A 139,818-nucleotide genomic window follows, 5' to 3' on the forward strand; every position below is an offset into this window, starting at 1 on the left:
ACAATAGTATTTCAACTAGAAACATTTCATTTTCAATTACTTTAACTTTATATATTTAGTAACTAGTACTGATTTCTGTAGCAAATTTCCATGAGTAATTGGTTTCCATATTGGCTAGAAGAGTTTTTTCTTCTGTTGATTTCCACAATCTATTTTTTTCGTTGTTGCTTTGTTTTATTTCAGCGCTACCCCCACCAGTGCTCAGGTTTACTCCTGGCTCTGTGCTCAGGGATCACTCCTGGTGAGGCTTGGGGGACCACATGGGATAACCAAGGGTCCAATCCAGGTCAGGCGAGTACAAGGCAAATGCTTGACCAGCTGTGCTATCACTCCAGCCCATAATCTTCTTCTTTTAAAAAAAATTTTTTTGGGCTTTTTGGGTCACACGGCGATGCACAGGGGTCACTCTTGGCTCATGTGCTCAGGAATTACTCCTGGCGGTGCTCGGGGGACCATATGAGATGCTGGGAATCGAACCCGGGTCGGCTGTGTGCAAGGCAACCACCCTCCCTGCTGTGCTATCACTCCAGCCCCCAAAATCTTCTTTATCATAGCATTTTATTACACATTCTACCAAAGAAGCTCTTCTAAGGGAAATACGGACAAGCTGAAAGAGCAGCCATGCTGGGTCGCTGAAGTTTTGATTCATAAAATTCAAAAGTTAGGGGCTGGAGTGATAGCATAGTGGGTAGGGCATTTGCCTTGCACTCGGCTGACCCGGGTTCAAATCCCAGCATCCCATATGGTCTCCTGAGAACCACCAGGAGTAATTCCTGAGTGCAGAGCCAGGAGTAACCCCTGAGCATTGCCAGGTGTGACCCAAAAACCAAAAAAAAAAAAAAAAAAGTTAGAATGGATGGCTCCTTGCTGAAATCAGGGAACCACATGGATGGAAAACATCGCCTAGAAGAAAAAATTAGTTAAAATAGTGTTGGTAAAATATTCGATAATAGAGTAGATGGAAATGCGATGGCATTAGTATTTTAAAATGAAAGCGTACGAAGTACACATAAGTATACATATCATATTGGCACCCGTGAATGTAGGAGCAATGACCACAGAAATATACCATGATAGAAAAGTGCTGACAAAATTAAGAAAAATCTTCAAGCAAGCATTCAACCCAGATAACTCTTGGGAAAGTATGTTCTAAAGAGCAAGTTTGGTCCTACCAAAGCGCACAGTCCTTGGGCAACCCCCTGAGGGCCTGAGGGGGGAGTTTCAGTGCCCATCTCCTCGTGGGTCTAGAACATCGGGTGCTGGGATGCAGGCGAGGGGCGTGAGGCACAGCCCTGGGCTGGCTCCCGGCACCCCGCCTGGCACGAAGGTGTGTGGTTGCGGCGAGCTCTGGCACAGAGAGAGGAGGGGAGGGCAGGGCCTGCTCGGCCCTAACTAGCCCTGCAGAAGGCTGGCACAGAAGACTCACCTCAGAAGACCTGCGTGTGGTTCTGCCGCATGAGGAAAGTCCCGGGAGTTTCAGGAAAGACAAACAAAAACTAAGAAGGACCGAGTAGCAGGGGAACTGCACTTACTGATTAAAATATGGATCGTGATTTTTATAGTTATGGAGATAATGATTTCTCATTACCACCTGATAATGATTTATCAGATGATATATTATCAGATTTATCAGATGATAAATTGATAAATTTATCCGTGATAAGAGGATTTGTCAGATGATATATTATCACCTGATAATGATTGGATTTCTCGAAGGGGCTGGAGTAATGCCACAGCGGGTAGGGCGTTTGCCTTGCATGCGGCCAACCCGAGTTCGATTCCTCCGCCCCTCTCGGAGAGCCCGGCCAGCTACCGAGAGTATCCCTCCCGCACGGCAGACCCTGGCAAGCTCCCGGTGGCATGTTCGATATGCCAAAAACAGTAACAACAAGTCTCACCATGGAGATGTTACTGGTGCCCACTCGAGCAAATCGATGAGCGACGGGATGACAGTGACAGTGACAGTGACAGTGATGGAGAACTGTATTTACTGTGAATTTGAGTGGAAAAGAATAGAAATAACCCCAAAGGAGAAGGCTTACCTGACATCATCCCTACCTGGAGGAGAGTCTGGGAACCTCACCGATAGGAACAACCGTCCCCCCACCCCCCAACAGCCGCCAGCCCCTCCTGCCCCGGGCCAGCACGCACCCTGCTCACCTTTGGCTTCCTCACAATTCTCTGAATTTTCCAAATTTTCAGCTTTTATCTAAACTGTCCAGTGCAATGGCAGTGAAGATCCCTCCAGCAAAGCACAAATGTGAATAAAACACAAAGTCCCCGCTAGATCCCCAGTCACTTGATGGGGACCCGCTACTGTGCCCACCCGCAGCCTGGCTGGGAGGGGCCCCCACCTCTGGGGGTGAGGCACCGCTGCCCGCCCCAGGGGCTGCGTCCCCATCCACATGCCCCCATCCGCACGCCCCCATCCGCACGCCTGCAGGGACACACCGACTCAGCCCCCAGCACTGTCCTGGCCTCGTGGGGGGAGTTGGCCTTGCGCGGAGAGCCTGCCCGGCCCCCGGAGAGTCGCAGCCCGCGGCCACCGCGCTGATTTCCTGTCCTGTGAAGTCCCTGCCTGACCTTTGCCTCCACCTTATCCCGGAGAGGCCCGTGTCCTTCCCAGGCGTTTGCTTGAACTCTTGCCATTCTATTTTACTCAAGAGCGTGCTCTTTCTCCTTTGTCTTTGACTGTTTCTTCAACTCGTGAGATTCCCCGTCATGAACCCAAAGTAAAGGCGACGAGACGGGGCACAGAGCCAGGGTGAGACCTGTAGCTCAGACATCCTGTATTTGAATGCCCCGCCCTCTGTGCGTGTTTAAGGTTCTGTGCCTTCAGCGGACGGCTCCAGCCAAGGCAGGGACGGCGAAATATCCGGGGGCTGAAGGGTCACATGTCAGCGGCCCACTGTTTCATTGCGGTCTGCCAGTCGTCAACCAACAGCAAAGGGCAGAATTGTTAGTCAGTATTGGGGACAGTTCAACGGACACAGCTGCGCCACGAGCACAGAGCCAGCAATGCGCCTCCCACAGCCAGAGTCCACGCCCGCACACAGCGTCTTCCTGAGCCAAGGGAGCCCCGATAGCCCCACAGACGCAGGGACCCAGACATACGGACACAGGGGCCCAAGTATACAGACACAGGGGCCCAGACATACAGACACAGAGGCCCAGACATACGGACAGAGGGACCCAAGTATACAGACACAGGGGCCCAAGTATACAGACACAGGGGCCCAGACATACAGACACAGGGGCCCAGACATACAGACACAGGGACCCAAGTATACAGACACAGGGGCCCAGACATGGACAGGGGCCCAACATATGGACACAGGGGCCAAGACATACGGACACAGGGGCCCAGACATACAGACACAGGGCCCCAGACATACGGACACAGGGCAACTAAGTGGCCAGGGTTTTCTACTCCTTGGTTGTGTGTGTGTGAAAACAGTAAAGGGAACCATAGATTAGTCTAAGGGACTCAGGGAAACAACTTCCGCCTCTTCCCCGGGTGCCAACCTTGCCTCGTGTCCCAGGAGAATGGGTTTGTTGAGGTTTGTGTTGTGTCTCCGGATGGGGGTGAATGTAACAGGCTGTGAGTCAGTCCTGGACACCTGCTTCTAGGGTCCTAGGGCCCTCCCTCGCCTCTCTCCCTCTCCTCTCTCCCTCTCTCTTTTCCTATCTCCCTCACTCTCTCCCCCTCTCCATCTCTCTCTCTCTCTCTCCCTCTCCCTCTCTCTCCCTCTCTCCTCTCTCTTTTCCTCTCTTTCTTCTCTTTCTCCCTCCCTCTTTCTCTCCCTCTCTCTCCCCCCTCTCTCTCCCTCTCTCTCCCTCTTTTCCTCCCTCCATCTCTCTCTCTCTCTCCTGCCACGTTGTCACTCCCCCTACCCTCATCACCCCATCACTCCCAGGAGTCCTGGCAGCAAAATTCTCCCAACTTTCCCCTTCGTCCTGAGCCGTCGGGAGAGTGGGGGCCTCCCTCTGGGAGTTGGTAGTTTGCCATTCGCCTCTTTTTCCCCTCGAGACACTCTTGCAGGATGGTTTCTACCCAGGCAGACGGGCAGACACAGGTTTCGCCTTTGAGTTTTTGACAGAGAGCGAGCCAGAGACTCCGAGTCGCCCGTGGGGTCAAAGGTCTGAGAGCAAGGTGGAGGGAAGCCTGGTGTGTGTGGGGTGGCCAGACAATGGCTGTGACGGTGCCGAGGCAGGCGGGGAGGAGGGGAGCTGAAGGGAGGCTCGGGAGGCTGGTGGGCGAGCCGAGACCCCGAATGAGAATCCAGGAGAACGGGACAGTGCGTGCTGAGAACGAGGAAGGAAAGAACTCCCTTTGCTTTCCTTTCTCTTCCCGGCCACTTTCTTCCATCACTGTCACTTAGGACGATTGGCCCATGGCGGAGACACAGTGTGTAATTGGCCAGCCCAGCCCGGACCCAGACCACGGGGCCCCCGAGCCACTGGGGGCCGCCCGGGAGGACCCGAGCATGTGGGGACGGCGGGCGGGGCCCTGGCAGCGGACACCCCTCGGGGGTGGGACCTCCAGCCCGGCTCTGAGCACTGCCAGGAGGGCACCCAGGGCTCCCGAGTAGGACCTGGGAGGTCCCCACACTCCCAAATAAAACAAGTGACCCAGAAAGGACACAGGAAGCCGCTCAAACGGCCCAGAGGAAAGACTTGGGAGCCACGTGTTGCTCAGAGAGGTTGTCCGGTCACAGGAAACGGACACAGGGACTGTGTGTGCACATCTCTGTCCCGCTCTTTAGAGAGCAGGCGAGCGTCTATGTCCATGCTAGAGAAATCATTACAGAGATGTTAACGTGCCGCGCGGGCAGATGCCTATCGAATAGTTGCCCGGACTCGCCAACTATGGCTTCATCTGCAGGAGCGTGTGTAGAGCCAGGAGTCAGCCTGAGCACAGCTGAGTGTGACCCAAAAAACACAAGGGGAGGAAGGACATCGAGACGAGACACAGCACAGCAGAGAAGGCGCGTGCGCCTGAGCTGACGCAGACTCCCCCGGAGTCAGGGAACGGGGGACAGAGAAAGCAGAAGGATGCCAGTCAGGGGGGGGGGCGGCTTCCTGGAATGACGGGAAACTGCGTCCTCGACTTCATGGAGCCCGTGTCCAAAACAGAGTCAGTAAAGTGACATTTCCACTCAGGTCCCTCGGATAGGTGGAGTCTGCAGGAGAGTTCCAGAAGGTGAAAGCGGAAATGCGGGTCGTGGAGAGAAAGTTCAGGGCTGAAGGCGCTTGCCTTGCGTGCGACTGACCCCAGCTTGGTCCCTGGGATCATACGGTCAGTCTCCCAAGCACCACTTGGAAGAACCACCCCCGCCCCGCCCCCCCCCCCCCCCCCGCCAAAAAATGGCAAGTCAGGCACTGGTCATATCGCAGAGGCATTGATGCTAAGCAGAGCCCCGAGGTCTAGTTTCCGCTTTGGACAGACCGTTCCGGTCACTTGATGAAGACTGAGTGGCAGGAGCCCAGAGCAGAAGCAGGGGCAGTAATGAAGTGCCTTGTTCAATAATCCCGGCCAGGGCTGACTGACAGGAGCCAAACCCAATCGCCAGCATGGCGTCTGGAGGGCTAGGGTCTAACCTGAGGATTCCTCTGTGTGTGGGGGGGTGGGGGGTGACAGTGAAGGTCATGAAACGCAGAAACTAAAGTTAATTTCCCATGTGGCAAACTGTGCGGAGGAAAGAGGAGGAGGTAGGGGAATGGCTTCTCCTGCCGGGCCCCCCCTTCAAAGGAGCTCCAGGCTCCACCCACCCACTCGCACTGCCTCCGGCTCAGAGTTCGCGCTCTGCTTTCGTCACACCTTTGATTTCTACGATTATGGTCAACCCACGAGGGATAAACAAAGTCATCTTAAAAGACAGGGATTCGCTGTTGTCGTGAGTGAATTTGTGAAAAATTAGAAGTAATGAATTTTAGAAGAAATTTAGAAGGAATGAATAAAATCATAAAATTCATTCATAAAATCAGGTAGAAAAGTAAATTCATCCCATGCAATAGTCAATGGCTGGCTGGATGGTTAAGAACAAAATTTTTGATTAAGACTTACATTTTAACCTAAGACTCAAAAAAATAAAAACATAGAAAAGCTCAGGGTTCAAGTCCCCAGCAGAAAACATGCAAGTCCTGGTGCACGATTGTCTGGCCCCAGCTTGGGCCAGAGCCTCCGGCCCTGAGAGCCACCGGCACCCAGGACACTCCTGGACACTCACAGAAGTGGGTAGCAGGACGCAGAACGAAGTCCCTTCCCGGAGCCCCTGGCATCACCACGACCGTCCTGAGAGCAGGGACGCCCCTCCTCCCAGTGAGCCCCAGGGAGTCCATCACCCCACAGCCCCACGCGGGGCGGCCGGGCGGCGCCCAGCCCTCCCAGGCCCCAGCTCCACGGGCCCGTCTGCCTCCCAGTGTGGGTGCCGGAGAAATCCCCGGGGCAGGCACTTTGTCCCAAACGTCCCTCCAGGCCACGAGGTGGCTGAGTGGCACAGCACTTGCCTTGCGTGCAGGGACGTGGCTCCAGCCCCCAGCGCCACCACATGAATGAAGCGAAAGAAGATACCCATGAAACCCCCTGCAAGGCTGAAGGAAAGAGGACGCTCTCCTCGGCTTCCCAGCCCCGCGCCACGCAAGCACCATCACTCTCCCAGTGCGGGTGAGAGTTGCACAGGCCGGGCTGACTCCAGGGGCGCCCCACGGTGTCCCCCGACCATTGGATAATGAAGAGGTCAACGGTGAGCGGGGAGGGACAGCAGATATTTCTGGGTTTAGTGAAAAGCCACGTATTTTGAGAAGAAAAACTATCAGCAATAACCCAAGTGTCACTCCAATTGCCACTCAAATTCATTTTACAAAAGATTTTTCTCTTGAGTTTTTTTTTTTGGGGGGGGGGGGGCCCTGCCTGGCTCTGTCAGGGTTTGTTCCTGGCTCTGTGCTCAGGGGCCACTCCCGGCTCTGCTCTGAGACCCTCTGTGGTACCAGGAGGTTGAACCCAGGTCGGAGATGTGCAAAGCAAAGTTCCTTACCCGCTGTCCAATCTCCCTGGTCCCCACAAGGATTCCTCAAGAATGATTTTACTAGATATTAATCACAGTGGACTGGAGCCATAGCACAGCGGGTAGGGTGTTTGCCTTGCATGCAGCCGACCAGGGTTCGATTCCTCCATCCCTCTCAGAGAGCCCGGCAAGCTACCGAGAGTATCCCGCCCGCACGGCAGAGCCTGGCAAGCTCCCTATGGCGTATCCAATATGCCAAAAACAGTAACAACAAGTCTCACAATGGAGACATTACTGGTGCCCGCTTGAGGAAATCAATGAACAACCGGGCGACAGTGCTACGACAATTAATCACAGTATTTTAAAAGATGTAGGTAAAACTACACCTCAAATAAATGGGCCAGGGAGATACCTCAGAGGGCGGGAGCACGTGCCTGCTGGCACAAGGTCCTGAGCTCGACCGCTGGTACCACCGGGCACCCCAAGACCCCCGTGCACTGCACTGTAGGCGTGTCCTGGGGGGTCTCCAGCACTGTGGGCTGTGAGCATCACTGGCCCGAGGGTTGAAGTGTCTGGTCTCATCCAGGCTTAGATTCACTCGCGGTGACCCCCAGTCTGCTGAGAACTCCGCTTGGGAGACCTAAAATCTAGACCAAAAAGATGATCACCCAGACGTTCCCACTGGTTGGGCAAGGCAGACTCCTGTCTGCTAGTGGCCCTGCACGGTGTTTTCTGAGTGTGCCGATACCCAGGGGGAGACACGGGGGCTCCTCCCGGCCCTCCACGGCCTCTTTCTAGCAGAATCACTCGCAGCAGATCGAACAAAGTTTCGCAAGCGCCGAGGATGTTGCAGAAGGATATAGATTCTCCGCTATTATTTGTGAATCCAAGAGCAAACTGACCTAGATAGGTTGCTATGGATACGGTACCCCGGAACTTAGCGATATTCCCTGAAGAAGAGGCGGCTCCACTTGACGGGACGCGGAAAGCCAGTCGGAGCCTCAGCTCCGGGAGGGGAAGACACGGAGACGGTGAGTCTGCGGAGAGAAGCTCAGGGTTCCTGGCCCCGTCTCAGCACGAGTCGGTGGTCTCCAACGGGCTCCAGGACCAGCTTCCCGAGCCTCTCGACCGTAAGGACGGCTCCCGTGGCTGTACAGAGCCCAGTCGTTGCAGGCGGATCAAAAGCACGCCTCCCCCATCACCCACGAGGGATGCTTTTTTGCCTCTAGACAAGCATTGCCTGTACTGGGCGTCAGCAGACTGACTCTCGCTACAAACGCGTTCCTGCCCAAATGAAAACTCGAGAAGTCAAAAAGAAAATGCTATGGAGGTAAAGGAACGGACGATTGTTTCTCTGAACTCGAGTCTCTAGGGTGCGACATACACTCCGACGTGTACAGATAATACTGCGGCGTGCACGTGTCAGGGCTCACGTGTTAGATTCCCTTTTGCAGAACATGTGTCTGCGTTGATCATAGTTATAATAAGTGAAGTAGGAATCTCACTGCTCAACTGAAGTTCTTCAAATACCGGTAACTCTAGCTCAGGAGTAGATGTTAATACCAATTATCTCCAAGTTTTAGGAAAAAGAGATGGGAGAAATTGGAGGGCCTTTGGATAAAAGAAAGTACTCTGGATTCTCCTGGAAAATGAGAACTTGCCGCTCTGTATCAAGTGTGTTGACCGAATTACTGTTCCATTGGAATAGTTGAGAAATTAATTCTGGGAGGTATTGAACCGCTAGAATTTGAATCTAGTGATTTGCCTCATGCCATTAAAGAGGCAGGTTTCAAACACTTCGACGGAATCTTTTTTTCCCCTTCTGTAGATGACTTTGACCTAACCAGACTACCCCGAGCACTTGCAAAGATTGTCCCCTTCCGAAGATACATTTCCCCGTGCCCCTCCCCCAGAACCTTGACAATCTTAGAACAGATGATTCATTGCCGCTGAGACAAAGGCCCCGATGTGATCATATGTCATAGCTAAAATTACACGAGTCAAGAGAATAAAGACATCAGAAGTTTTCGCTCCTGCCAGCCTCGTCCCATCCATTGTGTGCTGACAGTGCCATTATGCCGAGCCATGGTCAGTGCGTTAACAGGAATTGTGGCTTTCAGAAAGCGTCACGGGGGGTTATAAAAACACGGCACCGAGATAGCGGGCCCCGTGAACGATTTATAGTTGAATCGGGAACTCCTGCGGGGGGGGGGGGGTGACATCCTTGTCATGTCACCAATGCATCACGGCCTCACCTCGGAGGAGGCGATATTCTCTGGCTTCCCTCCCTCCGGGAGAGAAGGAAGGCAGAGAAGGCCCGTGGCCGCGAGCATCAGGCGGGCAGTGCGGTCAGGCCCGGCAGGAACTTGCGGCGGCCTGCAGCTCCTCAGCCGCTCTGCTGCCCCCACGGGAAGCAGCCCTGGAGCTCAGGGGGGTGTGCGTGGACAGAGCCCCCCGCTGGCCGGGGAAGGGGGGATGTTTCAGCCGAGGGGGCTGAGGGTGTTTAGCTGGATCTCAAAGCACGACTAGGAGTTCGCAGACTGAGGAGGACGGGTCCCAAGGAGAAGGCAGCAGGGGCCGGAGAGCGGGCAGATCCCGGAAGGCCCCCTGGGCCCCCACGAGGCCCCACAGGGTGGGGCCGACGCTTCACAAAGCTTGATCTCTGCAGAAGTGTGTGTGCACGCACACAGCTCCGAGTGCTTCCGCGCAACTGCCCCTGGACGCCCCGGCGCCAGCCCCGGGAGACCCCAGCACTGGCCTGCCCACCACAGTCAGGGGACACCTCAGCCCCTCGAAGGCTGGTGTTTCTCGAGGCCTCCCCCGGCTCCAGGGGTCCTGGCGGGGCCCGGAGGGCCAGTCCCAGCCCGAGGCTCTGCACACGGTGGCTTCTGTGCCTCGGGCCCCGTTAGCGCGTCAGACCAGGCCACTGTCCAATTTTACTTTTCTTAGCTCACAGGTGTTTTAAATTTTTTTAATGAATCGCCGTGAGATACAGTTACAGACTTACAAACTTGCGTGATTGCATTTCAATCATACAGTGATCGAGTGCCCATCCCTCCACCAGCGCCCATTCTCCACCACCAATGTCCCCAGTACCCCTCCCGCCAACACCCCATCTCCCGCCTCCCCCCTACCCCCACCTCTGTGGCAGGACATTCATTCCCTTTTACTCTCTCTCACTTTGGGTGTGGTGGTTTGCAATACAGGCATTAAGTGGCCATCATGTTCGGTCCACAGTCTACTTTCAGCACACGTCTCCCAACCGGAATGAGCCCTCCAAGCGTCCTTTACTTGGTGGTCCCAAGAAGGGTCTCCATCCCAGCTGCCTTTTCCCCCAGCGTGTGAGGCCGGCTTCCAAACCAGGGAACGATCCTCCTGGCCCTTGTCTCTCCTATCCTTTGGTGTAGACTAGCAAATCTCCCATTCTGTTACTTCATATTCCACAAGCGAGTGCAGCTTACAGTTTTTAAGGGCCCCTGACAAAGGTTTCGCAGGCTGTGTCCCCGACCCTTCACTCCCCGCAGACGTGGCACCCTGTCGTAATCTCTGGGAGCACACCTGGGACCAAGTGAGCACGCGCTAACAGACCCTGTACACGGAAGTTTCTACGACATTAGAATATAATGAAAACGTTCTTGACATGAATCAGAAACGCTTATTTCACATCATAGTGAACGTGCCCTTAAAAGCATATATTGAAAGTACGTTTAAAAAAAGACTATCAATTATCTTAAATAAAAGCCGTTGAATAGGACCAGCTATATATAGCTATCTGTAGAGCCGGTGAAGATTTGTCATTTATCTTTTAAGATAATTATGCAAATTGTATTCAGCCCGCACGCATTTTTTTTTTTAATCTCCCTTTTCTCCTCTGGAAGCCTTGTCTAAGCAGAGTGCAGCCCAGCTTGGGGCGGGCAGCGCAAGCCTGGGCCGTGAGGGGCCGTGGACGACACACGAGCGCTGCCTCCTCAGGGGCCCCCCGCGCCTTAACGAGGGCGCCGAGAGCTCCCCTGCGTGAAAGAACGTCCCCCAGAGAAATCTAAGCCGGTCGGAAGAAAACAACTTCAGGAGATGAATGGGAGGCCGTCCCCTCCCGCGGCCCTTCCTGCCAGCCCCGCCCTGGCCTTCTCCCGTGTCCAGCCGCTTCCCACCTCTGCCCTCTGGCTGTCCTGAGCCACAGGCCCTTTGCAGGCCCAGCCCGTCTCCTGCGAGCAGGCTGTGGCCGGCGGGTGCGGGAAGGGGGCACGGAGAGGGAGGAAGGAGAAGGTCGGCCCCTGGGGGCTCCTCCTCTGCACCCCACTTCTGCAGGAATGCGGGTGCCAGAGCGGGGAGGTCAGGGTGAGCGTAAGACCTGGGCCCTCGCGGCCCTCAGGACCCGTGTGACCCTCCTGCTGGGCCCTCGCCAAGGTCACCCTCCAGGGCCGGGCGTCCAGCGCCCGGCCACACCCGCCGTGCAGGTGGCGGCGGGCACAAAGGGCCTGTGTTTGCTCAGGCCGTGCCAGCCGCCCGCTTTGCCCGGCGGGAGCGGCTGGGCTCTCGGGTAACAGGTGCAGCTCCGGAGGCAGGAGCGGTGACCTCATCGGGGCGGGGCCGGCTCGCAGGTGGCAGGCACTGCCAGGGAAGCCGGGGCAGCTCGCCGCCCGGCCGCCCGGCCAGACCCCGCCGGCCCCATGGAGCCCAGAGAGGCCGCGGGGAAGGAGGGCCCGGGCGCCCGGAGGAAGAACCTGCACTTCCTGCGGCTCTACATGCTGGAGAGGCGCAAGACCGACACGGTGCTGGAGGGCAGCGCCCCGGGGGAGCGCGGGGGGCCCCTGAGGAGGACCCAGTCGGACCGGAGCGAGTACAGTCAGAAACTGCAAGGTAACTGAGCACCCGCCCCCGCTCCCCCCGAGGGCAGCTTAGGAGGGAAGGACACGCCACGGGCAGCTCCGGGCTGTGCCTCCATAGGTAAAGACCATTTCAGACCTGTCTGGCCACGACTCTGCCTCCGGGAGGTGACGCTTCCTCCTCTTCCTCCCCTCGGCCTCGGCCTTGAGAGTGGGAGCAGAGGAGGGGCCCGGGAGTGGCCCAGCTCCACGGAGGTGGGTGACGCGGCGCCACACGGGGCGAAGGTGACAGAGGGGGCTGCAGGCTCGGCCCGGGGTCCCCACGGCAGGGGAGAGTGAGGGTCACCAGGGCTCCTTCCTCCAGCCACGGACCCCGGCAGGGCTGCCGCGCAGGCTCGCGAGAGATGGCTTTGGAGGAAATGACTTCGTTTGACTTTGTGACAATGTTACACCAAATCCTCGTTCCCACCCACCACCTATTTCCATTCTCCTTTAAAAGGTCATTTGCCATGATCAATTTTGATATTGATAGGGCTGGAGCCATAGCACAGCGGGTAGGGTATTTGCCTTGCATGTGGCCGACCCGGGTTCAATTCCTCCGCCCCTCTTGGAGAGCCGGGCAAGCTACCGAGAGTATCCCGCCCGCACGGCAGAGCCTGGCAAGCTACCCATGGCGTATTCGATATGCCAAAAACAGTCACAACAAGTCTCACAACGGAGATGTTACTGGTGCCCGCTTGAGCAAATCAATGAGCAACAGGGTGACAGTGATACAGTGATACAGTAATAAAGTGATACAATGTGCACTTTCGAAAAATATGGATTCAGTCCTTTCTTTCGGCATCCCAGCCTCCTCCTCCTCCTCCTCCTCCTCCTCCTCCTCCTCCTCCTCCTCCTCCTCCTCCTCCTCCTCCTCCTCCTCCTCCTCCTCCTCCTCCTCCTCCTCCTCCTCCTCCTCTTCCTCCACCTTCTGGTTTTTGTCCACACCCAGTGGTGCTGAGAGTTTCTCCTGGCTCTGCACTCAGGAATCACCCCGGCAGGGCTTGGGGATCACATGGGATCCCTGGGATCAAACCAGGCCAGCCGCATGCCGGGCAAATGCCCCCCTTGCTGTCCTATTGCCCCAGCCCACCCTGCCATATCGGGAATGTTTCTGGGCCCGGGAACACACGTGTGCCAGGCTTCCCCTGCCAATCCGTCACACACAGAAGGCAATAACGCGTCCTCCGGGCAACTCCACACCGGCCGTACCTGTGTGGCCCCTCACTGGTCTGAGGGGCCACGTCCGGCTGCGCTGGGTCGGGGAGAAGACGCAGCACCAGGCCTCGGGCTCGGCCCTCTGACCTGGCAGCACGCACGCCCTGCTGGGGTACCGCCTGGCCCACGGGCACTTTCCGGGGTCCCTGCGGTTCTCGTTCTCTGAGGATCTGCTCAGAGGCTCTGCCCGAGCGGAGCTAAAGGCGGCCAGCGGCTGGGGCCCGACGGGCAGCCCGCAGGGCTCGTCTCTCCCCCCACAAACACCCCAGGACAAAGGTGAGGACTGGAGAGCTAATACAGGGGGGAAGTGCTACCTTGCGGGAGCTGATCTGAGTTTGATCCCCCGCACCATATACGCCTCCCAGCCCAGGCCCCATCAGGAGTGATCCCTGAGCACAGAGCCAGGAGTCAGCCCTGAGCACCCCGGACCCAGTTCCAGGCGTACGCCTCAAGAATCTTCTCACACACGAGGAAGGGTATTGTTTCACCTTTGAAATGAATCGTGCTGGTGATAGTGATGCGTTGAGAAGAACGTGCATTTCAGAGTCACCAACGCTTAGCTCCCAGCCCCGGCGCCCCAGTTTATTGTCTCTGAGACTTAGAATAAAGTCCTCGAGATGTGGAGACTGGAGTGACAGCACGGCAGGTAGGGCATTTGCCTTGCACTCGGCCCGCCCGGGTTCGACTCCAAACATCCCATGTGGTCCCCTGAGGAGGACCCCTGCCACTGTCCAGGTGGGGGTGATTCCTGAGGGCAGAGCCAGCAGTGACCCCTGAGCACGGCGGGGTGTGACCCCAACAAAACCAAAACAAATCAAAGTCCTCAAAGCTTGTGCTCCAGTTTCCTTGTCTGCAAAAGTGGGGACGTGACGCTGGGAACTGAGGTCACAGCTGGGGGATAAGATACCCCGGCACTGAGAAAGACAAAAAAGAAAGGAATTAGATAATTTGGTGAGACACCGGGTGTGTTTCTGACATAGTAAGTGTTAAAACATAGTAGATGTTGTAAATTTTATGAAAAGCGGATACTTTATAGGTAGAAAAGGATTTCCCCTATGAATCAATCTAAAGACACTGACCTGTACATGTATCTTATCTCTTTTCTGTACTTTGATGAAAAGGTCGTATAGAAGCTCGGAGGAGCCCCTGCTTTATTTTGAACATCATGCCAAATTCTGCCTAAAATCCCCGAATTCAGCGTCTTTGGCTTTCAGATTTCTTATTAGCATATCACTTGTATCACTTGTCATCCCGTTAATCTTCAATTTGCCCGAGTGGGTGCCAGTAACGTCTCCGTTCGTCCCTGTCGCATGCTAGTGTAGCCCAGTGATTTCTGCTCACTCCAGGAACAGGAAGAGCCTTAAACCATTCATTCAGGGTTTTGACGAAGAAGTTTGACCATCTCGTTGGTGGGCGGTCACATGGTCTTTGACGTCCCGTGGAATCCAGTCGGTAACAGCTCTAGTCCAGCGGTCGTCTCTGAATCGCATTACGTGTCCGGCCCATCTGATTAGCGTAAGGGAAATGAAAACTGCCATTTTGATATTTACTTCCTAATGTGACGAAAAAGTCAAATCTGTGTTCAGAGAGCATAGCAGGTGTGGACGGGTCACCTGGTAACGGGGGTCAGGATCATGCAACGAGCTGGATTCTGCCGGGTGTGACTGCAGGAGTGGGGGAAGACTCAGGTCAACCCACAGCTGGAGGAGAGGCTCAGGAGAGTATGGGGGATTCCACGGCCACACTGAGTCTGGGCTGATTTTTTTTTATATTTTTAATTAATTAATTAATTAATTAATTAATTTTGCTTTTTTGGGTCACACCCGGCAATGCACAGGGGTTACTCCTGGCTTTGCACTCAGGAATTACTCCTGGTGGTGCTCGGGGGACCATATGGGATGCTGGGATTCGAACCTGGGTCAGCTGCGTGCAAGGCAAATACCCTACCCGCTGTGCTATCACTCCAGCCCCGGGGCTGATTTTTTTAACACCTACTTTTGCTTATTAAATGTTGCTGCTAATGCAAGTCACAAAGCCCAACCCTCATTCCTAAGAAGTCGGTGGGGCGTCCTGTTTGGCAAAGGCAACGCCACGTTCTCATCAAGAAAGGATCGATCGGGGCCTGGCGTGCAGCCCGGGGGCAGAGCACTTGCCCTGTGCGAGGCTGTGAGTTAGAACCCCTGGGTGTTTTATCCCGGCACTAAGAAGGAAAAAAGGAATGAAAGCATTGATTGCCTATTTTTATTCTAACCTAAAGTCAGCCACTCTCCTGCATGAACGTGCTACGAATGACAGTTTAAAGGCTCAAATAACAAATGAAGTTGGACTCGGTCCAATTGTGGAAGTATTTAATTTACAATGGTTTGAGCCGACAGTGATCTAGAAGTGGCAGAAGGCAGCCTTGGCCCTGAGGGTTTGGGGCTCTCTCCAAGGCCTCGGGCTGACAGTGGAACCAAGCAAACTGCCGGGCCACCTGCCTTCTTGTTGGGGTACAGCAGGTCTTGCTCCATTTGGCACCAAGACCTCCCCTTCCTGCTCTCCACACCCTTGGTGCAAGGGCAAGTGCCTGGGTCCGTGAGGTGACACCCTCACACATAAGGGGCGTTCCTGCTGGGAAGGGCAAATCTTTGTCCAACGGCAACTTAAAAACTAAGCAACTTCTGCCCCAATTAATAGAGAGAAACCAAAAAGAGGCACCATTTCATCCCCCTGCTTAAAAGGCTTTCAGAGGCAGGGGTCTACGGGCGAGTCCCAGAGTGGAGGAAGTTTGAGTTACTGTTCCAGGAACACGCTGTGATAAGGAAACTCACTGTTGTCCAACGTGATTCTTCACACGTGACCTTCATACAGGCGACAAACGCAGCCTCAAACCGCATTCTTTCGCCCATAGAAAGTACAGGTTTGATTAAACCTGGGGTTTCCCCATGTAAAACATGTGCCCCAGCTCTTTGAGTAACGGGGGCTGGGTAACTTTTCCCTCTGGGTAACTAAGAATATGAGGAGAACATGAGACTGACACCCAAGGGCAGGAGAGACAAGGGCCGGGAAGATTGTTCCATGGTTGGAAGTCTGCCTCATGAGCGGGGGAGAAGGCAGCCGGAGAGAGAAGGGAGCACTAAGTCAGTAACGGTTGGAGGGATCACTCGGGATGGGAGACGTGGCTGACAGTAGATAAAGGACCAAACGTGATGGCCTCTCAGTATCTGTATTGCAAATCATGATGCTCAAGAGTAGAGAGAGAGTATGGGGGGAAATAGTCCGCCAGAGGCAGGGGGTTGGGTGGGGTGGGGGTGGGGAGGGATACTGGGGACATTGGTGGTGGAGAATGTGCACTGGTGGAGGGATGGGTGTTTGATCATTGCATGACTGAAACTCAAACATGAAAGCTTTGTAACTGTAGCTCACGGTGATTCAATGAGAAAGAAAGAAGGAAAGAAAGAAAGAAAGAAAGAAAGAAAGAAAGAAAGAAAGAAAGAAAGAAAGAAAGAAAGAAAGAAAGAAAGAAAGAGAGAGAGAGAGAGAAAGAAAGAGAGGAAGGAAGAAAAAGAAAGAAAGAAAGAAAGAAAGAAAGAAAGAAAGAAAGAAAGAAAGAAAGAAAGAAAGAAAGAAAGGAAGGAAGGAAGGAAGGAAGGAAGGAAGGAAGGAAGGAAGGAAGGAAGAAAGAAAGAAAGAAAGAGAAAGAGAGAAAGAAAGAGAGGAAGGAAGGAAGGAAGGAAGGAAGAAAAAGAAAGAAAGAAAGAAGGAAAGAAAGAAAGAAAGAAAGAAAGAAAGAAAGAAAGAAGGAAAGAAAGAAAGAAAGAAAGAAAGAAAGAAGGAAAGAAAGAAAGAAAGAAAGAAAGAAAGAGAAAGGAAAGAAAGGACGAAAGAGAGAGAAAGTACAGGTCTGCCAACCCCTGAGAGGGGGAGCCAAAGTCGGGAGGGGGAAGGTGTGAGGGACACACGGGAGAAGAGTCAGCCCAGAGCCGGGTGCGAGGACTCTTTAGGCGATGCCCGTCTGCCAAGTGGACGGGAGGTCGCCGTGCCGACCCAGGGATGGCCCTGTGGGGAGCCGCCCCCGTGGGGCAGGAGGCCCCAGGAGCCCCCCTGTCCCTGCCCCTCGCCAGTGCAGGCCTGACAGGGTGGGCTGTTGGCGGCAAGACCAGAGCCGGGGCAGCTGCGGGCAGGCCCTGGGGCCACGGCGGCCTCGGCTCTAGGCGGGGCTGCTGCCGACCTGTCTCCTTGGGTGCGAGCCCCGCGCCCCCTCCTGCACCTGCTCTCAGCTGCTGCCAGGTTGCCGAGGCATTGGCGGGAACAAGCCAGACCCTTACGAGACTCAGCCAAGCTTTGCTTTCTGGGAAGCCCCCAGAGGCGTGAGCACTGGGAGCTGGGAGTCTCCACCAGGGGAGGGCGGGGCGCCCCTCAGAAGCACAGGGGGAGTGTGAGGGGGTGGCTGCAGCTCCTGGGAGATGCAGCCTTCCCCTGCTGAGGAAGCAGGGGGGCATTTGGGGCAGCAGAGCCCCTCGAGACGGCCCTCAGACAGTGAGAGGATTATGGCCTCAGAGCTCCTCTGAGACGGCCCTCAGACAGCGAGGAGCGAGGCGAGCGTCTCCGCTGGGGCTGGGGCCGTTCAGAGCAAGCAGCACCCATCCGGGGGTGTGTGGGGTCTGGCGTCCTGCGTCCCCCCGGGCCACAGAGCCAGGACTGGAACTCAGTCCCTAAGCATCGGCAGTGGGGTGCCTGTGCCCTGCTGACCGGGGCCTGCGAGCCCATGGGGGTCTGTCAGTATCCGGGGGTCTGTCAGTATCCGTGGGGGTCTATGGGGGTCTGTCAGTATCCGTGGGGGTCTATGGGGGTCTGTCAGTATCCGTGGGGGCCTGTGGGGGCCTGTGGGGGTCTGTCAGTACCCGTGGGGGCCTGCGAGCCCGTGGGGACCTGTCAGTATCCGGGGGTCTGTCAGTATCCGTGGGGGTCTGTGGGGGTCTGTCAGTATCCGTGGGGGTCTGTGGGGGTCTGTCAGTACCCGTGGGGGCCTGCGAGCCAGTGGGGGCCTGTCAGTATCAGAAACGGAGCGTCTGACCACCGCAGGGTGCGTTGTGGTGTGATGACCTTCTGCTGACCCGTCTCTCACTCTGGAACGTTCTTTCCTCGGGGTGGATGTGGCACCCACCTGCTGCGGTGCTTCTGTGCAAGAACTGGGTCTGTCTGTGCTCTTGCTCGTCAGGAAACGCCATCACAGACCCGCCCCTCGCCAGTAAGATTCATGACTGCCGGTTCTCACTTTTGGTTTTTACGACTTGGACTCAGACTATACAGCAAAGCTCCCGGAAAGGAGCGATGCAGAGTCTTGCACAGCAGAGCCTGGCAAGCTGCCCGTGACGTACTCGACATGCCAGAAACTATAACAGTAATGGGATTCATTCCCCTGACCCTGAAGGGACAGGGACGGATGGAGATGTTACTGGCGCCCGCTCGAGCAAATCCACGAGCAACGGGATGACAGCGATGCGGTGATACAGTGATGCTATCTTGACACTGTATTTTAAACTTTTTGTCAACTGTCACTCATTTATATGCATGTGAATAAAACTAAATGTGCATTGCAGGACAGAAACCCCCATCCTACAGCAAGGAGCGTGGCTGGGGCCGCTGGGGTCTGCGTTTGCGAATGGGAAGAAAGGAACGTCTTGCAAGGAGCCACTCTTCCTCTGGGGGGGGTTGGGAAGAGGCTTCCAGAGCATTCTGTGAAGTCAGCCGAAAAGGGTGTCACAATCACTGCTTGGTGGCAGGTTGTTCTGAATTAATTCCGCGACTAATGAATCAGAGGCTGAAGGGAGATGCTGGGCAGCGCGGCTGGAGTGAGCCCGTGGCTGCCCGCTGCCCGCTGCCCGCTCACCCCGGAGGCAAAGGCCGTGTCCTCTAGGGGCCTGAGTCGGCAGAGCCCCCGGAGGTCCTTAGTGCGGGTCTCACGGAGTCCACTTTGGCTCCCTCCCTGTGAAACAGCCGGCCCTGACACTGTCTCTCCCCCTCCGCGCCATCAGTTTATTTGAGCAAAACCGTGCTCCCCCTAAGGGGGCAGTGCTCCCCCCCAGATTAACAAGGTTTTCTACACTTTTGGATGCCTGGGGACCACAGTCAAGTTTGTACAGCCGTTACACACGTTACACATATGGCCTGCCCACAGATCTGTCCTACACTCACGCAGAATGGACAAAAGTCCACTCAGGAAACAGAAGGGAAGAGCCGCTGAGTCGGTCCTCTCGTCCATCCCGTCCCCTCCCCCCTCCCTGTTCCCCCCCTCCATCCTGGGTCCCCCCTCCCCCCTCATCCCACTCCCTCCCCCCACCCTGTTCCCCCCTCCATCTCGGGTCCCCCTCCCCCTCATCCCGCTCCCTCCCCCAACCCTGTTCCCCCTTCCATCCCGGGTCCCCCCTCCCCCCTCATCCCGTTCCCTCCCCCCTCCCTGTTCCCCCCCCTCCATCCCGGGTCCCCCCTCCCCCCTCATCCCGTTCCTTCCCCCCTCCCTGTTCCCCCCCTCCATCCTCAGTGCCCAATCCCCCCTCATCCAGTTCCTTCCTGTGGGCTTGTGTTTGTTTGTTTGTTTGTTTGCTTTTTGGGTCACACCCGGCGATGCACAGGGGTTACTCCTGGCTCTGCACTCAGGTATCACCCCTGGCAGTGCTCAGGGGACCATATGGGATGCTGGGAATCGAACCCGGGTCGGCCGCGTGCAAGGCAAATGCCCTACCCGCTGTGCTATTGCTCCAGCCCCTCCTGTGGGCTTGTGAGGCTCACCCGTCTCTGCACTGCAGCCGACTCCCTCCACCCCTGCCTCTCCCACACCACCTTGTCGCCACCGGGCACCCGATCCTTATTAACCGGCTCAATCTTTCCCGCCACTGAAGTGCCTGCCTCACGCCAGCTGAGATTTCTCTGTGTTTCCCTTGCTGAATTGCCAGAACCGGAAACAAGGATATTCTGGTTTGGTGATTCCTGGTCCCAGAGTCTTGCGTGCACTGCAGGGTGTTAATGCCACCCCCTTTGGCAACACACCCTTGCCCAGAACGGCTCTAGACGCCGCTAACTGTGCTGGGGGCAGAAGGTGGGGAGGGGGAACGTTAAAAATTGCTGGTTAAGAACAATCAGCCTAGAGCACGGCCTGGCATAAGAAACACTCAATAAATGTATGTCGAATGAATGAATGTACGGATAGACCAGCTATTCCTAGTACGGTCAGAGCGCTGCATTCCCGGCAGCACAGAACAGCACAGAGGGGACGGGCCAAATCCCCTTGCTAGTCAGGGCACTGCAGCAGACTTCTTCCTGAAGACCCCAGATAAGGACACTTCCAGAGCGCCCCCATCTATTCACCCCCTAATCCTTGGGTTGCACGACGCCCGTCACTCGGAGCCTGTAAATCCCGCCCAGTGCCGTGCCGAGTGTTCCTCAGGCCGGGTAAGCGAAGTTGCATCCCGTGTTGAAATATGCTCTCTGCGGCAATTAGCTGTCGAGGGAGTAAATCACCCGCCCTTCGGACAAGGGCAACATCTCTCTCCGCCCCGGTGTTGGTGCTCAGAGTCAGGGCCGGGAGGGGCCTTCATGTGTCCCCGCCGTCCTGCACTGGCTTCCTTCCCAGACCTGCCGGGCGTGCGGTCACTCTCGGCCTCCTTCCCCGGGCCCGGGCTCTCATCCCTCAAGGCTCGGGCTCCCACGGGACCTGCTGAAGGATTTCCCTGTGTGAGGTCTAGGGAGGGGGGTGTGGTGCCACGCTGGGCCGAGGTTGTGAGGGTGTGGGAGCAGGAAGGAGCTACCGACGGAGGGGGATGCTGGGAGGGAGGCCCAGGGGCAGAGGAGAACAGGGGCTTCTCCACCCCAGGGAGGACCCTGGGCGGGTCAGGGAGGGCCACGAGTCCTGCCACCTTCTCACTATCACGAACCCAGCTTCCTCTGAAACTGCTCCTCTCCCTGGGCACCTGGGCAGGCGCTTCCTGCCCTCTCTCCTCCCTCTCTCCTCCCTCTGTCCTGCCCTCTCTCCTCCCTCTCTCCTGCCCCCTCTCCTGCCCTCTCTCCTCCCTCTCTCCTGCCTCTCTCCTGCCTCTCTCCTCCCTCTCTCCTGCCTCTCTCCTCCCTCTCTCCTGCCTCTCTCCTGCCTCTCTCCTCCCTCTCTCCTCCCTCTCTCCTGCCCCCTCTCCTGCCCTCTCTCCTGCCCTCTCTCCTCCCTCTCTCCTCCCTCTCTCCTCCCTCTCTCCTGCCTCTCTCTTCCCTCTCTCCTCCCTCTCTCTCCTCTCTCCTGCCCTCTCTCCTCCCTCTCTCCTCCCTCTCTCCTGCCTTTCTCCTTCTTCCCTCCTGCCTCTCTCCTGCCCTCTCCTCCCTCTCCCCTGCCCTCTCTCCTCCCTCTCTCCTCCCTCTCTCTTCCCTTTCTCCTCTTTCTCTCCTGCCCTCTTTCCTCCCTCTCTCCTCTCTCCTGCCCTCTCTCCTCCCTCTCTCCTCCCTCTCTCCTCCCTCTCTCCTCCCTCTCTCCTCCCTCTCTCCTCTCTCCCCTGCAGTCCCGCTTTCTTTCAGCACTCCTCTGCTGCTTTGTCGCTGCCTCTCCTCCTTCCCCCACAGGGACCAGATCATGCTCCGTTTCCGCTCCGGACTCTCGGTTCCCTCTCTGTCCTCTTGGTACCAAGACGAGGCTGGGTTTCCCTCACCTCTGCCATGCCCCCTGCCTTGTCCCCCCCCATAGCCCCGAGCTGGGGACCACCAGGCCCCGGGCAAGCCGCTCTCTCCGTCTGGATCCCCTCGACGATTTCTCCCTCGTAACCGTCTCAGATCCTTCGAGCTCTGTCTCCCGACAGCTTCTCTGGACTCGCCCTCCCGGGCACCTTCTCGAACATTCCTGGGGAGCCGCTCAGGGCTCCTCTGGGATCTGTCCAGCGTTAGGACACGTCCCCTCTACTCTGTCTTCGCGCTGCTGGAGCGGCCAACTCGCCGGACGCTGCTGGGCTGAGCTAGCGCAGGTCACGGTCCGCCCAAGTATTTGCCAACCAGCTTTCAGAGAACGATGGACACTGATTCCTGTGGGATCTCTGGACTGTCTCCACTCTGGTCTTAACGCAGCCAAGCCAGCAGTGGCGCGTGGGTGACCTGACTCACCTCTGAGTTTCACACAGTCCTCGGGGGGACATGGGCTCTTTGCCTCTGACGATCAGCGCAGTCAAGTTTGACTAAGTGGACACAGTGGAAGCAGAACTGAGTCCTGGCTGCTGGGGCAGGCAGCCCCGAGGCGTCAGTGTCTGGGCGCAGAGCCCCCGGCAGGCAGAGCCAAGGTCATCTTTGACTCTGGGGCCACACCTGGTGCGGATGCAGTCGGGGGTGCAGGGCTGGGGACCAAAGCCAGGGCCAGGCTGTCCCGTCCTGCCCTGTCCTGCCCAGTGACTAATCATCTGCCTTCACTTCCGGGTTATAATTTTTTGACAGAAAAGACTTTTTTTTTCTCCAAACGATGTATGAAATGCAAAGCGTAGTAGTACTATCTCAAACCTAGCCTATGATTTAAAATTTGATACTATATGCAAGGGTTTTTCTTTTTAAAACTCTAGAAACAACAAATTTGTAAAATGGCGAGTACATAACTTAAGATATTAGAGGCTGGAACGATAGCACAGCGGGGAGGGCGTTTGCCTTGCATGCGGCCGATCCGGGTTCGATTCCCAGCTTCCCATATGGCCTCCCGAGCACCGCCAGGAGTAATTTCTGAGTGCATGAGCCAGGAGTAACCCCTGTGCATCGCTGGGTGTGACCCAAAAAGCCAAAAAAAAAACCACAAACTTAAGATTTTAAAATTTTAATTGTAGATATTAGTGATTGTGATGAAGTGATGTGGGGGTGACCCCCGCCGTGCTGGCTTATCTCCATGTTCTCTGGCTCAGGGTCCCTGAGGCTGGGACGTGTGTGCCCTGAGGGCCTGGGGGCCCTTGCCAATATGACACATGTTGTTAGGCTAAATCCTAAGCTTGGTTCAGAGACATCTGAGCTTCCAGCTTCCTGGTGGAGGTGACCTTTGGCTACAACTATGGAAATAAATATCCATGACGACTCATTGGTGGTCGCTAATTAATATAACATTAGTTAGGAAGCTTAATCTAATCGAATGCACAGGGCCTTGGATTAAAATCCTTTAATAATAAGTTTGTGTTTTCACAGAGCATATATTCCATTTTATGATCTTCCTGCTTTCCTAACTTTCTCGGGATGTACCTTGTGTTCAGTGAATTGCTGAGGCTAGTTTGCTCCGGGGGAAATGGGGAGCCACGAGAAGCTTCAACCCCAGGGATTGTGTAATTCCAGGCAGCGTGCAAGGGCTCTCGACACACCTGCGGTTGCTGGCCTCTCGCTGCCTGCCCGCTCTGGGGCCACGCGAACAAGGAACAGGTTTTCACTGTGCCATCCTTCCTGCAGCAGGCTGGAGCCCAGGACGGTGATTTCCTGATCGATGTTCAATCTCCCTCCTTCCTGGGGACATTTCCAAGTGCAGGGCAGAAGGAAAGCAGGTGAAATTACTCGGACCCAGATCTGGAAGTGTAGCAAGTAAAGCAGAATCATGAAAATAGCAGATGGTGCTTTTTGAGAGGCCTCTGGGCGTAAGCCTTCTTCACACCATATCTCAATTCTCACAACCTCTTGGCTTGTTAAAGTGCAGGAGTAGGAGCCAGGTGCTCACGGGCCGGACTCCACTTGCTTTACTGAGACGCTCACCCATTGCCCCACTAAGCTTTGGCGTCTTTCTGTGTGAGAAAATACCACAGACCAGTGATGATGTGAAGAATGAAGAGCAGGCCCAAGGCAAGTGCAGTGTTGAGTACGAGAGGACTAAGACCATCAGATCTTCCCGTCACTAACATCACTCTTTTTTTTTTTTAATTTATTTATTTTTAATTAGAGAATCACCGTGAGGGTACAGTTACAGATTTATACACTTTTGTGCTTATACTTCCCTCATACAAAGTTTGGGAACCCATCCCTTCACCAGTGCCCATTCTCCACCACCCGTAAACCCAGTGTCCCTCCCACCCTCCCCAATCCCATCTCCCCCCCACCCCACCCTGCCACTGTGGCAAGGCATTCCCTTCTGTTTTCTCTCTCTAATTAGCTATTGTGGTTTGCAATAAAGGTGTTGAGTGGCCGCTGTGCTCAGTCTCTAGCCCTCATTCAGCCCGCAACTCCCTTCCCCCACATGGCCTTCGACTACAATGTAGTTGGTGATCGCTTCTCTGAGTTGACCTTTCCCCGGAACGTGAGGCCAGCCTCGAAGCCATGGGGTCAACCTCCTGGTACTTATTTCTACAGTTCTTGGGTGTTAGTCTCCCACTCTGTTATTCTATATACCATAGATGAGTGCAATCTTTCTATGTCTGTCTCTCTCTTTCTGACTCATTTCACTCAGCATGAAACTTTTCATGCCCATCCACTTGACTACAAAATTCTTGACCTCCTTTTTTCTAACAGCTGCATAGTATTCCATTGTATAGATGTACCAAAGTTTCCTCAACCAGTCATCCGTTCTGGGGCATTCGGGTTTTTTCCAGATTCTGGCTATTGTAAACAGTGCTGCGATGAACATACATGTGCAGATGTTGTTTCGATTATACTTTTTTGCCTCTCTGGGATATATTCCCAGCAGTGGTATTGCTGGGTCAAATGGGAATTCAATATCTAATTTTTTGAGAGTCGTCCAAATTGTTTTCCAGAAGGGCTGAACCAGTCGGCATTCCCACCAGCAGTGAAGAAGGGTCCCTTTCTCCCCACATCCTCTCCAACAGCGGTTGCTTTTGTTCTTTTGGATGTGTGCTAGTCTCTGTGGTGTGAGGTGGTATCTCAAAGTTGACTAACATCACTCTTGTTCTTAGTCCCCTTCTGCATATAGAGCAAGTCAGTGAAGCCAAATGATCTGGCTGAGGTGACAAGCCAGCTAGAGGCAAGGTCACAGGCCTACTATAGTCAACGAAGTGTGTCGCGGTCACGAGAGAAGTGTCAGGTGGGGGAGGGATTGCGTCCCGGTCTCAGAGCCAAGTTTGTGCAGGCAGAGGCCAGAAGCCTGATCCTTGGCACTCAGGAAGTCCCTGGACAGGTTCCATTTGTGCTCACTGCATTCGGACTCTGTCTTTGAAACAAGTGCTCTGCATCCAGTGTTCTGAGAGAGACCGTTGGCAATGCTTCTCAAGAAGTTCACGATGGTTGTCCTTACATTTCCAACATGCCCTGGCCACTCTGACTGTCGGGAGAATGCAGGATGCTTTGCCACACACAAAATGTGGTCTCTACGCAAAATAAATCATCATCCTCCTTGACAAAGGCAGCTAGTTCTGACACAGGTTCTGTCATATCATAGATGGGTCCTGAAGAGGATGTGCTGAATGGAAGAGCCAGACCCAGCAGGGCGGAGAGAGCCTGATTTCACACACACGGGAGGGCCTTCTAGCAAGGACAGGCGAGTCCTGGAGATGGTGTGAATGTACCGACCGCTGCTAAATTGGACACTTAAAAACACTCAACAGGGCATATTTGTAATGTGTATTTTTCACCAAGGAAAGAAGGGAAGAATTAATATTCCCCCTCTGTGAGGAAAGCAGTAATAAAATGACTGAAATACCACCGCTAGGTCACGGCTGCTTTCCACATGCTCGGGCGAGCCTCACCGTGAGAGAGTCTGTTCCTGACTGTGAATGCGGCCGCCCGACTTCTCATGCTTTACACCACGAATATACCAAGAGTAGCGCACCACATTCTGTGGGGTTTAAAGTAGAAGGCAATCAATCTTGGGGGACACACACACACACACACACACACACACACACACACACACAGCACAGCAGGTAGGGTGTTTGCCTTAAACGTGGCCGACCTGGGTTCAATTCCTCCGCCCCTCTCAGAGAGCCAGGCAAGCTACTGAGAGTATCCTGCCCACATGGCAGAGCCTGACAAGCTCCCCGTGGCGTATTCGATATGCCAAAAACAGTAACAGCAAATCTCTCAATGGAGACATTACTGGTGCCTGCTCGAGCAAATCAATGAGCAAAGGATGACAGTGATACAGTGATATATATATATATATATATATATATCACTTATAAAAGCATACAAGGTTCAACAACATGTTACTAATCTTTTATAGAAGGCCTTAATGGCTCCTAGCTGAAAAACAATAATCTCTAAACACTTTCTTCTAAGAAACCTTTCTTGGATCGTTTTTAGCATATTCTTCATAACAAAGAATACAAAATAAATCATTTCAGTTCTGTTTTGGGGATAAGGTTTGGGGCTTGGGATGGGAACATCCAAAATATGGTGGTGGGAAGGTGTAATGGTGGTAGGACTGGTGTTTCAATATTAAATGTAATCAAATATTATGAACGTTATAAAAATAAAATGAAAAAATAAATAAGATGACTGAAGTGACAGCTTCAAGACGGGCTCCTGTGTCTTCAGTGGCCTTCCTGATGCTTTCCAGACGGACCCTGCCCAGAAGTTACTCCCAGGTTCCTCTCTATAGCAGGCAGGGGCTGTGTGACCCGGTCTTATCCACAACATACGCTTCTGTTTGAATTGGCAGGTGAGTATTAATCAGAGTAGATAGCCCTCCAGCCGCACTGTCGCAGGAGAAATAATATTGTCAAGGCCCCAAGAACACTCTTATTATACGCGTTACCTTGAAATAACATTTTTGCCTGGAAGTTGATGCGGCAAGCATGTGTTCCGTGATAGAAACCAGGTGAAGCACACTGGCCATGTGTGCTGCACTTGATAAATCATCCAGCGGCCTGCGAGGTGCAGGGATGTAATTAACGATGAAGGTCATGCCCCGCCGCAGTCATACCTGGAGCAGAGATGAATTCACTTATGCTCTTTATGCTATTCTCGAACTCCTCGTTGCTGTGAGCGTTCCTTTGTGTGTCCACCTCAAAACTCTCCCACGGCCTCTTAAGAAGAGCAGGGCCGCTTCGATTACTCCGAACCCAAGTCAAAACTACTCCAGATTTGATTTATTTCTAGTCCCGCCTGCTCCGTCCCTTTGTCATTGCTGGTGTGGCTGTCACCGGCGCGGGGGGCTGCCTGCCTGCACGGCCCGGTGCCCATCTTTCTACCTGAGGTATTTCGGGGGCTTCACCCCTTCCTGGTGCTCACGCACTCCTGCAAGGTGGCAGCCCAGGGCTGGAACTTTCAGACATGACCCCCGACCCCGAGTCTTCCCTCCATCTTTCTTGCTTTCTCTAGCCAGCGGGGACGCGAGGGGCAGCTCGGTCTGACCTGCTACACTGTGTTCTGGCGGCTTCTGTTCCCAGTCCCTCAGAGCCGTGTTTACTGAGGGTCTCGTCTGCCTCTGGCGTCTGGTTCTGTCTCAAGTAACTTGTCCCGCTCGCGTCATTGCTCAGGATGGCGAGCTGGAGCTATGGATCCGCTTGCCAAAGCTCGGCACCCTTCCCACGTTCCCACGGAGGGCCTGGGATGCTCACAGAGGCTATCGGAGAAACGCGTGTCTCAAATAGTGAAACTTTACCATGACTCAGGAAAAATAAATTTTGAGCAAAATAATAGAAGATGGGCTGGCAATTGAGTTACAACTAACTCACACACGACGGCATACTGTGGCAAGCCCACTCAAATGGCCCTTTAGCCTCAGCTCCACTTTAGTTTACAGGGTGAGTGTGTGTGTGTGTGTGTGTGTGTGTGTATCTGTGTTTGTTGGGGATGGTATTGGGCCCCACCCAGAAGTGCTCAGGGTTTACTCCTGGCTTTGTGCTCAGGAACTGCTCCTGGTGGGTTTGGGGGACAGTATGGGGTCCCAGGGATCAAACCCAGGTGGGCTGCATGCAAGACACGTTGTCCTATCTGGCACATTCCCCGCACTTTGGGCCCCTTCTTGTTACCTCATAACTTTAGTCCCGATAGTCCCCTGATTTGTGCTGACCACTGGAAAATACTCATTGGTAAAGCTCTCGTTTGCTTTCATTCCGGAATTCTTAGCTTTTCTGTTGCTTTGTCTAAGAGTAAGAGATTACTCTAGCTGGCTGCTGACTTGGTGATAAATGTTGGTAATATTCCTCTGTGGCAAAGAACTTTATATGTAAAAGTGAAGTATAGCTAAAAGGGGAAACGTTTGCATGATAGAAAGGATCTTATAAAAACAGAACTTGTGCCCACGATGCATTGTGGAGTTGGTCAGTTTGAGAAACGCAAACATAGAAAGTGTTTAAAAACCTGACCACAAAATGATGCAAGTTGGGTCTTTGTTTCTGCAATAAACTTGAGTCAAGAAAGCAAACAAAGATATCTCCAACGGTTGCTCAATCGGAAAGTCTGAAAAGGCTTCAGAACTGAGGGACGTTTCTGAGGTCGAATATCTTGACTAACGTTTTGTTTCAACCAGTTTGGTCTCTAAAACTCATTCTGAACAAACTAATGACATGTTTTAGGACACAAAGCAATGCTGAACTGACGGAATCTACTCCTGGACATGTTTCAGGCGTAGATTCCGGACAGTCTGCAAGATGAGTCAAATTGACACAGGAATTGAGTCCTGGAATTTAGAAGGGAAAGGAACGGAGACTGGATCCTTGTAATATCCTTGGGATATTCTTTGCTAGAGGTCACGCAAGCCCCTCCCACCCCTTTCTCGGCTCCCTCCAGGGACCAGTGTGTGTTTGCACAGGGCACAAAGCTTTGGGGAAGCTGAGGAGGGGGAGCAGGCGGGGGCGGGGGGGCAGTTTCCATCAGCGTCTTCACCGGAAGGCCAGGCACTGGTGGGATGCTGCCTGTCCCGGCGAGTCTCTCTGGACTCCCGCCCCTCCCACGCTGCCCTGTGAGCCCCCCAGCCCCCCAGCCCTGGCTCCATCTCAGAAGGAAGCCAGGAGGCCCAGGAAGGCCCCGGGGTGCCCCCGCCCCCAAGCGTCCCCTCGGGGTGCCCGTGTCTCTTTGCTCTTCTGCTCGCCAAGTGCCCATGGGAAGGCAGCCGCCATCACTTCTCCTTTCGGACTTGGAATCCTCAGGCAGATTTTTGTTTTCAACTCGAGAAAAAAAAAACAACTGGATAAATTCACAAGGCTCCGAGGGCTCCACCGGCTGCAGAGTTCAGGATTCCAGAATTCACACCCGCTTCCGCTCCTGGTACTGTGCTTCCCTAGAACCCGCGGAGACCGTTGCTCTGCCCCGCGCGTCCTGGGCTGACACACGCCCGCGGCCCACTCCCCTTCTCTCCCCAGCCGTCACCCGGGCACCGTGCCCGTCCCAGGGTCCTCTGCGGACGAGGGGTCCCCGAAGCTCCCTCCAGCAGTGAAGGGAGCCAGGATGCTGGGCCCTGCACTGTCGCTCCGGCGTCTGGGGATGGTCGGGGGCGGCCCCCTCCTCTCGGCCCTTCCCCGAGTGGCCCCTGCTTTCTCCCTCTCTCCTTCCCTCTCCACAGCGTGACCCCACTCCTGTCTCTGGCACGGACTCCTTTTGTTTGTTTTGGTTTTAGGGCCACACCCGGTGCTCACTCCACACCCGGTACTCACTCCAGGCTCAGTGCTCAGGGGTCATTCCTGGCAGAGTCTGGGCACCAGATGGGGTTGCCGAGCGTTGAAATCAGGCCAGCTGGGTGCAGGGAAACGCCCTGCCCGCTGCTCTCTCTCCGGACCCCAGCATGGACTTCTCGATAAGCCCTACATGCTTGGGAGTGGCATCAGGATCAAAGACGGTTCGAGTAATTGTGTCAAATATTAGCTTTCAATGGGGTATTGGAATCATTTCATTTTTTTTCTTTTTGGGTCACACCCAGTGATGCTCAGGGGTTAGTCCTGGCTTTGCACTCAGGAATTGCTCCTGGCAGTGCTTGGGGGACCATATGGGATGCCGGGGATCGAACCCGGGTCGGCCGCATGCAAGGCAAACGCCCTACCCGCTGTGCTATTGCTCCAGCCCCGGAATCATTTCTTTGACTCGCTGAAATTATTTCTCTAAGTGCTTTGAATGATTTCTGTAAGTAAGTGCAGACGAAGATAAGAACTAAGCTTGTGATGGCTTCAGGTCGGAAGCAAACCCATTTCTACAGCTCTGTGTACTCTGTGTGTGTGTGTGTGTGTGTGTGTGTGTGTGTGTGTGTGTGTGTGAGCATGCATGTGTGTGTGCGCATGTGTGTGCGCACACAGTCCGATGTCTCTGACTCCTTGATTCTCGGCCTATAGTCTAGTTTGAGATTTCTGGAATTGTGCCCTGGGAAGCTTCAACGAGCAGAATCTTGGATTTCTTAGCCTGTTTTATAGGAAATACCTAAAGTCTATGTCTGACCCTTCCCGTATGTCAACATTTCCCAGCACAGACATTTCTGTGGTGTTTGCTTTGCTGTGTCGCCTCCCCAAGGTGCTTGGGGACCCAGGGCCACGCTGGGGAAACTGAGCCTCGCTGCCTGGGTCTAGCAACTCGGTGCTTGGGCTTACAGTGCCGGGGCCCTCAGGCCAGACCCAGCTCAGGGGCCGCCGGGTGTCGGGGAGACGCCGGGCTCTCCCCGGGCAAGGACGTGCTCTCGCCGAGCCTCACGCTGACTCCGTAAGGAAACTCGCGGCTGGTAGCGTAGGGATTCTGAACACGGCTGTGTGCAGACCTGACCTGGCCCTGCTCAGCCCCCACGGCAGCCCCCTCGGACTGGGACTGGGGACTGGAAGGGAAATCCCCGCCAGGCCCCGTCTTCCTCCCACCCACGGAAACGGGCCCAGCACCGCGGAGAGAGCGAATACAAATATTTTTAACCACAGGGACAAACAATCGGAAGGTGCACCACTTACTGATTAAAAATTTCTCTTTAGCAAGCTAAAGGGGGTGGGGGTGGGGGTGGGATGATGGGTGAGGAGAAGGATGATTAACAGCGTTGTAAATCCCAGTACTGCAATAAAAATGGCTTTAAAGATCCCCGGGGGTCGAAGTTCAGAGTAAGGCCCCTGCTTGGCGTACAGCCGGGCGGAGTCCATCTCCATCACCCACGGTCCTCTGAGCCGGGGAAAGAAGTTAGTTCCAAACTATGTTTTTGTATTTTTGTATTGAAAAAATAAAAACTCTACCCAAGACTAAGTTTATAAAGTAATATTGTATCAATGGGACTGTTTGGCCCGGGGCTGCACCTGGTGGGGTGCGGGGCCAGAGGGGCTCTGGGGACTGGCCTCGGTTGGTGCTGTGCAAACACGGGCCCTACCAGCTGCCCTACGGCTCTGGCCCCCCCAATAGGACAATTTGGAGTCGTCCATAACATTTAGTCTGACTAAACTGACGTGCTAGAAGTATCCATTCTGGGGCTGGAGCGACAGCACAGCGGGGAGGGCGTTTGCCTTGCACTTGGCCGACCCGGGTTTGACTCCAAGCATCCCATAGGGTCCCCCGAGCACCGCCAGGAGTAATTCCTGAGTGCAGAGCCAGGAGTAACCCCTGTGCATTGCCGGGTGGGACCCAAAAAAGAAAAAAAAAAAAGAAGTATCCGTTTTCCTTCTTGCTCACCGTTTGCTGAACTCTAATCTTCTGGGGCCCGAGGGTTGGTCCACGGGTGGGCGCTGGCCTGGCGCACGGCCCCTGTGGTTCGCTTCCTGGTGTGCGGCAAGCCCCCCTGAGCACGGCTGGGTAATCCCTGAGTGCAGAGCCAGGAACGAGAGCTGAGAACCTCAGGAGTGACCCCAAAACCAAGTGGAAAAAAAAAAAACCCCTCGTGGTGGTGGTGGGGGGGTCGGGGCCACCCCCGTGATGCTCAGGGGTTGCCCCGGCTCTGCAGTCAGGAGTCACTCCCCGCAGTGCGGGGGCAGGGCAGAGGGGCGGGCGCCCTCCCAGGCACACTGCGAGGACCCCTCACCCCTGCCCTGCTGACCGCGGCCGAGCGCGGCTCGGCTCTGTCCGGGGGGAGCCTGACGCGTGTGCCTCTGTTTCCCAGAGAAGATGACCCCGCAGGCCGGCTGCTGTGCGGCTCGGACCCCGGCCCGGGACGAGGAGCAGCAGACGCAGAGGATGATGGCGAAACGGGCCAAGGTCATCGCGGAGCTGATCCAGACGGAGCAGGACTATGTCAGGGACCTGGAGCTGTGCGTCAGCCACGTGGTGCAGCCCCTGAGAAGCCAGCAGGTGAGTCAGCCGCAGCCCCCCCTGCCCCCTCGGCTCACACGGGCGGCCTCAAGCCACCCCCGGGAACCCGGTCGGTGGTGGCGTGGGTGCGCGTGTGAGAGTGAGCATGTGTGAGTGTGCACGTATGTGCGAGTGTGTGAGAGTGTATGAGTGTGTGTGTCTGAGTGTATGTGAGTGTATGTAATAAGTGTGTAAGAGTGTGTCAATAAGTGTGTGTGAGTGTGTGAGAGTGTGTGAATGTGTGTGAATGAATGTATGTGTGTGTGAATGCATGTGTGTGAATGCATATGTATGCGCGTGAGTGTGTGAGTGTGTGTCTCTGTGTGTGAATGTGTGAGTGAGTGTGAGTGTGTGTCTGAGTGTGTGAATGTGTGTGTGAGTGTGAGTGTGTGTTGGGGGCTGCCCTCTCCCTCCCCTGACCCAGCTGATCTCTCTCTCACTCCCCTCTGGTTTCTGCCACTTTGGAATTTCCGTGTGATTTCCGTGTGTTCTTTCTTGGATTTCCATGGAACTGGTCACAAAATGTGACAATGAGTTTTCGGCAGTTTAGGAACAAAATATTTAACATAGTTATTAAAATGACGACCCCTGAGGCGTTCCTCCTGCCCTCCCCCGTGAGGGCCGCCTCCCTCAGGGCTGCCCTCCACCCCCTGCAGTGCAGGCCGGACCCCTGCTTTGACCCTGCTGGGCCCGGCCAGCCCCTCCCCAGGGCGGGCCCAGGTCTGAGCAGTGCACCCTCACGCCTTAGCAGGCAGCTCCCAGCCCCGCTGGCTGAGGTCTGGCGGAGCACCTCCAGGGAGTCCCCTCCAGACCCCCCTACACCCCGCCGTCCCACCCCCTGGCTCACCAGCCCTCCCGACTCAATATAGGAATCACCCTGAACACGAGAATCAAGTGTTCTCTCCAGTCTGAATCAGAGCAAAGGTGCCGGCGTGCCTGTTACACAGATGCGAGTACACACACACACACACACACACACACACACGCTTTCCTCTTATCTACTGATATCGGTGCCGGAAGCTCCCTGGCACTGTGCCCAGCGCCGGGGATTAGACTCCGCACAAACACTTCCTCGAGGGGACTGTTCCCTACTGGGGACAAGGCGCATCTTAGAAGACGAGGATGAGAACACAGCCGAGGCCGGGGAGAGACGGGCAGGCTGGCAGGGATGCGTTTGGACTCCCAGCCCCGGTGGCGTCCAGCAGAAGGGAGGGCACAGGCCAAGGCCGAGGAGAGAGGAGCCACGTGGCCTCTACTCTCCACTCAAATAATCCACACGACCCCGTCACAAAGGCAGGACGGACCCTGGGGCCCGCCACTCGGAGAAGACCACTAGTCACTGTTCTTACGGCCGGGACGATCCTTCTCCACGCCTCCCTGGGCACTTGACACGCACAGAGAACACCAGGTCTGTCTCTACGCGACCAGCACGTCGCTGTTGGACAGCAGCAAGTAGGCACTAAGGAGTTACGTGCTGGCTTTATTCAGCAACCTAATAACGGTATCTTTTCCTGATTTTATAGAGTTTTGAAGATTTTTCTATGGTTACCAAAGTTTGGACAATCGTACATGTTGACCACAGTCATTTTTTTTTCCTCTTTAGGAAAAGTCTCTAGAAGTGTAATTGCTAGGTCAAAGGCTATACACATATATTTATGATTTTGATATCTCACAGGCAACCACATTCTGCCAACTTTCCTCTCCGCCCCCAGCGCTGGTGAGGGGTGTCTGTCTGTATCCTGTGAACGCTGGGCATTGCTGGTCTCCTAAGCAATGTAGACCAGCCCCTTGGTTTCCTCCGGGAACAATCAAAGGAGTATTTCTATTCTTTTCAGGCCCTGTTCATGTTCATGCACTTTGGTTTAAAAAATTATGATTTGTCTTACTGTTTTATAAAACCTCTTTGTACATTAGGGATAATCTTTCGCTACCCCACAAGTTGTTCCTAATTTTCTCAGCCTATATTTTGCCCTCTAACCTTGACTAACATAGACATTTGCTTTGGCCACATCTTACTAGCTAAATACATCCAACTTCATGCATCCTGGACTCAGTGTCTTATACATGTAGCCCAAGATTATTAAGACATTGGTAGCCTTTAAATCACCCCTCCACCCCCAACATGTTCAAAATTCAGAGGTAGAGCTTAGATATTTTCACCTGAGAATCTTTTCTCAAATATTAGAATAAAACATCCGGCCTATAAATGAGAAAGGTATCGGTGTATGCTAAGGAGACCTTTGCTATTTAGGAGCAGTATATAAGGAGAAAGCCGGCTTCGAGTTTTCCTTGTGGGAGTTATCTTTGCCACATGTGGTTTTCGGGTACTTTCTAAGTGTCGGTTCATGCTCAAACACTTATGGATCTTGTTCAATCCTCTCCTACTCTTGAATCAGAAGGTAACTGGCAAGTTTCTGGAGATCTAGAAAGTTCTATTTCACTCTGTCAAAGTAGGAAAAGTGATCTCAGTTATGACAATATTTGCTGTAGTTTTGTTGCTTAGTATACGAAACTCTCAGGGGTGCCTGGGCGGTCGCTCGAGTGGCAGAGATGACGCCTGTTAGGCAGGAGACCCTGAGCCTGGCCCCACACAGTGCCACGTGTGCCCCGGGGGTCCCTCAGCGCCACTGGGGCTGCTCCCTATGAACGTGTTGTAGGCCAACTCTTTCCTTTCGTATGAACGAGCTGTGTGATGTCTCCATGGAGGTCACTGGTGGGTGTTAAGAACGTTCATTCCCACTCATAAGTACTGGCCTGAGTGCACAAAGACCGATCATCTTACCACCGCAGACAGAGCTGGCCAGCCACCCTCGGGCTTTGCGAAGTTTCGACCTTAGCCCTGGCTACAGTGCTCTGCTCTGTGCTTCCTTCCAGGGCAGGAAGACGCACTCGCTCCCAAAGCCAAATCCCCCTCCCCACCTGTCTCTCAGCCGACGGTTCCTGGGCTTACGGCTGGTCTTTCTCCCTTATTAGGTTTTTCTTGCTTTTCTTCAGTCTGACTCAAGATAACTCTCTATTTTTGCTTTTGTTTTTGGGTCACACCCAGTGGCACTCAGGAATCACTCCCGGCAGTGCTCAGGGTGCCCGGGACGGAATGTGGGTGAGCCGTGTTCAAGCAAACACCCCTGTACGATTCCTCGAGCCTGACACAGGGCAATCTCTCTCACACACAGGCAGATTTTACCCTCGTTGAATCATTCCCATCTTAAAAATAAAGACGAAAAATTCTCCTGATCGTAACAGAACAATCTCTATTTTCTTATATTTTTCTCTTTTTAAATTGAGTGAGATGCCACACATAAGCATATGTATCTTATGACATGTTTCAAAACAAGTACTATTTACTGGAACTCAGTACCACGCATGATTAATGAGTCAACTTTAAAAAGGCTAAATGTATAAAATGCCTTCCTTTGAATTAATTCATTTTTTATCAAATGGAGTAAGGAGTTTATGCAGTATGAAAACGTGGCTGACTTGAAACCATCTGCCACGCTGGTGGGTCCCTCTCTCCCCACTGCCGTGAGAGGCTCTGCTCACTCGCATCCTTCTCTCTCCAGTATTTTTGTTGCTTTTGCTTCCATTGGTGGCTTCATTTTCTTCCCCCCATGTAACTCTTACAAGGCACCCAGAACCCAAATAGAATGAGATGCTCCCATTGTGGTACAAGGAGTTAATTTATTTAGCGCAAAGTTTACCCTTAGCTCTGCATGCCGTAAATCGCCGTTTCTCAGGTTTGAACTCTTACTTTCGTGGTCAGTTTATTCAGATTGGGCTGAGATATATATATTTTCTCACCTGGCGTTTCTCTTTGTGGAGTTATCTTTCCCTCTCTCTGTCTGGAATTTCGTTGCAGTTGACTAGTCTGTTTGTCCGCCCCACTGATGCTGATCCCAATTATTTCACATTCTCTCAGTGTTCTCATGTCCCGCTCTTTGCCCGGCCAGGGTCCTTGGAGCCCCCACTTGCATAGAGAAAGGCTCCGGCCCCTCTGCCACTCCAGGTCTCACCACCCAGCACTAACGTCACAGTTCTTCCTTCCTTGTTTGTGGGCTGCCCCCTGTGGTACTCAGGGCTTATACGTGGCCCGGGAGTGGCCCCGGAGGCGCCTGGGGGGCCATATGTCATGCCAGGAGGGATCAAGCCAAGGTTGATTTGCTTCACCAGTTTTCCTAACCCATCACTCCCTCCCCATGTCCCCCTTGTCCCTCGGCACCACGTAACTGCCCAGTCCTTACACTCGCCCCGTCCGTGCAGGGATCAGAAAGTTTGCCTTCACCCAGGCAGTTCTCGCGGGAGCAACACGGGCCTGGCTGGCGAGACCTTTGCCTCCCGTGCGGCTGTTTCCTGCGCGTGGACCTGGCCGGGCTGGGGCCTTGGGAAGTCGTGAGTTTCGCGTCTTGGCTCCCAGCACAGAGACCGTCTGTGCTCCTGAGCGTTGTCTAACGTCTGCGCTCTGGAGAAACAAGGACAGTGGGAGCTGGGAACAGGAGGTTGGAAACTGGGGGAGAAGAATAAGTAAAAGCATGGGCCGCTCTGAGGACCCTCCGGCAGGAAGCAGCCCACAGAGGAGGCGCGAGCCTCCGCTCGTATGCGGTGGCTGTTGGCCTTCGTCTCGGCCTCGAGGCTCACCCCTCACCAGAGGGCCAGGCCCAGCAGGCAGCCCGCCCTCTGCAGTGAAGGGTTTTCCAAGAAGGCAAATGTTGCCGCAAGGTTCAGAGGGAAAACGAATTCTAGTTACTTATTACCCGAAGAGGGCCAGAGGCCAGACCGAGTGTATTGGTAGAAGCCAAGAAATCAACACCAGAGCCCAGGAATAATTAGAGAGGGGGTTATTTTTAATTTTTAAATTTTAGGCTTTTTTGGGCCACATCTGGTGGTGCTCAGGGGTTACTTCTGGCTCTGTGCTCAGGAATTACTCAGCAGTGCCAGGGGGCCACACGGCATGCCAGGAAGTGAACCATATGCCAGGGAAGCGAACCATATGCCACACGCCAGGGGACCCCATGGGATGCCAGGGATCGAACCTGGGTCATCCGCATGCAAGGTAAACGCCCTCCCTGCTGTGTTATCACTCCAGCCCAAAGAAAAGGACCCGCAGGTGGAGAGAGAAGCTAGAGGAAGTTATTTTTCTTTGCTTTATAACTTTCTAACGCCCTCATAACACAAAGGTACCAAAGACGCCTAGAGCACAATTTTGGTTTCCAGGGCAAGGCCACGGCAGCCTCTTTGAACCCTGCCGAGGGTTCTCTGGCTAGAGCAAGCGTCAAGGCAGGTTGGGCCACTTTTTATTGACACAAGAAGACAGATGGTTATTTGTGCTAGACTTTCTCACCATCTTGGGTCTGACATTGGGCACATTTGAATTGTTGCGTTTCTGATGAACGGGGAGGAAATCTGTGTGTCTTGTCTGGCCAGGAGCTCAGGCGCAACTTCCTGCGGGGAGATGGCTCCAAGTGGGGCAGCCCCGGTCCGACTCTGGTCCAGCAGGGACTCCTGAGCACTGTGGATGTGCATCTCCCGCCCCAACAAAACTCAGGGCCCCCATAAGGCAAAAGCCTGCAAATAATTCTCAGGAAGGAAAACAGGGAGGACGTCGGCCTGCCACACTGCCACCAAGCCTCAAAGACCACCAGCTTCCGCCTGTCCTGGGGACAGGCTTTGCTCTCAGGACCTCGAAGGGTCACGGCAGGGTCACGGTGTTCCCGCACCCCAGAAGCCCGCAAATGCACTTGCCCCACACCCCACTCCCGGGAGGACATTCTTGAGTCAGATGTCGCTCCTGCAGCCGGAGCCCGGCAGCCACACTGTCCCCGTGCAGCCCTGGTGGGAGGCAGGGCCGGGCCCCAGACAAGGCCTGTGTCCTCGGGTGACCCAGGGAGCGAGGTCATGCCGGCTCCCTCCCAGCCTCTGGGGTCCCGAGTGTCCGGGCAAGCCCTGGATCGGGGGCGTGTGGGAGATGGAAGGAAACGGCTGTGAAACAGCAGGAGTCTCAGAGCAAACGACGCCGCACTCACAAAGTGATGTGTGGGTCTGTGACCTCTCAGTGGCCTCTTTCCAGCGCTCACCCCGAGATGTCCCAGTCCCCCGGGAGGGGCCTTGGGTGTTGTCCCCTTGGAAGATGCTCAGTTCACTGTTACCAGACTGGGTTGGGATTTTGTCGGGGCTGGAAGTGTCACCTTGTTTCCTCGCGCGGGAAGCTCCTTCTATGCTCGGATATCTTTTATCTTTGTTCCGAGAGCCTCGGCTCAAAATAAGAAGCCGGGGGGAGGATTTCCCCAAATCCCCGCATTAACCGTTTTTGGGATAGGAACTCACTCTCCTTTGCGTGGCATTTACAGACACCTCTGAAGCTCTGCGTCAGGGAAACTTCAGTTTTACTCGCTTTGATGGTCTTTAACGCAGATCAACTAGAGCCAGACCGAGTGGGAGCTAAAGGGGGCATCTCTGATCTCTGACTCTGTGGAGCGGGCTGAGGACGGGGGCGGGGAGGGGGAGAGAGAGAATAGGAAGAGAAGAGAGAGGAGAGAAAGAGGAGAGGGAGAGGGAAGGAGACAGAGGAGGGAGGGGGAGGGAGAGGAGGAGAGAGTGAGGGGGGAGGGGGAGAGCTGGCACTCGGGTCTGAGTCTGTCCGTGAACGGCTCTCCTAAAAGCCAGGAGGCTTCTGTGCTTCCTTCAGCATTTAATTTGCCTCAGTCGGTGAAAGCATCTCACTGCGGTTTCGGTGGCGGTGATTGGGATGCTGGCACCATCACTGCCTGATGAAATGCCGGCTGGGGGCAGGCGCCTGCCCTGGCATCTATCAGCAGAGCCTTGCCTGTCGGAGGGGCCATAAATCCCGGACTCCCCGGAATGGTCACGGGGGAGAGTGGACACAGGAAGCAGGGAGCACTGACCCACAACCTCTGGCGGAAGCACTGTGTGTGCAGACACGGTCGGTGGTGGCCCGAGTTAGTGAGTTAATTTGGGGCCACTCTGGAGTCCAGAAAGACAAGCCTGTCAGACGGCCCGGGGGCTCCGGTCGGAGGCGAGACGACGGCCCCCCGGAAGGTGATGGATGAGTCCAGGCTGAGCGCGGCCGGAGTTCAGGGCAGGGGCAGCGGGCCAGCCGGATGAATGCCGCAGTATTTCATGGAGAAGGCGATGTTTTCATTGAATATGCAAAGGAGAAGATGAAATGTTTGCCGAGTGCTTATTTCTCAGTGGCTCCGTGTGGCAGGAAGGAGATTTATGTCCCGGTCCTGCCCTGGAAGAGTTTATAGCCGGGTCAAGAAAATGGCTCATAAGCACACACAAAGCCAAACGGCAGCCCGGGACGCACTTCCAGGCCACCGCGGGCCTTTCCTGGTCGTGCAAACTAGTGACGCAGTCGCCCTGGTCTCGAGCCCCCGAGGCAGCGCTGACCGAGGAACAGTGCTCCTCTCAGTGACTCACCAGGCAGTGCTCCGTCCCCCACCCCACTGCTGAATGCGGCCAGGTCTGCTCACGGCGTCCTCCCCAGAGGCTCCCCTGTGGCCCGTTTGATCCCATCCTAGGCCCCGTGGACAGAGTTGGTGCTTGCTGCACTGGCTTCTGGCCCGGACGGTTCCCCCGAAGTCTTGCATTGCCTGTTCCGGGCTCTGCTTGATTCCTGCCAGAGGTCTCGGCCTGACGTGGCATGAACGGAGCTTCCTGTTGGATGTGGCTCAGTCCCCCCAACTTCACCCCGCCCCCCGCGACCCCTTCCCTCCCCCCCGTCCAGAGCCAAACTCTCCTTGGCTCCTTTGAGGCTTCCTTCATCATCCACAGCCCCTTGGTGGGGCCAGAGAGATGGAGCAATGGTCACATGACCTTGCCTGGCCACCCTCAGCCCGAGCGACTCTAAAACACCCGACTTTGAGTTTCCTGCCCCGGGGGCCTGCCGCGAGTGGCCTCTGCCTGGCCGGCGCTGGAGGCTGCCCTGGGCTGGGCCTCGTCCACCTTGGCGCCCACCTCGTGTCTTTCTGGGCCCCTCCTGGCCCCGCAAGCCTTTCCCTGCCTGGGTCAGTGAGACGTCGCTGCCCCCCGGTTGGCTTCTGGCAGAAGCAGGTCTCTGTCCTGGGTTTCAGGAACAGTCTCGGGACAGGAGGCGGGAGAGACGGCTGTGACTCTGCTCAGGGTGCTCGCAGGGGTCACTCCTGACGGGCTGAGAGGGGACAGTGCAGGCATGTGGCCAGAGGAAGCAGGGGGCTCCCCAGCCCTGGGGGGGACCAGGTGGTGTCTCCAGGGGACTCCCGTCACCCTCCCCCAAAGCACCACTGACAGCTGACCTTCCCGTCCACTCTCAGGTGCCCAGTGGGGCCGGTCCTGGCTCAGGGCTGACCTTCCCGTCCACTCTCAGGTGCCCAATGGGCAGGTCCTGGCTCAGGGCTGACCTTCCCGTCCACTCTCAGGTGCCCAGTGGGCCAGTCCTAGCTCAGGGCTGACCTTCCCATCCACTCTCAGGTGCCCAGTGGGGCCAGTCCTGGCTCAGGGCTGACCTTCCCGTCCACTCTCAGGTGCCCAGTGGGGCCAGTCCTGGCTCAGGGCTGACCTTCCCGTCCACTCTCAGGTGCCCAGTGGGCAGGTCCTGGCTCAGGGCTGACCTTCCCGTCCACTCTCAGGTGCCCAGTGGGGCAGGTCCTGGCTCAGGGCTGACCTTCCCGTCCACTCTCAGGTGCCCAGTGGGGCAGGTCCTGGCTCAGGGCTGACCTTCCCGTCCACTCTCAGGTGCCCAGTGGGGCAGGTCCTGGCTCAGGGCTGACCTTCCCGTCCAGTCCCACGGTGCTTCGCGTCCGCTCCTTTGTCTGTTGGTCACTGCACTGGCAGAGCTGTCCCGAGCAGAGCCGGGCTGCTGGACTGACCCTTGTCCGAGTCAGAGAAGGGCCGGCTCTCACTGGCCCGGCGTGCCGTGTGGAGAGTGCTGGTCTGCACGGTGGGCACTCGCCTCCCGGGCCGGACAGTGCTTCCCACAGGCCCTGTGAGAGGTAGTGGACAGTGTTGCCGGCCTGGGCGCACCTCCGCCCGCCAGCTCCCGCCCTTCCAGCCTGGTCCGTGTCAGGGGCGACGAGGAAGGGCGGGAGCCCTGGCCGGCACCCCCCTGCCCCTGCCCTCCCCGCTCCTTCTCCCCATCTGTGTCTCTGCCGTAGCGGTCACTCACCTGCGGCCCCTCCGCTGACCTCAGGGCTCTGTGCCCGTCCCGCCCTGAAGCCACACGGGGGTCCGCCCTCACCCAGGCCTGTCCACACCCTGGTCTCCTGGACACTCAGCAGCGCCCTGGCCACTCGGTGGCCCCAGCAGCTCAGAGACCGGAGACCCAGTGGTGCGGTCGATTCCGTGTGAGCCGGACCCCACCAGCCAGCTCAGGATCGGGCTTCCCAGCCGGCGACCTCACACAGACACACAGCAGGCGACCTCACACAGACAAGTCGGTGGTTCTGAGGAACCTGATGAAGTAAAGGCGAGTTTACCCCTCAGAGCTGTGTCACCTGGGAGCCGAGCCACTGAGTAAGAGCCTGGCGATTAGATCGTTCCCCGGGCGGGGGGCGCTTCCTCTCCCGCTCCTCCCGCTGGACCTGTCTCACCCTCGCGCGCTTCCTCAGAGCCGTCTCTGGGAAGCGAGACTAAGCCTGGGTGTCCCCGCTCAGCACGTCCTCAGTGGGGTTCTCACGGGGTCGCCATTGCATGCAGGTTTCCGTTTGGCTTTTCGCGTGTACGTTTGTCCCACTCTTACGTCACGTGCCACAGACTTGCGACCCTCGGGCTGGGGGTGTGAGCCCCAGTGATGGAGGGTGTTCGTGCAGGGGCTGTATTCGGCGTGCGCCAGAGTTCTACCTCAGAGGAGGGACAGCAGCCTCAGAGGAGGGGGTCAGGGCGAAGGAGGGGCGAGGGCGACAGGATTCAGAGAGACCCCAGGAACTTTAACGCCCACTGACCAACGTGGCATAAATCCATGTTTGACAGAGAGTGACCACGGAGCCGTGCCGCATGGAAGCGTCCAGGTATTTTCCAGACCCTGTTTCCAGAGAAACGTGTCTGTCACGGAGGTGCTCTAGAAGGCTGTTTCGTTCTTTCTGTAATTGTCATTTATTTCTCACGTGTGATGTATCTGGAACTACAAAGGTGTGTGATTTTTTTATTCTTTTTGGGTCACACCTGGCGATGCTCAGGGGTTACTCCTGGCTCAGGAATTACTCCTGGCGGTGCTCAGGGGACCATATGGGATGCTGGGAATCGAACCCAGGTTGGCCGCGTGCAAGGCAAACTCCCTACCCGCTGTGCTGTCTCTCCGGCCCCAAAAGGTGTGTGATTTTGATCCTAAAATTAGAAGCCTAAAATTGTCTTTCTAAACTGAGGTCCTTAATTATATCCAACAGCGGGCCTTTAACCCGCTGGTTATTAGAAGAAAAACCAACGTCATTGCTAATACAGCTCGCCAAGAAATGCTGGTAACTTGAATTCAGTCCCTATATGGATTAAAAATTACCACGAGGGAATAATGATAGGTGTGAAGGAAGGTTTAGCCCAGGAGAGCAGTTCAGTGTGAGTGAAAATTGGGGCTCTCTCTAGATGTCAAAGATCTAGTAACTGGTTAAGTAGATTATAATAATTCTTATTGGCAGTAAAGACGCTACAGTTGAGGAACATTATGTAAATCCTTTATACAGAGGAGCGTAGAGTGAGGCCAGCTCGGAACCCGTGGTGTTCACTGCAGAGGCCTTTGTGACTGCCGGGCACCCACAAATATCGCTCATCTCTCCCTCTGGTGGGCCTCACCGGAGTGTCTCAGGGCTCATTAAACAGAAAACAATAAACAAAGATTCCCCGACTGTGAGCCAAGGCTTAGTCTGACCTCTGTCGGCAAACGTTCCAGGTACACGCACGGCCCGGTGGGGCATGCTGGTTTGCCTTTGAGATCAAAATTAATAGTAAAAATGTGGAACATTCCCTAATATGATATTTTCAGCAACTAAATTGGGTGATGTTGTTTTTTTTCTCCTTAAGTCACTTTTGATTTCTGCCTCCTCGCCGCTCAGAGCGCCACGGGTGATCACACAGGACATTTACGTACCTGCTGCATAGGAAGGAGGTCTGAGGCAGAGAAGCGAGTCAGTTCGGATAGTCCCACTTCTCCAAAGTCCCCAGGTATGAGCCCGGCGATGTTATTAGCGCTTCAGTTAATTCACGGGGCGGGCTCTCTGTGGGAGCCCCCAAACATGACAGACAGGGAGAGAAACGGACCAGCGCCCCCGGCATGTGGAACGGGCTCCCCTACACGCCGGGCCACTGTGCAGCCAAGAACGCTGTGCCGGAGAGGAGGAGTTGAGTTTAACCAAGGGACAAGAACAGCCGCTCTGTTTCCTGGTGGCCAGGCCCTCTGTGCAGTGCTCAGGAGCCATCAGGGCTCTCGTGCTGACCAGGAGAGCGCCAGTTAGTGCTCAGGCCGAGGTTGCTTGTTTCCAGTCCTGCAAGGTCTCATGAAGGAGGCGAGAGGCCGGCCGCTGGGGGTCACCGTGCCTGCGTCCCCTCCTGGTGCGGGCTGGGCCTCTGGACAAGTCAGCCTCTCTCGTTGACCGCCTCCAGGGAGAGGCCAGCGGTCAGGCGGAGCTCTCCTCTCCCGCACAGGCCGGTGTGTTGTGCAGAGGACGGCTGGAGGTGCCCGGTGGAAGCCCGGGGCTCCCAGGAGAGGCTGGGGTGGTCCAGCTCCCACACGTCAGAGGGCTGAGGGGTCCCGCAGGCTCTGCGTGAGGCCCACACTGTGTCCACTAGCTCCCGGCAGACTCGGGCCCATCAGGAGGGAAGAGGCAGACTGTCCCCACTGACACTCTCAGTGGGCCCCACCTTACTGGGGTGCCGGGGGGCCCCTCCCAGGACTCGGAGAGGCAGAGCGACGGGCAAGGCGTGGGCACGCTCTCCTCGCCGTCTCTCGTTCCCATGGCAGAGGACCAAGCGCCCGTGAGCGGGAAGGGTGCGGGCGCGGCAAGGGCGCAGGAGGAAGCGGGGGTGGGGTGGGCTTTGAGGGTGCCCCGGGTGGCCTCGGAACCACTCTCGTTCTTTGTCCCGGACTCTAGGGCCCACCCCCGGCGGTCCTCAGGTCCTCCAGTTCCTGCGCCCAGGGGCCACTCCTGGTGAGACTTGGGGGACGGAACCCAGGCGGGCAGCTGGCCAGGCGAGCCCCCTACCCGCTCTTGGTCTTCCCAGCCCCCGATCGACCCTATTCTCTGGTGTTTCCCTTCCTGAGACGGCCACGGGGAGTTTCGCACGAATGTGGCTCCAGTGTAAGGAACTACTTGAAGGTAACAGCTAGCGGCTGTTTGAAACCTATCCTGGAATGGTTAATTTTGTGAAACAAATCGTCAACAGAAACACGGACCTTTAATTTCCCTATTTGCTCAGGATGGGGCATACCCAGAGGCCAGGGCTGGGTTCGAGAGTGTTCCAGGCCCGGGATTCCACCTGTAGCACTTCACGCCCCTGCCTAAATCATGGATGCGAAGTCTAAGTCTTCATTCAAAACCGAGAATTGTAAATTCCTTTAGAATACAGTCAGGGGAGGGATGCGGAGCAGAGGCAGAGCACTTACCTTGTGTGTGGAAGGTTTAATCCCTGACATGGAAACAAAATCAAATAACTACAATTCAACTCCAGTTCTAGGGTCTTGCTTATTTCCACCACATGATTAACACATCCTAAATTTCTTCCTTGAATCTGTATTAATAATCATCGACCAGTTTTAGAAGCATATTTTTACTGATACTGATACTTTTGTAGCTATGACTTGCTATGAGTTCATTTGATTCTTCTGTGACCATGGTAATATAGTGTCTGAAACCCCCCCAACGGATGTTTTAATATTTAAGGAAGAAATGAAAATACAACCTGTATTTTTGTTATCTTTTTATCTTGCATTGAACCAGGATTATGGAATGTAATAATAGACGCTTAGCAAATGAATTAAAAAATCTAAATTAGCTACACGGGATTCTGACCCTGAGATACATTAATAAACTATAGAGATGACAACCAGTGAAAATCTCTGTGACAAACCGACACACCCAGCAAATAGCTTTTCTAATCCCAGTGTTTCCTGGTGACGGACAAAGGCCTGTGGCTCACCGCAGAGCCCCTTCCAGCTCTGCCCTGTGAATCTTTATTTTGAGCATGATGTCTTCTTTCCTCTGGGCGAGTTTCCCTGTCTTCAAAGTGGTTCACTGTCTACAGGGAGGTGGCGATGTTAGATGAGATAATAAATACAAAATACCTGCAACTCCTCGGGATAAAGCTCCCGCAGCCGATGAGATAACAACAGAACACAGCGTATGCGTCGTCACTCATCTTCGCTCAGGCACGGTCAGTTAGGGGGGGAGATTTGGTGTCTTTTAGAAAGACTCATTTTGAAGTAGGAGAGCAAGAACTAGAACTCGGACATTTAATATTGATCAGTCTACAAACATGTGATTCATGTATAAGTTTTGGAAAACATCACACCATGCAAAGTCGTGCCTTTGGAGTTTGCTTGGGTCCTCCCTGGAGTACCTGACAGTGTGGGCCAGCGTCTCGGTCAGTGCAGGGCCAGCAGACCCGCAGGTGGCCCGGCCTCGCCCAGGCCCCCGCACACGCAGGCAGCACCCCTGACGTCTGACTCACCTCCCAGCTCCTGGCGGGGGATTGGACTCATCCCCGGAGCAGAAAGCAGTTCCTTAGCATAAGGAATGTGTCGAGTCAGTGGCTCTCAGAGACACGACATTTGAGCCACTTAAAATTATTTGCAAAGAACCGTACGACCATGATATACTTTTATACTTCGTGTAATATTTAGTACCCATTAAATTTAGAATTTTAAAGCGTTGATTTGTAGATTTGGGTCTTAAAAGCCACAGCATTACTCGTAAAGTGCACGGCACGTGACAGGTGTTCTGTGTGATCCCGGCTAAAGACCCCGAGAGCTGAGACAGGGGTCGCCTGTGTTAGAGCAGGGCAAGGAGGTGCGAGTTGTCTGGTGCTCCATGGAGACAAACTCGCTGTGGTCCCACGGGATGTGACTCCAAGGAGGCTGGGGTCTCTGGGAGACGAGACTGGTGGGGAGAGTGGGGACCCGTCCGGGGAGGTTGAGAGACCCTGGACAGCAGGACGGTGTTGCAGGACAGCCTGCTGACGCGGCCACCAACCCGAGGGAAGGTGCAGTGTGGCGCGCGATGCCCTCGTGTGCCCTAACGGGTGCAACTTAGCAAGACGATAAATGGGCCGAGTATGGAGACTAGCAGAGGGGCAGCTGGACAGAGGGCAGCTGGGGCCGGAGTGCAGGGCTGCGACACATCCCCTGAACACCCGAGGGCGGCCTGTGCCACCCCTGACTCCTCGGCTGCCGGCGGGGACCCCCACAGACGGCAAGCCAGAGTCGAGGAAGCACGTCCCTGGCCCTGCTGCCCCCGGCCCGTCTGCGGGACCAACAGGGGTCAGACTTCGCGTGTGTCGTGAGAGTTTGGAGCAGGAACTGTCCCTGTTGGGAGCATTCGCTTGACTCCGGCCGACGGCACACAATGACTGTGATTTTATTGGTGGTGGTGGGGGGATGCCCACATTACAACGTTGCCAGCAATGACCAGCTGAGAGCGTGGCAGGGACAGGCGGGAGCAGACCGCTGGCCGGCTGTAGAGGACAGAGCACTGGGTTCCCGGGTGGGGGGTAGGGGAGGGTGCTTCTGAGTGAGGTCCCCGGGGTCCTCAGCAGGACCTTAGGACCACGGTGTGGAGTCCAGAACACAGCTCCAACCAGGCCAGATCAGTGCTCAGACTGATTCCATGTGCCAGCAGTGTAGACGCGGGACCACCTGAGAATTTTACTTATTATTTATTTGTTTATTTTAATTGAATCACCGTCAGATACAGTTACAAAGCTTTCGTGATCGAGTTTCAGTCATACAATGACCGAGCACCCACCCCTCCACCAGTGCACATTCTCCACCGCCAATGTCCCCAGCATACCCCCCTTTCCGGCCCTGCCCCTGCCTCGATGGCAGACAGTTCCCCCCATCCTCTCTCTCTCCTTTTGGGCATTGTGGTTAGCAATACAGATACTGAGAGGCCATCACGTTTGGTCCTTTACCTACTGTCAGCCACGTCTCCCATCCCGAGTGATCCCTCCAACCATCACTGACTTAGTGATTCCATCTCCATCCCAGCTGCCTTCTTCTCAGCTCATGAGACAGGCTTCCAACTGCAGACCAATCCTCCTGGCCCTGTCTCTACTGTCCTTGGGTGTCAGTCTCATATTATGTTATTTTATTCTCCACAAATGAGTGCAGTCCCTCTATGTCTGTCCCTCTCTTTCTGATTCATTTCACTTAGCATGATACTCTCCATGTCTATCCATTTATAAGCAAATTTCACGACTTCATCTCTCCTAACAGCTGCGTAGTATTCCATTGTGTAGATATACCAGAGTTTCTTTAACCAGTCGTCTGTTCTCGGACACTCGGGTTGTTTCCGGGTTCTGGCTATTGTGAACAGTGCTGCAATGGGCATATACAGGTGCAGATGCATCAGTGAATTTTAATTCGGGCAGGTCCTTGCCCACAGCCAGGTCTTCCCGGGTGCTGGCCTTTTGTCTGTTTATATTGATTTACCTGTTACGCTGTTGTCACTATCTATATTGGGGGGGCCACTATCTCTGGGTGGTCCCTCTTCTCATCATTGGGTTGTGATACTACCAAGGCACATAACATTTGCCCCATCAGGATAACTGTGATATTGGGGCCGGCTGTGAGTCAGGTGCAGCTGGGTCAGGACACGTGTCTCAGTGTTCCCTACTCCCGTGGGCTCAGCCACCCTCTGGTGCTCGTCACTCACCCCCTGGCTCGGAGCCTGGCCCGCTACAGTCCTCGGTACACTGAGGTGCTTGGAAAGCACAAACCAGATGGCTGGGTGATGAAACAGGCCTCTCTGAGCGCCAGCAGTGAGGCCGGGAACGACCTCACTGGTTCTTGAACATGAGCATGAAGTTATAAAGTACAGGTGAGTCTTGGGTGACTAGGAAACGTTCCGTGAAAACTGACATCTCCTATTTTGAGAAGAAAAAGGAAACAGCAGGGGCTGGAGCAATCGTGCAGGGGGAAATCGTTCCTCCTGGGTTTGCCCTCCGCACCCCATACGGACCCCTGAGCACGCTGGGGGGTGAGTCCTGAGCACAGAGTGGGGAGTAACCTCTGAGCAGCACCGGGTGTGGTCCCCAAAGCAAAAAAAAACACAAAAAACAAAAACTAACTGAGCACAGACACTTGTCGTTGCTGTCTGGACACTGTGCTAGGACAGCTTGGGAGTGTCCTTGCCTGAGTAAGAAGCCGCGTCTGGGTGGCCTGCCGGACACAGCTCCTGCCAGGCTCGCGGGGACATTCCTTAAAGACCCCCGGGGCCCCCCACACACACTCTCACTCTTACACACGCCCCTACTCTGGCTCTTACAGGCTTGTGTCACAGGCAGGCGACTCATTAACCCTTCTAGAGAGACAGGAAAGGACGGAGGTGACCCCTCCCCCTTTCTTCCGTGAAACGGCCTGTGTGTCCTTGAGCAGAGCCAGCCAGGGAAGTCGGCGGCAGCAGCGGGGGGTGCCGTGTCCTGCTCCCTGGGGAGGGGGCGCCCAGGGCCGCCCCCGCCTCACTGGGCTCTGCACTTGCGTCTCTGCAGATCGACGGGCTGGACGTGGACAGTCTCTTCAGCAACATCGAGTCGGTGCTCCAGGTCTCGGCCCGGCTGCTGGCGCTGCTGGAGGAGGCCACGGCGGGCGTGGAGCCGGACGCGCAGGTCATCGGTACGTTCACTCTCCGCCCCCCCGACGCCCCGGCCCCCCGGGAAGCCGTGTCCCAGACCTCCCTCCGCCTTGGCGCCCTCCTTCTGACGGCCACGCTGCCCGAGATGCGGAAACGCCAAGCCCGTGTCCGTGCTCCTGCGGTCGCACAGACCCTGTACCTGCTTCCCGCCGGGGTCCCGGCCGGCCGCTGGCAGCCGTCAGCCTTGGGCTTTTTAGTTTTCCCTCTTCCAGCCCCTTTGCCTTCCAGATGTCCTCTCTTCCCTGGATCCCCACAGAATTAAATATTTAAAGACGTTAATAGCTTCACTGACTTTAGTGCAAATGTTTCCCAGGTCTTTGCCCACGAATTGATCAGGTTTTGAATCGTAAATTTACCGCGATGCAGCCTTGGTGTGATTTAGAAGACAGGGACACAAGGCCAACGCTTTCCCGCTTTCCCTTGCAGCTCCGCATTGCTCACTCCCCAGACAGTTTTAGCCCCCTAGTCAGGGATCGCGCTGGGACTCTGGTAGGATCGGGCAGGTGGGGCGGAGCCCCCCAAGCAGCACCCAGGAGCCCAGGAGCCGTTCTCAGCCCCCGGGACTGGTGGTTCGTGCAAGGCTTTCCGCTCAGGCCTCGGGCCTCTGGGATCACACCCGGCGGTGCTTGGGGTACGAGTGGCCTCTGGGCCCCCAGCCCGGGTCCTGTGTGGTGTACACACCCTCGCTGCCCCACTGCCCCCGGGCCCTGTGTGGTGTACACACCCTCGCTGCCCCACTGCCCCCGGGCGCTGTGTGGTGTACACACCCTCGCTGCCCCACTGCCCCCGGGCCCTGTGTGGTGTACACACCCTCACTGCCCCACTGTCCCCAGTCCCCGTGAGGAAGATTTCTGAAGAAAACGTCAAGATGTCTTTAAAGAGTTGAGTCTTGTCTGAGTTTCCTTCAGTTTTGGGGGGTTTATAGGGAATGCCGTGTGCCGGCTTCCGGAAGGCCGTTTCCTCGCCCAGGCTGCAGGCACCAGGCGCCACGCAGGCTAGGAGTCCTTTAAGAACGTGTAAAACCATTTTCCGTTTCCCGTGTAATGGGCTACACGTGCTCACTACAGGGCAACCAAAGACAGTCTGGGAGACAATTCAGCGTCATGGCGGAGATTCCTCCCGCCCGCCTGCAAGGCCTCTGTCTGCCCACAGACGCAGTGTTTGCGGCTGGAGGCCCCTTTCTTCCTGCCGCCCGTGAGTCTTGCCCCCTGAAACTCTGGATCTTCCAAATACCGGGGCAAGACCCTCCACGCCGCCCGTAGCACTCTGCCTCCCGTCAGCAAGGAAAAATAGTAGAGATGGAAGGACGGCCGGGGGGCCGGGGTGGGGGCACATCTGCGTGTGTCTCAGAGATGGGACCTTTGCTGTAGCTCTGTAGCACCGTTGTCCCATTGTTTATCGATTTGCTCGAGCGGGCACCAGTAACATCTCCATGGTGAGGCTTGTTGTGACTGTTTTTGGCATATCAAATACACCACGGGGAGCTTGCCAGGCTCTGCTGTGTGGGCGGGATATTCTCGGTAGCTTGTCGGGCTCTCCCAGGGGGATGGAGGAATCGAACCCGGGTTGGCTGCGTGCAAGGCAAACGCCCTACCCACTGTGCTATGGCTCCCGTCCAGGGACCGTCACATGCAGCTGAAAACAGACTCTGCCCCTGTGGGGAGACGCTCCCCTGCACCCTCTCTCCCAGCAGAGCGCACGAGGCCCGGGGCGTGAGCGTGCTGCTGCGGGCGCATGCTGCGACGGCCACGTCTCTTCCCCAGCTCCCCCTGCTCTCTCAGGAACCCCGTCTGCCTTTACGGGGCCCGGGCACGAGCTGCTCACAGCCTCCTGCCCCCTGCTCTGGGGGGGGACAGTGTCTGATGCCACAGACCCTGCCCCGGGTGCTGGTCGTGTCACGGTCCCTGCTGGGCGGCCCAGCCCTGAGTGAGGAGGCCGTCAGGATGGCAGCGACGGGCCGGGCAGGGCCTGCGCGGGGCAGGGAGGCGGGCGAGGCCGTGCGGTGGGGGCTGGGCGGTCCCTGCTCGGCTGGCTCGGCTGTTTTATCTTTGCATCCATCACTCCTCTCGCCGTCCCGCGGTGCTTCCTTGGCAGTGCGCCCGCCCAGAAGCAAGGGTCAGTAGATGCACGTCTAGCAAAAATTAGGTATTGATCGTCTGTTTCTCAAGCAAGTTGCTGCTGCGCATCTATCTATATGCCACAGAGAGCACGGCCCGCACCCGGGCCTGAGCCTCTCGCTGCCAGGAGCCGGAGGAAGGCAGGGCGCCGGCGCAGCAGAGCTCCTCCTGAGACTGCTCTGGAAGGGAGCACTGCGGGGAGCACCCCCGCTCCTCTCTCTCCTTCAGGTGTGAGTCTCCCGCCGCTCCTGGGAAGCAGGGCCCGATGGCAGGTGACCAGCAATGAGTCGATGTCGGCAGAAGGCCTTGCAGAGGTTCAGCTGAGACGGCTTCCAAAGAGTGAACAGACGAACAAGGCTGAGGATCAGCCCATTCCCACAGAGACTTGAACTTGTAGGGCTGGAGGGAGAGCACGGGGGTAGGCGGCTGCCCTGACACGGCCGGCTCAGGGCCAAGCCCCAGCACATACCTGTGGCCTCCCGAGCCTCACCAGAGGGTCCCTGAGCACAGAGCCAGGAGTCAGGTCCGAGCACAGCACCCCTCACCCCCACCCCAAGTCAGAGCAGTGTATGACTGGAACAACTTTATAATGCTCTGTCTCATGGTGATTCAATCACTGTCACTGTCACCCCATTGCTCATCGATTTGCTCAAGCGGGCATCAGTAACATTTCCATAGTGAGACTTGTTGTTACTGTTTTTGGCATATCGAATACGCCACGGGGAGCTTGTCAGGCTCTGCCGTGCGGGCAGGCTATTCTCGGTAGCTTGCCGGGCTCTCTGAGAGGAGCGGAGGAATCGAACCTGGGTCAGCCATGTGCAAGGCAAACGCCTTGCCTGCTGCAAATTAATATTAAAAAATAAATTAAAAATCAGTAAAGTAGGGCTTCCACTTTTAAGCCTACAGAACTATAATTTACAAGATAACTTCTTTAATATGCTTCTAAGTTTCTGTTTAACTCCTCTCCTAGTACAAAATTCTACACTTGCCAAGACTTTACTTGGGAATTGTTTTTGGTAATATGGCATCCTGATCTAAATTTGTTCCATTAATTTGTAAAAATATAATCATGTCAGTTACCCTCAACGAAATCATAATCCAATTCTCTGAATCAAAGAAAAAGCTTTTAGAACTTACTTTACTGCTGTCACTTAATTTTTTATTTTATTGAATCACCGTGACAAAAGTCACAAAGCTTTCAGGTTTAAGTCTCAGTCATATAATGATCAACCCTCCATCCCTTCACTAGTGCCCCTGTTCCCCCACCAAGAACCCCAATATACCCCCCTCTTACCCCGCCCCCGCACCTGAGTGGCCAATGATCTTCACTTTATTCTCTCTATGTTTTGGATACATTCAATATTTCAACAGAGGACTGACTATTATTATTTGGAATTTCCCCCCAACAATCAAACCTGCTGAAAAGGCATCATTTAATAGTTTGTTTTCCATGGCTGAGAATGAAGATTATAGGAGGTTTTGGATTTCTGTTGTTTTAGCTCAGCTCACAGTCTAGATGCATTTCTGTAAGTCTCTGGGTGCCAAAATGGGTTAGTAGCCCTCCCGGATCATAGTCTTTAAGGAGCAGAGGGGCCGTGTCGTGCGCGGCTGCTCTGGATCTCATCTGGGCGGAGGGCGTGCCGGTAACACCCCCATCCCATGATCTCTTGTGTGCCACAAGCTCGTACCTCTGGGTTGTGAGTCCTAGAAAATGGTGGGCATCACGTGGATGCTGGGCGCTGCCGCTGCCATCTCCCCCGTAGAAAGAAAGCGTTGGGAGAGAAAATCCTTCCCCCTCCCCGGGCGCATGGGGTTGTAGCTCAGCTCACAGTCTAGATGCATTTCTGTAAGTCTCTGGGTGCCAAAATGGGTTCGTAGCCCTCCCGGATCATAGTCTTTGAGGAGCAGAGGGGCCGTGTCGTGCGCGGCTGGGCCAGCTGTCACTTTAAAGTCGGCCCCGGAGTGCCAATGATAATACAAATGCGATGGTAACAGACGCCTCGATAAAGGAAGGGCTTCGGGGCACAGAGGTGTGTGGGGCAGCTGTGGGGCAGATAGGGAGCCGTGGCTGTCACCGACTGGAACAGCGGCTGGAGCAAACTTGTCTTAGGGTTGTAGGGGGCCAAAGCTCATGTGTACTGCACAGGGCTTACAGGACGGAGCTGGTTCTAGCACCGCCTCCTGCCTGCCCACCTGCCTTTCGCCCGCTCACTAACCAGCTTTGGAGGTTTTGATCCCGGCCACCGGAAGTCGTTAGTCGAGGTACTCAACACACAGTAATTTGGGCTCTCTAGTTGTTGGAGTTGCAGTTACAGAAAGGAAAATTGCAAGTAGGAAATGGTTGACAGTTGATCCCTACAAAAAGCAAAGACCAAGCTTCAAAACTTGAGCAGTGAGAGTGCATGACTATGAAAGATTTAATCTGAAAATTCTAATTATGCTTCGGAAAACTTGGCTTTTAGTTTCTGCTTATAGAAAGACATATTCGCTCAAGGTCCCATTGTCCAAGGGTCAAAATCTGCATTCTGTGCCAAATTTTTCAAAATTAGTTTTTGGAAAAATTGTCAAAAATCACAAATAGAAACAGCGTGTTAGTGAGCATTATTTAGCAAAAATAAAAAATAAAGCAAAGGGTTCAAATGGAGGCAGAGACTGTGAGGATATTTCTGCTCAAATATTGACACTTTGCAATGTATAGACCATCAGAATTTTAAATCTTCCACTTATCAGAAATATCTGAGTTTATATGGTCTCCCTGTTTATAGAGAATTTTTCCCAATTAAAAATAATATGGTTTACATAATTGAGGCAAGATAAATAATACCAATACTAGATTACAACCCATATAATAAAGTAAATATTGGCTGAGTTGAAATTGGTATGAAGAAAATGGAGAGAAATGGAATCTCTGAGAGGGTCTTTCGGGAGCGGAAGCTCGAGGCTCATCACCAGGCAGGTGCAGCCCCAGTGGGGGTGGGGGGTGAGACTTGGGGGTGAGGACCCTGGTCCAGATTCGGGGATGGAGACCAGGGCTGTTCACTCAAAGCACAGAGGGTTTTTTGGGGGGGGCACAACCAGCAGTGCTCAGGGCTGACTCCTAGCTCTGTGCTCAGGGCTGACTCCTAGCTCTGTGCTCAGGGCTGACTCCCGGCTCTGTGCTCAGGGATTACTCCCAGCTCTGTGCTCAGGGCTCACTCCTGGCTCTGTGCTCAGGGTCACTCCTGGCTCTGTGCTCAGGGCTCACTCCTGGCTCTGTGCTCAGGGTCACTCCTGGCTCTGTGCTCAGGGATTACTCCCAGCTCTGTGGTTGGGGCTACTCCCAACTCTGTGCTCAGGGCTCACTCCTCACTCCTGGCTCTGTGCTCAGGGTCACTCCTGGTGGGCACAGGGACCATAGGGAATGCCAGGGATCAAAGCCCAGTTGGCCGCATGTAAGGCCAAAGCTCTGCCCGCTATTATCTCTCTGGCCCTCGGAGTCCAGTGGTTCCCTGTGGCTGGAGAAGCTGGCCAGGGGTCTCCAGGCCCTGTGCGTGCGGGCTGGCCATGGTGACAGCGGGCTTGGGGCCCCTGCTGAGTCTTGCAGCTGGACACCCACGTTCCATAACACGCCAACATCACGGGACCGTGATAGCCAACAGCTCCCGGTGCCCGTTTCTCTGTCCTCGGACGGGGTGTGGCCGGGCCGTGGCTCACAGCGCCCGGGCCAGGGTGGGAGTGCTGCTCAGTAAGGACCCCCAGGGCCCGCGGAGGGTCGGCTCAAAGCGCCAAGGCCGGTGCTTGCCGACTTGAGAGCCCTCGGGAGTGGCTGGGTTGGACCGTCATGACCAGAGAGAAACAGGGTCTGAGCACCGTGACCCAGCAGGCTGCCGGGAGGGAGGGGTCTGCCCGTCTGCAGGGCTGTGGCTCCTTCCGGCTGAAGACACGTCCCGGGACGGTCCCAGGAACCAGTGACAGGGCAGAACCAGTTAGACCAGGCTCAGCAGCTCACTCCGGGCCGCTGCTTCCAGAGGCGCCTTCGAGGCGAGTTACTGACACTTCAGTTCCGGGTATGAAGGCTGGAGGGGACGTGTCCCTTCCCTCGGAGCCTTTGTGCAGATGAGACAAAATTAAGTGTCAGTCGTGATCCCGGGGAGCCGTCGTCCTAAACCCCGACACACAGGCCTCTGGCTTCCTCCTCTCCTGAGGCTGTTTAACTATCCGTCTATTTACTCACAAAACTTGATTCCTCACGTGAGGATCCAGTGAAATGTCCGTCTTGGGGGGTGGGGATCGTGCTCAGGGCTCCTCAGGGCTTGTTTCTGGGTCTGTCTCGGAAGTGGCCCTCGGTGTGCTGGGGTTCAAGGCCCCGCGGCCCTGTGCTGTCTCTCCAGCCCTGAAGTGGGTTATTCCAGAGGTCTGGGTCATCTTTTCCACGCAGATCGGGTTTGTGGGTCTCCGTGGTTTACCCAAACATGTTTTGGCGATTTGAATGTCCAACGTGACTATTTGCTTCTGCGAGGGAGATTTAATACGTCAAGTGTCATTTCCACGTTTGGTGAGTGGCCAGCAATCATCGTAGTGACTTTGCTAAGTGGCCCTCGGAGGGCCAGTCCTCCTAGTAGCCACCCCCAAAGGGGCCTCGGGCAGTCTGGCTCTTAGGGGACAGCGGCAATGACACCAGGCTGACACTGGGCCTTGGCCCTATGCCCCGGGGAGGCGGGCAGTGCCGTGTATGTGTGTGTGTATGGGGGGTCTCTCCTGGGCCCCGGGAAGGCGGGCCATGTCTGTGTGTGGGGGGGGGGTCTCTCCTGGGCCCGGGAGGGTGGGCTGTGTCTGTGGGTGGGGGTCTCTCTGGGCCCGGGAGGGCGGGCCGTGTCTGTGTGTGGGGGGGTCTCTCTGGGCCCGGGAGGGTGGGCCGTGTCCGTGTGTGTGGGGGTCTCTCTGGGCCCGGGAGGGCGGGCCGTGTCCGTGGAGAGGTGGGGGCTGTGCCCTGTGGTTTAGCGTGTGCAGGAACAGCGTGGGGAGGCGTGTCCCAAGCAAGACCAGCCCTGACTCCGTGTGCAGTAGCAAGTGGCCAGCCTGCCAGTGTCCCTGCCACCAGGCTGGTGGAGGAGCCGTGGACTCAGCCCGAAGCCTCAGATGTGCGGCTGGGGGCAGAGAAGAGCCGCGGGGTCTGGGCAAGTCTCCGCTGTCCCCGCCCGCCCGCAGGCCCCCAGGGCTGGCGTCCCCTGGCCACCGCATGCACAGGCAGTGAGCCCGCCCGCCCCTGCACCTGCTCCTGCTCACCCGGGGGCCGAGCCGGAGCGACAGCGATAGGGACGTGAGCTAATCCCGGGCCTCTCCCGGGGACGGCGTGGCCGGCCGTCCTGGGGACAGAGACAGCTCGGGCTGTCGGCTGGGCAGGTGTCACCGGGGACACGCGTTTTCTCTGCAGCGTCTTCACTTTGCCCCCCTAAAGCCGCGTCTCTCGTGTCCCTGACAGACATCCCGCCTTTGGCAGGCGCCGGCGAGGGCAGCGTGACAGCGGGTGTCGGAAGCCCCGGGGGGCGGGGAACCAGCCCCCTCCTGGGCGCCTGCGTGCGGGTGGGCGGGACCCGGAAGGCAGCTGCCCAGCGAGGGGCCAGCAGCAGGGAGGGGGCGGCAGTGGACGGTCAGGGCGCCTGGCCCTAGCGCTGGTGGCTGCTGGCCCGCTGCCAGCCTGAGACCCCAGCAGGGGTGGGGCTTTTCCCACGGCAAAGGGCCGGCCTCAGTCCCCAGGACTCAGAAGTGGGCTCTGGCCACCCCGTCTCTGGGGGGAGGTCACGATGGACCACGGGGCCGGCAGGACTTGGTTCTGGAGCAGAACCACCGGTTGGGGTGGATGAGAGGAGCGTGGGTGTAGGAGGCCTCGGGCGGGGCTGGGGGTGCCGGGTCCCATCCCCCACACCACCAGAGGCAGCCCCTGAGCACTCAGCTGGGAGCATCCCCCCCCCCCCCGCATCACCAGGTGTGGCTCAAAGACAAACGCCATCGAGGGGGCTGGGTTGAATGGCCCCGAGGGGGAGCCTGCAGGGCGCCCGCGGACAGGAGGGAGGATGCCCGGAGCAGGCCAGAGCCAGCAGCACGCAGCTGGAAGGAGCCAAGGGTCACGGCATCTGTGCTCTGTGGCGCTCACCTCAGCTGGGATGGCGCTGGCCTGCCTGGCGCAAAACAGCACCGAGAGGGTCTTGGCTTCCCCCCTCCGTGCCCAGAAACCTGCGACTACGCTGTCTGTCCGGGGCGGGACAGTGCCTGTATGCTCCTCGCAGCCTCTTCCTCCGCTGCCCTTGGCACGGGTGCTCGACTTCATGGCTACAAAGTGGCTGCGGCAGCATCGAACAGGCAGTGCTGGCCCCTCCGGCAGCCTGAGGGAGACCCCCTGCTCCCCCGGCCGGGCCGGGCTGGCAGCAGTGGGGGTGAGGGTGAGCTAGGAGCCTTTCCAGACACTGCAGCCTGTGCTCTATCTCCCTTATGCGCGCGCTCTCTCTCTCTGTCTCTCTCTGTCTCTCTCTCCAGCTCTCCCTCTCTCTCCCTCTCTCCTGCCCTCTCCTTCTCTTCCTTCCTTTCCCCCCTCTCTCCCTCCCTCCCTCTCTCTGTCTCCCCTCCCCCTTCTCTCTCTCTCTCTCTCTCATACACACACACACACACATACACACACACGCGCGCACACACACACACACACACACACACACACACACACACACACACGCACGCACCCCAGAGCCTAGGGAGTTGCTGGTGTCTTTACCTGCGTGCACTGTGGTTCAGATCCTGCTAGTTCGCAGCACCCAGATGGCCCTTGTGTTGTTTCCAGTTTCAGTGGGAACCGCATGACGTGACGAGGTACCCAGCACCCTCGGTCCGCAGGGAGGAGACCCCCCACCCCCCCACCCCCCCACCGGCCTTCTCCGTCTCTTCTCTGTCGCTCACCTCGCTCTGAAGAAGGTCCCTGCCTGGGACCGCTTGCCTGCGGGTAAAGTCCGTCAGGAGGGGGCTCTGGAGTGGGGGTCGCCTGGTCTGGCGTTGTCCACCTGCAGGCCATAAAGATACCGGCCTCCACCGACTGAGTCCTGATTCCAGGACGGAGTATGTTCAATATTCTGGACAGTTGTTTCTAGAAGAAATAACCAAGGGGATAAAGGTGCATGTATCCCCCCACACACCCCTGCCAACACACACACACACACACACACACACACACACACACACGCACACACACCACACACACACCACACAGAGTTTGCTCTCTCCTTTGTATGGAGACAGCTTTGGAGGAAGCCAGTGCAAAAATTCTTTTTTTTTTTTTTTTTCTTTTTGGGTCACACCTGGCGATGCTCAGGGGTTACTCCTGGCTCTGCACTCAGGAATTACCCCTGGCCGTGCTCAGGGGACCATATGGGATGCTGGGATTTGAACCCGGGTCGGCCGCGTGCAAGGCAAACGCCCTACCCGCTGTGCTATCTCTCCAGCCCCGCCAGTGCAAAAATTCTTGAGTTCGCAACTTTCTTAAAAAAAAAGGCACACAGTAGTTGTATTTATCTTACAGGAAGCGAGAGCCTTTGTGCCAGGCAGGCAGCCAGGAGGGAAATCACCTCGGCAGGTCTGGCTCAGTCTCTCCTCCACTGCTAATCACCCTCAAATCCACACCCAGCCTGAGCATCCGAAGCCCAGGGTCTGGTTACCATGGAAACAGAATCCTTCCGGCTGTATCTTCGGGAGCCGAGTGCGCCTTGGACTTGGGGGTGGGGGGGGATGAATATTCTCCCGCCAGAGTTTGTACCGGCCTTTGGGTGGGTAAATGACTCCCAATTAGTGCTTAAGTATCTTTTAACTTTAATAATCAGGATTAAGGCCCCCAACAGAACTTTACTTAGAACGCACTGAGACGCTGGCCTCTGGCATCTGAGAGGGAGCTGGGCCCCGCTGGGTGCCAGGAGCTGCAGGGAGCCGGCCCCCGCCCGAGCGTGGGTGTGAGGGACCACCCCTGCCCTCTGAGCCATGTGGGAGCCGCCGTGTCCACACCCTCATGCATGGCCTGGGCTGCGGCCACTCCTCATCTCTCCTCCTGGCCGAAGCCCTGTCCGAAGGCACCGCCAGGCTCCAGGACCTGAGTTCTCCTTGGCTCACGCGGCTCCAAATCTCCCTGTCCCGTTGCCCTTTCTCTCCTCAGAGCCGCTCCGTTCCTTACCGCAAGCCCCGCCAGGAGAGGCTCCAGCTCCGCAAAATCCCCCGGACAGAACAATTCACCGTCCCTCCCAACGGTGTCCACTCCAGGGAGTGCCTCCTAGGAACCACATGTGTGCGTGCACACACACACACACACACACACACTCACATACATACACTCACACACACACTCACACACACTCACATACACTCACACACAATCACACACACTCACACACACTCACACATACACGCACACACACACACTCACACACACTCACACACACTCACACACACACTCACACACACTCACATATACACGTGCACACACACACACTCGCACCCCGCCCATAGTCACAGGGGAGCCCCATGTGAAGAAGAGCCTGATCATTGCTTGGTGGGCTGTGCGGTCGGGAAGGACGCGCCCTTGGGCAGCAGGTCCCCGGACCCTGGGCCAGCGGGGCAGAGCGGAGGGCGCCTGTGTGTGACTGGGCAGCGGTCCCTCAGCCATCGGCCGCGTCACGCTCAGACTCGCCCGAGGCCCACGACTGCTGCCAGTCCTGTGACTGTGTCCTCTTCCCTCACTCTGTCTCTTCCTCTCTCTCCTCTGTCTCTGTGTCCCCGTGCTCACAGGCAGGGGGTGCTCGGTCCTTCTGAGCCCTCGACACGCCTTCCCGAGACCCGCAGGAACCAGGGAGGGGATAAGCACCGAACACTCACTGTCCCGGCACTGGCAGACTAAGGGCAGGCGCTCCGGCCCGGGCTCCCTGCACACCCACCCCCTTCTGCTTGCAGAGCCACCCTGGGGGGCCGCAGCGGTGTCCCCCCACAGAAACAGCGGCCAGAGTGGAAATGACTTGATCGAGGCATGGCTTGTGTGAGCTGGGTGTCGGCCAGTCCCAGCCCAAGGGGAATGGCCCTCCCAGAGCCCGGCCCAGCCGCCAGCCACACACACACACACACACACACACACACACACACACACGCACATGCACATGCACACGCACACACACACACACATGCACACATGCACATGCACACACCACACACATGCACACATACAGCACACACCACACACACATGCACACACACCACACACCACACACACACATGCACACACATGCACACACGCACAGACCACACATGCACACACATGCACGCACTGCACACACATGCACACATGCGCATACACACACGCATGCACACGCATGCACACGCATGCACACATGCACACACAAGCACACACCCCACACGCCCTTACACACATGCACACACACACACGCATGCACAGGCTGCCTCCTGCCACCGGTGTCCGCCATGCTCTTTCCCCTCCATTGCGGGGGAGAGAGGAAGGATGCTGGGGCGGGAAGGACGGGAGGAGGGTCCTCATGGCCCCAGTCAATGGCCTGGGTACGCCCCCCCCAAGCCTCCCGCTGACGCCGCTGTCCTTGCTCTGCCTTCAGGGGACGTCTTCTTGCAGCTCCGAGGGCCCCTGGAAGACACCTACAAGGTCTACTGCTACCAGCACGACGAGGCCCAGGGCGTGCTGGAGGCCTACGAGCGGGAGGAGCTGCTGAAGCGCCACCTGGGCCCCTGCCTGCAGGCCCTGAAGTGAGTGAGGCCTTCCGCGGGCGGGCGGGGGGCGGCTCGCAGGGGTCCGCTCCTTGGGGCTTGGGAGGTGTTCTCTCTCTCTCTCTCTCTCTCTCTCTGTCTTTCTCTGTCTCTCTGTCTCTCAGTCTCTGTCTCTCTCTGTCTCTCTGCCTCTCAGTCTCTGTCTCTCTCTGTCTCTCTGTCTCTGTCTCTCTCTGTCTCTCTCTCTCTCTGTCTCTGTCTCTGTCTCTGTCTCTGTCTTTCTCTGTCTCTCTGTCTCTCAGTCTCTGTCTCTCTCTGTCTCTCTGTCTCTGTCTCTCTCTGTCTCTGTCTCTCTCTGTCTCTCTGTCTCTGTCTCTGTCTGTCTGTCTGTCTGTCTGTCTGTCTGTCTGTCTCTCTCTCTCTCTCTCTCTCTCTCTCTCTCTCTCTCTCTGTCTCTCTCTCGGGAGCGCTGACGCACCAGAAACCCGGACTGGACTTTCCCCACCCTGTGAGGAGGGTTGAAAATAACCAGGGGAATATTTGGGGCTCTCTGAGCAGGAGAGGGGGCAGGAAGGGCCCCTCCAGCAGACGGGGACAGCTGGGGGACAGGCCTTATTTGTTCCCTAAATCTGGGAGAAACACTCACTGGCAATCTGAATGTAAGGGGCTGAGGGGAACCCGAACCCTCTGATTGGGCGGGAATCACCGGGCGCTGGGGCTGTGGCGTGTGAATCAAGCCCAGCAACCAGCGCCGCCCCCCCCCCACCGCGCCCCTGGGGAGCTGGAGAGCAGGAGGGGATCTGGAGGGGTGCAGGGGTGAGTCTCAGCCCCATGCAGAGTCTCCCATCTGCAAAGCCTCAGCCGCCCGGCGCGGTTCCTCAGGTAGCCCCGCGCCCTCTGCTGGTCTGGGAGGCGGCCGCGTTCTCTGGCCGTTTTTTCCTGCTAGGGAGGAGCCTCCCCCGACCCTCTGGGGCTGGGCCAGGCATTGTTCTGGGTGCTGAGAAGGCAGAGGAAGAGGAGGCGTAGACGCTGCCCCGTCTATCGGGCCACAGGAAGGTGCCGCTGACGCTGCCCCCAGCTCCCCGGGACCCCCCGCTGCCTCCACAGCTGTGCTAACGCACCGTTTGGGAGAAACGTCCAGCTGTTTGCAGTGGTTTCCGTCCCGAGCAATTCCCGTGAGAGCAGGGCAGTCTGGGGAACAGATGCCAACTCCTGGGCAATGGAGCCGCCTGGACGTGGGTGACCCGGCCCCTCCGCCTTGCAGAGAACCTTCTGTCCCCCCGAAACATTCTCTGCAAGGGAGGAGGGAGGTCTCCAGGCGAGAGCGAGGCTGGCACCTTCACTGCTCTCAGTCGCCTCAGGAGCAGGGCTTCCTTGTGTGGGGCCATACCCAGCGGTGCTCGGGGATGACTCCTGCGGGCTGGGGAGGCCACGAGGGACAGCAGGGGTGGAGCCTGGGTCGGCCGCTGTGCTATGGTCTGGCCCCTCAGGAGCAGGGCTCCCTGTGGGAGAGGACAGAGCCCACTCCCTCGGACCTGTGTCCTACAGCCGGCCGGAAGTGGCCATCCAGATGGTCCCCAACACCGCATGATTCACGGGGTGTTTGACTCCTAAGAGAGAGAAGTTGGTCCCGCCGGGCTATTCCCCTGGGCGCTGCAGCCCCATGTCCTGCACGCTCTACAAAGAGACCCGGGCACGGGTGGTTCGGGAAAATCAGAAAGTCCTCATTTCTGAAAGCTTGGCTCAGCACCCGGGGCTTCCCTGAGCCTTTCCCCGGAAGCCGCATGGTCACGCTCCCCTGCTAGCCCCAAGCCCGTCTCCAGCTCCATCCCCGTCTGGGCACAGTGGGCAAAACACTTCCTTAAGAGGAAGAAAGTCTGAATTAGCTCAAGTTAGGATTGTTTCCCCAAAAGTCTTTCCATGAAAATAAAGTCGGTCATGAGTTTGCTGGTGTCCAGGAATGGAGAACAGGAGAATTACCACAGTCGCTTGGATACTGACCTGGACGGACCCGCTTTAAAGTCTGCGCGTCAGGGTTCCCACGGGTTGATGGGCCCAGGAGCATGGGCCAGCCTGTTAAAGCGGGCCGAGGTCTCCCCAGAGGAAACACATGAAGGCAAGTGGTGGTGCAATAAGCAAAGGGTCTTTATTGGCGAGCTCGCCAGCTCGAGCTAGAGCCTTCGTTCTGCTCACCGACACAGGGCAGCTTCGTGGAATGAGCGGCCCTCCTGGGCTCAAAAGTGAGGGGCTTTTATAGCATAACATCATATAACAGGGACTTTCCGCAGACCGCCCTTTTGGCCACAGTCTGAGGGGTTTTCTACTACGTGTGCTTAGCTGATTGGTTAAGTTGGAGTTACGTGAGTGTTACACGAGCATTCCGTAGGGTTAGACGGGGGCTTCCCTACCTGCTTCTGGCTGGTAACCCTTGACCTCACCGTGGCTCTCTCACTTTGGGGAAATCAAGACTCCATCCCAGGTCTCCGTGCTCCGTTCCAGGAGTTCTGGAACCGAAACCCAGGCCGAGCGTCTTCTGGCTCCTTTATGAGCCTGTCACGGTGCTGCCCTTGCTCCTCTGTCTCTCCAGCCCCAGCGCCTGAGTCCTGCCCCTCAGTCAGAGCCATCACCATGCTCCTCCTCCTCGGACACAGTCGGGGATTCCTAAAGAACCTTAGCCATGCCTCCACCTCCTGCCCGCCGAGGCTGCGGATGGCACCGCGGGAGGCAGAGTCTCCCCTCGGCCCAGCAGCTAAGGCAGATTTCACAGCCAGTGAAGCCACGGTTTACCCAAAACTAAGATGTCTTTGTTGGGGGCCTAATTGGTACTTATTAAGAGTGGCAAATGATGTGGAGATTGTTTCAAAATGTATGTCTGAGCATGGGTTTGCCTCCCGGGAGCTTGGCTCTAGGTCAGCAGTCCGACAAAGCCAGCCGGGCAATATGCTGCATAATTGAACAGTCTTAAAAGTTTTATAATGTTTGCACGTTGCCTCCACTAAGTGTACTGATGTGATTTTATGTTTGTTTTCTCACCCTCTCTTATAGGAAAATATACACGCAAGAGTAAGTACTTCCCCCCCTCACTATTAAATTTAAAACTGTAGAGATAAGTTGTTGAATATTTCTGTCTGAATTAGAAGTTTTAGTTTTTACAAATACGTGTATTTTTTTTTGTTTTAATTTTGTTTGGGGGTCACATTTGGTGGTGCTCAGAGGTTATTCCTGACCAGGAGTTCAGGAATCATCCATGCTGGGGCTCGGGGACCGGATGTGGTGCCCGGGTTCAAATCCGGGATGGCGGGAGGCCGGGGAAATACCCCCTATAGTAACACTGGCCCTCGCCTTTGCTTCCAAGAGGTTAAGATTTCTAAGGAATTTACTGTACATCTATTACTAGTGTGTTCTATTTAAGCATCACTTGATTTCCAATTTTTCTGAGGTGGACTTCCAATTTAATTATTATTATATGTACTTTGCAAAATCTTTCGGAAGATTCACGGGCCATAATTTACTTCAACCAGAGTTGGCAGTCCCAAGAGCTCTTTGGGACTGATTCATCACACACAGAGTTTAGGAATCTTGACGTTTCCGAAAACGTTTCTCCCTATGGACACTAGCCTTGAAGATATCTCAGATTAATACCAGCATCTCTGGTTTCCACAGATGGAAGCAGGAGATTCCTAATCTGATATAGTCTGAGTGTATGAGCCACTGACTTTTTTGAAACTATTTTGAATTGTCATAGTATTGTCTTTAGAATTTTCTTTAATATTCTTGTGGGCTTCCTTTTTAAAGAGCTCTTTTCTTTTGTCCATCGTTTTAAGAAGTCAAATAGTTCTACAGAAGTTGTTAAGAAAAGCAGTAATTTATTTTTCTCCCACCTTCTCCTAATTGCATCTCACCACATCACAAGTCTTTTCATGTGTATTATTTGACCATTTCAGTATTTATTCTCATGACTCTAAATGTGCTCAGTTTTTTTCTTTTCTGGAAAAGGAGATAATCTGTTCGTATTTACCTAGACAAAGATCTCTCTTCTCTCGCCCATCTACTCCCTCTGTATATGCGTGTGTGTCAGTCTCTCTTCCCCTCTCTTCATTTTTCCTTTGTAAGTTACATGATAATTTGGGTTACAAAGCAATAAAGTATGTTTGCATAATCAACCTGATCAGTTATGATTTCAACCAAATACATTTCCTTTCAGAGCTGACTCTTGGAATGAACTGGTTGCTAGTTTTCCTGAGCGATAATTATTCTCTCTCACTTTTATTCCCATAGTTTTCTTTGTTCTGATCTTTAGCACCAAATCCACAGTCAGTTTAAAAAAAAAAAAGCCTCTTTTCCACCTCAGCGATCTTGCCCATCTCGTGTGCTTGCCAAGGCTTCTCCCAGCAGCTGGGCTGCGGCCGTGGACAGTGGCCTGGGTGCACTGACCTCAGGAACGCCCCTCCCTGTGGCCTCACGCCATGGTTGAGAGAGGAGACCCTTCAACCTTCCACAGAGAATGCTCGGAAGTTAGAATTCAGGGACTTCGGTACCCTGAGATCTCCGTTTCCGCTCACACCTGGTCTATAGTGTGATTGGGTGGAGAATTCTAAATGGAAAATCGCTCATCTTCAGAATTTAAGGTCTGGTTCCTCGTCACCTGCCAGCTCTCTTGCTGCCTCTGCTTTTTCCAGGCACTTGTCTCCTGCCCCGCCCGTTTCCCTGAGTATTGCTGGGAGGTTTGTTCCCGTCATGGGAACGTCTCCGATTCCAACCTGTGAATGTGTTTTCCCCACAGTGCTGGGAGGGGGAACACGCCTTCTCAGCTGACGGGCTTGGGTCTTCACTCTACTGATTCTCCCCTGCCTTCTTCCATCTGTAGGACCCTCACTTCCTACCTCCTGGGCCCCCTCTCCCTACCCTCTGAATGTTCTTCTGTGCCCCATCCCTTTGTCCGTGCTCTTTCCTGGAGACTGTTCCTGAATGGTTTCTCCGCATCGTGAGATTTTGTTTCTGCTGTTTGCAGGAGCTGAGTTTTCCAAATGATCTCCGCCTTGTCGAGAGGTCCCGAGACTTCTGCTGTTTCACCTAGTCCCTCGTACCCCGGCTCCCTCCTCCCTTCCTCTCGCTCTGTCTCTCTCTCTCTGTCTCTCTGGTTTGGCACTCAGGGACTCTAATCAATGAACCTTCAGAGGAATGATTAAATTATCGCCTGTCCACATAAATGCTTCTCTCTGCTCTGCTCTCCCAGTTCCCACTCATTCATCTTCTAAACTTTGTTAATCATTCTGAATTTATCTTCACAGTTTCCTCTAAAATTGACTTAAGGAGAGTAAATTGGAAAAAGAAATCAATAAAAGCATAGATGGCTTGTGGCTACTGTAAAATAAATATTAAGTTTAAGGTCCTTATGATCATAAAGTAGAGGAAATTCAAAATAATATGATCAATAGTTACATGATTACTTTTCCATCCAGCTAAGAGCCAGCGCTGCATCTCCGTGTCGAGGATGGGACTGTTTCTGTTTCCCACCTGAGTTTTTCAATTGCTTAAATGTCATTTTTTATTTCCTCGGTGCCCGTTTCCTTGTCTTGGAAGTGAAGCTCTTTAGAGGCAGACTAGATGCTGCGAAAGCAAAGCCAGTTGTGTTTACTTGGCTTTGGAAAGTGCCTGTAAAAGCGTGTAGCGCAATTAGTGCAGTGAAAGTAGCAGACGCTTGCCAAAGTATTCGGGCAAGGCAGGGAGGGGACAGGACACACAGGAATAATGGCCCTCGTGTCCAGCCCAGCGTGTGTGGGACCTGCCGTTGGTTTTGTCTGTAAGGAGCAGGTGCCTATGCGCCATCCGGAGGGGTGAGCCTGGTACCCCGGTGCCCAGACTCACGACCCCACAACGCCCCCTTGCTCCGGTTTTTGCCACTGTGTCGCTCCTGTGACAGTCAGAACCTCAGCCTCACCCCGAAGCAGCTGTCCCTGTGGCCAAGGACAGCCGTGACGAGGAGAGTCCACTCGGGGGAGACTTTCTCTTTGGGGAAACTTATAAGAGTCGAGAGACCAGGCAAGCCCGAGAGTGCTGAGACAGGCCACGTGCAGGGCAGAGGGGTGGAGTGTGCACACGTGTCCGTGTGGTGCCAGTGGCCCTTTATTGTTTACGGAACGGAGCACACCGCTAGCTCTTCCCGTCTAATGACACCCCTTCCCAGTTTGACCCCTTTTGGATCTCCGGGGTCTTCCTGCCCCCAGACGTGTTTAGAATCATTGCAGTGTGACCCGCCCAGCCACCTCTCAGGGCCCCCAGAAGTGACCCACCCATCAGCGATTGTATTTTCCTCTCCGCTGTGCAGAAAACTAAGGGAACAAGGACTTTATTTGTCCACCGAAAGGAGCTTGAAGCGCGATTGCCACCTGCGTTTCATTGCACAGTGTCAGTTTATTTGCCTCTTTGCATAGAGAAGCTTCCAGAAGTCACTGCCTTGGTTTGACTGAAAATGAATGGGCTCTGGACAGTAGCAAGACCTGGAACCTTTTCCCTGGCGAGCACTCCTCGGAGCTGCTGGGGTCTGTAGGCTGAGGGAAGGCGGTGGGAAGGCCACGTGTGGAAAGGCCTCTCACTGCGGTGCGGGACTCACATTAACGGGAGAACTGGCGCCTTTACCACCCGTCGCTGCAGGGTAAAGGTAAAGGCAGAAGCTCCGAACTATCAAACATGCAACTCTTTGGCTGGGAGGGGAGAGTAGACAATGCTCCACTCTGACTATCCTTTCCATGTCATCTCTCGATTTTTAAATAACAAGATTGTTTTCCTTACTAATAAAAAAATGCCATCAGGCAAATGCATTTATCTCGGTTGTCATGGGAAAAAATGCATTCTGAAATTGTTTCCCTCTATTATTATAGGCTTATGATTAAAACACATTTTTTTTCTTTTAATGTGTTTGGAGGAACAGGCTAAAAATCAAGCTCCAAGTTCTTTTCTTTGGGAACATATATTTTTTATTGCGTTTGTTTTGGTGTCTCTGGGTCCTTCCGGCCTTGCTTCTCGCTGCCGTCGCTCTTGCTTTCATTGAGAAATTTCTCTGGGGCTGGAGAGCGTGTCCAGGGGGTAGGTGCTGGCCTTGCATGCCGCACTGCATACGGCCCCCTGCCAGGAGTGACCCCGAGCCCAGGGCCGAAGCCCCCCTAGAGACAAAAGCGAAGCCCAGAGCAGGATCAGAGAAGCGTGTCTCTGAGCGGGGGGGGGGGGGGGGGGGGGGGGGGGGGGGGGGCCGCGGAGGGCGGGGCTGAGGGGGGCGGGTCCCCGCGGAGGGCGGGGCTGAGGGGGCGGGTCCCCGCGGAGGGCGGGGCTGAGGGGGCGGGTCCCCGAGGAGGGCGGGGCTGGGGGCGGGTCCCCGCGGAGGGCGGGGCTGAGGGGCGTGTTCCCGCTGAGGGCGGGGGCTGAGGGGGCGGGTCCCCGCGGAGGGCGGGGCTGGGGGCGGGTCCCCGCGGAGGGCGGGGCTGAGGGGCGGGTCCCCGCGGGGGCGGGGCTGAGGGGGCGGGTCCCCGCGGAGGGCGGGGCTGAGGGGGCGTGTCCCCGCGGAGGGCGGGGCTGGGGGCGGGTCCCCGCGGAGGGCGGGGCTGAGGGGCGTGTTCCCCGCGGAGGGCGGGGCTGGGGGCGGGTCCCCGCGGAGGGCGGGGCTGGGGGCGGGTCCCCGCGGAGGGCGGGGCTGAGGGGGCGGGTCCCCGCGGAGGGCGGGGCTGAGGGGCCGCGTGCGGCTGTGTGTCCCCACAGGGGCAGGCCCAACCTCCTGGACATGGGCTCGCTGATGATCCGACCCATCCAGCGGGTGATGAAGTACCCGCTGCTCCTGTGCGAGCTCCGCAACGCCACCCCCGCCTCGCACCCGGACTCCGCGGCCCTGCAGGACGCCTGTGCGGCCGTGAGGGACATCAACGTCAACATCAACGAGCTGAAGCGCAGGAAAGACCTGGGTAGGCGGCGGGAGGGTCCCCGCAGGAAAGACCCGGGTGGGCGGCGGGGAGGGTCCCCGCAGGAAAGACCCGGGGTGGGCGGCGGGAGGGTCCCCGCAGGAAAGACCTGGGTAGGTGGCGGGAGGGTCCCCGCAGGAAAGACCCGGGTAGGCGGCGGGAGGGTCCCCGCAGGAAAGACCCGGGTGGGCGGCGGGAGGGTCCCCGCAGGAAAGACCCGGGTGGGCGGCGGGAGGGTCCCCGCAGGAAAGACCCGGGTAGGCGGCGGGAGGGTCCCCTCGACAGAGCGATGATTAGAGCTCGTGAAGCAATTGGGGGAAAATGTCATAATGGCTTTTCTTTTTTTTGAGTCACACCCAGTGATGCACAAGGATTACTCCTGGCTCTGCACTCAGGAATCACTCCTGGCAGTGCTCAGCGGACCCTATGGGATCTGGGAATCAAACCCGGGTCGGCCGCATGCAAGGCAAATGCCCTCCCCGCTGTGCTATCGCTCCAGCCCCCACAATGACTTTTAAAAAATTTTTCAAATGACAGTATGTGCAATAACTTAGCATTTTTATTAAAAAATGAAAGCATTAAATAATATTATGTGAGCCTGGCAAGCTACCTGTGGCGTATTCGATATGCCAAAAACAGTAACAAGTCTCACAGTGGAGATGTTACTGGTGCCCATTCGAGCAAATCGATGAACAACGGGACAACAGTGCTATGACAGTGCTATGCCAGGCATAATTACATGACATGTGGTTTTAAGGTATAACAATTAAAAATACCTGTAATTTAGAATCACAGTTCCTATTAGGGATCAAAGACGGGGACCAGGGGCCGGAGCGATAGTACAGCAGGGAGGGCGTTTGCCTTGCACGCAGCCGACCCAGGTTCGATCCCCAGCATCCCATCTGGTCTCCCAGCACCAATGGAATAATTCCTGAGTGCAGAGCCGGGAGTAACCCCCGTGCATCGCTGGGTGTGGTCCAAAAAGAAAAAAGAAAAAACAAAGATGGGGACCAGAGAAGAAGCTTCAATAGTGATACAAGTTTTTTCAATAGAAAGGTTGGAGACAAAGCATGATGTTAATGTTAAGATTTGACAGAGACAGGTAGCAGATGCCGTTCTGTTGCCTTTCTACTTTTCTTTGGCTTAACCTATTTCAAAGTTTTAAAGAGAAATATTTTCTACCCCCATGATTGCCGTTTGCATAAAATATCCCCCTTTTTACTAGGTGCTACATAGACTCGCTTTGTGTTTTTCCCTGCACTCTCTTCTCCCGTCCATGCAACTTTTCTTCCCTCTCGACCTGTGTCACAATAAAGTCTGCTGGACTTTTGGAAATGGAACTGTGTGGAGGACGGGATAGTTTAGTTGGCAGGGCATTTGTCTAGCTTGTGGCCAGCCTGGGTTCGATTCCTGGTACCCCATCTTGTCCCCTGAGTTCACCAGGGGTCATCGGTAAGCACAGCCAAGCCCCAAACTAGAAGAGATGAAGAGAACCTTAATGGTGTCGGCACTCATTCAGTTAACACAACTTTGGTTAATCTTTCCAACGGCTCCGAAACATGCCCGTAGTACGTGTGGCACGCGTGATGCAGGCGCTTCCTCCCTGAATACACCAGTATTTTCCCTCCCCTCCTCCCTCCTTCCCTCCCTCCCTCCCTCCCTCCCTCCCTCCCTCCCTTCCTTCCTTCCTTCCTTCCTTCCTTCCTTCCTTCCTTCCTTCCTTCCTTCCTTCCTTCCTTCCTTCCATCTTTCCTTCTTTCCTTCCCTCCCTCCCTCCCTCCCTCCCTCCCTCCTTCCTTCCTTCCTTCCTTCCTTCCTTCCTTCCTTCCTTCCTTCCTTCTGTCTTTCCTTCCTTCCGTCTTTCCTTCATTCCTTCCTTCCTTCTTTCCTTCCTTCCTTCCCTCTTTCCTTCCTTCTTTCCTTCTTTCCTTCCCTTCTTTCCTTCCCTTCTTTCTTTCTTTCTTTCTTTCTTTCTTTCTTTCTTTCTTTCTTTCTTTCTTTCTTTCTTTCTTTCTTTCTTTCTTTCTTTCTTTCTTTCTTTCTTTCTCTCTTCCTCTCTCTCTTTCTCCCTTCCTTTCTTTCTCCCTTTCCATACCCAGTGGTGCTCAGGGCTTACTCCTGATTCTGCCCGGTTGTTCTCTATGGAAACTGCATCAGTTCACACCTTACCAATTTGCATCCTTGTCAGCAATGAGTATCAGGAACATTTAACATGTTGAACGAGAGGAGCAGGGGAAATTATCTCAAAGGTAAACAAAGTCTTGGAAAGCATCTCAGCTAACGGAGGGGCCACATGGGATCCACCTCCCACTCTCGGGCGCATTGGGGTCTTGATCCTCCATGTCAAAGGCCGTGGTGGGGAGTGAGCGATGTGCCGAGAGAGAGACCGGCCTCTCCCCACGTCCTCCTGGAGTTCTGTCTCGTGGGAGGTCCCTGGAGCGTTTCTGAGGCCGAGGGTGTGCGGGCCGCGAGGGGCAGGCCTGGGGCAGGTGTCTGGCCGCACAGGTCGTCTCCGAGGCGCTTGGTGTGGCTCGAGCACCGTGGCGGGCTGCGGGCGCTCAGACGCTTGGCTCCGCTCTCGTTCCAGTCCTGAAGTACAAGAAGAGCGACGAGGACGAGTCTCTCAAGGACAAGCTGTCGCGGCTGAACATCCACTCGATCAGCAAGAAGTCCAAGAGGGTCACGAACCACCTCATGCTGCTGACCAGGGGAGAGGCACAGGTAACGCGCGGGCGCTGGCCTGGGCGGCCGTGGGGGCGGACCGGGCGGCCTCCTGGCTCCCCGCGTGCTCCTTCTCAGGGGCGGGAGGGCCTGGCGGGGGCCTGGCTCTGGCCGGGGCCATGCCTTCAGTTCCTCCTTTTATTCGTTAACAAAATCTTATTTTCTTACGGGGGTCCCCGAGGTCCATTCCGTGCTGGTTTTGCCCATGAGCCGAGCGATACGCGCGTGCAAAGCCCAGAGAGGTGTCCCCCAAGGTGTCCCCCGAGGTATCCCTTGAGGTGTCCCCGCCCTGGCCGCTTGCTGGCCGCTGCCTGTCCCCTGCCGTGTGCTGCCCCGTGTCTGCTGTGCGGCCTGATCTGATCCAGTTTCACGTGAAACCCGGGACCCGGGTAACGTGCCGGCCAGCAGGGCCTCTCGGGCTGCGGGGGGGGGGGGGGGGGGGCGTCTGCCGCGGGAGGACCTTGCCGGAGGACGGAGCGGGCGGAGTCCAGCGCCACTCGGGAGCACAGAGCTTCAGCCCGGGACTCTGGGCTAGGACCTGCCACCAGCAGGCCCCGTGGCAGCCGAGCGCCACGGCTCATGGAGAAAGTGGCCGACGCCCCCGAAGCCCTCAGTGGGCCCCACACGCCCAGCTTAGGGCATCGTTCACCCCGGGGGGCCACCCTCGTGCCTCCCACTCGGACGTCAGCTCTGCTGCGCAGATGCACAAACCACATCTGTCCCTGAAGAAACTTCCTGGCAAGACCCCCCCTCCTGCGCCCCCCGTCCCCGGCCTGGGCCCTGCCCGCAGTCAGGACTCAGCTGAGCTTCCTCCTCCTCACCAGACTCCCCCGGCCCCGCCGCAAGCACCCCTGGGGACCCCTCACGTCAAGCCGGGGCTCCTCCCTCCGGCGACCCGGACAGGAGTCGGGACGGGCTCCGCGGGAGGGGGTGTCCGAGCTCGCCCTCGGAGGAGAGACGGGATTTCACAGGGCAGGAGAGGACAGCGGCACCGTCCAGCAGGAGGGAGGCCGGGCCAGAGCTTGGTCAGGGCGAGGCGGGGCTGGACAGTGGCTTGAGGGCCGCCCGGGCCGGGACCATGGACCACATGACGGGGCCGGGCCTCGGGGACAGCGAGGGAGGAGCCGCCGCCTGTTCCCCGCCGGGCAGGGCTGGTGCCCAGAGCCCCGCGGACCCCGCGGAGGGGCTGCTGGACCCTGTGCGGCCTCAGAGTCGAGCTGCCTCGTGGATCCTAAACGCTTCCCAGATAAACGCCGCGAGGACTGAGCCTTCATGGAGCTCACCGGGGCGGGTGGCAGCCCCAGCGCCCAGGAGCCACCGTGGCTGACGGACACGCGCCAGCACAGCTGGGCCTCGTCCTCCACAGCCAGCTGCGGACAGGGACGCCCATGAGACGCCAGGGCCGGAGCCCCAGGCTGGGCTTCTCCAGGGGGCCTCGCGCTCTCACGGCACCTCTCACCCGCGCAGAGGCTTCACCTTGAACCTGAGGAGTTTCTAACGGTCGGGGCGAGTCCGTCCCGCAGAGCAAAGCGTCCCGCTGAGCGCAGCCCTCGGCTCCAGCCTGTGCGTTATTCGGGAAGCGCCAGGTCCGGCCCTTTTAGTCCAGGTCACGGCTGCCTCGGAGGCAAGGCTGTGGCCGCGCGTGGCTGGGCCGCCTGAGCTGGGGCCGTGCGGGCAGGGCCGTCGAGGCAGGACGGGGCGGGCTCCCGTGGTGCCTGTGGGGCTGACGCCGGCGAGCTGCCCGGGCTTTGCTTCTTTGTTCTCCGTCCTCTGAAACTGCGCATCCGGGTTCTGTGCCGCCAGGTGAGAGACGGCACCTTCGACAGGGAGGAGAAGCTGTTCCGCGCCTTGGAGAAGACCGTGAGGCACTGTGTGAAGAACACGGCCTGCTGGCTGCAGCTCGTGCAGGTGGGGCCTCCTCAGCCCAGCCCGCGGGCCGTGGGTGCGGCTCCGAGGACGTGTGTCCCCTGTGTGAGGGACCGTGGGTGTGACTGAGGAGGCGTGTCCCTCTATATGAGGGGCTGTGGGTGTGACTCTGAGGAGGCGTGTCCCCTCTGTGTGAGGGACCGTGGGTGTGACTGAGGAGGCGTGTCCCTCTGTGTGAGGGACCCTGGGTGTGACTCTGAGGAGGCGTGTCCCCTCTGTGTGAGTGGCCGTGAGTGTTGCTCCGAGGAGCGTGTGCCCCTGAGTGGGGGCCGTGGGTGTGGCTCTGAGGACGAGCCTGAGGCAGCCCTTCCCTGGCACGGTAGCCACATGGCTGCGCGGCTGCCAACAGCCCGTGAAGATGCCAAGGAGAGGCGCTTCTGCTCTTCCTTCCCTGCTCCCCTTGTCCTTCCCCCAGGGGGCCATGGGGGACACTGGCGCTGCAGTGAGGACCCTCATGCTTTCCCACGCCCGTGTAAGCTGCCTAGCAGGCCAGTCCCTCGGGTGGGACGGAGGAGAGACGCCACGGGGAGAGATCCAGGGAAACGCGGGCCTCACCGTGCACCAAATCCCAGCAGCCAGCAGCCCCCGGCTGAGGCCTGCGCTGTCCTGCAGGGCTGGAGAGGCCCAGGGATCTGAAGGGCGTGGGGACCACTCAGAGGCAGGGACGCAGGGGTGACACTCGAGAGGCCAGGGGGAAGGAGAGTGGATCCGAGGTGCAGGCCTGGCACCGGCGCCAGGGCAGACCCGAGGCTGAGTACGCGCACCACACGCAGTGCGTCCCCACTGCGCAGCACTGAGGCAAACGCCCACGCCACAGCCCCGGCCCCGGGCCGCTCCCCTAGCCCTGCCACAGTGTGAGAGCCGGGCCCCCCGCCCAGGAGAGGCTCTGCCGTCTGAGGTCTTGATGGAGACCAAGGGTAGGGCCGTTTATAAATAGCCCCTCGCCCTGCCCTGGGATTGTTCCCTTGGACTTCTCTCTGCAAACAGGTGTTAGAACGCCCCGGTGAAATATCCCAACAGAAAAGCAGGTAGCGATTTGGAGACAAGCTTCTGTGAGATGGAACCAAAAACCTCGTTCTAACTCATCAGCTGCTTTGCTAATCTCTTCCCTGTGGGAAACAAAAATAAAACCTTGGTGCGGGCAGGCGGGGGCTGTGGACCTTCCACAGCACACAGGTTTCTTGGGAACATCTACAGCAGAAGCTCTGGACCCATTCCTGAGCCAGTAGGAGTGGGAGCAGGCTCTGACAGGACAAGTCAAATTCCTGCAGGAGGAGCGAAGACGCAGACAGAAAGGGAGCGGGCGGCCAGTCGGGGAGCTGAAGGGGGACTGGGAGCTCAGGGCTGGCCTAAATAGGGTTAAAATGGGATCTGTCATGACGTTGGCTTGTAAGTGGACGGACGTGGACAGTCTTATGCTAAGTGAAGTGAGTCAGAAAGAGCGGGACAGACACAGAATAGCCGCACTCATTTGTGGAGTGTAGAATAACATAATCTGGGAGTGACACCCAAGGACGGTAGAGACAAGACTGGAAGATTGCCCCATGGTTGGCAGCCTGCCTCCTGAGTGGGGGGAGAAGGCAGCCGGGATGGAGAAGGGGTCACTGAGTCAATGGTGGTTGGGGGGATCGCTCGGGATGGGAGACGTGGCTGAGAGTAGATAAGGGATCAAACGAGATGGCCTCTCAGTGTCTGTATTGCAAACCATGATGCCCAAAAGGAGAGAGAGAGTAAGGAAGGTGCCCGCCACAGAGGCTGGGGGTGGGTTGGGGTGGGGGTGGCGGGAGGGGTATCGGGGACATTGGTGGTGGGAAATGTGCACCGGTGGGGTGATGAGTGTTTGACCATTGTAGGACTAAACTCAATCATGGAAGCTTTGTGACTGTGTCTCACAGTGATTCAATTAAAAACATTTTTAAATAAAATAGAATTAAATGGACTCTGTGAAGCGGGGGGTCGGCTAGAGCCGGTGGGGACAAGACGCGGGAGGGCGGGAGGAAGACAGAGATGGGTTGTTCCCGGCGGGTGCGGGCCTGGCCACTTCCTTCCGTCCTGCTTGCTGCCCGCTCTTCCCCAGAGCCGCTGGGGAGTCTCGAGGAGGTGCGGCCCGGCCCCCAGTGACAGTGCTCTTGGCTTGCAGGAGGCCGTGCCCCTCGCTCTGCAGACGGTGACGGAGCTCCAGGAGGTCTCCTGCGGCACCGAGGAGGAGGGCCAGGGACCCTCGGAGGCCCCTCGCCGCGCCCCCGGCCCCGGGGATGACTTCGTAAGTGAGACCAAGAAGCAAAAGGACAAGGGGACGAGGTTGTTGCTTTTTTCCCCCTTTCCACTTATTTCCTTCTGGTTGGAGTTAGGAATATGACGCACGAAAGCAAACACTTGTCAGAATCTGATTCAAAGGAGACTTAAACCCATTAGATCTTTTGAGTGGGTCCGTGAGGATTTGACCGTGCCGGAGGCCTCTGAGCCGTTTCTGGGCAAACGGTGTGTGGGCAGCCTGAGACAGAGAGCGGCTGAGGCCGGCATGGGCCGTGTCAAGACCTTGCCTGGTCATGCAGCCAAGGTTTCCTCAGAGGGGCCGGAGAAACCCTGGCGTGGTGAGGGCCAGGAAGGTGCCCAGCGCGGAGCGTCCTCTCTGCAGGGCCTTGGCCCCCATCCGGGCCTCTCCTCAGCCCCAGGGGAGGCTCTTGTCTGAGAACTCTGTGCTCCAGAACTCCGGAATTACTAAAGCATGCTCAAGCCAATAACATGTTTGGGGCGGGGGCACAACTCAGAGCGGTTTCCTCGGACTCAGCCTCTCGTGTTCCCGGGGCATTGTTATCTCACACCGCGCCTGAGCACTCTGGGGAGAGTACAACAGCCTCCCCCCCACCAGCCGGAAGGGGCTCGAAAGTGGCATTTTTGTGTTGGCATCATTGGCATTCTGGGCTCGACAGATCTTCCCCGCATGGCCTCGTGTGGGGAGGCAGATGTCCCCCCCAGGAGCCTAAGCTCGGCTGTCTCCCGGTGTCACCTCGTGTGTCCCGAGCACACGTGCATTTCCAAGGCTCGGAGGTTGCTCTGCTCTGAGCTGCCAGGGGATTGCCCGGGAGGAAGCACCGGGACTGGCACACCTGGTCACAGACATAGACGGGGACGGTGCTGGTGACAGGCGGGGACGACCCAGCTGGACAGCACGGGCAGAGGAGCGACAGTAACGAGCAGGTGGAGGAGGGGCCACTGCGCCCAGGGCTGTACGCGCTCCGGGCCGCATCGCAGAAAGCCCGTGTTTAAAGGGTTCTTAGCGACTTGAGATAGCACAGCAGGTAGGGCCGACCCTTGCACACGGCCTTGCACACAGCCAGCCCGGGTTCGATTCCTCCATCCCTCTCGGAGAGCCCGGCAAGCTACCGAGACTATCCCACCCGCACGGCAGAGCCTGGCAAGCTACACGGGTCCGATATGCCAAAAACAGTAACAACAAGTCTCCCAATGGAGATGTTACTGGTGCCCGCTCGCGCAAATCGATCAACAACGGGACAACAGTGCTACAGTGCTTGGCGGCTTGCTCTCCAGCTTGATCCCGATCCACTGATTCAGTCATAGATATGGGTGGGCCCCACCTACAGCTCTGTCTCGAGCGGCAGGGCCCGTATTCGTTGCTGGGATGGCGTCCGGCTCTACCTCTCGAGAAACGCCGCGTGCAGGTCCGGCTGAATCAAACAGACACGCGGGAGGGCCGTCTACGAGGGCGTCCCGGCCGGCCGTCGGTGCCCGCGCCCAGGGCTCTGCTCTCGGCCCGGCAGGAGACAGGGGCCGGGTCTTCTGGGGCTGGGCGGGGGGGGGGGGGGGTGCGGCCCTCTCTGACCCCCTCCCTCGCAGGCGGGGCAGTGCCAGCGCCTGGTGCTCGCGCCCCTGTCGGCGCTGCTGGCGCTGTTCCCGGGCCCGCAGAAGCTCATCCAGAAGCGCTACGACAAGCTGCTGGACCACACCAGCTCGCGGCCGCGCGCGGCGGGGGAGCAGCCGGACCTGGCCAGGAGGGAGTATGAGGCGCTCAACGCACAGCTGGTGGAGGAGCTGCGGGTCTTCAACCGAGCGGCCCGCGCCGTGCTGCTCAGCTGCCTGCAGAGCCTCCTGCGAGAGCTGGCGCGGCTGGCACGGAGCGCCCACGCCGCCTGGCTGCCGGTGAGTCTCGGCCCGGCCCGGCCTGCCCGCGGGGAGGGAGGGACGGACGGACGGGGGCCGCACCCCTGCCGGGACACAGCCCCTCGCAAGCACCCGCCGGGTGTGGGGGCTCAGCCCAGGCTCGCCGGAGCCCCTTCGCGAAGACAGCGGCTCTCCCTCCCCTCCCCTGCCTCCACGCGTCCTCCTGCTCACACCCTCACTCCGTGGCGTTTAGCGAACCCCAAGAACCACAACCGTCTCAGAGCAGCCGCCCCAGAAAACCTGCGCACGGGCAGCGTCCACACCCCCCTCCGGGCAGCGTCCACACCCCCTCCGGCCACCGTGAGGCAGTCAGCTGCGTTCTCTTTATTTTTAATTATTTATTTATTTGTTTTTTTCTTTTGCTTTTTGGGTCACACCAGCGATGCTCAAGGGTTCCTCCTGGCTCTGCACTCAGGAATTACTCCTGATGGTGCTCGGAGCATCCTGTGGGATGCCGGGGATCGAACCCGGGTCGGTCTCGGCAAGGCAGACGGCAAGCTGCAGTCTGGGTGGACATGGGAGCCTGTGTGGACAGTCGCCCGCAGTCGCACCTGGCAGTGGGTCTTGCGCCTGCTCCCACGCATGTGTTTCTGTGTCCGGGTGCTTGTGCTGCCCTGGAACACGCGGCCGGGCCACGCTGTCCTCATCTTCCCTTCCTTCAGGGGCCAGTGGCCAGCAGAAACTGCATCTCGTCTTTCACCCGCATCTGGGGGCATCCGCACAGAGCTACTCCCCATGCTCCTTCCCCAGACTCTCCTGGCAGTGCCCCACCACCCCAGCCTGGGGGGAGGACAGGAAGCCGTCCTCCTGGTGGCCAGCACGGGACGGGTGCTGAGTGACCGTGAAGCCAGCACCCGCTCCTGGCCGGCACGTCCTGCCCGCCCCTCCCCTGCACCCCACCCCATGCTGAGGGTGCTAAAGTGACATTCTTGGGTTTGGCTTCTGCAGTTTTATTGTTTTTTTTGTTTTGTTATTTTTTAATCTCCTGTTCTTTTAGATAGACCTAAACTTAAAAAAAAATAAAAAGAGGGGCCGGAGCGATAGCACAGCGGGTAGGGCGTTTGCCTTGCACGCGGCCGACCAGGGTTCGATCCCCGGCATCCCATATGGTCCCCCAAGCACTGCCAGGAGTAATTCCTGAGTGCAAAGCCAGGAGTAACCCCTGAGCATCGCTGGGTGTGACCCAAAAAGCAAAAATAAATAAATAAATAAAAATTAAAAAAATAAAAATAATGCTTTCTTCAAAAAAAAAAAGAAAGCAAGAAAGCAAGGAAGGAAGGAAGGAAGAAAGAAAGAAAGAAAGAAAGAGGAAAAAAAGAAAAAGCATTGCTGTCACTTCCGTGGGTCTGGGATGTAACAAACCGTCGGGCAAACCTAGTTCTAACGTTCCCTGGTTTCCCCGGGGAGCCAGCCTCCCCGGCTAAGCCGTCCGTCACGCGTGTCTGATTTGGCCTCTTGTGCAGCGCCGTCTCCTTTCTCTCTGCAGGAACCACCGTCAGCCTCAAGCAGCTTCGAAACCCAGACTCGAGTACTGGAAGAGGTGCAGAACCTGAATTTTGTCAAGGACAACAGTGCCACCTTCATTGAGAGGAAACTGAGTTTCGAAAAGAAGAAGCCGGTGCCGACTCTGGTGAGCTCGCAGTGGTCACTGCGTGTGCCCCGTTAGAGGGGACTGCTTCCTCTGGCGGCTTCTCCCGCTCTCACCCTGGTTTGTGTGTGCAGTGAATCGTCCTGTGTGTATTGAGTTTTGTGCGTGCAGTGAATCTTCCCATGTATGTTGAGTTTTGTGCGTGCAGTGAATGGTCCTGTGTGTTGAGTTTTGTGCGTGCAGTGAATCTTCCCAGGTGTGTTGAGTTTCGTGCGTGCAGTGAATCTTCCCATGTGTGTTGAGTTTTGTGCATGCAGTGAGTCATCCCGTGTGTGTCAAGTTTCGTGCGTGCAGTGAATCGTCCTGTGTGTGTTGAGTTTCATGCGTGCAGTGAATCGTCCTTTGTGTGTTGAGTTTCATGCGTGCAGTGAATCGTCCTGTGTGTGTTGAGTTTCGTGCGTGCAGTGAATCGTCCTGTGTGTGTCAAGTCTGTTTGGCTCTTTAGCCCTGAGCACTGGGGCGCAAAGCCCGCATGTGCCCTCCTGTCCCCAGCGAGGTGAGTGCGCGGGGAGGGTGCTCGCTCAGGGAGGACGTGGCTCCCGGCCTGCGGAGCCCTGGAGCCCCCTCCCCCTCCCAGCCAGAAGGGCCGCGTCAGACGGACGCGCACCGCGCCAAGCTCCTGTCCACGTACAGCCTGGAGGAGCTCTACCAAGCCAAGCGCAAGTGTCATGCCAGCCAGGAGTGTGACCTCAGCCTGCTGGAGGGGGACGTGGTGGCCGTGCTGGAGCAGAAGGACCCCCTGGGGAGCGCCGGCCGGTGGCTGGTGGACACCGGAGGTGAGGGCCGCCCTGTTCCGCCTCGGCGCTCAGCTTCGCCAAGTGGGCTTGGCCGGGGGGCCCCCGCGTGTGCTGCTGGGGCGGATGCCACTGACCCTGTCCCCCCCACCCCCGCCCAGCCGCGAGGGGCTACGTGTACTCCTCCTTCCTGAAGCCCTACAACCCCGCCAAGGGCCGCCGGGCGGCCGCCGACAGCAGCTTCACCGACGACGACTTCGAGAACATCAGCCTCTTCGTGTCCTCGCGGCCGGCCGGCGCCTGCGCCACGGACGCCCCCGAGGGCAGCGCCAGCGACAGCAGCTCCTCGCTCAGCGGCACGAGCGGCAGGGGTGACGCCAACGGCACCGACGCCGACAGCCTCCAGGAGGTGGAGGAGCAGGTCAGAGCAGGGCTGGGCCGCCGGGGGGGTGTTTGGGGGGGGGCGCCCGAGCCCACGGGGCTCCGCACGGGGCTCCTCCGTCTGACTGGCGCTTTGCAGAGGGACGGGGGGAGGGGAGCCGAGTGAGCAGGTGTGCCCGGTCACAGACCCCGCAGTGGACACGCTGGACAGACAGTGGCCTCCCCCCACCTCCTGCGGCCAGCCGGGCCCAGCTGCCTCCTGGGAAGCTTCCCAGGCCCCACCCGCTGCTCTCCCCGACCAGCACCCCATACTCTGCCCCTTCCTGGAGCAGTGGCCGGTGGGGCCATTGGCGGCCTCAGGCCAGCTCTGGCGTTGACCTGAGTACGGGGGACTCCAGGGGGGCTTTAGTAGGAGTCTCTGAAGTCTCTCCCGCTCCCGGACAAGCCGACCTGCTCCAGGAGGGAAACAACGCCCATCTTGGCAGCCCTTAGAACTGGTCCGAGAGGGTCACCCTGGGACCAGGTTCGGGAGACAGTGCCGCTCCACACTCTCGCTTTGCCTCCGCTGGCCCCAGTGTGACCCGTGCGCGGGGTCACTCAGCACAGGCCGCTGCTGCTGTCGAGGACCAGCCCTGGAGAGGGGAGGGCGTGCGTCTCCCGGGGCTTACACCGCCCGGCTCCCCGAGCTGCAGGGGCGCGGGGCGTAAATGCGGCCTTGCTGCTTGGTTTTGCTTATGTTGGGGCCACAGCTGGCAGTGCTCCGGGGTTAGTCCTGGCTCTGCTCTCAGGAGCTGCTCCCGGAGGCCCCCAGAGGGTCACAGCTGGGCCGGCTGCGTGCAGGGCAGGTGCCCTGCCTTCTGGGCCGCCTCTGCAGCCCCAGCTTGGCAGCTTTTGATCTGGAAAGGGCCCAGGGTGCTGGCATCTTTGCCAGTGCTATTGGGAGAGCCCGGAGGGGAAGGACAGTGAGGCTCTGAGAGGTGCAGGGTAGAGGGACGCTCCTGGTCCTGAGCACTGGTAAGAGGGCAATAGTTGGGAGCCAGTCAGTAGTGCTTTATGCCAGATGCTGTAAGGAAAAGGAAACCAAGTCCTGCTGAGGTCTGGGTTGAGTTCGTAGAAATTTGTCTGTCAGGCGAGCCAACACTTGGCAAAGAAGGAATGAGGGGACACAACCAATATGCTACTTTAATGATACCGAAGAGACAAGAGAAGACAAAAGAATAATTTTTAAGAGACAAGCCATAATGATTATGGCTTACATGGAATTAATTTTATAGCTTAAATGAAATTTGAATGTGCCTGGATCGATGCATATTAACAATGAAGGTTAGGAAGATTCAGGCTAGAACAATGAACTCATCCCCCAAACGAGAAGTTACTCCATTTTTATTCCTTTAGCACGTTGAGGTGTCTCCCTGGGGGCCCGGACTGTTGACTACTGTCTCTTTAAGAGCAGGCTGACTTCCCTTCCTCAAGCGATCTGTCTTACGGCCAGCGGAGGCATAAACGGATTATATAAAACCTGAAAAATGTTCAGCCTAAATGAATTTTGGATCTTGATCATCTGAAATATTGAACATATAGGTGATAACTCTATATTTTTTACAGTTTAATGAGCACCTGTATTAAGTGCGTAAAATATAAGTGCTGCCATGGCCTCATATCAAGCAGATGGTATAGATTATTTCTCTCCAGAGAGCCGGTGCCCGAGTGAAAGGCCACCACAAACGCGGGAATCAGCGGCCCGGCTGGCGGGGCACCTAGAGAACGTTACTACTTCTGCTTTGATGCAGAGTGTCCACTGCTTATAAAAATGACAGAAGCCTCTGGCCACGCTGACGCTGGCCCTGGAGGTCTCAGAAGCAGCGTCACCCAATGTCAGACTCCTGAAAACGGCCGGACACCAGCTCTCCCCCTTCCTGTGGCTCTGGCCAGTGGCCCAGAGAAGCACCGAGCTTTCCCTCGTAAAGCTCTCTCATAACAGCTTTGACGGGGCGGGGCGGGGCCACCCCGTGCTCAGGGCTCACTCCTGCGCAGTGCTCAGGGATCACTCCTGGTGGGGCGGTGGGCTTCAGACTGGGACCCGCTACATGCGAGGCAAGCACTCTAAAAATTTTTCGGCCAAAGGTTTTGAAACATTTCAGCATTTATATACCACCTGCTTATATACAGAATGTGGTTCCAAAGGAACGTTACTACTCCAATAAGCCTTCCAAGATTGGGACACGTATTTGAGGATTTTTTATTGTTTGTTTAAATTTAAGGCTAAACAACAGAAACAGCAGCAGCAACAAGAATTTGACCTCTGGGGCTGGAGCGAGAGCACAGTGGGGAGGGCGTTTGCCGACCCAGGTTTGGCTCCCAGCATGCCGTATGGTCCCCCAAGCACTGCCAGGACTCATTCCTGAGTGCAGAGCCAGGTGTAAGCCCTGAGCATCACTGGGTGTCACCCAAAAAGGAAAAAACAAAAAAGAATTTGACTTCTACATTGTTAGAAGTGGAGCCAGAGCTCAGAGCTGGGGCGAGCTAGTGAGGGGGCCAGGGGCAGGGCCAGCCCGAGGTCAGGAGCTTGTGTTTCTCCAAGGGCCCCTGAGCAGGGCTCTGGCAGGCGAAGCTGGCTGGCATCATCGTGCCACGGCCAGTTCAGAGAAAATCCAGGATCGAAGAACAACTTCAGGCTATTTGACCACACACCTCGTCCCACACTGCCTGGCCTCTCCCGGCCCTCCCGCCTCATTTCTCTCCCCCTGCAGTTTGAAAATCCTCAGCTGGTTGCCCATCTTATCCCCATGCCTGAGAAACGACACGCTGGCCACCAGCAGAAGGTCCCATCTCAGAAAGCGAGAATGTCTCGGGTGTGTCGGTGGATTGTGTTTGCTTGGTTTTAGGGATTTTTGCTCCAAGCCCTTTGCTGGTGATTTTCTCCTCCTAGCTGGGTTGTAATTTCTCTGATATATCATATTTAGTTCTTGATTACATTTGATTGAACAAATGAATTGCTAGTCTTTTACGAGTTGCTAGTCAATGGCTTGATTTATATCATAACTAAACATTTTTATTATTGGTCTTAGGATTTTAGTGGAAGGGAAACTAAACATTGATTTGGGGACTTCTGGTGTCTCAGATACTTACGAAGTGTTCTCTTAAGGCTAGGGAAAACTTTTGACGGCAAGATGTCTCATCAGTTTCTTCCAGACCTCTGCAAATATTTCTATTTAATATTATCATAGGACTGGAGCGATTGCACAGCGGGTAGGGCATTTGCCTTGCACGCAGCCAACCTAGGTTTGATTCCTCCGTCCCTCTCGGAGAGCCAGGCAAGCTACTGAGAGTATCCCGCCCGCACGGCAGAGCCTGGCAAGCTCCCTGTGGTGTATTTGATATGCCAAAAACAGTAACAAGTCTCACAGTGGAGATATTACTGGTGCCCAATTGAGCAAATCGATGAACAACAGGATGACAGTGCTACAGTGCTATGTTGTCATATGGTTTTGGAAAATAAGAAACAAATCATCATCATCATCATCATCATCATCATCCCGTTGATCGTCAATTTTCTCAAGCAGTCTCAGTAACGTCTCCATTCATCCTAGCCCTGAGATTTTAGCAGCTTCTCTTTACTCATCCTTCCCAACGGTGCTGCCTTGGAGGCTCTTTCAGGGTCAGGGCAATGAGACCATCATTGTTACTAGTTTTGGCCTATGAATATGCCACAGGGAGCTTGCCAGACTCTCCCATGCAGGCAGAACAAATAGGTAAAAATAAAATTCATCTCTAATTTCATCATGAAGAGAAATCATATTAGACTTTTTTTTAATATCTTTTATTTTTTAATTTTTTATTTTATTTTATTTATTTTTATTTTTGCTTTTTGGATCATAGCTGGCAATGCACAGGGGTTACTCCTGGCTCTGCACTCAGGAATTACTCCTGGCGGTGCTCAGGGAACCCTATGGGATGCTGGGAATCAAACCTGGGTCGGCCATATGAAAGGCAAACGTCCTACCTGCTGTGCTATGGCTCCAGCCCCAAGAAATTATATTAGACTTAAGTTACAAATGGCTTTTATATCTTTTTTGCTCAATATTTTATCATAAGTATTTTCATAGATATTGTTCTCAGAAGAAAGTTTTTAATGTTTAGAAATTCGCTTAGTGTGAAAGGTCCAGTAGTGATGATCTCTGTGTTATTTTCACACTTCTTTTTCATCTTACAAGGTGGAATATCATTGTGCAGAAATATCTGACAATGTTTTTTTTCCTTTCTGCATGAGAGACTTTTTCGTGTTTGTGTTTGTGCCATACCTGGCGGTGCTCAGGGCTTGCTTCTGTCTCTGTGCTTAGGGGTCACTCCTGGCGGGCTCGGGGGGCCTTGCGGAGTGCCGGGAACCTCACCCAGGTCTACCCTCTCCGCTGTGCGGGAGATTCTTCGGGTTCTTAGTAAATGAGACAGAAACAACATTTTCAATATCTTTCGGGGCTTGGAGTGACGGTGCAGGGGGAGGGCGTTTGCCTGGCACGGGTTTGATCTCTGGCATCTCATATGGTCCCCCGAGCACTGCCAGGAGTAATTCCTGAGTGCAGAGCCAGGAGTAACCCCTGTGAACTGCCAGGTGTGACCCCCCAAAAATATTTATATATATATATATCTTTCAAGAGAAACTGTCCCGTGGCCTTCAGGCTCGGAGTCCAGGCTCCTCCCGGAGAGCAGCGGGGACCAATCTCACCCTCTCCTCTTACACAACACAGTCAGAGCGCGTTGGGAAGCAGGTTCAGTACTTGGGCAGATTAAGTACTTCAGCATTCGCTGCGAGAGCCTGGGAACCTTCCTCCCCCCCCACGGCTGACTCCGACGCTGGTCCTCCCACCCTCTGTCCCTTTGCCTAGGTCTTCTACGCCGTCCACGCCTTCCAGGCCCGGAGTGACCACGAGCTCAGCCTGCAGGAGTACCAGCGAGTGCACATCCTCCGCTTCTGCGACCTCAGTGGCAATAAGGAGTGGTGGCTGGCGGAGGCGCAGGGCCACAGGGGCTACGTGCCCGCCAACTACCTCGGCAAGATGACGTACGCCTGAGGAGGGCACCTCCGACCCTCCTCTTCTGGCCAGGTTGCCGGCCACCTCGTCGGGCTGACACGACCAAGGCGTGGCCTCGAAATCAAGTGCCGGGCTGGCTGCGTGCGTCCGCGGGGAAGGCAGGTCTCCTCGGGAGATGGTTTCCGAGCGGACGGGAAGAACTGGTGTCGAGGGAAGTGGCCCGGAGCCCCCCCAGGGAGCTCTGCGGGGGGCCGAGTGTCCTTAGCACCGCCAGGTAGGACTCAGGAAAAGAGGTTTGCAATTTACTGTATTATTAAAATTTGGTTTGGTTTTGGGGCCACACCCAGCGATGCTCAGGGCTAGCTCCTGGCTCTGCACTCAGGGATCACTCCTGGCAGCGCTCAGGGGGACCGTATGGGATGCCGGGGATCGAACCAGGGTCAGCTGCATACAAGGCAAATGCCCTTCCCAGGGTACTATCGCTCCGGCCCCACAATTTCCTGTATTCTGTATTTTTGCCTTCAATGTTTTTGCTTTGTCTATTTATCTCTTGTGCATGCGTGCGCGCGCGCACACACACACACACACACACACACTCACACACACACACACACACTCGTGCTGCACAGACTCTCCCAATGGCACGCACTTCCATGAGTAAGAGCGATTCGTGTCTGCAGAGCCCCGGGAGGGTACTTACTAAACATGCCTGAGAGGGGAAACTGATGAGCCGGTCGCCAGAGGGGTCTCTGTAGCCGGCTTTGCGCTGGAGCCTGCCCGCTGCACTGCCTGGCCCTCCTGACGCCGGGCAGCTCACACACGCTCTCTGTGCAGAAACTCCTCGACGGAGGCTAAGGAGGAAGCTGGGACTTGGAGGCGGAGTAACGTGCGCAGAGCCAGGGCCGGTGCTCGGGCTGGTGCACGAATAACAGTCCCACACGCTCGGGCGCAGGTGGCTGACGGGGAGAGTCCCTCCTCAGCCCACAGCAGGGCCAGTCCCACTCCAGGGCGGCATCCAGGGGCGACTCCTCAGAGCATCGCGTCTTTGGGTCTGTCCCATTCCGGTAAACTGTAAACGTCCTTGTTCCTTAAAAAACCGCCCAGGGCCGAGAGACATAGTTCGCTGGGGGGGCACCTGTCTCGAGTACGGCTGACCAGGATTCCGTCCCCAGCTCCACATACAGATCCCTGAGCCCCTTCAGATCTGAGGGCGCAGCCAGGAGGTGTGTCCCCAAAACAACAGCAGAACATCAAGGGCTCCAAGAACCTCCATGATGTTAGCCGGCTAGAGAAGGATCTAGGTGCACTATCTTTTTAAATTTTTATTTTCATGGCTATTTTTGAAAGTGAAATTATCTAGAAACTATCTTACTTATTTGCTAATGACACTTTGCTGAGGAAATATTTTTGTTTCACTCAATCATTTGGATGATTGTTCTGAGCCAAGATGTAAATATTTTTAGTTGCCAATTTGCAGTGGCAGACCTCGAGAATAACATTTGCTGTAACCCAGTGTCCTGGAATGCTGAGCACTGATTTAGGAATAAGTAGCTCAGTCCTGTCCACTAAGACTTGAGGCATATTTTGTGAAGACATTTCATTGAGCCAAAGATTCATCTTGGGAAAAGAAAAAAAAAAGTCAATATAAGATTTCACAAGGTTCTACTGGCAAAACTTTTGCATAAAAACATTTGTCTTGAGATAAACTACCCAAAGAAGACTCTGGATGTAAGGGATTTTGAAAATGTCTACTAAGTACTCTTTTTCATAGCGGGGGCACTCACGGCCCCTTGTCTAGGGTGGAGCAAAGGGAGGCCCAAGTGGCTACTGGTGGGAACTGGCCAACTCATATAGCATGTTTGGGTATGTGGGTGCATACACAACGCACATGCGTGTATCTGTACATGAGTCTAGATACACACGACACTTACACGCAGATAATTTAGTGCGCTCTGGTCTAAGTGCTCCCTTGGAAAGGAGGAACCAAAAGCCACACTGAGCTGCTTTCCTGGCTGGAGTGTGAACCTTTACCTGTGTGTGGGCGAGGGTTGATGCTCCTTGTCTGGTCTCTGCACGGACCCCAGCAGCCCCCCAGGGCTGTGGTCACCCGTGAGCAGGGGCCCCAGGGAAGCCGTGACACCCAGGCCCACAGAGGACACGCACATTGCAGACACCACAGGCCTTAGCAGACCCTCAGTGCTCTCAGCCCCTGAGTATCCCGTGAGAAACCAAGTACGTGTGACTGAGATTCGACCTTGTTCTCTTGGGTGTAGGGAAATGTCCAAGAGTTCCAAGTGCTTCCATCCTCCAGAAGTCTAAAAAGATGCAACCGTTGGGGGCAGCATGTAATAAGGTGAAGTACACTGAGGCAATTTTTTAAAAATTAAATGTTATTTTACAATATTGTATTCTCTGAAATTGGTACTTTTACCAAGAATGAAGGGAAGTTTGTGGGGTTTTTTTGTACAACAAAAAATAATGTATGTATACATTTTACTATTTATTTTAAGCACACCAGATGATCTAAATTAATATTACACAATAAAGTTTAGAGATTATTTAAAAAATCCAGTTATTCAAAATACCATGGGTGCCTGACTCATTAAAAAGTCATAAAGCCACTGTTTGACTATTCCTTATACTGCAGAGAAGTATCTTGATTTAGTGATCACTGGTATGTCACAATCCTTTGCTAATTAAATTGTCTAGAGGAATACGCGTTGTTACACAGGAAGCACTGCACAGAAGACTTTGACGACAGGACATCCCATGTTCTGCCCCGAACACAGGACTTTCAGGGGCGGCTGTTAGGTGCTGTCACTGTGACCGAATATTCGGGTGCTTTACAAAATTTAATGTTTTTGTTGACTTGGAGCACTTTTCCCACAAGCTTGCTAGATTTTTATCTTTTTGTTTTTTTCTTTTTGGGTCACACCTGGCGATGCTCAGGGGCCACTCCTGGCTTTGCACTAGAATCACTCCTGGCGGTGCTCAGGGGACCATATGGGATGCTGGGGGTCAAACCCGGGTCGGCCGCGTGCAAGGCAAACGCCCTACCCGCTGTGCTATCTCTCCAGCCCCGATTTTTATCTTTTTGAAAACAGTCTCTTAAAGTCAAGTGAATAAGGAGATCTGAATATTCTAAACTGCCAAGGAAGTCTGATAGTTCAAAGTCTGTTTATCATCACAGGTCTCACTGCTCAGTGCTGAACATACTCAGTCACCACAAAATCCAAACTAGAGAAAGGATTCACACTTTAGTTGGTGAGGAAACGATTGCGTCTCACTGGCCGGGAGGACTCTGGCTTTCTGTGCAGGACGCACCTGTGGCCTTGCAGTTCTGAAGCACGGGGCGGGCCCGTGCTCACTGGCAGGGACACGCTTCCCGCGCAGGAGCCTCGGGCCTGGTCCTTGGCACCCGAAACAGAACCACCACAGCCCACTACCTGCTGCAGCCGCCTCCCGTCACCCCCCCGGGGTCTCTTCCTGGGGTCCGAGTGCCTTCCCATACCACACTGCGGACACAGCGAGGCCTTAGGCCCGAGTGTTGCTCAGTCCAGCACATGTGTTCCCACCAGCACTACGGCACATGCGTGTACTGTGGCTTCCCCTTGGTGCTGTGACATTTTCATTACGGTGTCAATAAAAGTTATTTTGGTTAACACAGTGTCTGTCCTCTGTAACCTCTGGCCTCCTGATGATGCAGCGTCATCTCAGTGACTAATAAGCGCTCGCATGTCCTTGTCAGTCAGAGCCTCCTGCTTCAGCCTGCCACTTGCCACCGCTCGTCCTGAAAGGAGAAACTGAGGCACCTTGGCTGGGGAGCAGAGGACCAGGGCCTCTGCCTGGAGGCCAGAGTCATTCAGGCCTCCCTCCCTCCCTCCTTTCCTCCCTTTCTCTCTTCCTCCTTCATCCCCCTCCCTCCCCTCGCCCCCCCCTTCTGAGAGCGCAGTATGCAAACCAGGAAGTGACACTGACAGTCTCCACTAACCGGGCTTGAGCCTTTCACGTTTTATTTGCTGCTCATTTACCCACTCCAGGGTCGGCAAGTGGGGCTGTCGGGGCTCTGCAGAGGGCCGAGCCGGGCACACAGCACTCAGTGCTGGGGGCCAGTGTCCCCACCCACAGCAGGATCCCTGGAGAGCTGCCCTGAGCCTACCTGAGCCGCTCGCAGCCCTGCGGAGAGGAGCCTGTCCCGCGTGGCCCGCCGCGGGCTGAGGCTGCATCTACAGACACAGAAGTGCATCTTTTTGTCTCTGACCCTCAAGGGGATCTAAGCTTTATGCCACATCAATGTTTAGGCAACAGAATTCTGTTTCCCCAAACAGAAACACCTGCAGGAAGATTCTATTGCTAGTTTTTTTTTTTTTTTTGCTTTTTGGGTCACACCTGGCGATGCACAGGGGTTACCTCCTGGCTTTGCACTCAAGAGTTACTCCTGGAGGTGCTCAGGGGATCATATGGGACACTGGGAATCAAACCCGGGTCAGCTGCATGCAAGGCAAACGCCCTCCCCGCTGTGCTATTGCTCCAGCCCCTGCAGGAAGATTCTGAACACAGGACTTTGGTATGTGAGTTCAGGGACTTTGATCCTGAACCCATTTCCCAGGAAGAACCGGCCCGTATTCAGCAGAGGAGCTGGCACTGCCCCAGGAAAAGCCCGCACTCAGTCTCCTGTTTGTCTGGGGGCTGGGGGGCGGGGACGGGCCTGGGCCCACCCAAGCCTCCCGGTCCAGCGAGCACCCCAGGGCGACTCAAAGCCTCGCCAGGCCCCAGCTCGGGCGGGACTGGCAGGCGGGCAAAGGCAGCACAGAGACACGAGGCCCCGGGGGGGCTCTGTGTGCCCAGGGGAGCCGGGACGTGTGCAGGGCCGCAGAGATGCGCTCGCTCACCCCTCAGTGCTCCCTCCTCCCGAGCACTGCACAGCGCGCAGGTGAGTCTCCTGAGGAAGGCTTTTATTACGAGACAGAGATGACGCTCCCCGTCGCAGCTGATCGGGGGCGTTTGGGGGAGGGCGGGGGGGGTGGGGAGGGGCCCGGCGCCAGCCGCTACTTCTTGAGCTTCTTCTGGGCGGCCTTCTTCTTCACCATCTGCAGCCGCTTCATGGCGTTGAGCTGCGACTCCTGGGACGTGGGTCCCTTGAGGGAGGCGGAGGGCGCGCCGCCCGCCTCGGAGGCCGCCTTGCCCGTGGCGCTGCCCCCCGGCCCCGACGGGCCCCCCGCGCCGTTGCCTCCGAGCTGGCCGCCGGGCGCCAGGCCGCTGGGGCTGGGCAGGCCAGCCTTGCTGACGTTGTCGCAGCTGACTGAGCGGCTGAGGCCCGCCTTGCCCAGCGTCAGCGGCGGCGGTGGCTTCAGGGGGGCGGCGGGGGCCGAGCCGCCCCCCGAGCCCAGCTTGGCGCCCAGGCCGCCCTTGGAGGAGGCGGCGAGGCCGGTGAGGCCCACGGGCTTCTGGCTGGCCGAGGCGGGGGCCGGCTTCCCGCTGCTGCTCGGGGCCCCCGAGCTCAGCTTGGCTGTGGACGGCCCCGCAGAGGAAGTCTTGGCCGCGAACGCCGCCCAGCCCGTGAGGCCGCTGGTCACCGATGAGGAAACGCCGGCGCTGGAGGAGTTTCCGGAGACGACCGTGGACGGCTGGAAGAGGAAACGGCACGTCAGCCCCGGTGCCCGGAGACGTCTAGTCAGCCATTCGGACCCGAGACGCCACAGACATTCAACCCCGCGGGCAGGGCGGGCGAGGGCTTGTCCTGCACGTGGCCGCCGCGGGCTCGGGCCCCGGAATCCCACGGGGTCCTCCACGCCACCAGAAGGGGGCCCCGAGCAAGTCCCGAGCACTGCCGAGTGTGGCCCCCGACAACAATGGCCCCGTGAGGAATTAACCTGTAAGACACAGCCAGAGTCCGAGCTGACGGAATCGGCTATTTCCAAAGCAGGAAATGTCGGCTGCCGTGTTCTTGCCCTGATGACTCCCAAGACAAAGTGAGTGGAATCGCCTTGGCCCCCACTGCCCTGCTCGCTGGGCACCCCGGACAGTGCTCGGGTCGGCTCCAGGAGGTGCTGTGAGCACCGAGTCCCGCCTCAGCCCGACAGCGGCTCCCTGAACGGCTCTTAGATGCGGTCACGAGCAGGGCGGGGAGGTCAGACCCCCGCCTGGGCTCCGTCCCCGCCACGGAGACACCAGCCACGAGGCAGTCCACACCTCACCCTCGGACTCTGCTCAAGGGCCCAGGGACCAAGCCTACAGCAGACTCCAGTCCTGGGAACCCAGATAACCGCACCCGGGCCTGCAGGAGCACTGTGCGCCGCAGGCTCACTCCACGAGAGGCGCCTGCACGCGCCCACTACAGAGGACTCGGCTGGACAAGCTGCAGGCCAGATGGAAGCGGAGGCCCGAGGTTCCGTCTGTGACGGTGCTCACTCGAGAGTCCCCCCTCGCTCTCCCTCTCCTCTCCCGCGGTGCTGGGCGCTGGGCCCGGGGCTCACACACGCGCAGTGAGCTCTGAGCGCCCGGCCCGAGGCCCCGCGGCCTGCAGAGACCCCCTCACTGCCTCCAAGGCGCCCCAGGGACTCGGACTAGAAAGACGCTTCTCCACGGAACTTCCCTGGCCTAGGAAAGCCAACAGAGACCGTGCCGCCATCGTCTGACTCGGGGATGTCCCCTGCCCATCAGGGAACAGTGCTCTCTCTCCCAGAATGCAGGGAACCCCCCCTTCTCCCTTCAAAGCAGCGCCACGCTCCCACCGAGGGGACAGAGCCAGGCCACAAACAGTACCTTGGCGGCTGCCACGCTGAAACTCTGCCCGGCTCCATTCTGAGCTCCATTCCCACGGGGGAGCCTTTGTGCGGCCTGCACCCAGACATCCCGAAGCAGTGTCAAGTGCTCAAAATACAGTGCTCTGAGGGGTTAATTTCAGGAGTCTAGATTTTTGTCCAGACTTTGAAAAATGGTAGATTTTTTTTTTTTTTCAGTAATAGTGTTACAGGCCTGGAGCAATAGCACAGTGGGTAGGGCGTTTGCCTTGTACGTGGCTGACCCATGTTCGATTCCTCTGTCCCTCTCAGAGAGCCCGGCAAGCTACCGAGAGTATCCCGCCCGCAGGCAGAGCCTGGCAAGCTCCTTGTGGCATATTCGATATGCCAAAACCAGTAACAACAAGTCTCACCATGGAGACATTACTGGTGCCCACTCGAGCAAATCAATGAGCAACGGGATGACAGTGACAGTGACAATAGTGTCACCACACTCTGACACATAAATCTGTAAGAGGTAATCCTTGCTTGTCAAACCCGCTTTCTCCCCTGCACACGTGTCTCGCCTGCCCGTCTGCCCCTGCTGTGGGCACTCCGGAGGAGCCGTGTTCTCTGGAGCACGTGTTCCACGCTCCCCCTCCCCAGACTCCTAAATAAGTCCCAATAAAAACTATCTTGAGTCAAAAAAGAAAAGAACCAACAAGCCTAGCACGAGCCATCCCGATTCCCGGGGAAGCAGGAGAAGGAAGGGAAAGATGAGGGCGGGCACGGGTGCCGGGCTCTGGGTTCAGGTCCTCCGGGAGCGAACGTCTTCTCCCCGTTTCTCCCTCACACATGAGACCTCCCGGCCAGTGGCAAGTGATCTTTCAGGACACGTCACCGAAGGAAGCGCATCTGAAGGGGGCGAAAGCTCAGCCCTGACGGGATGGAAGCGGGATGAAAGCAGCAGTGCACGTCCGGCTGTGTCCCCGCGCCATCCCGGGACGGCGTCTCCGCGGTGACAGTGGCGGGCGCCTCACCAGGACACAGCAGAACAGCACACACAGAGTTTCTGACACGTATATGGAGATTTCCCTCCCCTAGAAAAGGGGTATTCAGTTTCACTTAAAAAAAAAAATCAAACCTCTTAATTAGAAGATCATAGTCAAGTCCTTAATTTTCAAAACAATAATTCATGCTAGAGCTCTTAAAAAATAAACAGTGTAATGACCTAGTGTAATGTTCAGACCGGACACAGCCACTCCAGTGCCTTTCGGGAAATCAGCCTGACTTCCATCTCAGTCTACCAAGTTTCTACATGAAAGTGGCAGACGCTCCTCATAGATCTACCCTTCCTTGGAAAATCTCCACCTGCCCCCCCTTCCTGCCTCTTCCTCTCTCTATGATGCCAGGGTGGAACCCAGACCCTGTCCAGCCAGCCGTGCTACCCCCCCCCCCCCAGGGCTCTGAGCCTTGTCACTCAGGCCTGTTAGGGCAAAGGAGTAACTTCAGAGCTTTTTAAGGTCGACCCACAAGTTTCTGCGTTTTTTTCAGGTGGGGGGAGGGGCAGGAGGAGGGCACCCCTAGCAGCGCTTGGGGCTGACCCCTAATGGGCCTGGGGGACCCTGCGGAGTGCCAGGGCCTGCACCTGGGCTGGTGGTGTGCAAAGGGGGCGCGGCCCCCGAGGCTGACTCTGTTCCCACCTTCAGTGCCGGAATGTGCAATCCGGGAGGGCTTCTCTTTGGGCTACTAGGCTAGAATAACGTTTGTCCCGCTATATCAGTAACGAAGGGTTTGATTTCAGGAGTGAAACTTAGGAAGAAGAGAAGCGACACACTCAGTGGGTGAGGTGGCCCCTGGTGTAAGAGGTGGGTCTGTGGAAGCTCACGAATAGGAGGGAGAAAAGAACACACAGCAAGAAATCCTCTTCAGAGCGGGAGCTGATGAGCCGCAGAGCAAACCCGCAGTGGGAGGGGCCACGCGCGGCAGCCGAGGGCAGAGCTAGTTCAGACTCAGACCCGCTCCCTGGGGGGCCAGAGCGACGGCACGGCGGGGAGGGCGTTTGCCTGCACGCGGCTGACCTGGGTTCAGTCCCCGGTGTCCCATATGGTCTCCCCAGCACCGCCAGGAGTAATTCCAGAGTGCAGAGCCAGGAGTAACCCCTGAGCATCGCTGGGTGGGACCCAAAAAGCAACAAACAAAAACAAACAAAAACACTCGCTTCCTGTTTGAAGAGAGAGCTGGACGGCTCAGAGACGGCAGAGGGGGCCTGCCGAGGGCCTGCCCGATCGCGCACAGGCAGAGGGAGACAAGGAAGCAGAGACGCCCTCGTGTGGGTGGGGGAGGCCGGTCTGCCTTTCCGACGGACAGCACCAAGGCCTGGCGCTGCCCATGACACAGTTGTGCGTCGTGGAGCTGCAGCCCGGTCAACTGACCAGCCGCCAAGCCCCAGAGAACAGCGGCGCGCACGCACCTTGACCTCTGTCCTCTTGAAGGCCAGGAAGGTCGTTTCCGGCTTGAGCTTGAGCTCGGGCTTCTTCACCAGCGGGTCTTTGACGGTGGGGGCGGCACACGTGACCGTGGGGGAGGGCTTCTGCGGCGGCTTCTGAGTTTTCTGCGCCTGCGAAAACCAACGGTGCCGAATAAACGCTAACTCCAGCCGAGTGCTCAGAGGAGGCCAGAGGAGGCCAGAGCTGCAGTCGGGTGCCTGGGCCCCCTGTTACACAGAACAAGGCCGCATGCGTGAGGATGGCCCGGGCTCGGGTCCCAGCCAGCCCCGCTGTTCAAGAGTCTCAGAACAGCTAAAGAGCAGCCTAGTCCCACACCAGTTCCTCGCGTGTGGGAGCTCCTTCTCCTGCCTCCCTACTTTCCAGCGAACTCTCCTACTCACTAAAACAAACAAAACCCAAACACCAGTTAGCTAAAGCCTGAGTGGAGAATCCTGTACAGAATATGGTTCGAGGCATAAAAAGGCAAATCACATTATGATACACACAAACATTTAAATCATGACTTAAGTAAGGTCCATTTTCAGCTGTCTCTAAGGTTCCGGCTGTCGCTGTGAGGCCACACCGATGTGGAGGGCGTGGCTGGGTGGGGGGCGGGGAAGGGGGCATGGCTGGGCAGGGGGCGGGGGGGCGGGGCGGCCTACCATCCTCTTCATCTGCCTGGTGCACCGGGCGCAGTACCACACCAGCCGCGGGTCGTTCACCTCCTTGTCGGTCACCTGCGGCTTGTGGCAGTCTTGGTGGTAGAGGTTGTGGCACTCCTGACACTCCACCAGCTGGTTGCCAGACGCCACCGTCATCTGCCTGAGGAGACGCACCGTCAGAGGCCGCCCTTCCCTGGAGGGGCCCACGGGACCATCCCAGCTCCCAGCTTCTGCCCCGGGCGGGGACCGCCCCAGGAGGCCGCGGCAGCGAGTCCCGGCAGTGGCCCCGGAGACTTCGCTCCTTTCACCGTTACTTCTATCAAGTGCCCGAGCGACCGTGTTTGCCCGCGTCCTCCCCATTCCTGGGTGGGACCTCCTAAGGCAGCCAACTCGGGCTCCTCCTCCGACACGGTGACGCCTTGGGAGACGCCTCTGCACTGTCCCAGGCTGCTCTGGGCCTCCGCGGGTGAGTGAGACCGCCTGCAAGGTGGGACCTAACAGTCCCGAGCCAGGGCACGGCTGGACAGTGCTCCCGGAGCCGCCCGCTGGAAGGAGCACGGCGAGGCTGCTCAGCCAGCCCCGTCCACCCGCCGAGACTCGGCGGGAGGCGCAGTTACGCGTCCTTTCCGGTCACGACCCTATTTCCTTATGGGAAAGGCTAACCCTCGTGGCGAATCAAGACTGGAACAAATCCATCTGAAGACAAGGGCGCCTCGACCGATGAGCCTATTTAGAATCCCGGCGGACGTTCCCTTTCCTGGTAATGGCCAGGAGCTGAGCCCCACTGTCCGGGCCGAAGGACAGGGCGGCGTCCCCCGGGCGGGCAGGGAGACCCATGAGCAGACGGTGCTGCCATCAGGAAGCCTGAAACCCGGTTACTCTGGTACTGAAAGTCATTTCCCATGTGATGACGCTTGTGATGCTCTCACGGGAACAGCGTGCACAGTACCCTGCCTGACGGGGAGTGACACAGTACCCTGCCTGACGGGGAGTGACACAGTACCCTGCCTGACGGGGAGTGACAGGCCAATTCACTGCCTCAACCGTGTCGACAGCCCAGGGGAGGAACAAGGCGACCCTGGTAAGGGAGGCGACGATAAGCGGGTGGCGGGCGGAGCGTCCCCGCGAGCACGGCAGCAGGTGCCTCCCCAAGCCCAGGCTGCGGGGACAGTCACACCACACAGAGCGGGAGGGACGCCAGAGCCAGCCTCAGGGAGAGCAGCTCATCGGGACACTCGTTTCCGGTCATCCCAGGCCCGAGACGGGGACGGCTGACGGGGACGGCCGGGATCTGCTTTCCAACAGTGACAGTTTTAATAAACGCAACGCCCGTGCCCGCCGGGGCTGTGGCTGCACGGCGCGGCCAGCTCACCTGCAGACGACACAGGCCAGCCCCATCTCCATGGCGAAGTCGTCGGCGCTGGTCTCCTCGAAGCCCGAGAGGTCGGCCGTGGCCAGGTCGCGGCTGCTCTGCACGGTGATGGGCGCGGACGGCGTCTCCGGCTTCTCCAGCCGCGGCTTCTTGGGGACATCCGGCCCTTCCGCGACGTCGGGCTTCATCTGCGCAAAGCACCCACGAGGACATGGGGGGAGGGAGGGACAGCACAGCGCGCCCCAGGGCCCCGAGAGGGCGCGGGAGGGGGGCCACACTCACGGGGAGGGCCCCGGTGGACGAGGAGCCACAGTGAGCAGAGACCACCGTGGGGGGTCAGTAAGCGAGGACAGGTGACCCTGCGTTCCTCATGGCAGGCCATCGGATTTGGGCCCCACTTTCCCGATCGGAAGTCAGGGACCGAGACACTGAGAAGCTAATATAATTATTTTCTATTCAAAATATTTTTTAAAAATTGGTGTTTTTTGGAGGGGAGGGATCTCGGGCCTCCCCGGTGGAGCACAGGTGGGACTCCAGGCTCGAGCCAGGGTCACTCCTGGCGGGCTCAGGGTCTGCGCGGGGGAGCAGGGAACAAACCGGGCCGGCTGGATGCAAGGCCCTGAAGTATGTCCTGTCCTGAGATATCTTAAGTTATGAGCCATTGTCACTGAAAATATGTTCAAAAGAAGTAAAAATGAACTATCGTTTTTTTTTTTTTCTTTTTTGCTTTCTGGGTCACACCCGGCAATGCACAGGGGTTACTCCTGGCTCTGCACTCAGGAACCACCCCTGGCAGTGCTCAGGGGACCATATGGGATGCTGGGAATCAAACCCGGGTGGGCCATGTGCAAGGCAAACGCCCTACCTGCTGTGCTATCACTCCAGCCTCGAACTTTTTGGCCTAAAGTTCGGACCGATTCCTCCTGGTGGAAAGAACTGCTCATGAGACTGGCTCTGGAGGCATCTTCCAGAAGTCAATGCCACTGGCCGAGCAAAGAGGCAACAAAATAAACGAATCCAATTCTCGGCACGAAACGACTATTTCAGAAAGACACAGCGTGCCACGGCTCCCTGCAGCACTAGTCACTGTGTCCGGGCCTGGGGACAGTCTGGGGCCCAGGAACAGAGGAGCGGGAAGGAAGCCGTGGCCCCCGTGCACAAAGGAACAGCACTCGGCTCAGCAACCTGCTGCGCCTGGCTGGACCAGAGGGCACGGCATCGAGTGGTCAGTGGGAAGAAGGACAAGCCGAGAGGCCGTCCCCCGTATGTGGGACACACGGGAACACAGCAAGGGAGTGACAAAGGGCCATGAGCACAGCCCTTGAGAGCCTGCCGCAGGGGGTCCTGGGCGCCTGGTGGGGCCCGCAGACACTCGGGGGGGGCGGGGGGAGGGTCATGCGCGGAAGGCCAGCAGGGACAGGGCTGTGAGCCAGGGTGCCGCGAGCCAACTGGGAGGAAATGATGGAGGTCGGAGCACAGCCCTGGCATGGCGGCTGTTCACAAGCAGCCGAGCAGGCGCGGGCACTCACCTTGTCGGCCGGTCTCTTCTCGGCCTCCTTCTTGGCCTTGTCCGTGGCGAGGGCCTTGCCATTGCTGCCGCCGGGCGGGAGGGCGGACGCCGGCTTGGGCTCCTGCTTAGTGGAAACAGGCTTCGTGCCCGACAGCTTGGCGGGCTCCCCGTCCTGGAAGTGACCAGACACGGCTCGTCACCGACCACCCGAGACACGGCACAGACCTCAGCCAGGCGGCTGCAGGCGAGGCCTCTGGGCAGGTCTGGGCCGTGCCATCCTGCCTGTGGGCTTCCCCGAGGAGACGACGAGGTACAGCCCGCAGGGTGACGCCTGGACGCCCTGCGGGGAAAGCACAGGCTCCCCGTGGCCCTCGGCCGCAGCCTCGTGCCAGCCTGCCCGGGGCTGGTCTCAGCACTGCCCGTGAGTGCCCTGCATGCGGCTTTTGCCTGGCTTCTTCCACGCGGCACGCTGGCCCTGGACGCACCCATAGGTCGGGTGGCTCAGTGGTGCCTGCCTCACCCGGCCCAGTGGCCCAGTGGGATAATGACGCATGCCGTGTTGCTCCCCGACCGTCCAGGGACGTTGGGCTCCTAGGGCCTGGGGCTGCCTGACTGACCGTCACATTGACCGGCTTTGTAGGGACAAACGCCTCCACCTCTCAGATGCCCACAGCGGCCCATCACCGAGGACGCGTGTTTACCCTTGGCAGGGGCAGCCGTGCCAGGGCCTCACTTACGCAGCCGACGCTCCGCCACAGGGCCACGTTCCCGCACCCTGCAGTGCCCCGGAGCGGCCAGGCCACTGCCCACCCAGTCCCGACCGGAGTGACGGACTCCCACCTTCTCCCGCCGCTTGGCAGAGCACAGCCTCGTCCGGGCTTGGGGCCACACCGGGCCATTCCCTGGGGCCGGGGACTCGGGAGCAAAAGGCGCGTGGATTCGGGAGAAGGCAGACAGCAGGGCCGTGCCGGGGCTGGGGGTGGCCCCGAGGGACCCCACTGACCCGAGCAGAGCAGAGCCCCGGACACCAGCCCGGATGGAAAGCGCGACTCTGGGTCTCTCGGGAAAGTGTCGGCCCGACACTGCCTTAGGGAAGCGGCGGGAAACCGTTTGTAATACACACGAGACTTGAACATGCGGCACTCGGGCCCCGCCGCCGCCCGGGAAGCTGCCGCCCAGCCCCGCAGACGCCCCCCCACTGCGGCTCCCGCTGGGCTGTGGCTCTGGCGTCACAGACGAGCTCGCCGCTGCGAGCAGGAGCTTGTGTCTGCCGGCAATGCGGGTGCAGCCCCGTCCCCAGAGACTGTCCGGCTGCCGCAGGCGGGAGACCGCGGCAAGAATCCTTCTCAGTCAGGCCCTGCCACCCGTGCACGCGCGTGGACAGAGGGACTTCCTTCTGTCCCAGGGTCCCCAATACCGGGGGCTTTAGTGGCAGAGACCGGCAGTGTGCGCTTCGGGGCGGCGTGCATCTGATGGGCCTGACTGGGGGCCTACTGCGGTGGCCGGGGGCTGGCGGGGAGGCGGGTGACTCTGCGGGCAGTACTCGGGGATCACCAGCGGCCGAGATACGAGAGGCGGGGCTCAGGGGGACGGGCGACACCCTTCTGACTCGGCCTGTCTGGCAGGAGTCTCGTCTCGCTCCCCCCCGGGTGCGCGAGCAGGAGGCCTGAGCCCCCGTGGCTGGAAGGGCCCTGAGGCGTCCACCCACGCAGGTCCATCTCCCGTGCTCTGGCCCATCCTGTGCTGGGAAGCACACACTGGGGCTGAGCAACAGGACAGTAGGAGGGCGTCTGCCTTGCACGCAGCTGGCCCGGGTTCAATTCCCGGCATCCTATATGGTCCCCAGGAGCAGTCCCTGAGCACAGAGCCAGGAGTGACCCCTGAGCAGAATCGGGTATGACCCAAAATGCCAAAAAAACCCAAAAAACGCTATGCGTTTCTTTCAATTGCAAAACTCTGCGAGGCTCACTGCAAGTGGAACATGCAGTCGTAGGTCCTGTGGTTGCGGTTTTCCGACTGCAAAGGGGGGCGCGGGGACAGCCCCTCGAGGGCCAGCTGCCACCTGCAAATCAAAGCGTCTGGGACGCTGCCCCCCACTGTACCACCCAGGAAAGGGCCGGTCAGGTGTAGCAGGGGCACGGCTGGCCCCAGGCGCGTGCTCCGCACACAGAGTGCTGCTTGAGGCCTTGGCCCGCGAGAGCTCCAGCAGCCGCCGGGCCAGGAGTCACCGTCCCCACCCTCACCGGGCTTGGGGCCGAGCACTTTCACAACATCCACTTCTTTCCCCTTAGAGTCTTACAGAATAATTACAAGTAAATGTTTTGTTCAGTGGCTTTAAAAAGGTTCTATTCGCTATGAATTAGAAACTAATAAACATCATCAATAAGCAGCTTCATCCCCAAAAGTACTAGAGAAGGGCACCCCTGCCCACCCCCGGCCCTGCCCGCGTCCACTCGCTTTTCGGGATGGTGTGAGAGTCACGCAAAGCCCAGGGAGGGAGAGACTCAGTAGCAGGGTTGCCCTGCTAGGACAGACCCGGACAGGAACGCTGACCGCAGACAGAGACCCCGGGGCCCGGACAGGAATGCTGACCACAGAGACCCCACGGCAGACCATCCCCGGGGCCCGGACAGGAACGCTGACTGCAGACAGAGACCCCGGGGCCCGGACAGGAACGCTGACCGCAGACAGAGAGACCCCCCAGGCAGTGTGTCCCCGGGGCCCGGACAGGAACGCTGACCGCAGACAGAGACCCCGGGGCCCGGACAGGAACGCTGACCGCAGACAGAGAGACCCCCCAGGCAGTGTGTCCCCGGGGCCCGGACAGGAACGCTGACCGCAGACAGAGAGACCCCCAGGCAGTGTGTCCCCGGGGCCCAGACAGGAACGCTGACCGCAGACAGAGACCCCGGGGCCCAGACAGGAACGCTGACCGCAGACAGAGAGACCCCCCAGACAGTGTGTCCCCGGGGCCCGGACAGGAACGCTGACCGCAGACAGAGAGACCCCCAGGCAGTGTGTCCCCGGGGCCCAGACAGGAACGCTGACCGCAGACAGAGACCCCGGGGCCCAGACAGGAACGCTGACCGCAGACAGAGAGACCCCCCAGACAGTGTGTCCCCGGGGCCCGGACAGGAACGCTGACCGCAGACAGAGAGACCCCCAGGCAGTGTGTCCCCGGGGCCCAGACAGGAACGCTGACCGCAGACAGAGACCCCGGGGCCCGGACAGGAATGCTGACCACAGAGACCCCACAGCAGACCATCCCCGGGGCCTGGACAGGAACGCTGACTGCAGACAGAGAGACCCCCAGGCAGTGTGTCCCCGGGGCCCGGACAGGAACGCTGACCGCAGACAGAGACCCCGGGGCCCGGACAGGAACGCTGACCGCAGACAGAGACCCCATGGCAGACCATCCCCGGGGCCCGAACGGGAACGCTGACCGCAGACAGAGACCCCGGGGCCCGGACAGGAACGCTGACCGCAGACAGAGACCCCGGGGCCCGGACAGGAACGCTGACCGCAGACTGAGACCCCGGGGCCCGGACAGGAACGCTGACCGCAGACTGAGACCCCACGGCAGACCGTCCGCGGGGCCCGGACAGTGCCCACTGCACCGGGCAGACCCTCCCCCCGCCGGGGTGGCAGGTACCTTCTGGGCGGGACGGTAGCTGGAGTCGACGCCCCGGGCCAGGGACTCGTCCAGCAGTGCTTTCAGCTTCTCGGCAGAGTCCTTGCTCTTGGAGTGCAAGAAGCCCAGGGCTTTCAGGAAGATGGGATCCAGCTCCAGGTTCACGGTGGCGGCCATGGCCAGCACCTAAGGAGAGGGAAGAGACGAAGGGCCTGAGCACAGGAGCCGCGAGCTGGCCAAGCTGACCTATTGTGTCCTGTCGCTTGTGGTCAGACCCGTGTATGCTGTACGCATGACGCAACATTCAAACGCCCGGGAGGTCACCACAGATGAAGGGAAAGGTTCTCCTTACCCGTGCCGCCAATATCTAGTCCCTTTCCCCGAAGCAAAAGCGTCATCACATAGACAGACTGTGGACCTACACCCACTCCTAAAGTCCAGAAAAACTCTTCGACACAGAATCTCTTCCTAATTCGATTTTAAAATATTACTAAGTTCAGTGCATGCTTTCTTGACGTGCTCAGATCAAAATTACTGTATGGCTATCCAGATCTCTCAAATTTCATTTCCATCACACGTGTACACAGAGTGCATGCATGCGAGTGGAGTGTATGCGTGTGCGTGTGTGTGTACTGGTGGTGGCGGGGGTGTCCTGGGAAGCCCAGGTCGTAGACTGTAGGGCTGCTGCAGCTCTGACTCCATCTCTCTCTCTGCCGTCTGTCTGCATGTCTCGGAAACACACCTGTGATAATGCTGATGGGTCACATTTGGGAGGTGGTATCACGTGCATTTGTGTGTCTTTAAGAAGCAAGTCCTGTCGGATGGCACCCTGTGTGTGTTGTGTGTGTGCGCGCGCACACATGCAAGTGTAAACTCTCCCCTAGGGCCTGTGACTATGCCAAGTGTCAGAAGGAGCTTGAAGCCCAGCGAAGCTATCATACATCAAAGGCTCAGGAAATTCTAAGACAGTGAAAAGTTTTGTTTTCAGCTAGTCTAGTGTGGCCCTACGTCTGGCTGTCACCTTTCCAAATGCTTCCCTAGGCAAGGAATTATTAAAATAAAAATGTATACTTTGTGTTCGATCCTTTGATGAATATGCCGTGGCTTGAAATTGCCTTCTCTCCTCCAGGTTAATATCGTAATAATGCAGCACCCTTCGTGCTGGAGCTAAGGATCTGCCAGCAATCCCTCCATAATCTCTCATTTGCAGGGGTTTATAAAGCCATTAAAATCTGCTGTAGGTTGAATCTTGGCATATGAAAGCTTAGCCTGAAAATGGATTTTGTTTGTTCCTTCCCCGTCTACTCTAATCCCTCCCCAACTCTGACAGAAACACATGCGCATGAGTGCGCGTGCGCGCGCACACACACACACACACACACACACACACACACACACACATGCAGACTCATGCATGCACGCACACTCACACATGCATGCACACACACGCATACACACACACTCAGAGGCTTTATTTCTTCAAGTGCTCCAGAAGGCACGAGAAGTGACGTGAGCAAAGGCCGGGTTCTCAGAAGTGCCCTGTGCCTGAGGTTTGCAGGGCCAGGGGGCACTTTCAGAATCACTCAGGGTGCTGGTCACCACGGACAACCGGAAGAAAACATCCACGGGTGAGATCACAGCCCTTGCGTATCCAGGACAGTCCGCGTTATAAGGCACTGAGCACAGGGCTTGAGACTAGAAAAACCATCACTGACATCGATACACCGAGAAACAAGCTCGGAGTCCATGTTGTTGCTGTTGTTGTTTTGTTTTTGTGGCTTTTTTGCCTTTTTGGGTCACACCCAGCGATGCTCAGGGGCTACTCCTGGCTCTGCACTTGGGCGCGACAGGACAGCGGGCAGGCGGTGGTCAAGCAACCTCCCGCCTGGTGGGCTCCACACGGGATGCAGGGAGAAAATAACAAAATTTCTTTCTAATTTTTCACTTAGGAAGGACCTATTGTGGGCCGCAGCGGATAGCACAGCGGCTAGGGCATTTGCCTTGCATGCGACCGACCCGGGTTTGATCCCCAGCATCCCATATGGTCCCTTGAGCACTGCCAGCGGTGATTCCTGAGAGCAGAGCCAGGAGGAACCCATGTGCATCGCCGGGTGTGACCCAAAAAGCAAAAACAAAACAAAACAAAAACAAGGACCTGTTGATACAGTGTGAGGTTACGTTTTTGGACACTCTAGAATCCTTGACCCTAATAATCTACGGGAATATTATTCTGTTACAGTGATGTGAAAGAAATTTAATATTTTAAGTGTAAGCTTGATTTTAAAGTTGGTTTTAAAATAAGCATGTCAGAACATTGGTAATCATCATTTACAAAATGCCGGTGATGGGCTGCTGAGAAAGTGCGGGTGGGCAAGGCTGGCACACCGGGGGGTGACCCCTGACCACTGGGCGTGGCCTCAGAACAAACCCCCGAGATGCCAGTGTGCAGGGAGTGGCAGCGGGGGCTGCGGAATGAGTTCTCTCTTCCCGTGTCCTGGGAACTGTCCACGGCAGATGCAGGCAGGTGACCAAATGTCCCTACCAAACTACGGTCTCTTCCCTCTCTGTCTCCGCTCTGACCTAGCTGCCACCTGTCACCCACTCCCTGCCGCCCCGCCACCAGCGCAGCCTTTCAGGACCTCTTCTGGGGCTCAGGGTGGGGCTGCCCACAGCACCCGAGTTCCATCGGCCCGGCCCCTCCCCGCCTGCACCCCACTTCCGCCCAGTGAAGACCCCTGGCCCGCAGAGCTCACCAGCCAGGCGGCCTCTCGCCCACTCACCCACTTCCCGCCACCCAAGGACACCCGGGGCTTTCTCCTTGCTCCTTCCGGGGCCTCCCGCAGGGAGTGACCTGCCACCTGGCACGCAGAGGAGCCGTCAGAGGAAGGAAGCATCTGCCTCTCCCACTCCCCACCCAGAAACGAGGAACAGGGGCCATTCCTGGGCTGTCCCCGGCGGCTCCGTGGCATCTGAAGGGTCACGCCCCTCCCATCCTGTCTGGTCACCCTGTAGCAGGATCTCCCCGGAAAGTCGAGTATGTCAGACGCCTTTTCTCCATTTCTCTTGCGGGGGCCACACCCTACGCTTTGGCCTCTCCTGTGATTCAGGAAAAGACCCTCCCCAGCGGACCCATTAGGGGACCTGTTTCACCTCCTACTTTCTCAGTCTCCCCGGGAGTTCCCCGACTCCCTGGCAGTCCCCAGAGGCGGCGGGGCCCGCCTTGCCTGCCCCCCTCCCCGCGCACCCGGGGGAGACGCCAACTGGGTCTGGCACGCTCCACTGCTGACGCAGTTCGGGCAGAGGCGGGCGGGGGCCGTGCGCAGGGGCTGCTCTTCACGTGGATGCAGCGTCCTGCTAGAAGGACGGCCCTGGACGGCCGGACCGACGCCCTGCGGCCAAGCCTGTCATTTTCTCTCTCCAGCCCGGCAGGCTCCGGCTGCTGCCTCCTACTCACCGGGCCTCGCCACTGCCAGCCTCCTTCCTCGCGGGCCTCCTCCCCCCGAGCCGGAGAGTCAGCCCAGCACCTCCCTCCCGCGCAGCCACTCCGCCTTCCCCGTCCCCATCACCCCTGAGACCAAGCGCCGTCACTCGGGCCTGGCCTGCAGCGTGTCCCTCTCCTGGCAGAGCCCAGCGGGCGCTGCTCACCGTGCAGAGGTTAAAGCACAAGACGCCGCACGAGGTCTCTGGTGCCCACAGGGCGGCCGCTCAGACACGGGCAGCAGCTGGGGCTGGCACCGAGTAGGGACTCGCGGAATGTGCCCCGCCCCAGGCCACCCCGCGGGGCTCCTTTCCTCTCGCTGTGCGTTTCGGGCCACACGTGGGGGTGCCGAGGGCTCAAGGCGGGGGCTCCTGGCTGCAAAGCGTGTGCTCTGGCCCCCTGGCCCACCGCCCTGGCCCCCACGCGGTGTATCTCGAGACTCAACACGGCTCCCTGCTGCCTCACGCTGTGTGGAAGTTCCCGTATTCCATCTTACCCGTCCATCAGAACCAGGTTTCCCTCCGAGCGGACCTGTGACAGCCTTCCTGTCCCGCGTCCCCAAACACCCTGGCCTTCCTGGGTGCCACAGGCCCCTAGCTCACGCCAGCAGGGTCTCCTTACTGCCCTGAAGGTCCCATGAGGGTCAGCACTGGCCCGGCAGAGCCCTGGGAGACAGCAGGGGCGAGGGGCAGGCTGGCCGGGAGGAGGGGGTCACCCACTTCCTCCTGCAGAAGGTCCCTCGGGGCCGGCCCTCGGCTCCCCCTGCCCCCGCCTCAGACCGTCTCTTCACTGGCTGCTCTGCGCACCTCACTTGCTGTGGCTCTCGGCACTGTCCGAGGGGCCGTCAGGGGCCATCCTTCTCGTGCCACCAATTCCTTTCTTGGTAGTTTTTCTTTTCTTTTTTTTTCTTTTTGGGTCACACCTGGCGATGCTCAGGGGTCACTCCTGGCTCTGCGCTCAGGAATTACCCCTGGCGGTGCTCAGGGGACCATATGGGATGCTGGGATTTGAACCCGGGTCAGCCGCGTGCAAGGCAAATGCCCTCCCCGCTGTGCTATCGCTCCAGCCCCTTTCTTGGTAGTTTTTCTACGCGACATGACCAACTTTCCTCTCCAGGCAGATGCCGTCCGGCCCCAGGCCCACACCGCCGGTTTCCTGGTGCTCAGAGGCCCCCTTGCCCTTGGACATTCAGTCACGTCCAAGGCCGAGCGTAGGAACAGTTCCCCGCGGAGGACCCTGTCCCGCGCTTTGGGCGACCCCACTCTCCACGGGCTGGGCCCAGGCCTCCATCTTCTGCCCCTCCCACCTGGGCAGCGGGCAGTGTCGTGCCAGGCCCCTCCCGCGCCCGGTTGTCCACTTCTCACTTTGCTTTCGCCCCCACAGCACCAATCTTCTCTATTCTCTGTGACAGCAACACCGTTGCCACGTCTGTGTTCCTGGATCAGTTTCCTTCCTCGGGCCCCTCAAAAATGAAGGGTTCTCCCTCCCTTCAAAATAAAGCCCACCTTGTCCTGGCGCTTTAGAAGACCCAAGGAAGGTCCGAGAGTTTCGGTTCCTCCCTTCCCCAGGACTCCCTGTTCACTCGCCTGCCACCTCTACTCCTCTTCTCGCTCTCCTGTTTCTACCCACCTTCCAGCTCCACCCGCGGTCACTCCAAAGGCCCCTTCCCCAAGGCCTCCCTTCCCGGCGGCCGCGGTGCTGGGGTCCGGCCCTGTGACCGTGGAAGTGCATGGACGCAGCGCACTGGACACGGGCATCTGTGCACACGTATGTCTGTGTGCACGTATGTCTGTGCGCACGTATGTCTGTGCACACGTATGTCTGTGTGCACGTATGTCTGTGTGCACGTATGTCTGTGTGCACGTATGTCTGTGTGCACAGACATGCACCCACACCCACGGCCACGGTTTCTTGTCCGAAAGGTGCTGTTTGGCCCCCAGGCCGCGGGTCGGAGCAGCAGCTCTGGGTCACCCGGTCCAGCACCCCAGGGACCCCGAGCCCTGCGAGTGCAGACCCTTCCCGGAGAGACCCCAGTCCGGGGGAGGGGGGTGTGACCCCGGCCCCGAGGGCCCGCCCCAGACCCCCGACGGCGCCCCCCCCCGACTCCGCCCCGACGGCAGCCCCCCCCACCCCGTCCCCGCTAGACCCGGACCCCGCCGGCCCCGCCCGCCCCCGACGGCGCCCCCCCCTCCCGCCCCTGACCGGGACCCCGCCCCCGCCCCCGACGGCGCCCCCTGACCCCGACCCCGACCCCGCCCCGCCCCGCGGGAAACGCGGCTCCGGAAGCCAGTTCCGTCTGTCCGTCCGTCGGTCCGTCCCGGGGCCGCGCGCCCGTCGCCACTCACCGCTGCGGCGCTCGGCGGCGCCTTCCGTCCGTCCGTCCGTCCGCCCGCCCGCGGGGGTTCGGGCTCTCGGAACCCGGCCCGGCCCGGCGGCGGCGCGGGGCAGCTTTGGCGGCGGCGGCCGGAAGTGACGCGCGGGCGCTTCCGGTCTGGGGCTGTCGCGGCCCCGCCGCCCCCTTGGCGCTGCCCGCGCGGGGCCCGAGCCGCGGCCGCCGGGTAAGGAGCGTCGGGCGGGGGGCGCGGGCCGGGGCAGCGCGTGCGCCGGGACCCCCGGCCCTCGGATCCGCTCGGGGGCGCCGCGATCCCCCGACCCCCGGAGTCTGCGGGACCCCAGACCCCCGGATCCCCCCGGGGCACGCCGCGATCCCCGACCCCCTGAACCCCCGGGGCGCGCCGGGACCCCCGACCCCCGGATCCCCGCGGGGCGCGCCGGGACCCCAGACCCCCGGATCCCCCCGGGGCGCGCCGCGATCCCGGACCCCCTGAACCCCGGGGCGCGCCGGGACCCCACACCCCCAGATCCCCCCGGGGCACGCTGCGATCCCCGACCCCCTGAACCCCGGGGGCGCGCCGGGACCCCCGACCCCCGGATCCCCGCGGGGCGCGCCGGGACCCCAGACCCCCGGATCCCCGCGGGGCGCGCCGGGACCCCAGACCCCCAGATCCCCCCGGGGCGCGCCGCGATCCCGGACCCCCTGAACCCCGGGGCGCGCCGGGACCCCACACCCCCAGATCCCCCCGGGGCACGCTGCGATCCCCGACCCCCTGAACCCCCGGGGCGCGCCGGGACCCCCGACCCCCGGATTCCCGCGGGGCGCGCCGGGACCCCCGACCCCCGGATCCCCGCGGGGCGCGCCGGGACCCCAGACCCCCGGATCCCCCCGGGGCGCGCCGAGACCCCAGACCCCCAGATCCCCCCGGGGCACGCCGCGATCCCCGACCCCCTGAACCCCCGGGGCGCGCCGGGACCCCCGACCCCCTGAACCCCGCGGGGCGCGCCGGGACCCCCGACCCCCGATCCCCGCGGGGCGCGCCGGGACCCCCGACTCCCGGGGCGCGCCGGGACCCCGGCCCGCAAGCCGCGCGCAGTGTGGGCTGGGGGTCGCACAGGGACTTCGCCCCGGCAGGAGTCCCGGCACCCGCGTCCCCGCCTCCAGCTGGGGCAGGTGCATCAAAATGCCTTTTCCCCCCATAGAAAGCGCAGGTGCGGAGGGAAGGTGGGCGCGGCAGCGAGGGATTCCCCAGCGCGGGACCTGGGCTCTGGGGTCTGGGTCTGGGTCTGGTTCTGGTTCTCGGTCTGCGTCTGGGTGTGGGGCCAGGGTCCGGGATCTGGGTCTGGGTTAGGGGTTTGCGGTCAGAGTCTGGGGTCGGGGTCAGGATCTGGGTCTGGGTCTGGGTCTGGGTGTCAGGATCTGGGTCTGGATCTGGCTCTGGGGCCTGAGTCTGGGTCTGGGTTTGGGGTCCAGGTCTGGGATCTGGGTCTGAGTCTGGGGTCTGGAGTCTGGGGTCTGACGGGTTTGGGGTCTGGGTTTGGGGTCTGGGGTCTGGGGCTGGGCCTGGAGTGTGGATCTGGGTCTTGGGTCAGGGTCTGGGGTCTGGGCCTGGGGTCTGACCCAGCTCCGGGAGGCCCCACCACACCTGAGCATGCCAGAAGCCCGGCCTGAGAGTGCGGTGAGACGCTGTGGTTGGGGGTCGTTTGGGCCTTGGCATCCCCCCTGCTCCTCACTGTCCCAGGCAAAGGCGCAGGCCTGGGCTTCCTGTGGCTGTGGACAGGTCACTTGGGGGTTTGTGGGTTTTTTTCCTCCCAGTCAGGGAGTTTTGAGCCCGTTTACTTTGTAGCTGTTCCACTGGGCTTGAGATACAGTAGCCGGGCCTCCGTTCTCAGGCAACTGTGTAGCAGATCTTGGGGTTCGAGGTCTCAGGCCAGAGCTGCGACCTCCCAGCGAGGCCCTGGGTTATATATCTGATCTGGAGTCCAAGCGGCCTACGGTCGGATTAGACCTCGGGCTGTGAGGATTCACACTGCACCGTGTCGAGGGCGGAAGCCACCTTCTGTGCTCTGAGGGTCAGTTTGATTTCGGCACGATGTGGCTAGCACACAGCTTTGGTGCTGTGGCCCAGTGAGGCTGGGGTCGGGGGGGCTGCGTGGGATGACTCCGTGATGACGCACAGATCCCAGATGCTCCCTCCTCCCGGGAGAGCTGAGGGTGTTGTCAGCTCTTTCTGCCTTTCAGTGTTTCACACTTTCTGCCCGTTAAGCAAGCAACTAGTTTTGATCATTGTGATCTTGGCCTTTAAGGACTAAATTACACGTATCCTCACATCATAGAATACGCACTGAAACAACTCCAAACTTGAGCTTTGGGGTGTTGCTGCTCCGGGTTTACTCAGTTCTTGTGGTCACTCCTGGCGATGCTGAGGGGCCAAACACAAGGGTCCAGCAGGTGTAAGAGCCAGGCAGGCATCTCGACCCCTTAGCTGCCTCTGCAGGGGCGTTTTCATCCATGCCCTTCCTTTGGCACTGCTGTTGTGGTGGCGAGGGTCACACGGGCGGGGGGCGGGGGAGATAGTGCCGTGGGTAAGGTGCTCACCTGTACGCAGGCAATCCGGGCTTAATCTTTGGGGCCCCATTTGTTCCCCCGAGCCTGCCAGGAATGAGTGATCCATAAGCCAGGAATAAGCCCCAAGCGGGCTGTATCCCCGAACAAACAAATAATAATAATACATAAAAGTTATATTACTCTGGTCCCATGGACTTTCATAGTAAATGATAAATAACATTTAAGGGTTTAATATGGTATACATTATTTGGTTTTCACAACACTACGGTAGAGTCTGTTACTGTCCACATGTTATACATGAAGAGACCAAGACCAGAATTCACTGCTGCTAACTCTGAGTCATTTGAATCCAGTTAGCTGGCTACTGAGTTTGGGCCCTCATGCATAGCGTCTGCAGTTCTTGGTATGCAAACATTCTTGCTCAGTGCGCGGAATCTACACGAAACGGTATCTCTGCTTCCCTTCACAGGTTCAGAGGGATCTTACTTACTCCTTTTCTGGTGATGAGCTTGTTTTTATTTTAAATTGTACTTAGTTGGCTCGTATGCTGGAGTTAGTCATTGGAGGGGAACCGGCTGTCTCTGGTGCTGTGATTCCTGAGGTCTCTGAGTGATTTCCGGGCACTCATTCCTGTACTCTCTCCCACCCTTGGACAAGAACAGCGAGCCTGTGGACCACTGGAGAGCAACGGTCAGGTGCGGGGCTGTAAGGGGAAGGGCAGGAAGGGAGTAAGAGCAGTGCTTTCAGACTTGGTGATTGCAGGTGATGGCACGGAAAGAGCAAGTGGCCCGGACCCCTTGGGAAGGGCATGGAGAGGGAGAGACTTGTTTTGTTTTGTTTTTTCAATTAGAGGAACTTGGGTTTTTTCTAATTTTCGGGGGCAATACTGAGTGATGCTCCTGGCTCTGCACTCAGGAATTACTCCTGGCAGTGCTTGGGGGACCGTACGGGATGCCCAGGATGGGACCCAGGTCAGCCACGTGCGAGACAACCAACCACCTTACATGCTGGACTATAACTATGGTCACAACAAACAGAAAGTTTTAAGCAGGAGTGTTCTTGGCACCTTGCAAGGAGTGAGCAAAGGGCCAGTGTGAGTGTAAGTAGCACTGTCTGTAGCACTGTTGTCCCATCCGTTGTTCATCTATTTGCTCGAGCAGGCACCAGTAACGTCTCCATTGTGAGACTTGTTACTATTTTTGACATATTGAATACGCCATGGGTAGCTTGCCAGGCTCTGCCGTGCAGGCGGGATACTCTCAGTAGCTTGCCAGGCTCTCCGAGAGGGACAGAGGAATCGAACCCAGGTCGGCCATGTGCAAGGCAAACGCCCTACCCGCTGTGAAGTGCAAGTACCAGATCAGAAAAGGGTTGCCAGGGTGTTTTATTTTGACTGTGAATGAATGTGGGTTTTGAGCAGGGAACATCCACTAATTTTCTGTTTGTTTTTATTTGTTGGGGGCACACCCAGCAGTGCTCAAGGCTTGCTCCTGGCTCTGTGCTCAGTGATCGCCCTTGGTGGGGCTTGGGGGACCCTAGGGGATGCTGGGGATCCAACCTGGGTCGCGTGCAAGGTAAGCGCCTGCCCACTGTACTCTCGGGCCCTGACTTTGTTTTTAAAGGCTTTAGCCTGTTTTCAGAGAAAGGACGTTAGTGTGGACATTCCAGAAAAATGATGAATAGACTTTTGTGGTATTTGTACCATCTGGTGAGGTCGTAGATAAGAGAGTGGTAGAGATTCTCCTACCAATGACTAGTCATTAGGGGTTTTTTTGAGGAATCTTTTGTTTCAATTCAGTTCAGTGTGTAGTGAGTTACATTATTTAAGTTTATTTCTAATTGTGTAGCATAATTAAGAAGTGAGAAGTCAGTAATCAGAGGAATGAATATAGATTGTGAGCTAGGCAAGGCGCCCGGCCAGCCGTGGCTGTTCAGAGGCCCAGCGAGGATCCAGTGACGAGAATCATGAAGAAACTAGCAGTGAACCACCGCCCCACTCCCCCCCCCCAAAAAAAAAACCTATCAAGAAAATAATCCGTTGCTTGCTGAGGGTCATTGTCCAGTAATGACCTGCCTCTAGAATGGTCACTTTAATCAACATTCCCTGAGAATAATACAATTTCTGGTGATTTTGTCTTTGGTAAAATTGTTGCAATAAAATTGCATCAAACTGGGGCTGGAGCGATAGCACAGCGGGTAGGGCGTTTGCCTTGCATGCGGCCAACCCGGGTTCGATTCCCAGCATTCCATATGGTCCCCTGAGCACCACCAGGGGTGATTCCTGAGTGAGAGCCAGGAGTAGCCTCTGTGCATCGCCAGGTGTGACCCAAAAAGCAAAAACAACAGCAACAACAACAAAATTGCATCAAACTTCATTCATCCTGTTGCTCATTGTTTTGCTTGAGCAGGTGCCAAGAATGTCTCCATTCGTCCCTGTCGTGTGCTAGTGTAGCCCAATGGCGTTCTGCTTGCTCCAGGAACACGAAGAGCCCCACACCATTCGTTCAGGGTCTTGACGAAGAAGTCTGACCATCTCGTAGGTGGGCGGCCAGGCGTTCTTTTGACATCCTGTGGAATCGAGTTGGTAACAGCTCTAGTCCAGCGGTCGTCTCTAAATCGCATTACGTGTCTGGCCCATCAGATTTTCGACACGTTGGCAAACGAGGCAGTGTCTCTGAGTCTCGATCTTTGACAGAGGTTGGAACTCCGGATTCCTTCTCTCACTTGAGTGAAACATGATACTCCAAGCATAGCTCTTTTGATTCCTCTTTGGGATACCCGAGTAGTGGTCTCGTCCTGTTTGCGTAGGGCCCAGGTCTCTGAGGTATATGTTAGTGCAGGAAGAATGGTGGAGTCAAGAAGATGTGTCCAGAGCCAGAGGTTCTTTGTCCTCTTAACAACTTCTTCCATGCTCTTGAAGGTGTTCCACGCTGCTCTCTTCCTCCTGCAGAGTTCTGGTGCCAAGTCGTTCCTTAGGTTGAGTTCTCGAACCCAGGTACACATAGCTGCTGCATTCGGAGATGTTAGTTCCGTTGAGAGCAAATGGAACGCCAGGTACTAGTTCGTTTTTCATGAACATCATTTTGGTGAGATTCAGCTGCAATCCGACCTTTCCACAGTCACTGTTGAAGTTGGCCAGTATTCGTGCCACTTGGCTAATGTTTGATGTTATTAGGATGATGTCATCCGCAAAGCAGAGATGGTGTAGTTGCCGACCGTCTATCTTCACTCCCATTCCTTCCCATTCCAGTCATCGCATGATGTTCTCGAGGGTGACACTGAAGAGTTTCAGTGAAATGGTATCATCCTGCCGAACCCCTCTCTTTACGTTGATGATCGCTTCCTTGTAGAATGGTGAGATCCTGGTGGCGAATCCATCCATAATACAGCTCACGGAGAATCCTGATGTACTGAGTTTGTAACCTGCTTGGTTAGGGCTTCAGTGACCGCTTCATCCTCAACACAAGCAAAGGCATTCTTTAAATCGATGAACATTAGACAGAGCGGCATCTTGAACTCTCACGAAATTTCAATGAATTTGGTCACTGTGTGGATATGGTTGATCGTGCTGAATCCTTTTCGGAACCCAGCTTGCTCACATAGTTGTCCTTTATCTAGTGTTCTGCCTATTCTGTTCAGGGTGACTCGAGTGAACAACTTGTAGACGACAGACAACAGGCAGATCGCCAATAGTTACTGATGTCATGGCTGTCTCCCTTCTTGTACAACAGAACGGTCCTGCTGGTTTTCCACTGGGAAGGAATCTTGCATTGAGACAGGTAGCGTGTAAAGAGCCGAGCCAGTGTATTGATGAGTACTGGCAGCAGGTTCTTCAGGTGTTCGGGTCTGACCTTGTCCGGACCAGGTGCTGTACGTGTCTTTACCAACAAAATGGTATGTCGGATTTCAGAAGGGAGGATGTTGGGAACGACATACCCATCCTGCGGAATTTAGTATGTGGGCAGGTGAAATTCTAAGTTTATAAATTTTTTTTTTTTAGGAAATGTAAAATGTAAAATGCCTTTTCTTAAATGTTTTAAAGTAAGATCTCTTTATAGGTTGAATTAACACTTTTGGATTAATGCACATTTTGAAATGTACAGTTCTCAGCCCTGAAGAAAATAATATGTACATTTAAGGATTGAGTATCAGAAGTAGTATATGTACTTAAAATATGCATATTGGGGCTGGAGTGATAGTTTCGTGGGGTGGGCGCTTGCTTTGCACACGGCCGACCCAGGTTTGATTCCTGGCACCCCGCATGAGCCTGTCAGGGCTCTGAGCATAGAACCAGAAGTAAACTGCCAGGTGTGGCCCCCACTCCCAGGAATATGTATTTATTCAGAATTGCATTCTTTGAAGTTTGTTAAGCTGTCAGTTCCACACATATCAACAATTTCTTATTTGATCAAAAGCAGGTAAAGGTTTGATATTGTTACATCTGCAACTTTGGAGTCTATTATGTAACATGTAGCTTAGCTGCTTATCTCTGAGGTAGTACTCAGTGCAGGGATCTAGACTTGAAGTTTTAGTATAAACTTTCCACCTCTTTTAGCTTATCCAGAAGTATTTTTTCTTAACCCCCTTCTGAATATCGGAGGAGTGAAGTAGTACGGTGGCTCTCGTGATACAGAGGAAATGCCTTTCAAGCACGCCTCTGCCGTCAGCTGTGGAACAGCCGTCCAGCTCCCGAGGCTGGGTCTTACCCCGCACCCGGAGCAGTGGCTGCGCGCTACGTGACAGAGCTGGAAAAGAGCGAAGGCCGTTCTGTGGTTGACGAGGATGGAGCTGGGTCACAGGGCCCTGCCCGGGGAGCACGGAGAGCCTTGGTGACTCTGTGCTGGCGCAGGGACCTCTCCAGGGCCCGCGTCGGACGGGTGAAGAAGGCGCTCCTGAGGAGACACACTGGAGAGTCAGAAGGATGGGGGAGGCTACAGAGGAGTCTGATGGATGGAGGAGACGCTCCTGTGGAGACACACTGGAGAGTTGGGTGGATGGGTGAGGCTACAGAGGAGTCGATGGATGGGTGAGGTGCTCCTTCGGAGACACACTGGAGAGTCGGGTGGATGGGGGAGGCTACAGAGGAGTTGGATGGATGGAGGAGACACTCCTGAGGAGACACACTGGAGAGTTGGATGGATGGAGGAGGCTACAGAGGAGTCAGATGGATGGGTGAGGCTCTCCTGAGGAGACACTGGAGAGTCGGGTGGATGGGTGAGGCGCTCCTTCGGAGACACACTGGAGAGTCAGATGGATGGGTGAGGCGCTCCTGAGGAGACACTGGAGAGTCGGGTGGATGGGTGAGGCTACAGAGGAGTCGATGGATGGGTGAGGCGCTCCTGAGGAGACACACTGGAGAGTCGGGTGGATGGGGGAGGCTCTCCTGAGGAGACACACTGGAGAGTCGGGTGGATGGGTGAGGCGCTCCTGAGGAGACACTGGAGAGTCGGGTGGATGGGGGAGGCGCTCCTGAGGAGACACTGGAGAGTCGGGTGGATGGGGGAGGCGCTCCTGAGGAGGCTACAGAGGAGCTTCTTTCACCCGGGTCTGCAGACTCGAGGCAGAAAGTTCTGTTCTGTTCTTTTGAAACTCTAAAGACATGGTACAAATGAAGAACATGAAATTTGTGCAAGTTTTGGTAATACGTAACATGTCAGAAGCAATCTGATTTAGTTCTCAGTGAGTGGAAGTTGTCCAAGGAGAGTCGTGTTTTTTTCAGCTTCAGGATGATTAAGTCACATTGTTTATCTCCCATGAAGAAAAACATCAACCTCCAGTATTAAGATTTTTTGGTTAAAAGTCAGTAGAACTTTTCATTGTCCCTCAAGCATCTAAGTTTTATATGTGGCAGGTTATTGCTGCTCTGTTTTGTTGACATATACAATTTATTAAGTGCTTACAGTGAGGAGTTTGCAGATTATACAAAAAAAGAAAAAAAAAATCGAGTTACCGAGGTCCTGAGGTGCCCGGGAGCGGCAGGTGTGTCCATCCGTCACTTGCCTTCGCGGTTCCTGCGTATCCTCAACCCTCACAGCAAGGCATTACTTCAGTTTGATTTTTGTAAAAACCGGGTTACGAGGCCTCGCCCCAATTGCTAATTTCTAACCTGCCAGGCAAGTGAGGGCACCTTTTCCCTTTCAGGTCTGTTTCCTTGAGGACTCGGGCATCTTCTTTGTACCATCACTGCCAGAAGATGACCGAGAGGATTGGGAAATTAGTCCACAGTTTTGCAGAGTAAACTCTTGGGCTTTGATGGGGCAGTCGTACAGTTCTTTTCCCGAAGAGCCCGCCTTGCACTCGGCGGACCTAGGTTCGATCCCCGCATCCCGTATGGTCCCCCCGAGTACCACCAGAAGTGATCCCTGAGTGCAGAGCCAGGAGCAACCCCTGAGCAATGCCCAGTGTGGCAATACGTAAGTAAATAAGTAGAATAAACCATTGGGCGTTGAGAACAGACCTGTGGGGCCGACTCAGGGTGACCCGGGCACAGCGTGGAAAGCTTTGGGGCCTTGGCGGTGCTGCTGGTGCTAGAAGCAGAAGTCTTAATACTATTGTGAATCAGGTGCTACAGTAATAAAAAAAATTTTAATTCTTATTTACAGCTACATCAAATAGTTTCCAGAGAATGCTGAACAAAACATGGTGCAATCTGTTATGTCTATTTAAAAATATGGAAAAGTGACTGTTAGCATTATTAAACGATTTTGAAAGATAATGCAACTTATATCCCGTTTTGGGAATGGATGATTAGCTCCTCTGAAACACTGAAGTGTGGGGCTGAAGCCGCCTTGTTAGCAGCGGACCCAAGTTCACTCCTCAGCGCCCCAGGTGGTCCCCTGGGCCTAGCCAGGTGTGGCCCGAAAGCCAAATAAATAAAACCCTGAGGGGCCTCAGAGAGCACAGTTAACTGAAGCACATGCTTTGTGCAAGGAGGGTCAGGGTTAGTCCTTGGTGTTGCATACACCCCCCCCACCCCCCCCGACACGCAGCCAGGAATAGGCCCTGCACACCCCCGGGTGTAGCCAAAAGGCAGAAAAATAGAAATTCACTAAAAAGTTGAGTAAGAAGCATTAAAAAGTGACTTTGGATTGAAAATTTTTAGAATGTTAATGGAATTTAGAATATCAAAGGAATTTTTGAACATTGAAGATTTCATAAAATTCCGGGCACACTGGTACTTCAAATATGCATCTGGGTGGCATGTGTCGTTTTTAAAGGTTTCACTCTTCTGCAACCACAAGGACACCAGCATCCTGTTCCTGCTTCCACGGTGACGGCCTCTTCAAGGGTGCCACCTAGCGTCAAGTGCAGGGCTATGGTTTTTGGATTGGAATTTCCCCTAGGAAATCTTGTATCAACTTAAATTCTCAATAACAGACACACGTCTTAAGGAATGTGATTTGCAAATGCCCGCCCCCCCCCCCCGTAATTGTGTATTGTTGCATCTGTAAAACACAGTGGCTGTGTTTCTGATAAACCTGTTCAGCAAGAGCTCCGTGATAAGATGTACAGACCCGTAACAGGCATTAGGCAGAACAGGAACAAAACACGTTTCCAAGGAGGGTGGGGCTTAGGGTTTGGAACTTGAACCCAGAGCCTTGGAAGATTGATACTGGAGGAAATATCTGACAGGGGTGAGGGGCTTCTGGGCAGAAACGTCAGAGGTCCTGGGCGGGACTGTGACCAGACTTCCCGGAGAGGAGGAAGCTGTCGGCTGGGCCGGGAGCCTCGTGGAGTCGGTCCGAGAGCTGTGTCGGCTCCTGGGGGATCTTGGCTGTTTCTCCGAGGGGGAAAGAGTCGCAAGGGGTGAGAGCTTCGGCCTCACCCTCGCTGCTTGTTGACTAGGCCGGAACGGGAGCGGGAGGGCAGCAGGCGTAGAGGCTCTGGAACCAGCAGGGCTGGTGCTTGGCTCACAGAGGAAACCATGGAAATGACATGCACGGCCAGACGCCACAGAGACGCTGAAGTGGAGCCCGAGCAGGCGGTGGGAGTGCAGGGACCAAGGGGAGGTCTCGGCTGGGCCTCTGGACGCTGGTGCCTGGGCGGCAGGTGCAGGGAGGTCGGGCTCCCGGGGCTGTGGAGAAGGAGGAGCTGGATCCTCTCTGCACGTGTGAGGTGGTTTAACCACCGGCGGCCTCTTGAGCTGCGGTCGATGCAGTCCACGGCGGGGAACCCCATGGTCTGCCAGGAGTGAGGTCACGGGGGCTGGTAGGAGGCAGGTGACACAGTACTGGGGGTCGCGCTTTCCCGGGCTCTCGGTGTTCTCGACTCGTGATTTCCGTCCCGGGCATGTTCTCGCCTCTGTCGTGCAGAGGTGACCGAATGCTCCTTTCGGGGCTCCCTGAGTTGTTAACTGAGCAGGCGGAAGTACTTGTTTCTTCTGGTCTTCTCTCTCAGCCACAGAGACGCTCGGCCCTGAGGTCCGTGATTCCCGAGTGGCGGGTCGCGGGCGGGTGCCCGTGCAATGCGCTCCACCTTCAGCTGCCTCCCGGAAATCCTTCTTTCCCGGGGCTCGGGGCCCTGGCGGTCACTCTCGGTGATTCCCAGCCAGCCAGTGGCTGTTGTTTCTGTGCCAGGGCCACCGCGGCACTTGGGGAGTCTCCAGGGCTGGCCTCGTGCCGCTCTCGGCCTCCGCGTCTACACCCGCGCTGGGGTGCCGGGAACCGCAGCAGCAACTTAATCCCTCTACTGCTCCCCGGCCCCGAAGGACTTTTTTGGGGGGAATTCTGTTGAGACCAGGAACACATTTTGTGACTCTTCTCTCTGACAAACGCTAAATAGGTTTTAGAAATACTCCTTTCTCTTCGCTTGTAAGGTAATGTGTCAGAGCCGCTGTTTTCAGTGCGTCTCTTCCCTGTCCTCCAGGTGTCCGGAGCGAGGAGAACATGAAAGGGGCTAAGCAGCGCCCCCCTGCAGAGTGCCTCTACCTGAGCTTCTCCCACCGGGCCGAGGGCTGCGTCTTCCCGCTGCACACGGCGGCGAGCCTGTTCCTCTTGGCCTACTGCGACTGCAGAGCCTTCAAGGTGTACTTAGTTCTCACCGAAGACCGTGAAGACGTTTCACTGCCCGAAAGTCCCCCGGCCCCGGGTGTCCAGACACACGTCATCTCCCGGGACGAGCTGCCCCCCATAGTCCAGAATTGCTGTTTGCCTGCGGTGGTGGAAACACCCGACAATTTCTGTCGAGCTGGGCTTGCGGTCGTGCTAAGACACATCATCCAGAGGGCCTACGACTTGGACCCCTCGAGGAAGGAGCTGCTAGAGCTGCTGGGTTTCAAGAAGACCTGCCTGAAAGCATGTGCCGAAGTAAGTCTGGGCTGTCTCTGGTGCGCAGAGCTGTGAGGGGCGGCCACTTCCGGGTGTGGGAGAACACTGGAAACGCGTCTGCGAGGTTTTGCTTTTTACACCCAGGGACATTCGTTTAAGCTGTGCTGGGGATGTCAAACTAGCCTTTCCTCGGCCAGCATGTCAGCGCAGTGTTGAAATGTAACATTGGAGAACTTTGTGACATGTGACATGTGACATGTGAGAACTTTGTAACATCTGTGAACTTTGGAAGTGCTTTCTGGAGGATGACGTTTTGTCTTAGTTACTTTGAGAAGTTGTTACTAGCTGCGTTTTTAGGGGCTGGAGCAATAGCACAGTGGGGAGAGCGTTCGCCTTGCACTCGGCCAACCCGGGTTCGATTCCCAGCATCCCATATGGTGCCCCGAGCACCGCCAGGGGTGATTCCTAAGTACGGAGGCAGGAGTAACCCCTGAGCATTACCAGGTCACTGTCACTGTCAGTGTCACTGTCACTATCATCCCGTTGCTCATTGATTTGTTACTGTTTTTGGCATATCCAATACGCCAGGCTCTGCCGCTCGGGCTCCATACTCTCAGTAGCTTGCCGGGCTCTCCGAGAGGGGCGGAGGAATCGAACTCGGGTCGGCCGCATGAAAGGCGAATGCCCAACCGCTGTGCTATCGCTCCAGCCCCATCACTGGGTGGGACCCAAAAAGAAAAAAGAAAGGAAATAGCCACAGCTTTGGGAAGCTGCTGTTCTGGGGTTGGTGCCACCCCTAGAGGTTCCGGGAAGGAGGAGAGCCCTGGGGGCCAGCTCAGGAACACGGCCTGCGCTTTGGATGACCAGCGCCCGTGTCCCGCAGCTGACATCCCTGCCCCCCGCCTCCCCAGGGTCGGCTGGCCTCTGTGCCGGCCTGGTCGGGGGACGACGCCTTTCACGGCGGGTTTTGTGTTGCAGGTCAGCCAGTGGACGCGACTCTGTGAGCTCACCATCCCGCTGGCCACTGAGCACTTCCTCCGGGAGTCCCCGCAGGCCCCGTGCGTGCCCGCCGAGCTGCAGCAGCTGGAGCGGAAGCTGGGGGAGCCCGTGCGGGTGCACAACGACGACAAGCTGCGGCGGCAGAAGCTGAGGCAGCAGCAGGCGGCGGCGCCCGGCCCCCGCCCGGCCCAGGCCCAGCGCCCCGGCACGGGCCCCGGCCCGGAGCTGCAGGCGGCCTTCTGCAGGCTGGGGCTGCAGGAGGAGCCGGCCGCCGCCCCCCGGGAGCCGCCCCGCGTCCGCAGGGCCCGGGCGTCCGAGCTGCCCCCGCTGGAGCACGTGTTCGCCGAGGGCCTGTACTTCACGCTGGCCGACATCGTGCTCCTGCCCTGCGTCCACCTCTTCCTGGTAAGGCCGCGGGGGCCAGCCCCTCCCTTCTCTGCCGCATAGACGCACGCCTCGGCATGCTCACGATTCATACTTCTGTCAGTGCCCTGGCTGAACCGGACGGGAGTTCCCCGTGTGTGTGTGTGTGTGTGTGTGTGTGTGTGTGTGTGAGAAAGAGAGAGAGAGAGAGAGATCAGGGGCCATGCCTGACAGTGCTCATATGTGTGTGTGTGTGTGTGTGTGAGATGGGGGTGGGCCATGCCTGACAGTGCTCGTTGTGTGTGTGTGTGTGTGTGTGTGTGTGATGGGGGCCACGCCTGACTGTGCTCTTGTGTGTGTGTGTGTGTGTGTGTGTGTGTGTGTGTGTGAGATGGGGGTGGGCCACACCTGACAGCAGTGCTCTTGTGTGTGTTTGTGTGTGTGTGTGTGTGAGATTGGGGGCCATGCCTGACAGTGCTTGTTGTGTGTGTGTGTGTGTGTGTGTGTGTGTGAGATGGGGGGCCACGCCTGACAGTGCTCAAAGTTGTGTGTGTGTGTGTGAGATGGGGGGGGGCACGCCTGACAGTGCTCAAAGTTGTGTGTGTGTGTGTGTGAGTGAGATAGGGGGGGGGCCATGCCTGACAGTGCTTGTTGTGTGTGTGTGTGTGTATGTGTGTGTGTGTGTGATATCAGGGGCATGCCTGGGGTCCTCTGGGCCCCAGGGATCACGCTCCTCCCTTCGGGCGTTTGCTCTAGTTCTACCACTGAAGCTCTCGCCCCAGCTCCATAGAAACTCTGGATTTTGTGGAACGGGGCCACTTCTCGTGATTTTCTGCCTGACCAGCTTTTGGTTCGGGGAGAGGCTGGCGGGCCCGGGGACGGTCCATTCTCCACGCCATCCCGCATGCCCTGTGAATATTTTTTAAGTGTCACATGTATTCATGTTCTGATATCTCTGGAGTGGGGTGGGCAGAAACATTGATTCTCTTTTCCTAGTCGAGTGGTTAAAAATGTTCTTATTCCCGACCTTCCCCTTTATTAACTCAGTTCACAGAGGGGTCACTGATACCTGTCATGAAATACTGATGGTCTTCTTCATAATTTCCTTAGTTTACTGTGTTCATGTCTAATTTAAAGAAAATTGGATCAAAGTGACACATCTATTGACTCATTAAATATGAATTATATAGTTATCTGGTCACAACTTATTTTCAAAAGGAAGGAAAGATGCTATGTGCATTTAACACGTAATAGATTCTTACTCAGAGAACTTGAGAAACTGGGAGAAAATGAGAACATTTTTTAATTATTTACTTAGGATTAACCTTCATTTGCATAGCATATAATCTATTCCTGGGCAATTAAAATTTTTGGTGAAAATTTGGTAAAACTTGGCATCTCAGAACGTCATTTAGACGATTTTCAAACTTTTTTTTTTTAATTTAATTTTATTTTATTAAATCACCGTGTGGAAGATTACAATGCTTTCGGGCTTAGGTCTCAGTTATACAATGCTGAAACAACCATCCCTTCACCAGTGCCCATATACCACCACCAAAAAAAAAAAACCCACACAGTACACCTCCCATCCCGCCCCCCCACCCCCTACCTTGTAACTGATAAGTTTCATTTTACATTCTGTTTACTTTGGTTACATTCAATATTTCAACACAAACCTCACTATTGTTGTTAGGAGTACCCCACTAGATTCAGACCTACTGTGAAGACAAATAAGGTCGCGCGGCCGTGATAGGTTTTGAATTTCTGTACTTTGACAAGAAGTCCAGGGAGATTTCTTCCAGATATTAGATAATTGCAGGCTTGAAAACCCAATCTGTGGTCGTCTTAATATGGCGGCCACCGCGCCCTTCATCCCCGGAGAGAAAGAGGCGAGAGAGAGAAATACCTTTCCCCTCCCGGGCAGGCACGGGGCCGAGGCTTAGTTCTCAGGCTGGAGACATTCTGCGAGGAGTTGCTCACACCGAAAGAGGTTTTGCTGGGTCTGGATTCATGCTTGTACAGCTGCGGAGAGGCCGCACGTGCGTGCGGCCCCCGGGATCACATCTCGGCGGTGGGATTTTCAAACTTTTTTACTCACAATAAATAATGCTTTTTACAAGTGATCAATGTACATATATGTACCTTTGTAGTATGTTTATAATTACTTAGAAAATGTCATCTTTCTCTATATGCTTAATATTCTAGTTTTTTTATTTCATTAAAAAGCATGTTGCCGGGGCTGGAGCAATAGCACAGCAGGTAGGGTGTTTGCCTTGCATGAGGCTGACCGGGTTCAAATCCCAGCATCCCGTATGGTCCCCTGAGCACCACCAGGAGTAATTCCTGAGCTCAGAGCCAGAAGTAACCCCTGTGCATCACTGGGTGTGACCCAAAAAGCGAAAAAATAAAAATGAAAATAAAAAACATGTTGCCTTTGAATTGGTCATATGCAGCAGTTTGAAAAATGCTCACTGGGGGTTGTTCTTTGATGACATTTTCTTGATTATTGACTCAGAGTAATAATTTGTATACTTGTATCTGAGTATACTCAGAGTATATTTGTATGGTAGTGTTTTGAGTATTTCAGCATACAAGAAGTTAGATATAAACCCTGTTTGTATAAACAATTTCTTGTACTTATTTAACCTTGAGAGTCCAGTTAAAGTAGAGTAAAATATTCGTGTGTGTCAATTTTTTTTTTCCTAGCTCCTTAGGCTATAATTATTGCTAGATATTTTTGTAGAGATTGTCTATGACTTGACCTTTTTACTTCTCCGTTCATAATCATGTCATAATCTAGTTGTGACATTATAAGTGTTCCCATGGAAACAGCATTCAATGTCTTGTCAGGAAGCAAGAATAGTCCAAGTTTTAAAGAAACTGAGGTCTGGTGGGAATGCCAGGAGGTCACCTGATGGTGAGAAGCAAAACTGTGTCTGTGTCAGGAGCAATAGTTAAACTTTCTAGTTTGAAGAGTAAAAATCTTATTTTAAGTGCTGCATGATGATTAACAAACAAACATGTTTTGAGTGCAGCAAATCATAAATCACATTTGTGATTCCACTTGCGTGAAATTCTAGAAAAGGAGACTTGACTCATGGACTGTCTGGCCGGGCGCAGACTGGACAGTCACAGAGGTGCTCCTCACGGTGGCCTAAGGGCTCGGGCCACCTTCTGGGGGCGGCTGCCCCAGGTTGAAGCTGAGGATAGGCCTGCTGCCCCGTGAGCACCTCGGGACCCCCAATACCGTCCCGCCAGGCTTTTCCCAAAAGGGAGAGACTTGACTGCATGCCGGCATGCAGGGGAGGCCGGAGCAGTGCTCAGAACCACGCCCCACCCCTTCTCTGGAGAAACTTTCGGTAGGTAGAAAGGTTAGAACATCGGTTTCTTCTTTCTTTGGTTTTGGGGGCTACTCCCAGCTTTGTGCTCGGAGGTGCTCCAAGAACTGCAAGCCTGCACTCAGCTATTGAGCTCTCCCTCTCGCTCTCCCTCTCTGACCGTGTTCTGTGTGTTTTCTAAGAAACAGGACGTGGTTTTTAGACGGATATGATGGGAGCTCGAGACCGTCAGGTCCTTTGACATCCTGAATGCACACTGGTAGTTTCTGAGTGCTTTCCCCGAAGGCATGACCAGCAATAGGTCCTAAGGTCTGCTGGCCGCTCTGAAGCCAGCGGCAAGACGGAACGAAGAGGTTTGTGTGAGTTTCTGCTTGTCGTGCCTTCCGGAAAAACAGTTATAACAAATGTTTATGTCTCTGCAGAGCGGACACTGCAGACCACAGAAGCGTTGTCATCCTTTGTGTAAGCCCGTTAGCAGGCGTAGGTCGTACTTGTTCTCCGGGGCGGGGGCCAAGCTTGCGGTTTGAACCTGCACTTAAGACACACGAGTTACACGGAGTGTGGACTCGTCTCGTCACTGCTCTTCGCCGGCGAGCAGAAGATACGTAGTCATGTTGTCTCCGGTGTGCTTTGGTTCCGCCCAGGTCGCCCTCTCCAGGAGGCTTTCTGAGAAGCTGGCCGAGTTCCCGCTGCTGGCCGCGTGGTACCAGCGGGTCCAGGAGGTGCCACGGGTGAGAGCAGCGGCTTCTCAGTGCGGGATCCGTTTCCTGCACCTGCCAGAGTTGCTGTCCCGCTCCCAGGAGCAGCGGCCCGAGCTCTCGGAGACCCTGGGCGCGGAGGACCCCGAGGAACAGAGCGAGGCTCCGTTCGTAGGCGGGCCGAGACCCACGATGACCAAGCTGAGGGTACGTGAGCACGCACCGTTTGCGTTCAGGTTTTCTGCGGGACTTTCCGTTCGGTAATTCTGCACAGCGCTCCACCCGAGTGCAGGCGTTTGTCGACTTTGGTGTGTTTTTATTGAGGCAGTACCCTACAGTGCTCAGGAGCGCCCCGGCCACGTGGTTCTTGGCAGAGCAGCCTTCACCCTGAAACCGAGTCCTCCGAGGTGCCGCTGGGATTTCTCAGCGGCTGGGACTGGGGGGCTGCCTCGGGGACAGCGTCTGATGGCCTGATTCCCCAGCTGTCAGCTCGCCAGCACTGGTCTTTAGTTAGTCACGTCACAGCCAAGAACGTAGAATAACAGACGTTAGCTTTCTCTGTGGCATCTTATTGTGACTCAGGGTGGGCAAAAGATGACTGGGACATTTCACCCAGTTTTTTATTTTGTTTAAATTTATTATTTAAAAAATTTTTTGAGGTTTATTTTGGACTGCAGTGATAGCACAACGGGTAGGGCGTTTGCCTTGCATGCGGCCGACCCAGGTTTGATTCCTCTGCCCCTCTCAGAGAGCCCGGCAAGCTACCGAGAGTATCTCACCCACACGGCAGAGCCTGGCAAGCTCCCTGTGGCGTATTCGATATGCCAAAAACAGTAGTAACAAGTCTCACAATGGAGACGTTACTGGTGCCCGCTCGAGCAAATCGATGAGCAACGGGATGACAGTGACAGACAGAGGTTTATTTTATTTTTATTATTATTATTATTATTATTATTATTATTATTATTATTTTTGGTTTCTGGGTCACATCCATCGATGCACAGGGATTACTCCTGGCTCATGCACTCAAGAATCACTCCTGCTGGTGCTCGGGGGACCATATGGGATGCTGGAAATTGAACCCGGGTCGGCTGTGTGCAAGGCAAATGCCCTACCCGCTGTGCTATCGCTCCAGCCCCCAGAGGTTTATTTTAATGAGCAGATGCAACCTTTTTTTTTGGGGGGGGTCACACCCAGCAATGCATAGGGGTTACTCCTGGTGGTGCTCCGGGGATTATATGGGATGCTGGGAATCAAACCCAGGTCAGCTGAGTGCAAGGCAAATGCCCTCCCCACTGTGCTATTGCTCCAGCCCCTCACCCAGTTTTTTTTCTTTTTATTTTGTCATCTGGACTTTATTGATCTAATATAATTACATTAAGAATTGAAATGAATTATACATTATTGTGCTCATGTTTCCCCTATACAAAGATCGAGAACCCATCCCTTCACCAGTGCCCATTCTCTACCACCAGTAAACCCAGCACCCCTCCCACCCTCCCCAGTCCCATCTCCCCCCCCACCCCACACTGCCACTATGGCAGGGTATTCCCTTTTGTTCTCTCTCTCTGATTAGGTGTTGTGGTTTGCAATAAAGCCTCACCTAGTTTTTTAAAGATGTCAAGTTCAGATCTTAAAAAGGGTAAACTTTCCATTTTAATTTAATTCTAACTTGATAATAGTAGAAGATGGAGTAAATGCTCAGCAGGGCATTGCTTTACTACTTACTAATGAGTTTTTCTATTAACATTTTAAAAGACTTTTATCAATATATTATGTGAACCATATGTCTCATTTCTTGTCAGGTTGTGCCAGTTACATGAAGAAATTGGTCCTCAGTGGAGTTATAAAATAGGAAAGTTTCTTAGAATATGTATTTCCTAGAAATTTCCTTTGTTTTCCCTGCCTTTTGTTTCCCGCGGTACAATCTTGCTTCCAAAATTTTCCTTAGCTCTAGTGGATTTAGATTTATTCAGTTAGTAAAATATCAATAAGTGCATGTGCCTACTGAACATGAGAAATTTTCTGAATGTTGCTTATATAAAAAATACATTAGGTTTCCCTTAGGGGTCTTAAATTCTGGTGGAGGGAAAAGAAAGCGGAAACTCGAGTATGTCAGGGACCCGGGAATGTGGGCCGAGCGGGTGGAGGTGGCGGCAGTTGGGGCGGCTTTCCTGTACGTGCCGAGAGTGTGCGTTCCTCCTCTGAGGTCAAGGCACTGAGCAAATCGGTTAATCAAACCTGAATCAGTGAAGGGTTTGGAGGAAGTGTTCTAGGCAGAAGGGCGGCTGGGGAACCACTGAGCTTGATCCTCGGCACTGTGGGATGTGTCCCTGAAGGCCCCCCGTTATGCTGAGCAGGACCCGCCACCAGCACCACCTCCCCCCCAAAATTGGTGTGAGTGATCATTCGGGTTGAGACTTTTTGAGTAGAGCCTCTTAGGCCGAGCCCCTTCCCTAGGCACAGACGGGGCAGGTGGCTGACCCCAGTGTGATACCGGCACTGAGGCACAGACGGGGTGTGTGGCTGACCCCAGTGTGATACCGGCACTGAGGCACAGACGGGGCATGTGGCTGACCCCAGTGTGTACCGGCACTGAGGCACAGACGGGGCAGGTGGCTGACCCCAGTGTGATACCGGCACTGAGGCACAGACGGGGCAGGTGGCTGACCCCAGTGTGATACCGGCACTGCACGGTCCACTGAGTGACCCCCGAAAACAGCCGGAGTAGGGATGCGGAGAGCATCTCCAGGGGCTCCCCGCCCCCCACACCCCCGAAAGACAGAGCTCCACGGGTATGTGCGGGGTAGGTAGATTGTGATAAAATGTTTATCCTCGGGAGACTCTCCTCCTGGGTGCTCAGGGTCCCTCTCGGGAGCTGTTTCCTTTCTCTGCAGTGCCAGATAAGACGGGCATCACTCTGGACTCTCAGCACGAAAATAGTCCAGGGGCTTCTGTCCGAAGACGCCACCTCTCACAGTTGGGGGTTCTGTATTCCGGGGTGGGGCCACGCCCAGCGTGCTCCGGGCTTCCTCCTGCCTCTGTGCGCAGCGGCCAGGGGACTGTGGGGGGTGCCGGGGTCACACTCGGGGTGGCCACGTTCCAGGCAAGGACCTGGACCTCCGGACACTCTCTGGCCCCACGTGCCACATTTCTAATGTGACTCGGTAGTTGGACATCCGTCTGTCTGTCAACGTGTCTGCTCCTTCCTAGTTTTGGAAACTAGGAAGCGTGGAAACGGGGACTTCTAGAGCATTCTAGAACATTGCGGGATTTTATTAATTCAGTGATGCGGAAAGAACTTACTTCCTTTTCTAGGAGAAAGGCATTGAAGTGATGTTTGCTCCGCACCCTTGCCCCGCGTGGACCCTTGATTGGAATTCTCTTCCTGCAGCCGTGAGCCCAAAGGAAGGTGAGGGGGTTGCTCATCCTTAGCTTTGACGCACAGTCGGATTTCCTCTGCAGCCACATCTCCCAGTTCTTTATTTTGTGTTTGGCTACATCTACCATTCTGATTGTACGTTAACTTCATACTGAAACCTTCAAAATGAAATATATGCCTCAGGATTAATCTTCCCTTTTCTACATGTGCTTCATCTATTTTTTTCTTTCATTGCTGAACATTTTTGGGGGGGATATTCTTTTTTTTTCTTTTTTGGGTCACACCCGGCGATGCTCAGGGGTTACTCCTGGCTTTGCACTCAGGAATCACACCTGGTGGTGCTCAGGGGACCATATGGGATGCTGGGAATCAAACCTGGGTCGGCCGAGTGCAAGGCAAATGCCCTCCCCGCTGTGCTATTGCTCCAGCCCCCATTGCTGAAGTGTTTTTGAGGGAAGGTGGTTTGGGCCACACTCAGTGGTGTGCAGGGGTTCCTCCTGGCTTTGCACTCAGTAATTCCTCCTGGCAGTGCCCAGGGACCGCAGGAGATGTCTGGGATTGAACCTGGGTCTGCTGCGTGCAGGGCAAGTGCCTGCCCACTGTGATATCTCTCTGGCCCAACATTGCTGAAATACTTGAAGCACATCCCAGATATGTCATACTTTATTAAATCTAAAAAAAAAAAAAACCCTCAAATAATCACCATGGCATCTTAAATAGTTTCCACTCATTATCACTCCTAATTTAAATTGTCAAAATTTCCTGTACCATCTAATAACTAATTCATAATCATTTCCCCACAGTTAAATAAAATTGGTTTGAAAACATTTTTCTAGCTAGGTGTCTAGTTATTTCGTTTTTCACTGTCCGAAATCACGCGTGGTCTGTTTGCAGCGGTGAGTTTGGGTCCCGCGTGCGGTGCCCAGGCACTCAGTGCTCAGGAGGTGAAGGTGGTCTCTCCTCCTCCCCTCCCTCAGTCTTCCCAGAACACGCAAGGCCCCGCCCCTCTCACGCATACTTAATTATGGGGTGTGACTAAAAATAAAAATCTCTTTTCCCTTGGACCTAGATTTGCTCTCACTCTTCCCAGTTTTCTATTATGCTTTAATCTAGGTTAGATCTCACAGACCTTATGTAGAGACCTTGTTTTTAAGTGCTGGTGAGCAGAATCTAGGTGACAGATTAATTACCAAGGAAGTTGCAGTTGCCATTTTGTCCAGCGTGGATTATATAGAATCTTCTTGGCATCACCTTTTCCAACAAAAGTCGGTGATGAGAAATAATGACTGCAGTGATAAAAATTTATCTACAGTTTATTTCAGTTAGGTCATCCGTAGATTGTTCAGAATTATTTGGAACTTCTTCTCCCTGGATACAGAGGAGCAAACGGGATTTATTGAACAGTCAAGCTCGCTTAGATCTTTTCCTGACTCTGCTAAATAATTTATTACACTACAGGACCCGTTTGGCACTCCCTGTGGTTTATTTGGGAATATTTATGCATTCACGCTAAGAAACCTCGGATTGCCCTTCCTAGAGTGGGTGGCAAAGATGAGAATGTTCCGGAGCGCGTTGCTCCCAGCGGTGGCGATGCAGGAAGGGCATGCGGTGACATCCCTGTGGGAGTCCGTGGCGGCGGCTGTCCTGTCTCCTCAGTGTGTGTCGATGGGGCTGGCGTTGGGCCGTTCGAACTCAGGACCTCTCAGTGGCGTGGCGCGTCCTGGATCTCCCTCTCCCGTGCACTCGCCCGGACCCAGGTCCTAGCCCGAGAGAAGACGGCTTCTCGGCATCTCTCACTGTGCTCCCTTGGGCTTTCCTAGGGCTCAGGGACAGCGGGCGCAGTGACAGACTGGGGTGTGTGTTAGGAGGCCATATTTGGATGAGAGTTTGCAGAGATGTTACGTTAATTATTAGTGGTTGAATTTTCACCACGGACCCATTTTAAGTGGAGCAAAACTATCAAATTGGCCCAAAGCAAGGAAGAAAACAGATACATTTCTGAGACAAAGGTTTCGGCAATAAATGATCTAGTCCAGGCCTTCCCTGTTAGTCTGACGGAGACGCCGGAGAAGCATCCCGCCCTGCAGTCCCCGCAGCTGTGCGTGGCGTCTCAGCCCTGGAGCAAGCTCTGTTTCTAATCCACGAAACCCAGATCTAGTAACTGTCCTGCCCATCTGCAGGATTCTTCTTCCTCGTGTAACTGAGCTCTTGAGTTGCCTCTCAGACCACTTTTGAATATCTAACACTCAATAGCTCAGTTCCAGTCTTAACGACTCCCAGTATTGCCAAGTTTTAAGGAAAAAAAAGGTAAGCACAACTTTATAAGCACACTTAGGAGACAGAGGCAAACCATGATGTAGTTCCTCATTATTTTTTGGTAATGGAAACTAATTAGTATTATGCGTTTCAGTTTAAATTGGCACTTTCTGTTCTGCTCGAGACAGTCATGATTAAAATCAGCTTGACTACACAATGAACTATTATAATTTCATGCTTTGAACCAACTCCCCTCAGCACTGAAACCCATTCATTATTTTTACTAAATTAGGGCCGGCTCACGGGGGAGAGGAACCTAGGCAAGGAAATAGCACCCTTGTAGCCCTCAACACGGTGGCCCCCGGGCGCTGCCGTGTTTGACTAGACCTCAGGAGCAGAACTGTAGATGATCTTCAGCCGGCCGACAGGAGTCTGGCATAAGTGGAAACGGTCTTAGCAAAGGGACATACGCGAGTTGTTTCAGTAACCAGCGGGATGATGCTTCTAGGTATAGGTTATGCTTGTGGAAGGTGATTGGTTTGGAGTCAGAGCTTTGATGGTTATTAGAAAGATTTTCACGTAATGGTATGTGACTTGCGTGCTTCCCGGGGAAAACATTTGGTGCTTTGTGTGTGATGCACGTGAGTAGGTGGTCATTTATTTTTTTAGTTTTTGCTTTTTGGGTCACACCTGGCGATGCACAGGGGTTGCTCCTGGCTCTGCACTCAGGAATTACCCCTGGCGGTGCTCAGGGGACCATATATATGGGATGCTGGGAATCGAACCCAGGTCAGCCGTGTGCAAGGCAAACGCCCTACCCGCTGTGCTATTGCTCCAGCCCCAGGTGGTCATTTATTAAACTGCAGTGAAGTCAGTTTTCAGGAAGCTCCTCGTGTGAGAGGCGCCCAGCGTGGGAAGGCGGAGTGTCCGAGTGGCGGCGTGCCCGGAAACGTAGGGAAGGGTGAGAGGGGCCCGGGCTCTGTAAGGAAACTTGACTGGCCGAATCTTTCCATGTTTTTTTTTGGGACATAGTCACTCTTAATTTTTTTACTTTTGGTTTGGGGGCCACAGGCAGCAGTGCCCGGGGGTTACTCCTGGCTCTGAGCTCAGGGATCCTTCTGTGGGGGTCAGGGACCACCTGGGGTGCCGGGCTTGGACCTGGGCCAGCACGTGCCAGGCCAGCGCTTTGCCTGCTGTCCTGTCTCTCCAGCCACGCACTGAAGCTTTAAAAGCAAAAGCAGAAGAGGAAAGAAAAGCCAAGTTGCCACGGGAAAGATTTAAGAAAGTCACCTAGGAAATCTGTTTCTCAGCCATGTCTCTGCTTGCCTCTGATCTCAATGGTTTACGTTGAACGCCGGCCACTGTTAGGCTAACTAGACTCTGATCGAACCAAAAGGAAGTTAATAATTCGCTCAGTTTCGAAGTGAGCACCTTGGAGGAGTTTCTTTGGAGTGAAACAGTGGCCAGTGACACGCGGCATTCTCAGTCACACGGCCCTTTCCCCACTCAGCGCTGACTTCTCGTCCACCCTTGATCAGGTGCTCTGAAGAATGGTGGGGTCAGACTCCCTGTAGGAGCAGAGGACACGCTCCAGTTAGGATGCAGGGGATCCGTCAGAGGGGCTGTCGCCGAGTTGAGGCAAGGTGGCTTAGCACGTGGGTGCCAGGGGCTCAGCCTGGGCCTCTTCTCGCCCCGTCTCCCGGCTCAGGCCACTTCTCATCACTTATTAATTCCTCCCCTGGAACGTCTCAAGCTTACTTCCTAGCCGTCCAGGAAGGCCACGTGGTTGCTTCCAGCTTTTGATGACTATGAGTAAAGCTGCCATTTAATTTTTTTTTTTTTTTAAGTAGAAGCAGCATTTTGGGGCTGGGGAGATGAATACCAGTGGTGAAGGGCGAACTCTGCATCCTGGACATCGTGGGGCTTCTGAGCACTGTTCCGGGAATAGCCCCCAGCCCACTGGTTCTGGCCCCTAAACCAAAAGAGATAAATAAAAGCAGCATGTATAGATTATTTTTTTCTTTTTGGGTCACACCCGGTGATGCATAGGGGTTCCTCCTGGCTCATGCACTCAGGAATTACTCCTAGCGGTGCTCGGGGGACCGTATGGGATCCTGGGAATCGAACCCGGGTCGGCCACATGCAAGGCAAATGCCCTACCCGCTGTGCTATCGCTCCAGCCCCAAACTCTTGATTTATTAATAATTGCCATTCCCAAGATGAATTCTACCCTTGATTGTGGCAGTATGGTTACTTTGACATTTTCAGCTGTGTTCTTGTTTTATTCCTTCTGCATTAATGCAGTTTGGTTGTACTATTCCACGTAATTCCCAGTTGTCAGGTACGTGTGTATTCCTGGAGGCAGGGTGGCACAAGCCCTTCCGCTCACTGGCATCCAGGAAGCCCTTGATCACGGAGCTCCGGATGAAAGGGCGTGCTGAGAACAGCAAGTGCGATTGATTTCTCACCCGACAGTCTCCTTGCTTGCCTGGCGTTGCCGCGGGACTGAGCAGCTCTCACACCCAAACAGCAGCCCGGGTGCAGGTGATTGCTGAGGCCTTTTGCACCTGTGTGCCGTGGCCTAGGAACGATCTCTGCATCTGTGACTGTCACTCTCTGTTTCATTAGGAGTGCTGGGATCGTGCCCAGCCTCTTTCCCTAGGGATGAATCCCCTTAATTTTCTACTCGGGAGATGCCTCGTTAGGTTGAATGCCCAAAGAACGTCAAAGGCTCTAACTGAAACAGGACCACCGCAGTCTAAAGGCAGCGTCGTCTTTGGTTAGGAAGTAATGAACTGTAATTCAGAGAACTTTATTCTGGCTTTCTCAGTACTTTCCTTGGCTCTTCAAGCATTTTCCTTCCGTACGTTTATGAGGCTTGTCATTTAATGTCACAGTGTAGAAGGATTCAGCGGCTTCACATTGAGCAACTTTCAGAAGAGCAGTTACGAGCATCTGAGACAGGACAGTCACTCCTGGGTAACGCCGCTTATTTGGGTGGTTCTGTTAGAGGATTCGTGTTTCACCACATGGACTTACTGCGTTCCGCTTAGTTATCTGTAGTTGTTCTAAACTTACTTTTGACTATCACACTGCAGCAGAGACACCCTGAGTATGACTTCTTGTCCTTGAGTGGTTTCTCAGAAGCAAGATGCCTGTCTCAGAGTGTGAATGTGTGTCTCTCTCCACACACTGCTGACAGTTTCCGGAAGGGTCCGCCTGCAGCTTTCCCGTCTCTCACACCTCTCACTGCACCCTGGCTGCCGTGAGCTCCTCAGACTTGGGGGCTGGCGGGGGAGTTTTACAGGTGAAAGGAGGTGACTCGTATCACCTGCTACTCCACATCGGGCTTTGATATTTCCGCTCATTTTCCTTCATATCTGTGTCTTATCCAATTTCTCATTAGTTTGAATGAATGTATTGATGCTCCCCTCCCCTCTCCTCCTCTGTCCTCCCCCCTGCCCTCTCCCCTTCTTTCCTTTATTTTTTAAAAATGTCTTTCATTTTTGCCTTTTGGGCCACACGTGGTCATTCTTCCTCCTGGCTCTGCACTCGGGGATGACGCCTCTCCCGGCTCAGGGGACCCTAAGGGGTGCCAGGGAGCGAACCGGGTTACTGTTTGCACGGCCTGTGCCATACCTGCTGTACTATCTCTCTGGCCCCAGAAAACAAGTTTAAAGCATTAATTTTTAAAAATTCCCCATTTTCTATGAGACTTTGACTCTGCCAGTTAGGTTTTGCCCGTTGCATTGCGTTTAGGACCCAGTTTCTGGGGTGGTTAAGGACCCGAGAGTTGTACGGGTGACGGCAGTCGGCTGTGAAAGACCCAAAGGAAGGTCTCTGCCCTGGGGGTTGGCTCTGGCCTTGAAACTGCCAGTTTGGGTGGATTGAAGAAGAATGCCACTTTCTTTAGTGAAAGGGAAACTATTGACCAGGTGGATGGATGAGGGGCGGGAGATCAGCGGAGGCAGTGCCCTAGGCTGTGTTTGCAGTTAGTTCCCCTGAGGGTCTTTCACGCCAGAGAGTCTCTTTTGTTGTTTTTCTTATAAGAAAGACCTTTTTTTTTTTGGCTATTCTGAGGGAGGGGTGGTTGCTGGTTTCTTTTGATTTCAAAGTATTGTTCATCGGTCCAGAACTCTCCAGAACTCTGGGTCAGGAAGAATCCTGATTCGTCAGTAGCGACGTTGGTTATCCCTTTGTGTGTCCACCTGGGCCTCTTCATAAGGAACGTCCAGAAGGAGCACCGGCATCACTGAGGGTGTCGCCTAGTAATTTTCCGTCCTGTGGACGTTGGTCAGTGCCGGCGGGAGAGCGGGCCCGCGGGCCGTGGCGTGTCAGTTCCGACGGCGCAGTGGGCTGTCCGTGCCGAGAGGAGGCTGTGGGGGTCGCGCTGGGCTTCGTGTCTCCCCGGGAGCCGTCATTCCGCGCGGCTTGTCGGCCTCCAGCTGCTGCCACGGTGTCCTCGGTTTCCCCGGCCACCCTCTGGTCACCTGCACGCTCCGGGCGTGCTGCGCTGCTGGCCTCCTGCCCTTGGTGTCGGCGCTCTGGCCACGCGCGGCTGCCAGTAGGAGACGCGGCTAAAGCGGGGCCCGGTCACTCGGGCAGGACTGGCTCACCCTGTGCCTGCGGCCTTGGGCACTTCCGTGTCTGTCTGTGGCTCAGGAGCTTAAATCTGCTAAAACTTAAAAATTCTATTTCTGGAAGTCGAGAGCTCTATTTCTGGCAGTGCTCATTTCCTCGTGCTCGGAGGGCGGGCTGGGAGGGAGAGGCCCCGAGGGAGAGTTCCGGGCCCCGAGTCAGGCGGCTGCACCGTCTCCAGCTTCCTTGTCAGACTGGAAGAGCCTTTGCCTTCAGCCCCTGAGGCCACATTTCAAGTGTCATCCCGAAGGAGCGGCTCCTGTGGAAAAGCGCCTGTCCTCCTGAATAATTCCCGTCCCCTAATGAGGGGCGCACACAGGGCCTGTCACACGTGGGCACCTTGCTGCGGGCCGGTGAGTGGCAGGCGGAAGCGGCCGTCAGCCGGAGACGCTGGAAGACGATGTTCCGACTCACGGATCCCCACCCCCTCTCTCGTGGCTCTCCTCGGCGCTGCCTTAGCCCGGGCCACGCGGGACTTCGGGTTTGCTGCTTATTCTGAGTCAGTTAACACTCCAGAGTGATGGCCGCAGAGACAAAGAGAAGTGACTCCTGAGCCGGTGCTTCGCCGGGACACAGTTTGGTTCCTAGCGGGGCTGGTAAGCCAGAGCCACCCCTGCAGGGCCGTGGGGGTGGGCGCCGTGGGGCCTCGAGGCCTCGGGTGTGCCCGGAGCTGGGTGGACCGGACATGTCCAACTCCAGCGCCCCCGACAGTGACGCGCCTTCCCTGCTTAGGACCCAGAAACGCTTTAAGAACCAGGCCTGCCTCTGACGCTCTGTGCTTCTATTCGGAGAAGGTGTTTGGCTTCGTCTGGGCGTTTCGCTGCTGTTCTTGAGGGTGGCATCTACTGTGGTTCCCGTCGTACTGTTTCCGTCATGTTCAGGGTTTGGGGAGGTCACCCGATCTGCCGTTTCCAGGTTGAGCAGACTTGGTCCGTCCCAAGCACAATGTCGTCCCTTGTGAAAAATCTCCGTCGGGAAGATGTGTAGGACGCCCTGATCTGCCATACGTGGTGCTCGGGAAGCGCGGGTGCACGCAGCGGCTGCCCGTCTCCGGCTGCAGGCCTCTCGCCCAGGGCTCCGGCAACCGGGCACGAGGAGGGGAAGGCCCTGCGTGGGTTCCCACTCGCGAAGCCCTCTCTCACCGCCAACGCAGCCGGAGGAGTGCGGGAGACAGGAAGTGGCTTTGGTGAGGAGTCCCCGCGCGGCCGGCCGGGGACACGTTCTCTGTGTGGATCCCAGCGCCACCCGGTCCTGGAAGCCACACACCGTGGCCCCCGACAACAGCCGCCAAGAACTTAAGTGTTGGCCGTTTTCCTTCTCAGCCGACACGTCTCTCGGGGGCGGGGGTGGGGGCCGGGAGGGGGGCCCAGCCGTGCTCTGGGCTTGCTCCTGGCTCTGAGCTCAGGGAACCCCATGCGGTGCTGGGGATTGAGTCTGGGCCAGTGTCGTGGGACACACCCGTTTCTCTGCTGGCCGAGCCCTCCTGTGTCCCAGAGCCTCCCTGTGTCTTTCAGAAACTGTGTGTGCCAGGCGCCGTCTTCACGGCAAACCAGCCCTCGAGACGGCCGCTGCGGTGCGGGCTCGCACACCCCCAGTCTGAGTAGGAACCTGAGGCGGAGAGAAATCAGGCGACTGGCATGAGCCCCCGCGGCTTGCGAGACGCAGAGCAGGGCGTGCGTCGGGTTGACTGAGAGTTGAGCTCGGGCTCCGGGGCAGATCTCGGGGCAGCGTGCCACCGGGCGTCCCTCTGTGCGTACGAGCGAGAGGGTCACACGTCGGGTCCTGCGGCACCCATGGGCGGTCAGGCCGGGCCTGGAACGCCCGAGCGCGTGCGTGGTGTGGGAGCTCGGGGTCCCGCCTGAGCTCCTTCCGCGTTCTCTGCCCGGGCTCTCTCCGCCTCAGCTCTCCAGGGCCCAGCTGGGCCTCACAAACGGGTCCTGTGATAGTCTGGTTCCCTCCCACCTCGCCGTGCCCCTCACTCGCAGGTAGTGACCGGTAGAGGCGGTTCAGACACATTATTGGCCCCTGCAGGCGGTTGGACCCTGGCTTCCCCGGTGCCTAGGGGTCGGCAGGCAAGCAGGGCGTGTGTGTGGTCTGGGGGCCACATTGACCCTGGCTCTGTCCCAGCACCCCACGCTGGGCCTCATCACTGGCTGTCGCTCTGGAGGCCCCAGCTCTGCGGCCCGGGGGACACCTGGATGAGTGTCAGTGGGTGTGGCCCAGGGCGCCTGAGCACTGTTGGGAGGAGCCCGGGCCTAAGCACTGCTGGGAGGAGCCCAGGCCTGAGCACTGCTGGGAAGAGCCCCTGACCCGGCCCACATGCCCCCCCACCTAGTAAAACAAACAATTTTTTCCTAGAAGTGATAAAAATGCAGGAAACATAAGCAAGCCCAGAACAGAAGCTCACGTCAGGGCTTAACCTAAGGGGCTCTCACTCAGCCGTCGTGTCTTCACGTGGCCGTGTATTGCTGAGCAATGGGAACGTGGAGCAAGTTTTATAGAGAGATAACATGCTGTTGGTATCAAAAAGTAAAGTCTTAATATATTTAAAAATTTTTTTTAAATCACTGTTATGTTTCTAACTCAGATGTGCTAAATGTGATCTCGTACAATGAATTTATATTATGGTCCGTCTTTCTAACTGATAATTTAAAGTTAACTGTGGACAGTTTGTCCATCTGTGAGTGGCTGTCGTAGTTTTGCAGAAAGGTCTGGGGTAACTAGGGCCAATCACGGACCTCATTACCCCTCACTGGTGTGGCCTGTGGAGCCCGGGTCTGTGCCGTGGGGTTAGGCCTTGTTCTCATGCATGGGTCACTTGCTTGGTTCTGCTAATAATATTTTATTTTGCCAAGCAGTAAGACCCAACGTTTTTCTTTAAATTATTCCACGGGGAGAAAACAGATGTTTTGTAGTCTGTTCGGATCTTTCATCCTCAGGCAAGGGTGAGCCAGCAAGCCCCCCTCCCAGACCCCGCTTCCCTCTCGGGGGGCTTTGTCTTCCCCCTGCCCATTTCCCACCCTGGCCATCACTTAGTCCTCGCTAGTGGAAACAAGGGCGCATGTTACGAACCTCACTTGTTTATTTACTTCTTGTTTTAGGGCCTCACCCGGCCATTCTCAGGGGTTACTCCTGGCTCTTCCCTCTGGATTACTCAGGGGACCGCCTGGCGTGCTGGGGATTAAACCCTGGTCGAGGGCTTGCAAGGCGGGAGCCCCGCCCACTGTCCTGTCTCTCCGGCCCAGATCAGGCTTCCGTTTGGCTGGTTTGGGTCTGGGTTTGGGCTATTCCTGGTCGTGCTCAGGGATCACTCCTGGTGGTGCTCAGGGGACCATATGGGGTGCCGGGTTCAAGCCGGGCTCGGCTGCGTGCGAGGCAGACGCCCTCCCCGCTGGGTGTTGCTCCAGGCCCTTAGGTGGCCACTCACCCTAGTCTGCCGTCGTGTGCCATCTTCCGTTCTACTTGTCGCCTTTCTCAGTTGTTTTATTTCTGAGGCGTGGTGGGGACTGAGCTGTATGTGTATGCGAGGCTTGTACCTTATCACTGAACCACACACCCAACCCCTCTTTTCTTCATCTTAAAGGGGTTTCTGTGACCTGCTAAATAGTTAAAACCCACTAACCCGAATCATGGGGTACTGCCACCAGTTGGCAATCTCTCCTTTGGAAAGATTTGTAAAGATTTGTAAAAATTTGTACTAATGTGACCCATGTTCTCCCGAAGAGGACAGCCATGCTGTGTTTCTCATAAATCACTAGGATTGTAACTATCGTGTTTTATCGAGGCTTTTGTTTACTTGCCTTGTTTAGTGTTTGCTTTCGTGTTGCCAGGAGTGGAGCAGCCGCTCTCCAGCTTGCGAGCCCGGTGTTGACCCCCCTGCAGAGAGCTGCTCAGGGTTGGCTCCCTGGGCCCGTGGCCAGGAGGCCCGGCCTTCACCCTGGGGTGCCTGCTTCCTCCAGGGCTGAAACAGCCCGACTGAGGAATGCAGGAGCCGGGCAAGTCCCCTGTGCCGCTAAGCCGGAGTTCCGTTAGAAAGATGCAGAGAGGACCTGACCTGCATCCCACCCGTCATCTTGGCTTCCTTGTATATTGGAGAGATGCTGTTTGGTCACTTTGTCTGCTGTTTGCTTCCAGGAAACATTGTTTCCCCCAGGCTGGTCAGCGCCAGGTGTTAGTGGAAGGGCCGGGGCAGCCATGCTCCCCTCTCTGCTTGGGGTCCCGGCTGGAGCTGAGGAGGGTCTGCATGGGCCAGCCAGCACCCCCGACACCCAGGATCAGTGGAGGGGCCTTTTTTTTTTCTTTTTGGGTCACACCCGGCGATGCACAGGGGTTACTCCTGGCTCTGCACTCAGGAATTACCCCTGGCGGTGCTCAGGGGACCATATGGGATGCGGGAATTGAACCTGGGTCAATCATGTGCAAGGCAAACGCCCTCCCCTCTGTGCTGTCGCTCCAGCCCCCGTGGAGGGGCATTCTGTCCCGGCCCCCTGCCGCCCAGGCTTCTGCCCCTGCACAGACTTCAGACCCTCCGAGTACATGCCTGGCCCGGGCCCAAGGCTCAGCTGGTTTTTCTTATTCCCTTTTGTTTTGTTTCGCTGCCCCTCGAATGACTTACTGGTGTAGCTCACTGGTGCCTGGCACTCACGGACGGACCTTCCGCCCCCCGTGCTCTCATTGAATGGGGGC

At 56.2% G+C, this 139,818-nt stretch overlaps 3 protein-coding genes across 3 annotated transcripts in view; 2 read left to right on the forward strand and 1 right to left on the reverse strand.

Moving 5' to 3' along the window:
* Positions 1-11,677: 11,677 nt before the first annotated feature.
* On the forward strand, positions 11,678-85,719 carry ARHGEF38 (Rho guanine nucleotide exchange factor 38). The gene is made up of 14 exons (XM_055143938.1): positions 11,678-11,867; positions 31,992-32,179; positions 48,860-48,983; positions 60,746-60,893; positions 63,900-63,917; positions 68,607-68,806; positions 71,391-71,524; positions 73,328-73,432; positions 75,591-75,713; positions 77,309-77,611; positions 79,119-79,262; positions 79,858-80,056; positions 80,176-80,435; positions 85,279-85,719. Exons 1-14 carry the CDS (start codon positions 11,678-11,680, stop codon positions 85,462-85,464), a joined length of 2,322 nt encoding a protein of 773 aa, XP_054999913.1. The 3' UTR covers positions 85,465-85,719.
* Positions 85,720-90,447: 4,728 nt separating this feature from the next.
* On the reverse strand, positions 90,448-107,766 carry INTS12 (integrator complex subunit 12). The gene is made up of 7 exons (XM_055142216.1): positions 107,635-107,766; positions 101,833-101,997; positions 98,200-98,352; positions 96,671-96,858; positions 95,299-95,458; positions 94,621-94,767; positions 90,448-91,052 (listed from the first exon to the last, which is right to left on the reverse strand). Exons 2-7 carry the CDS (start codon positions 101,986-101,988, stop codon positions 90,474-90,476), a joined length of 1,383 nt encoding a protein of 460 aa, XP_054998191.1. The 5' UTR covers positions 101,989-101,997; positions 107,635-107,766; the 3' UTR covers positions 90,448-90,473.
* The window catches only part of GSTCD (glutathione S-transferase C-terminal domain containing), a 74,633-nt gene continuing 42,568 nt past the window's right edge, over positions 107,754-139,818 (forward strand). Inside the window, exons 1-5 of the mRNA XM_055142215.1 lie at positions 107,754-107,847; positions 119,058-119,497; positions 120,437-120,862; positions 124,803-125,063; positions 128,175-128,268. Coding sequence (XP_054998190.1) covers positions 119,078-119,497; positions 120,437-120,862; positions 124,803-125,063; positions 128,175-128,268 — 1,201 coding nt within the window. The 5' untranslated portion in view covers positions 107,754-107,847; positions 119,058-119,077. The remainder of the gene's footprint in view (positions 107,848-119,057; positions 119,498-120,436; positions 120,863-124,802; positions 125,064-128,174; positions 128,269-139,818) is intronic.

The sequence above is a fragment of the Sorex araneus genome, chromosome 6, assembly GCF_027595985.1.
Source record: "Sorex araneus isolate mSorAra2 chromosome 6, mSorAra2.pri, whole genome shotgun sequence".
NCBI lineage: Eukaryota > Metazoa > Chordata > Mammalia > Eulipotyphla > Soricidae > Sorex > Sorex araneus.

What these genes read in the sequence shown, in the direction of transcription:
- ARHGEF38 (XM_055143938.1), top strand. Translation starts at nt 11,678, where the DNA reads ATGGAGCCCAGAGAGGCCGCGGGGAAGGAGGGCCCGGGCGCCCGGAGG. An exon ending in GCTGGCTGCAGCTCGTGCAG is followed by an intron (nt 73,433 to 75,590) that starts GTGGGGCCTCCT and finishes CTTGGCTTGCAG; the next exon opens with GAGGCCGTGCCCCTCGCTCT. An exon ending in CCGGCCCCGGGGATGACTTC is followed by an intron (nt 75,714 to 77,308) that starts GTAAGTGAGACC and finishes CCTCCCTCGCAG; the next exon opens with GCGGGGCAGTGCCAGCGCCT.
- INTS12 (XM_055142216.1), bottom strand. Translation starts at nt 101,988, where the DNA reads ATGGCCGCCACCGTGAACCTGGAGCTGGATCCCATCTTCCTGAAAGCC. An exon ending in GCTACCGTCCCGCCCAGAAG is followed by an intron (nt 98,353 to 101,832) that starts GTACCTGCCACC and finishes GGTCACTTCCAG; the next exon opens with GACGGGGAGCCCGCCAAGCT. An exon ending in CTGGCCTGTGTCGTCTGCAG is followed by an intron (nt 95,459 to 96,670) that starts GTGAGCTGGCCG and finishes GCGTCTCCTCAG; the next exon opens with GCAGATGACGGTGGCGTCTG.